We start from the raw sequence: 105,312 nt of genomic DNA on the forward strand, positions 1-105,312 counted from the left end.
TCTTACAGGCAATATCTTTTTTTTTTTTTAACAAAATCCCAAGTGCCTCATGTATGACACAAGAACAGATTCACACTGATGTGCTCGAGCTGGAGTGGACGCGCTTCACAAACCCACCCAGAGGATGGAGTCTAGACCCCTCACCTCGGCATTCAAGGCCCTTCGCTCCCTACCTCTCCACTCCTCCCACCCTTCCAAGCCCAGGTTCGACTTGACCTTGGGAATGCACCTCTCCTCCCCTCCTGATTCAAACCCTCCTCATCCCTAATGTCAGGTCCCTTGTCACCTCCTCGGAAAGGGCTCCCCCAAAGCCCCTGGGGCACTGCCCTGCACTTCAGCCAGCACGCACCTGCTGTGGCTGGGCCCTTCCAACAGGCCAGCAGCACTTCCTCTTGCTCTGAAGGTCTCATGTTCTCTCTACGCTCATGCCCATCTCTCTCCCTGCTCCTGAGCACCTCCGGTGGGGAGCACACTTGATTCCCCCGTAGTAGAATATGTCCAGCCTCACACAGCTGGGAGCTGGCAGACTAGTCTCTGCCCCACCAGACCTCCCCAAGCCACATTAGCAAATAGTTTATCTTTCTTGGGCCTTTGCTTTCCTCCCCCAGGACCCCCATATAATGGGGGCTGCTGTTATCTAACCAGAACTCTGTATAGAATCAGGACTAACTACATCAATTGTGGGGTCCGGTGCAAAATGAAAATGTGCAGCCTCTTTTCAAAGATTACTTAAAATTTAAAGACAGTGATAGTAGACCGATCACACACCCATGGAGCCACTCCTGACATTTATGGGCTACACAAGGGGGTCTGAAACCTGACCAGCCCGCAACCAAATGTGGGGTTTTGTCTGCCAAGAACATAGTCACTTTTTTCTTCATTCAAGCGCACTGTCTTCTGGTCAAGCTGGGTCTGGCAAGGCTGCATCTGCACAAAAGGGAGTGATTTTTCCTTAAGTCACACGAAGTTATGGTCTTGGCCGGTGGCAGCCCTGCCCACATTCGCTGAGATCTCATGATCCTGGTACAAGAGCTACCCTCCTGGACTTTTGGTTGAATGAAGAAAGGGGACCGGAAGTTGGACACGAGACATTGGAGAGGGGGGTTTAGGGCAAGCTGGCACACAACTGTGGCCCATTACTGTTTCATAGACAAGTAAATGAATGACCAAGTGAGCTCTTAAGACTAGACATCTAAGTCAAGTTGTGGAATTACAAAGCTAAGAGAGATTGAGAAATCATCAAGTCTGGGGTTTTTCAAACCATGTTCTCCAAAGCTATAGCAATCTGCAAAGGTTGTTGGAGACATGGAAAGACTAGGCACTCAGGGATCTGGTCCCCTTCCTGCCCTTTGACCTTTTTATCTGTCTCATATCCTGGGCTTCCCATATAAACTTTTTCTTTCTTTCTTTTGCTTTCTTTTTTTATTTTATTATTATTTTTTTATTTTTCATTATGTTTAGTTAGCTAACCTATAGTACATGGTAGGTTTTTGTTGTATAACCTTTTGTTTAAAGAAGTTTGCTGGCTCAGGAAGGACAAGAGACTTGCCCAAAGTTCCAAGGCAGAGCCTGGGGAGAGGATCAAAGAGGCAAGGTCAGAGGTCAGCATGAGCGCCCAGATGAGATCCTGAGGCTATAAAATCCAGAGATGTGGAATCAGTGTGGAGGATCCCAGACAAACCAGAGGGAGGAGATCAGGGATGGTAAATCTCAGCTCTGAGAAGAGAATCAAGGTCAAGTTCCAAGTTCAGAGGCCAAAGGTGGGGGCTCATTCTTGCTTTGTTCATTCAGTCGGTATTTACTGAGCACCTACTATGTGCCAGGCACAGTTCTAGACCCTGGGATACAGCAGTGAACAAGACCACGTCCCTGCCCTCACATGGCTCACATTCTGGGAGGCCAGGGGTCTGTGTGCAGGAAATAAACATTATTACAAGAAAACAAATGAGGCCACCAGCTAGAGATAAGTGGTACAAAGAAAACTGAACAGAGTAGGAGGGAGACACTGCCAGTAGGTGGGCTAGCTCCTACAGAGTGGGTCAGGGAGGGCCTCCCTGAGGAGGTGACATTTGAGCTGTACTCTGAATGAGTTGGGGCTGCCAGTGTCCCAGCTGGGGGTGGGGGGCGGAGCTGCCTGCCCAGAGAGCCTGCAGATCCACACGGTGAAGTTGGGCGGGCTGGGCAGGAGGGCTGGGCAGGAAGTCTGGCCCCCTGTAACCATATCCCCAGGAAGGAGGAAGCCAGGAAGGCGCTTTCAGCAGTTGCATTCATCAGAGCCAGCGGCAGTAACCCCCGGGCAGCACCAGAGGCTCCTCAGGGCCCCTATCCACCTTTAGCCGCCTGGGGAGGAGACAGCCAGGAGGGAGGGCAGCCTAGAGTGGGCCCTGGATTCTCTTCCAGACAATAAATGCTTCCAGGTTCCTGGGGAGCATTCCTTGGGTCACAGCCGCATCTGATGTCAATTACCCTCGGTGTAGGGTTCCAGGGCTGAGCGGGGGCAGGGGTAGAGGGAAGGCCGCTTCTCCGTAATCAGAATCTCCTGGCCCAGCGGTGAAGGCACCCTGGGACAGGTCCCCCCAGATGTAAGGATTCAGGGAGGGGATTCTCCCTGAAAGGAGAGGTTAGGCTGTGGTGGAGAGCCTCTGCTTCATAGCCATTTTGCTGTGTGACCTGGTGCAAGTCACTTAACCTCTCTGGGCTCCCATGGAAATGGTGACAATTCCACCTTTTCCTTCCAAGCGAGGCAAGAGTACCGTCCAAGTCTGGAGGGCAAAGCTCAGTGCTGTGGGCTGGGTTGGGGTGGGCTGGAATGGGGTGGGGTTGCTAAACCCTTACTTTTTCCTGCCTTGATTAGATCTTAACCCTCCAGCAAATACGTCCCCACCCAAGATTATGGTGCCAGAATTGCTGGGATTAACAGATAAAACAGACCAGGGGCAGGCTACCCCCATCTCCAACCTTCCCCAACTTGCTTGGGCAAAGCACTGTACCTCTGGGGCTCGGTTAACTCATGCCCCCCTCCAGAGGGGATGTGAGGGTCAGATGAGTAAGGAGCCTAAAGCCGGTTTGGAAAAGATACATACCAGTCCACGGTGTTCACTGGGTCACATTTGCGATCAATAACCACCACAAAAATGGCCGTACTTCTACGCACCCGGAGAAAGACTCTGGATTTGTAACATCTACGTGGTGCGGGGTTTTGTGATTGATGACCTTGAGCAAGTCGTGCCCTTCCAGCCCTCAGTTTCCCCACCCACACTGGCGCCTGCGAAGCTCCACCCTCAAGAAGGTCTCCTTCGGGCTCCCGTCCCAAGCAGCGCCATTTGCACGAGGGGGTGTCACCCAAGCTAAACGGGTGAGTTTTCCCCTATTGGGTAAAGCATTCCCCCTGCAGTCTGAGTTCCACTAAGGTACCTTTTCTTCTCCGGGGACTGCAGCGCAATGTTGGGTTTTTCGCGTGACAAGCGAGCGGGAGGGGGCGGGGCCGGAGGTAGGCTTCCAGCGGCGGGTGTTCATTTACCAGGAAGGAAAGCAGGCTCGGGAGGCGGCGAGCCGGGATTCGAACCCGGGCCGGCGGGCCGCAGGGGCGGGGCGCGTTCCTCCTTCCCGGGCTGCGGGCCCGGAGCGGATGCCGGGGTCAGCGGAGCGCGGGGCCGCCGGCCGGCCGGCCGCTCGGCGGGCGCTGCTTTCTCCTTTTATGTCCGTGCGGGGGCCGGGAACTCCCTGCCCGGGGCCGCGGCCCTCGAACAATGAGCCGCTTCCTGCCGCCGGGCCCGGCCGCGGCCCCGCTCCCGCCCCCGCCCTGCGGCCGCCGGGAAATGGGCCGGAGCCCCGGCCGACCGCGCTGGGACACGGGGTCGCGCCCCGAGAGACTTCAGGGCCCGGCGAGGGCCGCGGGCGGGGGCCGAGGGGAGCCGCGCTGGCCCCGGGCCGCAGCCGGGCGCGTCCGTCAACGACACGAGCGCCCAGCGCGCACTCGCCAACGGGGATGGCCGGGCGGTCCCTCGGTCTCGGCCACCCGGCTGTGCTCCGCGCCCAGGTCGCGGCTCCGTCCTGCACACGCCCGGCACCGGGCTGCGCCCCGGGCGCACCGACGTCCCCTTGTCGATTCAACTGAACATCTCCAGCGCGCCCGGCCCTGGGCGAGGCCCTGGGGACTCCGCGGTGGACAAGAGTCAGCAAAGCCCCGGGCCTCGTGAAGCTAACGTCCTAGTGAGGGGGAATACACCCCAAATTCCTGAATCATACAGTATATTTAAAAGTGATCCTTTTTTCGACAAAAATGAAGAAGGAAAATGAGGTCTGTTTTAAATAGGGTGGTAATGGCTATTTTAACTGAGGTGACATTTGAGACCCACAGGACACGAATCCCAAATATATACCTCTCAGAGAGGATATGCAACACCCCCCCAAGCAGATGCACTGCACAAACATATGCACTGTGTATCCGCGTGCCCACACGTACAGGAGCGCCCACCAGTCCACAGGCAGTGCATTGTACACGTACAGTACACATAGCCACTACCCGCCTGTCACCCCCCGTGCACGCCCAGATGTGCACGTTGATGACCACGCCTGAGTCTCCCATACCCATTATCACCCCCATTTCCATATAGTCTTCAAGTACAGAGCCCTGTGTCCGGCTCACAGATGCCATACCTCAAGTATAGGTTTTTCTAATTTCATAAGACACTTGCCCATATGGTAACACCGTAATACATGGATGTTCATGTCTTGTGTCCATTATGTAACGTAAGTCACATATGCATACACCCAAGTACATGTATCAGGAAAATGGGTGCCTACACTCTACCCACACAAGCACACCTACACGTGCTTCTCTTGCCCATACAAACATAATGTACGTACATTTCCCACGTATTCTCTGTACCTATTTTATACATCCCGTTTACATGGGCCACGTGCCAATAACCGTAATAACGTTTACAGAGCACTCACTATGCGCAGCACGGTCATAGGTGCTGAAATTGAAGTATTTCATTCAATCCTTAAGGCAACTCTATGTGACGGGTACTACCTATTGAGCCTAGCCATTCTAAGCTCACAACGGGATCAGGATGCCCTGGGTTTGAGTCCTGGCTACCCCACTATGTCACCTCCGAGAGCCTCGGTTTCCCCGTCTGTAAGGTAGAGGCAACAGTCGTCCTTACTTCAAAGGTTATTGCGAAAAGTCAGTAAGACACTAATGCAGGAGAACCGTATAGCACAAGACCAGGCACACAGCAAGTGTTCCATAAAAGTTACCCGGCACTCTCTGTATCCATTTTGGAGAGGAGAAAAATGAGGCTCAGAGAAGTTAAATGACTTGCCTGAGTTCACACAGTGTGTAAGTGGAGGAGACAAATGTCAAGCACAGGTCTGTGTGACCGCACAGTTCAGGCTCGTGAAGTATTCTCCTGCTGGTGCTTCCATATTACACGGCAGAGACACCACACACACACACACGCACACGCATACACACAGAGCCCATGCCATGCAGACTCCATATGCTTGCATCACATAGCTCCCATGGTATAGATATGAATGCATTCAACATTTATATGATCAGTTTCCATCCACGAAGCCAGGCACCCATCCAGGTATCTCGGTGCTGGGGGCACGAGGCAAGGCAGACTTGATCCCTGCTCTCATGGCCCTTACAGACCGGCACACGTGACTGTAAACACACACTACCTACCATCTGCATCCATACAACATGTCCACAAGCAGATACCCTGCACCCAGAGCCGAAGGTATGACTTACTCGCACACCTAACTGCTAAACCAGCTGCCCATAATCCACGTGGACATAGGTCTTACACCATTTACACATGTTCAGTATATCTATTCCACGTGTACACATAGACCTCCTATGTATGCGTCATTCACACGTGGCCAGGGTATACACTGTAATATCCTCTGTCTACACATTACACATGATCAGCCTGTGTCACTCGTGTACCTGTTTCCCTTTCTGCCCCACGTGGGCAGCTTTGGGAGACCCAGGTCAGCCCCTCTGGGCCAGTCTGGGTGGGGGGCACGGTGGAGGTCAGAAAGACAGGGCCTGGACCCCCATCGCAGGGGAGAGAAGGTGGCCCATGGCTTCATGGCTGGCGGCCAGGAAATCATAGTCGACACCAAACCAAAGCGGCCCCTTGGCGGACCAGGTAATCAGGCCTCTCCCGGATTCAGCCTGACAGCTTAAATGTTCTAATTCCGCTGCCAGGGGCCCAGCTCCCAAACTCCGGCCATGGCCCAAGCCTCGGCCCTCCATCGTAATTGGACCCACGTTTTCATTACTTTGAGATTAGACAGGTCCCCTCCGGCCGGGCCAGCCGCAGCTGCACGGGAACCATCCCCCAGCACGACTGCATTTACCTGATTATGGAGTTTATTTTATAGCAATTGCTCTGGAGTGCTGGAGGCCCCTCTTCGCTCCACCCCCTGCTCCCCAGACCCCAGAGGCCTCTACCAACCCAGGACGAGGAGTTTCTGCCTAATGTCCTGAAGCCACCTCCCCCAGGCCCTGAATCCTGGAAGTACCCTCCTCTGGGCTCCCCTGCAAGGACTAGTTCCCTTTTCCAAAAAATCACTTAAGGAATTTGAAGAGAGAGCGAGAGAAGAGTATTCTAAGACTTTTCTCCCAGGGTGCAAAATGGGAAAGTGATCTTCCTTGTTTCATGTATTCATTCAACAAACATGTATCCAGGGGTGCCTGGGTGGCTCAGCCGTTAAGCGTCTGTCTTCAGCTCAGGTCATGATCCCAGGGTCCTGGGATGAAGCCCAGCATTAGGCTCCCTGTTCAGCCGGGAGCCTGCTTCTCCCTCACCCACTCCCCCTGCTTGTGTTCTCTCTCTGTCAAATTAATTAATTAATTAATTAAATCCTAAAAAAAAAAAAAGGCAAAAAAACAAAACATGTGTCCAGTTCCTGAGCTAGTGGCCAAGGCTAAAGGCCAAGATGAGGACGTTACTTCATTCGTCCCGAAAGGAGTGTGCTCTCGATGTCTGCTTTCCCAGACATCACAGTCTAGCCGGGAAGCCCGGCAGCTTTCCTAGTGCTTGGTTGATGCTCAAGTGAGGCCAGGAGACCTATAGGAGGACACAGAGTTAAGAAACGGGGTTGGGCTAGGGCGCCTGGCATGCCACTCTTGATCTCAGGGTCATGAGTTTGAGCCCCATGCTGGGTGAAGAGATTTACTAAAAAATAAATAAACTTTAAAAGGTGGGAGTTGGGGGGGTTGCGGTGTGCGCCTGGCTGGCTCAGTCAGGAGAGCATGTGACTCTTGATCTCGGGTCGTGAGTTCATGCCGCATGTCGGGTGTAAAGATTACTTAAATAAATAAACTTTAAAAAGGCGAGGTGGAGGTTGGGGATGGAGGCATTTGAAGCAGAAAACACAGTGCAAGTGCAACACTCTGGAGAGAGAGCCTGGTGTGTGCGAGGAACTGGAAAAAGATAAGTTCAAGTTTCGGGTGTGCAGGGCAGAGGAAGGCGGGGGACAGAGGTCGTCAGGGCCCCAATCATAAAGGGCCCTTCTTAAAATTGCTGGCCCTTCTCCCCGAGGCTCCGGGAGCCGTGGGGTGGGGGGACCGCGCTGGAGGGACCCCATGCATAGCACATGGGAATATTTTAAGTAGTTGCACAGTTCTGAATGCCCCGTGCGTAGTAACTCAGCTTATCCACATCAGCCCCACGAGGGAAGCAAACACCCCAGGCCCACGATCCCTTCCTCAAGATGCTGAAATCCCCAAAGCTTCAATGATCAAAAGGTTTAGGTTTTACACGGATTTGGGGCCAAACTGTGTGGTGCCCAAGTAACTTGAACGAAGCAGAAGTTATTTTTGTTCATTTCCCTACCTGGTTTGGGAAATGGGAAATTGGAAAATATTCATGTTTTGTTGGGAAAAAAATATGAATTTGATTATAAGAAATGCCCCAGACCCCACCGGGTGGCGGTACAGTGTATGGGTTATGTTCTCTACTAGACTTTATTCTCGGGGAAGTTCTGAAACCCTTTGACTTCACACCTGAATAAGGGACCCCAGGCTTATACTAGAACCCTCATTTCACAGAGGAGAAAACCATACAGAGTGGAAGTGATTTGCTCGAGATCACACAGCAAGGTGGGGTCAGTCTGATTTCGGTCTGACATCCCATCTTTTGGTTCTTTATGCTCTGAAATGGGGGTCTGAATCTGACCCCAGGGACAAAGGGTCCTGCGCAACAGAGGGAGAGCAGACATTGATGAGAACGTGAACGGGGGGTGGGGGGGCTGCTGGCTCTGCGGCCTCTGACCTCCCGTGGCACCTGTGAGCATTGTTAGTTCCCTTCCACAGGTGGGGGCTGCCAGCATCAGAAAAGGGAGCCATCTTGGCCAAAGTCCTGCAGCAAGAGAGTCACAGAGGAGGGAAGGGGGCTTGGGGCTGCAGTCCCCAGAAACCTGGCCTTCCCATTCTCCCGAGGACAGGCAAGAAGGAAGCTCGAGCTGGGCCTGGTGTGGCCGAGGAATAGGACCCCAGCAAAAGGTAGATCCAGGTCAAGAGGCGTAGCCCCAGGCTGCCTGGCCGTAGAGACCTGGTGCCCTGGTATCACCCTGTCCGACAGCCCCCATCCCACCTCCAACTCCAGCACGACTGCCTCGGCCACACCTCTGCTTTGGCATCTGCACCCAGCCCCCTCCGGGAAGCCTTCCCTGATCGTTCTGAGCCAAGCTGCTAGCTTCGTGGTATTTGAATCCTCTGACCATGCCTTCTTCACTCTCCATCACTAACCAAGTATTTTAAACTATTTGCTCATAGAGCCTCACTTGCCCAGAGATGGTGGGGGTCCTCCCTTTGGAAGAGGACTGACAACCAGCTTTAGAGACAGAACAGACCAGGGTTCAAATCCTGGCTGGATTTGACCTAGGACAATCATTTTACTTCTCCGGACCTCAGTGTTCTCATCTGCAACATGGGAATAGTAATGGCACCTCTCTTACAGGGTCACTGTAAAGGTAAAATGAGATCGTGCTCATAAAGTAGACCGGATGTCTACTTTGTGCCCAGTTCTGTACCAGGTACTTTCACGTAACTTACCTCACTTGGTTCTCACGCCTTGCAAGGGAAAGAGTGTTATCTGCATTTTACAGAGGAGGAACCTGGGCTCAGAGAGGTTATGTCACTTTCCTGGGACGACCCAGCTAGCATGTGGCAAAGACCTGCCAGCCTCTGGAGCCCAGCTCTTTCCTCTCTCCCCTGCATCTGCCAAGGCCCAGGGTTGGAAAGCAGTTCTCTGTGCCCGTGTGAGCGAGGGCTGAGTAGGGAAAGGAGAAGAGGTGGTGAGACAGAGGGGACCAGAGTGACTGGGCTGGGGGAACAGGTGCTACAGGGAAGATGGCCAAATCCCACTTGGGGATTTGGACCCAGCTCCATGACAGGGGGGTTGTTGGGAGGATCCCAGTCTGCTTGAGTCAATGGGAGTCCTCTTCCACCCTGCCGGCTCCCACCTCCCAGGCCTCCCTTTCCCAGGCCAGGGTGAGAATAGGCCTGTGATGGCTGCTTTCCTGCTTTCCTTGGTCAGGACGGGAAAATGGATGGCCCAATGCTGGCCACCACAAAAAGGGTTCAGAAGCCAACCCTGCCCCACCTCCTCCTTCCAGGGCCACAGCTCTAAGGAGGGCAGCCCTGTGGTCTCAGATCTACTGATCCCAGACAGAGGCCAGCTCCAGGAACGCAGGCAGCTGAGAGCAAGCAGCAGCTGTGGCCTGGCAGAGAGAACCAGCAGTCAGTCATGGAGAGATGGGGACAGGGACGGGGGAGAGCTAGGGACAGAGAGAGAGAAAGAAGAGGAAGGGACACAGAGACAGAGAGACAGAGACAGGAACAGAGGGGGGCGGGGGAGAAAAAAGCACAGAGAGATGCAAACAGAAGCAGCAGAAAGCAGAATGGTCCTCAGGCCGCATCACCAGGTTCTGGCATCAAAGCTATGTGGCCCTTAGCCCAGTCTTGCCCTCTCTGGACTCAGGGGTCCCACCAGCAACACGGGAGCAGTACTGTGCAGCCCTGCTTCAGCTCCGATGAGCCCCAGGCTCTCTGTGACCCCAGTCTAGGGAGCTGAGGTCAGTGATCAGCAGGGGCCTGTGCCTGGGGCTGTGGCAGCCCAGATGTGCTGTGGCCAGCCGTGGCTCTGTCCTCATCAGGCTTCCGTGGCATCCACGAGGACGACTGCCGCTTGGGCCACAACCCTGATGGGTTCCTGACTGCTTACGCATCTGGGTGTCTCTCCCTGTTTACGTGGGGAGCTTGAATAAGGAGCCACCTGAAGGAGATGAGGTTTGGGATGCACAGACCCCTGTCCTGGCAGATCCTCAGGTATAATGTCCCTGTCCCGGGCCTCTCCTCCCACCCCCACTGGGAAGTACATAGCCGTCAGCCCTGGCCTCCTGACCACACACAGCTTACTCCCCACATCACCCTCCAGCCTCGTGCCTGGTATTGAGCCCAGGTCTGGACTCTGAACGTCCCCAAGAGCATCTGGAGGACAGACCCAGATGGCAGGCTGGAGGCCACCTCCGGGGAGAAGCTGCAGGAATTGAAAAGACAAGCCGTAGAAAAGGTGACTCGGCAGAGCACAGTCCCCAGTGCCGCCTCAGGGGGTGTCCCAAGGGAGCACAGGGTCAGGGTTGGGAGGGTTCATGTTCATGGACAGCACCTGGTTAGCAGGGAGCCAAGGAAGCTGGAAGAGGCTCGTTACAGGGGCGGGGGGTGAGGAAGTTGCTTCTCATCCCCAGGGGAGAACTAGTGAGAACGGCTATCCCTCTCCTCTCCGCAGGAATGTGGTGGAAAGGATTTCATCACCAGACACATGAGGGATCAGGAGCTTTCCGAGACCCAATTCTCAGAACACCCTGCCTCTCCACCCAAAAAAACAGCGTAAGAAATCAAGAAAGTGGTGAAGGGCCACCTGCTGCCTGGGCTCCAAGCTTTCCCACCTGCCTTGGCTAGCTTTTGAGTTTTGCGGGCTGTAGCTAAGCCCACCATGAGGACTACGAATGCAGGAATAATAAGAACCATTGCATCCGTTGGGGCAGAGCTACCGTTCAGCTGGGATGCTCTGCTGAGGCCCTACGGTCATTACACCCCCTGAACTGTGTCCCCACCAGTTGCTAAAGAGCCTCTCTGTCCCAAGCATCCTGAGCACACCCCTAGGGGCCCACCTTCCTGGGTTATAACCCCACATCCCATTCTCTGCCCGAAGGCCTGCCTGACTCTGAGCATCCCCGCATCTAGTTCACCTGCAGGAACATCATCCTGAAGGGAGATGCCCTGCCCCCCGGGGCGGCACCCCCTCTGCCAGGGCCCCGTTCCCAAAGCCTGAGCAATCAAGGCCCGCTCCCTCCCTGGGCTGGTGCAAGTGCCCGCCTCCTCTGGGCGCCTCTCCTCTCCGGCTGCAAACCCAGCTCATTTGCATGTGGATCGTGCCTGCCACCATGGGTGCTGGGGTCAATTGAAACTCAAGAAAAGAGAAGAAATTTATGCAAAACTGTTGATTGCATTTGTATGTAATGAAATCATCCAATATTCATCTGACTATAGAATCTAATCTGAGAAGAGAACTGAAGGACATGAGTGTCACTGCAAAACCGTAATGAGCCACTGTAGTGATTAAAAAAGCTCTTGAGCCTTCTGAAAATCCAGGCAGAAATAGCGTCTAATCAACTCTGAATATAGGAGGCGAGATTGGGCTGGCGCGCTGCGCACGGCCCGCCGCGGCGCTGGGGGTGCGAGGTAAAGCCTGGCGGCCACGGTCTGTGGGTGCCAATCGCTAGGCCACAATCAGCCGAGTCCTCCGTGCACAAAGCAATCGCTGCCTCTTGCCACACAGAAGGAGCCCAATCACGGCGGTTGTGAAGAGCGACTTCGGGCTTTCGCCCGCCTCTGAAGCCTGGCCAGAGGCCCCGTATGGGTTCCTTGCTCCTGCCCTGGAAGGCAGGGAGGGTTTGGGTCTCTGGGACTGTCACACCTAGACACCCCTAGTGCCCCACCAGCCCGAGTCAGGGAGAGGGTCTTTGTGTCTCAAGAGCCCTGGCTCATTACCGAAACGTCGCCTCCTCCATGCAGCATTCCCTGACTGCTCCCTCGACACTGGCAACTCCCACCAAACACACACACACGATGCTCCACCCCTCACCCCTGCTTTGTTTTCCTTATAGCACTTAGCTCTGCCTGGCATCATTATTCCTCCATCTGTTTAAAACCGTCTGCCTCTTCTAGTGGACTGTGAGCTCCATGAGGGCAAGGACTTTACTGTAGTTTGTTCGCCACTGCGGAATGTGGAGAACTGGGCTTGACACTCTGTAGATGCTCCTGAATGGTGAACGAGTAAGTCAGTTCAGTGGGCGGCCAAATGTGTGTACTCAGTCTCTCCGCAGATACTTGTTGCCTACACAGTGCGTGACGATAAGGCAGTCCCTGCCCCCTGGTGCTCCCAGTCTGGGCAGAAGGCACACACTGAAGACGTTCAGCTATAACCAAATGGGACCCCGTGAGGCTGGTTCAGTCCAGTGGCTGGAGGAACAGCAGATGGAGGGTATGAACCCAAGCCGGAGGAGGGCAGGGAAGGACTCCAGGAAGCAGAGAAACGAGGTAGCGATCTTAAGGATGGACAGGAGCGAGCCAGGCAGGGCTGGGTCTAGAGTGCCCCTTGCAGAGGGAATGGCAAGTGCAATCCCCGGAGTGACTAGCATCTGCGGAGACCCAGAGGAGGTCAGAGCCAGAGCCGGCCGGAGCCAGAGCAAGGGAGAGCCTGGTGGGAGATGGGGCTGGAAAGACGCTCCAAATCACACCTCACAATTAAGAGCCTGCTGGGGTTTTTCCTGGAGATGACCCGGAGCCTGTGGCAGGGAGCAACATGACTTGCATTTTGTCACCATATGGAGAACCGGTCAGAGGGGCAGCTCTGAAGGAACGAGCCTGGGCGAGGGGCTGTTCACATACCCCGGCGGCGATGGCAAGATCCCCGATGGCAAGATCCCCGGGGGCCTCTGAGCAAGGCCAGGTCATGCCAAAAGCTGTTTTAAGAGGATGAATCTGACAGCAAAATATGGAGCAGAGGAGGGGACTTCCCGTGGGAGGCAGCCATCCATTATCATTCATTCATTCATTCATGCAGGCATGCAAGAATGCATTCATTCAGCCTTCAAGCCCTTCCCCTGGGCGTGCTAACCTACAGTTTCCAAACTGCTCTGGGTTTGCCTACCAGGTGATCTATTATTAAAACGGCTCTAAAGCTGGAGTCGGTAGCTTCAGAGAATCGGAGGGATTCTGTGGATCATAAGGCTGCTTTTTTTGCCCTGGACTTCCTGGCATCAAAAAGGCCTTGTGAGTCATTGGCCTTCTTTAGGCCTTAAACTCCTCATCAGTACAAAGAGAGAGGCAAACGAGATGATCTCTTGGTTCCCTTCCTGTTCCCCAAAGTCTGCAGCTCTAGGTCCCCTGAAGGCACTCCAGCAGGACAAAGTCCAGTGGAATGAAAGTCCCCAGGTGAGGTCCGCCCTGCTATATGGGAGCCCAGGGGAGCTCCCGGCCCAGCCCTGCCACTCACTTGTTCTGCTGTGAATGAATGTGCTCGTCCCTCTCTGTGCCTGGGTCTCCGCCCAGCTGCTGCCTCCTTCCTGGGGTGGGAGGGCAGGGTTTAGACTGGCACACAAGCCTCCTTCTGGGCTGCTGCCCACACTAGACCCCCCTGTACAATGGAATTCCAGGAAACTACCCTTCAAAAACAAACAAACGGGGGGAGGGAGGAAGTTGCCTAGAAGTAGGGAGAGCTGTGTGTCCCCACTGCCCACACCAGAGACACACCCCCCACCTCACAGTTCAAGCTGGAGTCCCAGTTCCAACACTTAGGGCCATCCTATGACCCTGAGCAAGTCATTTAGACTCTCTGAGTTCTCATCGGTAACCAGGGGGCCTGAGAATCAAGTTAGACACTGTAGCTCCGGGCAGAGCACGGATTGAATGCTCAGGAGGTGAGGCTGTGGTTAGGGTTGGGCCACACCTGCCTGGATGGCCGGGCAACACTCGTCCAGCTTCCTCCTTTGGCCTCTACTACAAATGGGATTCACTGGGGGGCAGTGGAATTCAGGGATTCTTTTAACAGGTGGATTTGGGTGGGAGGAGCCAAATACCTCTGCCTCACTAGAGAGGGGAGAGATGGGACTCCCCCCCACCCCAGCTTTAGGCTTTGTAGCAATGGTGCCCCAAACACTAGCTAGGATCCCGTGATTTCCAGGTCACAGCAAACAAGACCTCCCAAACATTTTTGAGTAGAAGCTACCACCCCCTACATCCCCATTCTAGAAGGAATGCTTTGACTTTCAGGAACCCACTCCTCTCTCCCCAGAATTGATTATGGGTATTGGATCTAAGAAGTCATCAGAGCCTTGGTGGTTTGCCTCCTACAGGTGGTAGATGGGAGAGCTAAGTCCAGTCTCACAGACATCCCTGGGCACTCTTCTGTGCTGGTACTATACTGGAAGTCCCTGTCCCCCAGGGGCTCCTATCCAATGGGGAAGACAGTCCATGAACGTCACCAAAGGCAACACAAGAGGGTAAGCGCTTTGAGCCCTGAGAGACTGAGACCAGGGAAAAGGGAGACCACCTCTGACTGGTAAGTAGATTCCTGGAAGGCTTCCTGTAGGAAGTGGCATTGAGCTGGGTCTGAAGGATAGCGAAGATGTGTCTCTTTCTTTCCCTGGAGGAAAAAAAAAAAAAAAAAGAAACAAACAAACAAAACGAGAAAACAAAGGAATAACCACTCCTATTTTCACAACCCCAAATTAACACCAAGTTTTCATTTTGATCCACATACATGAAATGACTTTCAGGTAACTTTAAGTTCTTCCCCTTGTCCCCAGTGGCAATTTCCATTACGAATTTGGTAAATATCCCTTCACAACGCTGCCTCTAAAAAAATAAATTTATAGTGCAAAATAGGGTCAGGAATAATTTTTTTTAATTACTTTGTGTCATTCCAGTTTATGTAAGGGGTGTTACACTGTCTCTGCGACTCTGCTTGCTTTTTCCACTGCCCCTTATGTTTCGGGGGCTCTCTGGTTCAAACACATGGCTGGGGCTCACCACGGCATCCCACGGATGCACCGTGCTTATGTACTCCTGGACTGGGTAGGGTTTCCACGGATCGAGGTCATCCAGGGAGGCATTTCAGGTAGAGGAAGCGGCGGCAGCAAAGGCTCGGGGATGGGAAAAGTGGGGGGCGCATCTGGGGGGCTGGCAGGAGTCCAGGGTGGAGGGAGCACCAGACATGTGTGGGGCGGTGCTGAGGGAGGCCTCAAGCCCCAGGCCCGGAATCCACTGCTGGCATGCTGGCCATCTGGGAGTGTGGGGACAGCCCGCCCCTCCCTTAGAACCGCCCTCCACAATAATTCCACTTATCCACCCTCCAAGTCCTCCCCAGGGAGGCCTCTGTTACTCTTTCCATTAATTGTCTCATTAATGACCCACTGAAGTCAAGTACCCATTGTTCTCTGGGCCTGGGGCAGCCTCCCCGGCTTTCTACCCCGGGGGATTTGTAAACGTCTTTCCTTCCCCGCTTTCCTTTGGCAGGCGTCCTTATCTGGTCCCTGCAGCCCTGGCCCAGGCTGCTGCTGCCCCTTCCTCCACCCACACCCTGTCCACGGGGCCCCGCCGATCCTGGGGCCCCCGCGTCCTCCACCAGCTCCTAGCGCGCTCACCCCCCTCGCCTCCCTCTGCCTCACTCCGTCTCCGTTCTATGTACGTCTCTTCCCAGTTTTCTGTTCTCTCTCTCTCTTCTTTCTCTCTTTTCTTCCTTTCTTCTTCTCTCTCCCTTAACTGTGTTTCTCTCCCTGGATTTCTGCTGCTTTCTCTCTTTGCGTGTATCTATCTCCCTCTGTGTCTCTGTCTATCTCAGTGTCTCTCTCTGGGTGTTTTGGAAAATCTCTTCAGGATGATAGTCTTATTCTTAACCCTCTGTTTCTTTCCATCTTTGTCTCCGTCTCTCATCTGTCACTACCTGCTGACTCTGTGTTCCGTGTGTGTCTGTCTCTCTTTGTCTCTCTGATTCTGCCTCTTTCTCCCTCCCTCTGGCCTTTGTGCATCTCTCTGTCTCTCCCTCTCTGTTTGTCTCGTGTCTCTCTCTCTCCTCTCTCTGACTCACCTCTCCCTAGCCCTCCCTCCTCCCGTGTGTCTCTGAACCTTCCTGATTGACTATTGTCCTGTTTCCAACCCCAGTGCCTGCTCACCCACTGGGTCCCTGACACCCACACGGGTTGGACTGTTTCCCTCCGTTGCCTCGTTCCCTGGTTACAGCTCCGGCTTCCCTTGGGTGACGGTGTCAGGACAGCAGTGCTACGAGTAGGCGTGACATCCCGTAGCTAGTAGACTTCGGGATTCATGCATCTGTTAAGTTAAAAACAAAAAAAGGCAAAAAAAAAAACCCAAAAAACAAAAAACCGCACAAAACCCGAGGTGACCTATAGAGGGTGACTGTTTATCTTTCTAAATGGGAATTTTTTTCTAGAATCACCAACTTCTTCTCGTTCTGTAATAGAAAGAACACTTTAACACCAGCGATGACAGTGGCAAGAGCAAGAGCTAACAGTAATAGAATAGTCCTTTAAGTGAAATCAGTTTAATTTTATGAAAACATCTGCAGCATTATGTGTATTTTACTTATTCTGCCCCAAACGGGTGACGATGTTGTCAGAGACCCGTCCAGTCAGAAACCACTGCTCTTGTGTAAGCCCCTCACTGGACCCATGGGGAAAGGCAGTGACTTTTACTTTGGGTAGAAAAGGCAAAGCTGGGACAAGACCCTTAGCTCTTGGCCAGTTGGCCACTCCCTCATCCCACGGGCCCCTCTGGTCTCTTCGCTGACAGAACTTCCGGAGGCTGCCTGGCTGGGGCGGGGTGGGGGGCAGACACCAGACCCACCGCATTTCGTGCCTTCCTCTGGTCCTATGTTGTCTCTGAACAATTTAACCCCTCCCTGTGCTTCACTTTCCTCATTTGTAAAATGAGCAAAAATAGTAACTAGCTTCCTAGTTATTATATAACAACTAGCCTCACGCACAGGAAAGGTCCAGGACCGTTAGCCACGATTAGTATTATTATCACAAAGTGGAGGGGGGGCAATTTGGGCTGAGGCTAGAGCCTGGGAGAGGAGGCACATGTACCCCGCTACCCCAGGGTGGGGGGGGGTGGTCAGGCTGGTGAGCCGAATGTCATGGGGAATACCGGCCTGGGACCCCAGCAAGGCTGCTCTGCGGGGCCAAGGGTGGCATGGCACCCTGCCTCTTCAGGATCCCACCTAGCTTGTCCAGGCACCCCAAGCCCAGGAGCCGGCACTCCAGTCCCGGACAGGGGCACTCCCAGAGGGAGCAAAGGCGAAGCTTCAGGGGGCATTCATGGCTGCAGAGGTGAGCAAGGGGCACCCTGGACAGGAGAGGAGCAGGGTGGATGCCAGTGACCATGGACACCATGGGAGGCAGCCTTTAGATGCCCAGAAATCCTGGAGGCTGACTCAGCAGATGAGGTTGGAGGTCTGAGCAAACAGGTGAGAGTAATTAGGGAAACTTTGGGTTATTGATGTAAATTGACTTCATTTGTATTCAAGGCCAGTCAGGTTCGTTACAATTGGACAAACATTTCCTTAACAGCTGCTCCGAGCCAAGCACTGTGCTAGGCAGGGGATGCAAAGAGGAGAAGAGCAGGGAACGTTCTTTCCAGGGATTCACACGAGGCTGTCTTGTGCTGGTGGTGGTCTGCCTCTGAGGAAGGCCAGACACACAGGCGAGGCCAGCCTCAATCATTTGACGCTTACGTTCCCTGGCGCGTACCACTCCAGCATGTGCCCAGAAAGGAGAGCGCTTTGAAGGTAGAACTGAGACCTAGTGACCTCCTAGATGAGAGTGTGAGGGACAGGGAGGCGCAGGTGGCTCCCAGTGTCTTGGCTTGGCACCAGGGTGGACAGCAAAGGCATTCCCAAGAGGCAGCGCGGGACAGCGAGCGGGCCTGGCGGGGACATGTATTCCGGAGTGGGCTGGCTGAGTTTGGGGTGCTTGAGGCATACGCAGGTCAATGGGCACACACATGTTTAGGGGTCAGGAGAAACATCAAGACAGAGAAATGAATGAGTGTAAGGATTAGGACCAGAAGGAGCTGTGAAGGCTAGAAAAATTTTGCCTCCTGGGCGGGGCAGTGATCTAAGGGAGCGCCTAGCAGGCAAACAGCCCGAGACAAGACAGAGAGGAGGAAGAAAGCGGCACAAACATTCAGAAAAGGTAGTAACAGCTTTGAGCTTAAGCACTAGTTGCCTTAGGGTAGTTATGAGAGACAAACCACAACTGAAGAGCTACGGAGGCTTAGATGGCAGAAGTTACCGCACGCCAGGTGAAGTCTGTACACAATTCAGCCGGCAACTGGGAGCCACTGAGGGGTGTGGAGCAGGAGAGTGGTGTGACGAAGGCTATGTCTGAGCTTGAGCTAACCTGACAGCATGTGACAAATTAAAACAAAGACTAAAACAGAGAAATATGAGAGACAGGGATCGCCGCTTCTTTGTTCCTTCAACAAGCAGTGAGCCTTCTCTGAGCAGAAGCAACCCTTCTCCTCAGCCTAACACCTCTAGCCACTCATCTGCTAAGAGTTCAGACACCCAACCACCTAGCATTAATACTACATGCAAAAAAAAAAAAAAAAAAAAAAAGAAGAAGAAGAAGAAGAGGACCTGTAGGCTTCTTAACATTTCAGGATCTTCAGTACATGTGAATGAGTTTGGTCACCTCCTAAAAGAAACGGCGTTTCATGCATACATGCAATGGAACACTATTCAGCCTCAAAAAGGAAAGACGTTCTGACACCTGCTACGATGTGGATGAACCTGGAGGAAGCTGTGCTGAGTGAAAGAAGCCAGACACAAAAACAGAGAGGGTTCTGGAGGTCTCCTCCTTGCACGATGTGACTGTACGTGCTCCTGCTGAACTGCGTGCTTACAAATGGTTAAGGCGGCAAAGGTTACGGATATTTTGTCACAATTAAAGATAGAGGTCATTTTTTAAAGGAGCTTCCAAATGGATCACAGAACAAAACCCAGCTCCAAAACAGAAACCACACCTAGAACAGTCATTTAGCAACCTACAAATAAAGGAACGGGAAAGCTACACCAAGCAAATGTAAACAAGAAGCAAGTGGGGGCTGGGTACTTGATAGAGAACAAGACAGAACTCAGACTCCAAGCACCGAGTGAGACGAAGACGAGCAGAGTCAGGCTCTCTGGGCACCAGACAACTCGCAGCAAGGCATCCAGCAGAAATTACAGGAAGTGCAAGAAGAAATACGAATGCTAGTAACAGGAGACTGAAACACACCGAAAGGCTGAAAAAGAATACAGAAAACCTAACAGAATCTATAAACTACATTTCCCGTGTACATATCAAAATTTGTACACCCCCCCCAAACAAAGACTATACCCTTAGTGCACATCACGGAAACTGACCACGTATTAGAGCAAAAGAAACTGAAAAGCTTCACTCAATGCTTTCAAGGGGATAGACGATGTAGGAGCACTCTGAAAACTGAAAGGGACCAAGCCAGGATTAGTTAATCGTGCCATCGACGCGATTCCTGTCGTTATTGTCATTATCCGTTCGTTCTCTTTCAAGTTCTAGTGGAGTCTGCTCAACAGGTGGGAGGTGGAAATATGCAAATATAAACCTGCGCCGTCATCCCTTCTGTGTTTACGGTGTGCCACCTCCCACGCAGCGTTCCACACACACCTTTATTAGAAATAGCTCCTGGTTTTATGAGGGGGGCTTTCTGCTTCTATCACCTTCGGCGCCTGGAGCAGTGCATTTTGAGTAAGCTTTCTTGAAGACTTACCAACTGAAGTGCACCGATTAAGGACCGACTTTAAAGTCAGATCTGAGTTTCAAACTGCACTCTGGCACTGAACAGCTGTGTGACCTTGGACAAGCTGAATGCCCATTCCGAACCTCGGTTTTCTCGTATGTAAGCAGGTAGGAGCAGTAGTGACACCAGCTGACACTGTTCAGAAGTTTAACTGTAGTAACTCATGTGAAGCGTCAGGCATGGGACCTGCTCTACGGTAGGCATGCAGTAAAGGTTAGTCTGAGGTTGAGGAAAAGTAGGTAAAATTCATCAAAACAGATAAACTTAGAATAGAGGTTCTTTTTTCTCAAAAAGCAAGAAAGTCGTCTTTAAATGAAAACATCCTCCAATGCACATAAAATGATTTTTTCAAGATTCACTTATGTATTTGAGGGGGGTGGGTCAGGAGGCAAAGGGAGAGGGAGAAAGAGGCCCAAGCAGATTCATGCCTGGAGCCCCACATAGGGCTCAATCCCATGACTCCGAGATCAAGACCTAAGCCGAAACCAAGAGTCAGACACCCAAACTGACTGCACCACCCAGGCACCCCTATAAAATGATTTTTTAAAATATCACGGGGGCGGCACACCTGGGTGGCTTAGTCATTAAGTGTCTGCCTTTGGCTCAGGTCATGAGCCGGCTGGGGGTCCTGGGATCGAGCCCCACATTGGGGTCCCTGCTTCGGTGGAACCCTGCTTCTCCCTCTGCCACTCCCCCTGTTTGTGTTCCCTCTCTCACTATGTCTCTCGCTGTCAAATAAATAAATAAAATCTTTAAAAAATATATCATAGGGATAGCAGTGAAGTAAGTTAAGGTACATCCATAATATGGAATAGCACACTGCCCTGAAAAAGGGGGTGAGTTGTATCTCCGGGTTCACATATGAGTAGATGGCCATCATGTGTTGTTGGGTTAAAAAAAAAAAAAAAAAAAGCAAGCTTCACAATATGAGCAGAATTGTTTCGTCCTCTGCATTTTAAAAATTATGTACATATACAGGTCTGGAGGGATACACATCTAATCATTAAAGGGGAGTAAGGTTGGGAAGTTGGTCTAACTTTTTATATTTCAGTTTCTTTTGTAACTTCTAAAACACACACACACACGAGCATGTAAAAAAGTAAAAACAAACAGGCAAAAGTTTTTGAAGTCTCTTTGGCCTGTATGTTTCATGGGACTTGGAAAGCTGGTGAGCTGAATGAAGGAGGAGGTTAATCCTTCTGGCGAGGGTAGGAATTTCCATCCGCAGCTTTTCCTTTTGAAAGAAAGAGGTTCAAGGAAGGAGAAAGGGAGAAGGCATTGCTCCAGCATTGCTCATTACTCAGCAGACCCGAACAGGTAGTCCCATCCTGGTCCCTGCCACCACCGCGGCCCGACACAGAAGAACAGAGAAACTCTTTGATAAATGTCAACTGAAATACAGCAATCAGCTGAAAGCCATTTGCTGAGCTGTCTGACTGCCCTGGGCTCGAGGTTTTCCTTTATTCATTTATCATGATATACAGCTTTGGCCAACATACACACAGGAGAGAAATTGTTGACATGTGGGACCCAAGTACAGAAAATCTTTCATTTTCCAACCCCTCCCCAACCCCGTCTGTTCACCAAATAAGTTTTTGTTTATTTAAAGACTACAGAGGATTTGGCTGTTAAGAACCAAATTCCTTTGGAGTGGAGTTACAACATAATTTATCATTTCCTCTGTTTATTAAAAAATCCTGCATCTTTGAGAAGCACATTTGCTGTGAGTGGGGGATTTCGGCCATGCCCCCGCCATGTGGCTTACCCCAAAAACGGCCCCTTGATTGCTGCGTCTATCCCTGTTCTTCCCCCACCTGACTTCTGATCGTGCGATGGCTACTCAGGGCTGGTGAGTGGGGCTGGACTGAGGACAGGTAAGCGGGGCAGGAGATTAGGTTAGCTTCTTTCATTTTTGACCTGATTCTGACCTTGAACCCCAACCGGCTTGTGTACACTGTGCTCTACCAGGACAAGCAGAGGGTGAAGAGCAGACTTCCCGCGAGGGACGGGATCTGAGAGGAGTCAGACAGCAAAGAAAAGTCGGGTGCTGCTTCGAAGGAGTGCAGCCAGGCCCCGAGCTGCCCAAGTCATTCCACTCTAAAGGCAGACATCTGGCAAGACGGGAATGAACTTCCTATCTTCCACCCGAGACACTGTGGTTAACGACTTAGTCCAGCATGCCATGTATCCCTCCAAGACAGAGGTCATGTCTTATGCAGTTTTGCATGCCCATCATGGAGCACGGTACCTGACACACAGTCGGTGCTCACTGAACGTTCACGAAGGCTGCAGGATGCCGTGGGAAGAACACAAGCTTCAGATCAGGCGTCAGTCTGAATCCCAGCTCAGCCACTTGCTAGCTATGTAACCCTGGGCAAGAAATTTAACCTCTCTTGAGCTCCCCTGTCTCTGCAAAATGAGTCTGACAATGAATAATGAAACCCTCTATCACTTACTAGGCTTGTTACTTTGGGGTTTATCTAATATTGTCAAGTCTCAGTTTTCCTATTTATAAAATGAAGATAATACATTATCTTGCAGGTTTACCAAGATTAAAGATGATGCCTAGAACTGTCTCCAGCTGTATGTTATGAATGAGAGAATGAAAAGAGAAGAAAAGAGCAGAGAAGAGAAAAAAGAAAAGAATATTACCAGAAAGAAAAAAACCCTTACCCAGTACCCAAAGATAAGCCACAACAAAGCACTCGTCTGTCAACAACAGGCAGGCCTTGCAGGAAACCTATCTCATTACCAAGTAAATGTCGAGGACAAAGGCAAGAGTGGAAAATGACAGAGTGATGGTGTTATGACGGGAACGAAAGGAAAAGCAGGCAGTATTTGCTGAGCAGCTACTTTGTACAATTCATTTACAACACATTTGAAGGCCTACTATGGTCTAGGCATTATGCCAGGTTCTGAGGAAAACAAAGATGTTCAGACTAATTATCACAAAGACTAGTGAACGTGCAGTTAAAAGCAGTGGGCAGTGCTGACAGTCAATAACGCGAGTCCCGGGCTGGGGGGAAGGGAAGACTCCAGAGGAGGTGATACCCAAGCTGGTCCTTGACCAGGACCGGCCAGGTAGGCCAGCAGAGGCACGACGGTCCAGGCAGAGAAAAGAGCACGTGTGACTCAGAGGCAAAAGTATTGTTCCGGTGGCTTTACATACGGGTCCTCAGAGAACAGGAATCCGGACTATCCTGTCCTTTGTGGTGATTATTCTTTCCAGTTGATTTTGATTTTATTGTTCGGTTAAAAACAGGCCTCTAGCAAAGGGATCCAGTCGCAGGCGAAGGCCCACATCAGCCCAGGGTTCAAAGCCGGGAATGGGGCCCAACCAACTGAAAAGGAGGCTCCCGAGATGAGAAATAGATGTGCTGAGCCCGCTGATGAGCCTGTTGATAGTCCCAGTCGCTTGGCAATGTCACCATCAGGGCAAATGCCCTAAGTAGAGGCCACCTGTCACAGCTGGTACTCTCTGAGGGCCTCCCAAGGCAGAGGGCCAGAGCAGAATGGGGTGGACAGGGAACAGGAGGAAGAGAGTGCCCAAGTCGGGATGTCCCACTAGAAGCCTGAGCCTCACAAAGACTGATAACCACATGGTAACAGCCTTCTGTGTGGACAGAGAAGAAAGGGGCCAATCTGCCACCCATGGGATCCACCAGAAACTGGCTCTGGAGTACTGCTGCCCCGGTGGGGGACTCTCATCCAAGGAGTTCTTTGGTCTTCACTGCCAGATGCCTGTCCAGCTCTGCAACGGTGTCATCGGCCATTTGGCTGATCTGCAGGAACACAGAATGAGACGGCCCGGTAACTGGGGCTGGCGAAGGGGAGGGGGACAAACTATTCCAAAACTATGTAAAAGTTATCTGGGAAATACTGATGGTGACAAAATCTCACATTATTTCGTCCCAGCCAGGCACTGTGCTAAGAACTTTATATACACACTCTTACTGATTCCCAACAGCAGCCCCATGAGATAGATACTATCATTATCCCCATTTCACAGATGAGGAAACTGAGGCAGTTAGAGCCACTTGTCAGGATACACAGCTGAAAGTAGCAATGATGAAATTTAATCCCCAGTAGTCTGATTCCACAGTCCCAAATTCTTAACTATCATTACAGAATACAGAGAAGTCAGCCTTGCCGGTCACCTAATGACCCTCTATAATTTCCTACATCTCAGACACTCTGCTGTGTAAAGCCCTCATACTAACTGGTAAGACTATCAAGATCCTAGTAGTTAAGTGGGGGAAAAAAAAAGAAGTCTTGAAAAAACAAGAAATACATCTGGTTAACAAACATGGAAAATTCAACAGACAATGAAGAAACACCAATTAAAACAAGATATAATTGAGTTACTGTAGTTAACGAAGTTTGATGTTGTAGTTTTTAATGACAACATTCCATGCCAGAAAGTCATGGTCAAATGAATAAGCTCGTATAGCAATGATAGGAATTCAAATTGATGCAAATGTCCATATCATTTATTAACCCCCCAAATCTCTCAACTGGGAAATTACCACATGAATGAATCTGAAAAAAAATTCTAAAGTTCCATATGCAAAGATATTTATCTAGGCTTTTTTTTTTTTTTTTTAAGATTTATTTATTTTAGAGAGCAAGTGGGGAAGGTTCAGAGGGAGAGAGTCTCAGGCAGACTCCACATTGACCATGGAGCCTGATCTCACGACTGAGATCACGCCCCAAGCCAAAACCAATCACAAATAGGGCTAAAACCAAGAGTCAATGCTTAACTGACTGTGCCATCCAGGTGCCCCTATCTAGGCTTTATTTTTAATAATGAAAAATCAGAAAATCTAAAGTGACAGAACAGGGAAGTAGTAGAATACATATACCCAAAAGGGTATAAATATGAGTAACATTCCAGTACATATTTCTGAAATGTGTGAATGCTTACAGCAAGTATGGATTGCTTTTGTAATCAGAAAAAAAGAAATAATATTTCAAGATATTCTTTATAATATCATGGGAAAATGCTCATGTTATATATATATTTTTTAAAGATTTTATTTATTTGACAGACAGAGATCACAAGTAGGCAGAGAGGCGGTCAGAGAGAAAGGGGGAAGCAGGGTCCCCGCTGAGCAGAGCCTGATGCGGGGCTTGATCCCAGAACCCCAGGATCATGACCTGAGTGGAAGGCAGAGGCTTTAACCCACTGAGCCACACAGGCGCCCCTCATGTTACCTTTAAAGAAAAAGCAGGATACAAAATTGTGCATATACGTAGTAGAAATGATATCAGACATGTAAAAAAAAAAAGCATATCTCTTAAAAATGGAAGGAAATGTGAAATATTAATAGTGTTTATCTTTTAGGGATGGGAAGATAGGTAATATATTATTCATGTCCCTGTCTGTCATATCTTGCAAAAGACCTAGTGTATAGCAAATGCTCAAGAAATATTTACTAAATAAATAATTATTGAAGTTCTCTGTGCTCTTCTGTATTTTCCAAATTTTCAAAAATAAACATGCACTAAAAGTGAGCAACAAAATACAATACAATTTAATGTGTTGCAGCTTCCCTCCTATGTCTAAAAGGACCAAAGACAGGAAGCCTTTAAGTATGGTGCCCAGGATCTGTGTGCTCAGTGGCACAGGGGCTGCCTGACATCTTGATTTGCAGACCACAGGCCTTGGCCAAGAACTAGGAACTAAATGCACTGGAAAGGGTAAACAAAAAAGGACTTGGAGCAATTGGTCCCAGGCAGGGAGACAACCAGGCTCTCGCCATAGCAACAGCTGCACATTTTGCAGCGGGTGGAAGGCACGGCTTTGGCGGCTGCTGGGCGTGCTGGAAGAGCGGCTGGGCTCCGAATGGCTGCTTGGTCCCTCCTCACTGGGCCAGAGACCCTGAAGATGCTGCCATCCCCATGCAGAGCAGCTGCCTTGCACGGCAGGTGCATGACGCCCAGCAGCACTCACTCCAGCAAGCCTACTCCGGAACAATGGCACGAGGGCTGTGTGGAGACAGGAATGGGGACTGGGGAGAGGAAGAGTATCTAGGCTAACAGCGTGATAATGTGGGTGCTGGGTTACACTCTCGGCGGAGTAAGTGTGTAAGCTCCTGAATCTCAGTTTCCTCATCTATCAGGTGGGGATGCCGGTCCCTTCCTCAGAGAGTAGTTGTGAGGACTGAATGTGTTCGTGACTATGCAAGCACAGTTTAAACTGGTTATTTGCTATGCAAATGCTGCTTGTCCTACTCTGATTTTTATTATCACTTCTTGACTTCTTTTCAAATTAATCAATTAATGAAAATATTTACTAACTTTCTACCAAATTATAGGCACAGACTGCCCTTGGGGACAGTCTGCTAGCAAGTTCATCTTTTCCATCTTTATCGGACTTCTTAAATAATGATGATGAACATGGGGTGCCAGGGCGGCTCAGTCGGTTGAGCATCCGACTCTTGATTTTGGCTCAGGTCATGACCTCAGGGTCATGAGATCAAGTCTTGACTCAGGCTCTGCACTCAGCGGGGGGTCTGCTGGAGGTTCTCTCTCTCCCTCTGCCCCTCCCCCTGTTCTTACATGCACCCTCTCCCTCTAAAATAAATAAAAAATCTTAAAAAAAAATAAAATGATGACTAACAACGAGAACAGCACCAACAATATCTCCCTCTTACCGAGTATTACTATGTGCCGGGCACTAGGCTAAAAACTTTATACACCTTATTGCACATAACCCTCAAAACCTATGAAATGCTGTGACTATGTCCCTTTAAAAAACTGTGACTATTTGACTATTTCACCTGACAGCCGCACAGTCATACATGGCATATGCAAAGGGTTTTGTCCAAATCCAACAACCACACATAACCTGCCTTAGCAGGTGGGACGGGCATTATCCCATTTTACAGAGGAATAAACCAAGGTGTAAATGTTAACTAATCTGCCCAAGGTCACGTTAGAAAGTCAGTGGCGTGACTGAGCCAGGAACTCACACACCTCGAAGGCCAGTTTGGTGCTGCTGCTCCCTGTGAAGCGTCCCCAGCAGCTGGCCTAGTCCTTCCTCACCCCAGGCAAGCTGTGTGAGGGTCATTCCAACGGTCAATCCCAGCCCCATATTCAAAGTCAAAGGGAGGGGAAAGGAATGGGACAAGCAGGGTGGACAATTACCGAGGACCGGCAACCACACCAGCCACTTGAAAGTATGTGTGTCATCTGGTCCTCGCACCAAACCTGGGAGATGCACACCCCTCCTCCCACCTTACAGATGAGGAGACAGAAGCTCAAAAGGTGAAGCCATTTACTCACCTTCGTAGCCGAGAAGTCAAAGACCTGAGATTTGAACCAGTCAGGCCTGCCTGACTCCACAGCAAGGGCCCTTTCCATTTTCATCTGCCTCTTATCATCACCATCTTCATCGTCATCATCATCATCACATTCACTCTTTTCTCGCTCAGGGACGTAAAAGGTGGAGACAGGAAAGGGGGAGGCACAGTGCACGGAGGGGGCAGGCGGGCAGCAAGTCTGCCTCCCTGAGGCCTGGCTCAGAACACCCACTGCCTGACCCAGCCCAGCCTCCCTGCCTGCTTGCCTGACCGCCAGGAGCCCTTCCCTCCATCAAGCCCACTAGCACCCAGCTCCACTGCAGAGCAGCAGGTTTCTCAGAAAAAGGCGGCAGTGAAAGGATCTTGGCCAGATCTACTGGTGTTTCTGCCAAGCGCTTTAATGCTCAGCAGGCCCATTTATAGTAAACTGAAGCAAAGGTGAAACAGCAGGCCGGCAGATGTCAGAGTCCCGAGTGGGAGGCCGTGGTGCTTCCTCAGCAGAGCTGGTCTGGGCTGCAGGATGGGAAGTTGGGTGTGTGTGTGGGGGGGTGTCAGACGTGACTCTAGGGATAGAATCTATAACTCAATGCCTTCGTTTTTATACACCAAAGAAAAAACATTTTAGAATATAGTTTTTTAAAAATCTGACCTCAAAAGAATTTGGGAACATTAAAAAAAATCCTACGAAGAGTAATATTGGAATTGTTCATAATCCCATTGCCTCAAATGACCACCATTGACGTTCTCAAGTAGAGAAGCTGTCAATCTTTTTTTTTTTTTTTTTAAGGTTTTATTTTTAAGTAATCTCTACAATCAACATGGGGCTTGAACTCACAACCCCAAGATCAAGAGCAATGTGCTCTACTGACTGAGCCAGCCAGGCACTCCCAAGCTGCCAATCCTTTTATGATGAAAATTTTCATCACAAAAATGGAGTCATATTATAATATTGTTATGTGACCTACGTTAAAAAAATTAATTCCAAAAGAAATTTACCATGTTTGCAAAATACTTTTTAAAGATTTTATTTATTTGAGAGAGAGAGAACAAGTGAGCATGAGTGGGGAGCAGAGGGAGAGGGAGAAGCAGACTCCCTGCTGAGCAGGGAGTCAGACATGGGGATCGATCCCAGGACCCCCAGATCATGACCTGAGCCAAAGGCAGATGCTTAACCAACTGAGTCACCCAGGTGCCCCTGCAAAAAATTTTTTTAAAGATTTGAGAGAGAGAGAGAGAGCATGGAGGGGAAGTACAGAGGGAGAGGGAGAGAGTCTCAAGCAGACTCCACATTTAGTGCAGAGCCCAACATGGGGCTTGATCTCATAACGCTCAGATCACAACCTGAGCCAAAACCAAGAATCGGACGCTTAACTGTGCGACCCAGGCACCCCAGCAAAATATTTTTAAAACCGCCTCTATATGGATATAAAACAATTTATTTTCCCACTGTCAGAAATTTAGAGAGTTTTTAATTTTCTGCTATTCTATATAATACATCAACAAACGCCTCTGTAGGTAAGATTTCTTGACAATTTACTTTGGATAAATTCTTAAGCCTCTGAGTCAGAAATACATGGATTTTGGTATATACTGCTATATTATCCTTTAGAAAGGCTATATAGATTTACATAAAAACTAACTTAATCTTTCTGTGGTGTATAGAAGTAAAAGCAATACTTCTAAGGTCAGCAGCACTTCAAGCTCACATTAAAAATTCTGGGTTCAAATGTTACAGATTAGAAAAGATAGAAATTTTAAAAAATACACATATTCTAAAAACCCTTGTAAGTGATGTAGGCGGTACATACCAGGAATCTTAAGAATATGCACTCCCCTTGTGCAATAATTCCACAGTTGGGACTCTATCCTAGGGAAATGATCTCAACAAAGATTTATGTATAAAAATATTCATTGCAACCTTATTTATAACAAAAAAGTTTAAACAAACTAGATGTCCAACAAGAGGCTTATGAAAGTGAATTATGGCATAACCACAAGACGGACTATTTTGCAACCATCAGAAATGACTGTTTACAGACAGTTTTTTAAGACACGAGAAAATGCTAATGGTTTTAATGCTAAACAGAAAATAAAAAGCCAAGTACAAAACCATATGCACACTACATACTCAGCCATGTTAAATACTATGTAGTTAAAAAAAAGAAGGAGGAAAGCAGAAATACTGCAAAATGTTAAAAATACTGCAAAATGCAGTTGCTTCTGCAATGTGGGTTTATGGTGTGAATTTTCCCCCATGTTTTTAAAACAGTCTTCTGAACTCTCTACATTTTCTACAGTAAGCATACATTACTCGGATAATCAGGAACAAAGTAAACAAATAAATTTTTAAAATTTTGATAAAACAACAATCAGCCCCCTGCTTTGCTTATTTAAAAAACAAAAACAAAAACCACATACTCAAAACTCCAGCTTGGTGTCTCCTGTCAGGGAAAAAGAACAAAATAAAGTGTGCACAAGCCTGTCTTCTGAAGATTTTCTCACTCCACTTTTAATAAATGACAGTAAAGGCAGTTATTAACAGTGATGGTAAGAACTCATCTTTAAATAATAATGTCTTGGATAATAAAGATTACTGCCCTGGGTACGTTATGTGCATACACTGTGATCTCTTGTAATAGTACACGTCCTCACAGAGATGGCATGTAGCTCTGCGCTACAATATTAACAGTGGTCATCTCTGGGTGATGAAGTTGCAATTACTCTCTCTGAATCAAAACAAATTTACACTAATATGTACGGCTTAGTATCAGAAAAAACTAATAAAGTTATTTTCCCTTTGAAAAATAACAACAATCAACAGAAATAAGCACTGAGGAAACAAATCTAATCCGAGGAGGAAGGTGAAACGCGAGGTGCTCATGTGAAAGATTCTGGCCGTGTCTTGGTCACATGGGTCTGACCAAGAGTACTGTTCATCTGATCATTCTTCCCTTTCCAGGGAACGTGGGCTCTGGCCCCTGAGGCAGAGGCACAGTCTTGCTGAGTGAGGAGTGCCTGGCACTTTCGCAAGGTCCACGGCTTACCGCAAAGAAGCACGGGAAATGTCAAGTGTTGACAGCAGAGATGGGGTCCCCAGGGACGGACCATGAGCTGGCCCAGCTGGGGCCAAGGACAGACTGCTACACGGCCTGACTGGTGCTCAGAGAAGACCAGCCTAATCCAGGAACCTCTTCGAGCTGGTGCAGGGCCAGAGGAGGGCACAAGGAAGGTAAGAAGGGAGCTCCGAGGGTCCAGCTGCCAGACACTCCAATGGTGCTTCTAGCATGTCCAGGGCAACCCTTTGCAGTAGGAATTACAAATCCCTTTCTACAGAACAGACTCCAAGGAGTCAAGTAATGTCCCCAAGGTCACAGGATATCAAGTGCAGAACTACCCTGATCTAACTCTGGTATCACAGGGATACACCATAAGGCTTCTAGATCCTTAATTACCATCTGTGTCTGCTTTTGCAGATTTATCTGGGGAGCTTTTAGAAAGTGTACACTCCTGGGGAGACCTACTAAAAATCAGCAGAGGCAGGAGCAGAGCCCAGGCATCCATCTAAAATTTTTTCCTAGGTGATTGTTAGGGCTGGTCTACAACTGGCATTCTAACTGCTGGTCCAGGAGAAGGGGAGCAGTTAGTCAATTTACGGCCTCCTCCAGATGTCCCTCTAACAGCGCTCATGCTCCCTGCCTCCTTACTCCCCAGCCTGCCCACACTCACACTCAATCTTCTGAAATAATGCTTTTGTGGTGAATGTAGAGGCTTTGGGCAAAGCCCTTCATGTTATGCTAAACATGATTCTATCTCCTAAATACTGGTAAATCCATCTTCCTATCTTAATTCCACCAGTACCACTCAGGTTCAGGCTGCCATTTCCTGGATGGATTTCTACAACAGCCTCCCTGGCCTCCTTGCTTCCCCTCTTGATCCTTACAATCTGTCTTCTACCCAGCCACCATAGTCAGCTTTCATAAACACAGATGTGAACTCCCCACTGTCTGGAAAAAAAAAAAAAATCTTTCCAGGACTTACCGAATCAGAATCACCTGGGGAGCATTTAAAAATGCAAATCTGCAGGGCCCCAATCTGGGCGTGGGGTCCCAGAAACCTGTATTTTTATAAACTCCTTAAGTTATCGTAATGCTGTGGTGGATTCGATCATTGTTCAACAAATCTTCATACCCTCCCCTAGACCTCCACAGACTTAGATATTTCTCTGTCCTGGTGCTACTAGGCTTGGCCCATGTGATGTACCAAGAGGTACTTCAAATGTACTTGAATGGTTGGGCTTATGTTCTTGGCATCTGCTGTTGAAAAGATGTCCTGCGGGGGATGCCTGGGTAGCTCAGTCAGTTAAGCCATCTGACTTCGGCTTGGGTCATGATCCCAGAGTCCTGGGATTGAGTCCCGCATTGGGTTCTTTGTTCAGTTTCTCCCTCTGCCTGCCGCTACCCCAGCTTGTGCTCCCCATCTCTCTCTCTCTGACAAATAAATAACCCCACCCCCAAAAAAATAAGAAGAGAAAAAGAGAAAAGGTAAAACAAGATACAATAAGACGTCCTGGGAAGCTTACTGACTCCAGAAGATTGAGAGAAAGATAAAGCAGACTTGAACCCAATCCAACATCTGGAGCCGGGAGCCAAGCCCACTGAGCCCAGCCTAGGACAGCAACTCCCCAGCTGACCCACAGAAAGGAGACCAAGAAATAAAGGCTGGTACTGTAAATCACTGAGCTATGAGGTGGTCCGTCATGCAGCGTTGGCGTGCTCAGAGACAACTGGCAGAGCTGCACAGCCAGTGTGGGAGAGTCTGGACAGGCTGGAGGTCCAGCTGCTCAGCCAGGTCTCCAAGCCCCGCTCTCACCAACCCCAGCTGGCTGCTGTGTCTGTCCACTCCCGAGCCTCAGCCATCTTCACGCAGCAACCACCCACTCGCGTGACATTCTTTTACACAGCACACCTCTGCACGTGTTATCTAACCTGTCCCCAATCTCTACTTCACTGCAGGCTGTTCGAGTGCTACCTCTCAGCACAGTAGGAACTCTGCTAAGTCCTCATTTGCCCGCACCCAGACAAGCCACCACACCTGCACACGAGAGCATCGGCGTCCAGCTCTGAAGTTAGTCTGCCTGCTCTGGGATCCATTTCTTCTGGACCCGCATGTGACCTGGAGCAAATTATTTAGCTGCTCCGAACCTCAGTTTCCTCAGGACCTCCTTCACAACTGCGTAGCAACAAGGAAAATGAAAGGATAGAAAGTGTTCAGCACGGAGCCTGGAACCCAGGGAAGAGCCAACAGCGTCTTCTCTTCCTCCACATTCCCAGGGCTGAGCCCAGAACAGAGACTCGGCCAACCCTCATCATGTCAAGGAACGAATCAGGGGTATTCTGTTTTAGTCTTCCTCTCTTCACACATGACCAGGTGGTTCCCTGGGTCAGACGCACAAGTACCACGTCTGCTGGCAACAGTACCTGTTTCTCTATGAGCCTAATGGTGTCCTCCGAGACCTTGTCCTTTGATTTCTTCAGCTTATTCATTGCATTGGTACGAACTTTCCGTAAGGAATCCTTGGCCTTGTTGGTGTTCTGCTTGGCCAGTTTCACCAGCATTTCCCTGTGCTCTCTGGTTACTCTGATTAAAAAACAAAACACAAAAACATTCAACAAAATCATCCCACACGTTAGCTGCTAGCTGAGAATTTAGTATCACTCTGTCTGCTAGTTCTGCTCTCCATCGTGATGATCTTTACGTTCCTGAAGCATGCCCGGGGTGTGCTCGGGGTCCAGTGATGTTCCTGGAGAGTCAGGTGAGGACAGCCAGTAAGAGGACTGCTGAAAACTTGAGCCAGCGCACCCTGGCCACTTACCACATGCGTGACTGACTTGTCCCCTCAGAGTACGATGGAGATGGTGTGAAGGTGTTAAGACAGGGTGCATGTATAAACTGTTTAGCGCTGACCCTGGCCCATGTGAACGGCTCAACAAAAGGAAGCAATTCTACCCCCTCCTCTCTCACTAGAGATGCAGCGCAAATGAGCACCACAGAAATTGCACCATACAATCTCTAAATCACCTGAAACAAGTCAAGTTGCAATCTTCAGAATCCTACTAATGATTATAGCAAATTACTGATGAATCACTTGAAAACTGACCAAGACACAACATGAGTCCCAACATGTGAGAACCGCCGCACCAGTTAACTTCCGCCAAGAAGCCGTAAGAGGGTCTGGCACGTGTGAGTGCTTACTGGATGTCAGCTCCTTCCACTGTTCCCTTCCTCTTCCTCTCACCACCATGAGCACGAGCATGAGCACAAGGAGGGCCTCCTACAAGCCCCTGCCACAAGCACTTCCTAAGCTGGCCCTTATGACTACCGGACGCACTTTTTATTATTCTTATTTTACCTTCACTCATCACAACAACCCAGCAAAGTGACCCGTGAGTTTGCTCTGCCTTTGTTTCTTCGTCCTCTACACAGTGAGGACGACTCACTAACCACAGCCGGGGCGGACACGAGGGTACTGCGGTGAATACTGACCGAGGGAGCTCAGCCAAGGGGAGAGGCAAGCCAAGAGGCACTTACAATGGGCGTGTGGGACGTGGCGTGGGGAGGGAAGCCACAGGAACACTAAGGCAGCTCCACTGATGCGCCAGCAACCGTCCGAGCTCGGGCAGGCGGCACAGTGAGGGAAGAGGCTCCTGGAGAAATAATCCCAAAATGCGGGACTCTTTGGGTCTGGTCACTAGTGTTCTGGTTCTTAGCTTCCCCAGTAGGAAGGCATTTTTCCCCTCCCCTCTCAAGTTTGGTGGGGCGCCATGACTTGCACTGGTCAATGAAATGTGAGTAGAAATGAAGGGGGTCACCTCGGGGCAGGAGCGTTAGAAGCCAGTGTGGCCTCCAGCACATTTGTTCCTGTTCGCCGCAGTACAAGTGGAGATGGAGCTCCCATCGGCGTGGGTCCCAGAGCGACCACGATCAACAGCGTCCATCACGCAGCCGGGGCCAGAAGCAGACGGCTGTGCCAAGCCATGGAGACTTGGGGGTTGCCTGTTACTGTAGCATAACCCACCCCGTCCTGACTAACACACACACTAGGAAGGAGGGCAGGCTGGCTCTGCTGGCACACCAAGGGGTCTTCCAGGAGGAAGAAAGGGCACGTACAAAGGCTCGAAGCTGCAAAGAGACCATGCTTCATCTGAGGAATTATTAGAGCACAGATAATAAGAGTGACAGGAAAAGAGGCTGGAAAGCCATACCATGGAGGGTCTTGCAAGGTCTTGAGCTGCATTTCACAGATGAAGAAAACGAAGCCCAAGAAATTTGGGCCAAACCCAGGCCGACCTGTCTCAAGCACCAACAGTCTTAGAAAAATTCCTCTGCCCCCCAGGTCCTGAATGGACCTCACAGGCATACGGTTCCTGACCCTCAAATCAGTGTGCTTCTTGCTTGGTAAGGACGAACCCACGTTCTGGGTATATGTTCCAAGTGAAGCAGTGACAAGCAGGTGTTAAAAGATTTAGTGGCATCTACCTGTTATTTTCCCCCTGACAGGATGAGAAAAAAAAAAATTAAAGAATTTTGAGAAAAGATGAGCTCTGAAGACAAAGCGGCCGGCTGCATTATGAATCAATCCTTCTGGATTCAGCTATTTGAAGGTATTCTCGAAATAGAAATGATCCTGATTACTGCCATTATTAAGCCCGTCTCTGCCAGGTGAGTACTGTAAGTATCGCACCTCGCAGCCCCTCGCAACAACCCTTCCAGCTAGACTCCCATCCCCCCATCTGCCAAGGCGGAAACCGAGGCGCACAGATGTTGAGCAACTTGCATAAGGGCCTGAGTGACAGGACCGGGATTCAAATCCAGATCTCTGGCCTGGGTGCTTTCGCCTCCTCTCCACCCCTTGTAATCTATATCAAATAAATTACGCCCTGCTGCCATCACTTCTGCTTCCAGGCAGAAAGCTTTTCAAAGTCAGTAATATGAATCTTGGGACTGGAAAGGGCAAAACCACCATGTCAGGAGTTTAGGGATTTGGATCAGATCTTGTTACTTTTATGGTTTTTAATTCATTGAACAAAAAATCATGCTGACATGTTTAGGTCTCTTTTTAGTTCTGCCAAAGCATATGTCAGTATAAGGAAGGAACAGGAAAATTAAAACTTGATCCACCGATTCAAAAAACTTAATCCCGCTGAAATACTAGGAGGAGCAGAAAATAAATGAATCTAAGTCTGTAAGAAACCTCTTAAACTTCTCTAAAGAAAGCGATTTCAATCTTATATTTCATATATAATTTGAAATAGGTATCCCACTGTTTCGACAACCTTTAGTAAAATAAAAAATTTTATCTAAGGAACTTCCTTTTCACTACATTGTTACATTTACATTTTACATGAAAAAGAAACGTATCTTTTAAAAAATATATACACTAGGACTCAAAGCCATCTTAGGAGTAAGAGGCTATATAAAGAGAAAACAAAATCATAAAAATTACATAATATATGTAAAATTACATAATATATGTAATTTTTATGATTTTAATGATTATAAAAATTACATAATATATGTAATTTGACTTTAACACAATGTATTACTTTGTATTTATTAATATTAATGTGACATTAGTGTATTATTAACACCAGCTTCCACACATCATAGCATCCAATTATTGTCACTGACAAAAGCATTTCGGCTTCAGGATGCAAGTACAGGGCGATAATCTAAGGAAATGGAGAGCTGAATGCAGGGGCGGGGGCGGGCACAGGGAGAGCTGAGGGGAAGGGAATATGTGTGCTGGTTCGGGAAGCTGGGCTGGAAGGTACCTCAAAAACAAGTTCAGAAGCAGCTGGGCTGATGGGAAGGCACTGGTTTGAAGCCAGCCAGACCTGCTGCATTCCCATGTCTATCACCCAGAAGCTGAGTGTCCTCGGGCAAATTCCTTAATCTCTCTGAGCCTCAGATGCCTCTTCTCTAAAATGAAGACAATAAAAACACTTTGCAGGGTGACGGGGAGAAGCAGACACAACACATATATAAAGCACCCATAAAGACAGCAGCACAGAGTAGCCCTGAATAAATGATAACGATTATGAATGTTTAATCAAATACACCTAATTACTTCCTCATGAAACAATGAGGGCACATCTGTTTTAGAAAAGAAACATACTACATTATGGAAATATCTTAATTCCTTTCCAAACCCGTGATTAATACATCTGATCATCTCCATCTCACATGCATGGGGTTCTCTGAGTACACGCTAGTTTGTTCTCGGGCTTCTGCTCTCGGCCTGCTGGTTCTGAGCACTCACTCTGCACTTGGCGTGCATTCATTCATCAAGCACAGGCTGAGGCCCGAGGTCCGTGCCAGATCCCGGGCCAGGCAGAGGAGCTTGGAGAGAAGGCGGGCCTGGTCCGACTTCCCTGGAGGCTCAGCCCAGTGGTGGAGACAAACCCGTCGGCCACTACTGAGAAAGAGCGTTGGTGCTGCTAGGGCAGAGGGATGGGCCTTCTGCAGGAGGAGCAAGCAGAAAAGTACAACTCATGGGGCGCCTGGGTGGCTCAGTGGGTTAAGCCGCTGCCTTCCGCTCAAGTCATGATCTCGGGGTCCTGGGATCGAGTCCTGCGTCGGGCTCTCTGCTCAGCAGGGAGCCTGCTTCCCTCTCTCTCTCTCTGCCTGCCTCTCTATCTACTTGTGATCTCTCTCTGTCAAATAAATAAATAAAATCTTTAAAAAAAAAAAAGTACAACTCATTCTGTCTCTAGATTTGAAAAATGCCTTAGAAGCATTTTGGTCTGCTGCAGAAGAGAGGACAGGGCCTTCCAGGCAGAAGCACGGTGGGAGATCTAATGGCAAGAGGGCAGGAGGCTGCGAAGGTCAAATTTGTTCTGCAGGCCTGGAGTTTTCAAATTCTTCTTTCACCACAAATCTCTGGCTTTAAAGAAAACCAAGGCAGAGGCTCCATTTATAAATGTATTAAAACAAACGGAAAGAGAGCTCTTCCAGTTAATGAGGGGAAGGGCCCTCGGGGAGGGGTGATGCTCTATCCGAGGCTTACAAATCTTAGTCCCCCTGACTCCCCTCTACTTCTGGGCCTACCACTAGGGGCTGAGGGACCTCAAGCAAGTTATTTAAACTCTCTGGACTTTGGTCTACTCATCTGGAAATAGAAATTAAAATAAAACAAACAAACAAGAAAAACCCTAGCATCTACCTTTCAGAGTTCTTGTGAGGATTCTGTGAGAGAACACATAGAACATCCACACTACAAAAGCCTGGTAGAAAAACAAAAAAAAGCGTGGTAGAGAACAGACACTCAGAGGACATCCCTGCCTTTGCTGCTGCTGTTGACACGTCGGCGCTCACTGAGGCATCTTCAAATAACGAAGAGTTTATGCTTGGAGGTTTTTATCAATAGAGAAATGACTGCGCAAACAATCGATGCTTCAGCAAGATGACTTTTTGAGATCCTATTAGTAATTGAACAACCCGTGTACATTTTATAATCCAAATGCTCCCAGCATGTAGCCCTGAAATTTTCTTTTTGGTACTAATTCATTCATTTAGTTTACAGTTTCACTCAACAGCTGTTTACTGGGCATATACTGTGTGCCAGCCCCGATGCCAGACATGAGGGATGTAGCAGTAAACACATGAGTTTACTGTCTGGCAAGGAAGGCAGGCATTAAACACATGCACAACTGATCAATAAGTTACAGTTCTAAAAAGCACATAAATACATACAGAGTTCTCTGAAAATAACTAGCAGGGGAGGGGAGTCTGATCGAGGTCCCCTGTGGGGATCCAGGAACAAAATGGGGGACATTTAAACTAAGTGATATTTAAATTAAGATGTGTAAGAGTGGCAGGACTCCTGGGTGGCTCAACTGGTTAAGCGACTGCTTTTGGCTCAGGTCACAAGCCCAGAGTCCTGGGATCGAGCCCCGCATCAGGCTCCTTGCTCAGTGAGGAGCCTGCTTCTGCCCCTCCTTCTGCCGCTCCCTCTGCTTGTGCTCTCTCACTCTCTATCTCTCTGTGCAAATAAATAAATAAATAAATAAATAAATAAATAAATAGATAAATCTTAAAAAAGAAGAAGGCATACATTTAAAAAAAAAAAAAAAAGGCCGTGTAAGAGAGGAGGGGCTGGGGGATATCATTTCCACCGGTGGGAATGGTCTGTATAAAGTAAAGGCATCCTTCCAGGTCAGAAGATGGGTACTGCTTTCTGAGGGACTGAAAAAGGCAGTGGGGATGAGGACAGAAAGAGGAGAAAGACTGTCTCAAATGAGGAGGCTGGCGAGCCTGGCATGCACAAGAGTATGCACACAAGCCCTTGGACGACACACCGAGTCTTCGTCGGTCCACCGACGAGTGAAGAGACCCACGGGTGGTATACACACACAGGGCAGCTGCATTCAGCCTGGAAAGGGAAGGAAATCTGACACATGCGATAGCGGCAATGAATCCTGAAAACATTATGCTAAGTGAGATAACCCAGACTCAAAAGGACAAATACGGCACGATTCTACTTTCTGCGAGGCAACTACAATAGTCAGAGTCACAGAGATGGAAAGCAGAGTAACAATTTCCAGGGGCTCACTGGGAGGTTAAGGGAATGGGGAGTTACTGTTCAATGGGTACAGACTTTTAGTTTTGCAAAATGAAAACGGGTTCTGGAGATGGTTGTGCAACAATGCAAATGTACCTAATACCACAAACTATACATTTTTAAGTAATGGTAAATTTTTTATGTGTATCTTACCATGATAAAAAAGTTGAAAAGAGTCCTAGCAGATTGTTCCTAAGAGTAATACACGGTCCCCTGAGCCTGGGGGAGGCCCGGGCAACATGACCAGATATGTATTTTGTGCAGACGGCCATGTACAAGTGAGATCTAAGCTCCCGGCAAAAGTCTACCCAAGAGCCCCTCAGCAGGCAGATGGGAAGCTGCGGAGCCGCCCTGTAACAGCTTCTTGGCTGGATGATGAAGACAGCAGCCTTTTCCGCTAGGGTCAGAGAGCCTCCCAGCATAAGGCAGGGGTTTTGGCTGAGCTGGCAGGGTCACACTTTGTTTGTACATATCCACCAGGCAGGTCTTCCAGTAACATCCTGGATGGGGGCCTTCCTGCAAAATTCCTTGAGCATGTTCTCATGAACAATAAGCAGAGGACATGGCCTGATGGTAACTCACACAGCAGAGAATCCCCTGGACTGAACTGATACTTCCTATTGTTTCACTGAGAAGGGGACACATGTACAAAGCTAATCACCAGGTGTATATCAGAGGAAGCCCTGCTCAGCATGGGCAGTTACAGTAAAATCCAGTTACGATATGTCAGACACTCGACTTCAAAAGGATCGCTGGTTACTTAGAGGGGACTTTAAAAGGTGGAAAAAACACGCTTCAAAGCCAAGAAGACTTAAGTTGGGATCCTCCCTTTGCTCCTTCCTAGCTTCAGAACCGTAAGCATGCTGTTCAACTTCTCTAAACTGATTCTTCATGTAGAAAGTGGCAGGATGAAAGACCCTAAGAGGGCAGAAGCCAGTGTTAAGCAAAACAGTGGTAGGAGGGCCTTGGCACACCACCTCGTGTGTGCTATAGAAGCTCACTACCATCAGGCTGCGTTCTTACTCTTAACACACTCTCTGGGGCTTGCGGATACTAACAGGAAGTGAACGGCACGGGAGAAAACCGTCAAAAAGATTTAGTGCCTTGAGCTTGGGCTGCTGAGTGGATGGTGAGCAGAGAGGGAAAGGGGAACAGAGGCGAGAGCGCACTGGGGGCAGTGGGAGGCACGCATTCTCCTCCAGCAGCTGAGGGGGGATAAGCTGGGGGAGAAGAAAGCTGCACTTCCAGGGAATGTCCCATCAAAATACATCTCTGACAGCTCCATGAAGACAGACCTCGCCACCTCCACACCAGCTTCTGGGAGACCTCCCCCCCGCAGGAGCATCAGCCTGCAATCAGCAGCCGACACATGCCCGACTTCATTGTTCGCTGGTGGGCGCTGCCCACTGCCCGGGGGGCCCCTGGCCCCGAAGGAAATGTTTTTGTTTGTGTAGCTCAGCCAGACTTCCTATGCTTCTAGGTATACGATTTCCCCCTCCCCTCTTTCCTCACCCCCACCCCCCAGCTCCCCAGCCCGCTGTCTACACACTAATGTCTCATAAAGACCTCAGGTGTCCTTTTTGCCCAAAGGAAATCATATCTGCGCTTCGGAGGGACGTCTACCACCGGCAGTCACTTTAATTCTCTCTGGGGACACAACTGGCCACCCGCTTGCAGATGATGGTTCTGTGACTCCTAAAGGCCTGGCTAAGCCAGACAGACCGTGCTGAACCACAGCCCAGCAGAGATAAGGAAGGCTGAGGTCAGGGCTCACATCTCCACATTCTTAGCTGAGTGACCTTGATTAACTCAGCTGATTCTTCCCCATCACTTGCGTGGGACAGAAACCCAAGTCCAAAGATGAGTGCAGGTAAATCTTCCTTCAGCTCTCCCATACAGGAGAAAGAACATAAGTTTGGTGGTGAAGGCAGACTTGGTTTCCAATCCTGGCTCTGCCCCCTACCAGCTGGGTGATGGGCAGAAGTAACTTGTCCTCTCTGAATTGAGAAGACATCTGGTGAAGCATTTAGAAGAGTCCCTGAAGCCAGACCACTGGGGTTTGAGGCTCAGATCGCTCATGTCTTAGCGGTGTGGCCCTGGACAGGTAATTTTACCTCTTTGCCTCAGTTTTTCCAACTGTCAAATGTGTATAATACCATTAATTTAATGGGACTGTTGTGAGGATTCAACATTAATACGTATGTGGCACACAGTAATGCCCTCAATAAACATTATCTGTTATTATTTCCTCAACTGTCAAATGGAGGGGGAGTAATAAAAATGTTCCATTTCTTCCACAGTGAGTGTTGGGAGCAAATGAGCAGACGGATAAAAAACTCGGCCTAGGGGCTCCTGGGTGGCTCAGTGGGTTAAGCCTCTGCCTTCGGCTCAGGTCATGATCTCGGGGTCCTGGGATCGAGCCCCACATCGGGCTCTGTGCTCAGCAGGAAGCCTGCTTCCCCCCTCTCTCTCTGCTTGCCTCTCTATCTACTTGTGATCTCTCTCTATATATCAAATAAATAAAATCTTTAAAAAAAAAAAAACTCGGCCTATGTACATATTAACTATGTAAAAGCTGTCAATGCTATCAGTAATAAAAATACTGACGATGTCTCCTACGGACCAAGAGCACAGCAGAGGGGGATCCAAGCCCTGGCTCTGAGAAAGACTGCTTGCTTTTCCACTTACTAATGTGTGACACGGGGCACAAAGAATCCCATTCCCCTAGGACTCCACTTCTTCAGCTGTAAAAGAGGGCTGTTAGGAATATATGGGTGAGCACCAACAGCATGTGGAATAGCAGTGAGCACAGGAAGTGCTTGTCTTCATTCATTCCATAAACACTGATGGCATTTTGGCATTCTCACTACATGCAAGACCGTGTTCCAGGCCCAGGAACACAACCATGAATGAAACTGACCAAGCAACTCCTATACATGTTCTAGGGAGAGAGGGAAACAAGTAAATAAAACTGTGAGTGACGTAAAGAAAATAAAACACCACCGTGAGATATGGAAGAATCTTCTTATTGTCGCTTAACTAAGGGCCCATTTGCTTTTGCCTGGACATCTGACTCGGATGGCAGGGCCTCCCCTTCAGTAATAATGATACCTAATTTTTGCAGAGCTCTTTCCCTTTGCCAGCCCTGAGCTGACACCCTCTCTGGGCATTAACTCGGTGAATCCTCACAATGAATCCTCACAACACTCTGGACATAGTGACACTATTACCTGGCTTTCGCAGATAAGAACAGGGACGCTCAGACAGATCAAGTAATCTGCTCAAGGCCACACGACAAATTCCTGGGAGGCCTGGGATCTGAGCCCCCTGCAGCCAACTCTTGCATTCCAGACCTCCCTTGTTGGTGCTGACAAACGGAAGCAGCTTTTCTTACTAGTGGAGGTGATAAGAACAGCACCGCTCTTCCATTAAGGCCTGCTTAGATATATAGTTCATTACTACTCCTCCAGCTCCCCTACAAGTCCAAGTGTAATGGGGAGAAAGGAGAAAGGGAATCTAGAGAGGACTGCCACGGAAAAGTGATCTGACCTGTAGCCGTCAGCTGCCACATTCTGTAGACAGGCGCAGGACACAAAGTGGAGGGGCAGCGGTGGGGCAGGGAGGACGGAGGAGGGGTGGGGAGGAGAGGAGCCTGTCCTCTGGGGTGCAGCTTTTGCACAGGTGTCGGTGGCACTTTCTCCTCTGTCCATTTTCCACTCGATTCCTGATCGCACTTTCTTACTTGTTTCAACCAGAACCTATGTGCTGGGAGGGAGGCCCCATTTCACACACAAGGATCCTGAAGTAGTAGGAGGCACGCCTGAAAAGCTGCAGGCTGGGTGGGAAGCCACACCGCAGAGGAGGAGGCAGGTGCCCTAACAGTGCACGGAGGCCCTGGAGGGCCTGGAAGGCAGGAAGAAACAAGGGACTGGAACCCAGCCAGCAGAATGAGCCGCCCCGAGCAAGCACGGGTGGCAAGCAGGCGGTGAGAGGGAAAGGCCTGGAAAAGTCGCTGCAGCGGCTCAAATGCAGTATGCGACTGCCGCAGCTCAAATGAGGTCCTTCGGCCTTCTTCTCTGACTTTTTTCCCCTTTCAGGTCTGCTGAGGGTCTGCTCGTGTGTAGGCTGTATAAGAAAAGGGTGTTTCCTGAAATGCACATGTCAGACACATTACTCGGGTACAAGGTCCACAAGGCCCCACAGCAGCTAGTTGAGGAGGCCACAGAGCTGGAAGACGGGCTCCAGGTGGGCAGCCCCATGAACAATGTGAGAGTGTGACAAGAACCTGGGTTCTAGAAGCAGACAGATTTGATCTAAATAATGACTCCTCTGGTTACTAATCTGTGACCTTGAACAAATTAAACTTTCTGATGCCCCAGTTTCCTTATCTGTATTACACCCATCTCAAAACGGTATTCTCTGGCAAAAACAATGAGATCACCATGAAGAGATGTACACAAGGCATGGAAAAAAAAGAAAAAAGGCAGCTATTCAATCCCATTTATGTAAACTTAAAATATACATACATATACATATATATATATATACAGACACATATATATATACTTACAGGTTTGTATATGCATCTTTTACAATTTGGAAGGATATACACCAAATTTATCAAATTACTTCATGGAAAAATATTTCGGGAACAGTAAAAACTTTTTATTTTTCTGTAGGATTTGAGTTTTTGCAATAAATGTGTACCATTTTTACAATTAAGAGGTGAAGAATTATGTATCTAGAAGTTTAGTTCCAGCATATATAAAGACCTCTTGCAATTCAACTAAAGGACAAACAAACTCAATTAAAAAATGGGTAGGGGCACCTGGGTGGCTCAGTGGGTTAAAGCTTCTGCCTTCGGCTCAGGTCATGATCCCAGGGTCCTGGAATCGAGCCCCGCATCGGGATCTCTGCTCAGCAGGGAGCCTGCTTCCCTTCCTCTCTCTCTGCCTGCCTCTCTGCCTACTTGTGATCTCTGTCAAATGAATAAATAAAATCTTTTTAAAAAATGGATAAAGAACTTCAATAGCCATTGTTCTGAAGATATCTTGCCAAACAAGCCCATGAAAATGGGCTTACAAATGCCAAACAAGCCCATGAAAAAAAAAGATGCTTAGCATCAGAGGTCTTGAGGGAAATACAAAGCAAAACCATGACGAGATACCACGTCACACTCACTGGGGTGATGGCAGCAACAATGACCTAGAATGACAAGTGTCGGCAAGGGGAGGCAGAAATTAGAGCCCAGAAGGCACAGAAGATATGTAGCCTCCATGGAAAAGCTTGGCAGATCCTCAAAAAGTTAAAAAAAAGAGCTGTCATATGACCCAGCAACTCCATTCTTATGGATATACCCAAGAGAATGGAAAGTATGTTTACACAAAAGTGTGTGCAATGACCTTCACAGTGGCAGGATGATTCCTAACAGCCGAAAAGCAGAAACAACTCAAATGTTCATCAACTTACGAATGGATAAATAAAATGTGGTCTATGCCCCTACAATGGAATATTAGTTGGCAATAAAAAGAACAAAAGCGCTTACAGATGCCAGAACATGGATGAATGTGAAAGCATTATGCTAAGGGAAAAAAGCCATCACCAAAGACTGAGTAATGTGTGATTCCATCTCTATGAAACGCTCTGATCAGGGAAACCCACAGAGGCAGAAAGCAGATTAGTGGTTGCCTGCAGCAATCCCAAGTGGGGCGGGGTGTTTAGAGGATAAAGCTGTGAGCGACTGCTGGCGGGTACAGAGTTTCTTTTTGGGGTGATGAAAAATGTCCTAAAATTGATTGTGGTGATGGTGGCACAACTCTGAATTACCAAAAACCACTGAATTGGACAGTTGAAGTGGGTGAATTATATCTCAATAAAGCTGTTTAAGAAGGTCCTATGGCTCTCTGGTTCTTGTCACTGAACAGTGCTCATCTCCTGGGCAGAAAGCATTAAGGACAGGAGGCATGCCTGTTTCCACACCTGGGGACCCAGAGTGCTGATACTGCTTCCTGCAACAGTTCACCATCTCCACACAGGGAAGGTCACAGGAATGCTCTGCGACAACAGCTGCTTTGACAGCAACCACTTAAAACCTACCATTCACTCTCATTGACTGCCTTTCTTTCCTCTCTTCACAGGTGTCAGGCCTGTGTCACCGTCCAAAGGCTCTCCCTCCACTCCTGCTCAGCCTCCCCTTTACCCGTCTCAGGAGTTTCTCCCAATTAATCTGCCCCAAAGCAAATGTGGTTATTATCCCATTCTACAGATGAGGACACTGAGACTCAAAGAACTGAAATAACTAGTGTAAGGTCACATAACTCTCTTTATTGGTTTCCCCATCACGGTTTTTCTGACGGTAACCTTGGCTCCCCCCAACTTTCCGTGCTGCTTCTCCCTAGCTGCACTGTAGCTCCCCGCCCCTGGTTAACTCAACCTGGGGACCATTCTACTCACCTTACCCAGCTTGCTCTCCCCTGGAAAAACCTGGTCATTATTCATGAGAAACCATTTGTCAGGATATGGTGTGGCAAAAGCACTTGGGAAAGGGAATTCGGGCTAGGCGAACTGTAACACAGGGCTTTTTACTGAAATCTGGTGAAACACCCGGGTCTGAGCCCAAGTAAAATTCTCCCCCATGCTGTCACGTTAGAACAAAGTCTGGGGGAAGGAGCCTCGCCTGGGCACAAGGTCTATCATCCTGGACCGGAGGAAAAGTGGGAACTGATGAGGGCAACTATCTGACTACTGGGAGCCAAGCAGCTCAGTGGGCTGAGGGTGTTGAGAAGAGCCGAGGTCCCTCTGCTCACCAGAAACACAAAGCAAATCTCACACCACAGCCAGGGGTGGTCCTTAGATTTTCTTATTTGGGATATACCTTTTAGGAGGTCTTCTTCACCATAATTCATTCAAAGAAACTAATGAATCCTCATTAACAATCAAACTATAATACTCCTGAGCAACTGAAATTCCAAGATAATTATAACATCAAGACTCAACTCCTCCCACCCCTAAAATGGGGGAGAAGATAGACAAAAAATGAACATGAGGTTGGGGGAGGGAGTTAGGAAGAGAGAGAGAGTTAAGTACTAAAAGAGCAATCACTAAACAGAAGTAACATATCATTGGTTTTACCTCCAAATAATCAGAAAAAGAATGTTTTCAAGAACTCTTTTAGCAGGAGAATTGGATAATGTCAAATAGTATCAGATAAAGGAATTAAAATCTATTAGGTACCTATGACATGCCAAGCCCCACACTAAGAGCACCATGTTATGATATCCCATTCTCACAACCATAGAAATGATTCCCATTTTACAGATAAGGAAGCTGAAGCTTCTAATAATTAAGCAGTGGGCACATTCCCCAGACTGCTAGGCATTGGCCGTACATGACAGAGGGGCTCCAACGCCCCTTCGGCCAGGATGACTTTCTCAGGGGTGCACTGCAGGGGGGTCTCCTCCCACCCAATCCCCCTCTTCCTTTCTTCACTGGTGGCAGGCCTGCACTCTGTCCCTTTCATGGGCGTTTCCTCCCATAAACCTCTTACACATTTGATTCTGTCCTGGCATCTGATTCTCACAGGACCCAAGCTGACATACCCAGAGTGACAGAACGGGGATTTGAATCCCAAAGCCCCTGTGCTTTCCTTTATACCTAGAGATTAAGTGGTGGATAAATCAGATCGCTAAAAACAGTGATCATTCTCAGACCTTCTCTCCCTGGACTCATGAGCCATGTTGAGCATAGCCAATGATTTTCTCCACTTTAAAATGCTTTGCTCAGTTTCCCGGACCCATGCCCTCCTAGTTCTCTGGCCACTTAGTCTCAGTCTCCTTTGCTGGCTCTTCCTCACTTCCCTGACCCAAAAACCTTGAAGTGGAGCATCAGGGCCACAGCCACCAAACCCCTTCTCTTCATGATCTACATTACTCTATAAAATAATCTCACCTAATTTCACAGCCTCCCCTATAGGTTCACCTCTCCCAGATTTCTCTGGCCCATGCCTGTCCTCTGAATTCTAAACTCATAGATCAAACAGCCCACTTGACCTTGCCACATAGGTATCTTACAGTATCTCAAAATAAACATGTACAAAACCTGTTCTTCACTTACACCCAACTTGCCCTTCCACAATCTGCCCTGTCAGTGAGTAGCACTTCCAACTTCCAGGTGCTCAGACCAAAAACCTTGGCAGCATCTTTGAGTCCTCTTTCTAAATTCACAACCAACCCGCCAGCAAATCCTGGCAGCTTTTTCTGTAAAACACATCCAGAATTCAACCAGTTCTTACCAGCTCCACCATGACTAAGCTATCCAGGCCATCATCATGCTGGGTGAAGCTCCTCACTGGACCCTGTTTTCACCCTTTCCGTCCTACAGGAGAATTCTCAAAATAGCAGACGGTATGAGCCTTTCAAAACCTAACTCACATCACGTCACCCCCTAGCTCAAAACCCTCCAGTGACTTCCCATTTCGTTCCAAGCAAAAACTAAAATCCTTATAATGATCTATAAAACTATGGTGGTGAATTTTATGTGTCAATTTAATTAGGCCACAGGATGCCCAGATATTTGGTCAAACATTATTCCAGAAGTTTCTATAAGGGTGTTTTGGGATGAATTTAACATTTAAATCAATATACTGAGTACAGCAGTTGGGATCTGAGCCCCAAGGGGTCACCTGGGTGCACTGCAGATGGCTGTCTGGCCCTGAAATGTCTACTTCGCTAAGAAATGCTAAGACTCCCCCTGTTCCCTTGTTTCCCAATTACAGTCCCCCTAGGCCTACGGCTTTCTACTCCCAGCAGAACCAGAAGCAAACCTTAAAGAGCCTTATGACACTGTTAGTAAAAGAGAAAACTGTCAACAACCAACACATTCAACTGTGAACTAGTTAATGCTGTATGTAAAATGCACCCGCTATGCATCCTTTAAAAAGAGTGTGGAGGAATTCTCATCAGAGAGTAATGACACATTGTTAAGTTAAAAAACAAATGCAGAACAGTATATGTAATTTAATCCCTTATCATTACAAGAAAAATGGAGGAGATAGAGACACGTGTTTGAATCTGCATAGAAAAAAGTCTAGAAAATCAAGGTGGTGAGAGTGGTTCCCCATGGAGAGCAGGGTGGAGGTATTTTAATTTTTTCTTTAATTCTACTTAAAATAAAATCAGTGCGGACATTGATGAAAAATAACGACAGAGGGGGACAATCAAGGAGGAATGCAACCTCAGCAGGGAGTGAGTCAATCACATGTACTTTTATTTCTTCAGTGAATTCATGATTCCTTACAGATTTCTTGAAAGGCAGACATGAGGTCAGCACTCTCCAACAAGCAGCCTCATTCTACTCTATGTGGTTTTCTCACGAAAGTTGGTAAAATGATGAGCCATGGAGTGTGTGTGTGTGTGTGTATGTGTGTGTGTGTGTGTGTGCGCGCGCTTGTGTGGGCTCATAATAAAGATGTGAATGAGGTCGGGGAGTAAATCTGGCCTGATGGAAAGGATCTCCTGTTCAGAATTTTTCAGGGTCCCCACTCACTTCACTCAGTGAAGGCAAAGAGTAATAATATTCCAGAGACCTGCCATCAGGAGACCAGAATGGGGAAAAAGGCAATAAAAAAAGACCTGAGTTCTAAACCTACTTCTGCAACTTAGTAGTTTTATGACAACAGGTGTTTCACTTCTGTGAATGGGCACAAGTCAAACGGGCATAAGAACAGTCTCCTGACCTCATGGAAGTGTTGTGAGAATTCGGGGAGAAACTATAAGGCATTCAGCACAGCGCCCTCAGGCACTACCCCTGCAGAGCAGGTGGTCAATAAACAGTACCCCAAATGTGACTACATAAATAGCAAAGAAAAAGTAGAAGGAACGATTTCACTGAATCTGAAACATTAACAGGCATGATCAAAGAATCCATCCAGCAGGCTGACTTCTCTAAATGAAAGAACACTGGTCAGAGGAGAAAACAAATCTGTACACACTGCCCGTGGGTACAGACAGAAGCCAGTCTCTGGCTCAGTGGTACTGTACCAAGGACAGCCACGAGGAGAACCTACACACAGACACATGGGGCTGGATTCCCAGAGGCTGTGAAAGAGGGCTCCAAGTCTGACCTGTTGTCAATTTAGGATTTCCCAAAAGGACCAGGGGCAGATTCTAGTAAAAGTCACATTCTCAACAGATTCATTTAAATAAGAACGTAAGAATCAGAGGAGTATAATGAGGACGAGGTCCTAGCCATCATCTGCTGCAACTGCAAATAAAACTTAGCTCTGGGCAGCTAGAGTGAAGCCAGAGAACTTGCAGACTGATCATTAGGCAAAGGAAGAATCAAGATCAATCAGGAAAGGCAAATTCTCCTAGAACTAAACTTGACATTTTATAATCAGAATCCGATCCTAAGAGCAACGCTTCTGCTTCCTTCACACCTCCCAACCTCCTAACAGAAGCTTCAGCATGTTATTTCCCTTCTCACAGCGTTGTCAATTACCAGCTCTCTGACCTGAAACCAATGCCCCGCTTCTCTGGATCTCAGCTTCCTCATCCTTACAATGAACAGTGCTCTTCCCTGTTTATTAAAGAGAATGGACGAACCTTTGCTAGCATTCACTGGGTGCCGGCTAAGCATCAAAATCTTTATGTACACTCTCACTGAAATCTCCCAATAACCACAGAAGGCAAATTCTGTAAATATTCTACCGATGACCTCCCTGAGACTCGGAGAGGTGGAGACAGCTGCCATTGGCATGCAACTGAAAAGTATGACAGGATGAACCCAACTGCATGCTTCTGTGGTACCAAGGCCGAAATTTAACCACGATACTTTCCCACTTTCCCCGTCTATGTCAAACACCCACCAGGTCCTGGGATGTAGTTGGTACTCAACATATTAGTTCCCTTCCTCACATCCTCATCCTCCTTTCTCCTAAACTACAATTACGTATATCTAGAAAATTAAGTTTACTAAAATGATATCGGTATCTTATATTTACATAGTTTCTTTCCTCTAAGGAGATTATACGACTTAATCTATTTTCTCTACTAATCCCACCAAATCTCTACCTATCATTACGCATTATTTCACTTATTTTGCAAGTAAGAAACTAGAAGGCAGCAGGCTGCTAGGGTGACGTGCCCACAGTCATATGGAAGTCACTGCCAAAACCAAATAAAAACCTTGGTCCTCTTTATGTCTAAATCAACCTTTATCCTCTCATATGACACAGCCTCCATAATGAAGAACAGATCATTCATTTTTTATCTGGAAAACGACCAAACGTATAATTCAGTAAGGGGCCTCATGACCTTACCACCTTGTCAAAGGGAAGTAAGTATATAAAAAATGAGGTTTGCGGGAGCAGACGGTTTCAGTCCGTCAACTTTCTCTTAGATTACTCCCGTTAACCAACATAAAATAATGTAAAATACAATGTAACAGATCACCAAGTCTTTGGAAATTTAAGTAAAACTCACTGATCCTTCAAGCTTGCATACAATGCACAAAGGCAATCGTTAGGTCCTGCAGTTGCAGAGGTGCACTTTATGTCAACTGGATCCCTGAAGGGAGAATACGATACACAACCAGGCCACTCGCAGAAGAATCCAAGTCAGCAATGAGCATTTAGCAGCATAAATTCATAGCATCCACAGAATTTTAAAGTTCCAGAGGGACGAGGCAGGCCATTGAGAGCAATCTCTTCATCTGGTATATAAGGAAACTGAGGCTCAAGGAGGTTAAGTGGTTTTCCCGCAATTTCACAGACAAAAAAACAAGAACTAAAAAAACAAATCTGCTGACTATTACCCATTCCACTTGCAAGTCTTACATCTGATGTCCATGAACACACTTAGCGCTTTCCAGAATGACCCATCTAGAAAGACACTGCAGGATCAAGAGCATGTACTCAAGCAACAGAAAGACTAAGGATTCAAATCATGACTGCCACTTAGAGGCCACGTGATCTCGGGCAGGTCCCTGAATTTCTCTGAATGTCAATGTTTTCACCTGCAAATGGTGGGTAATAGTAAATGCCACAGACAAGACAGAGACGATATAAAGAAGGCCACAGCCTGTGAGCTCCATGAAGACAAACATCAGGTTCATATATCCCCAGCCCCTGGCACAGAGCCTGACACATGATGCATTTGTAAAAATTTACTGAGCAAATTAATGAACTAATCAAGCCAACAGGTACTGGACTCGAACCCACGGTCTACTTGGTTCTTGAACACTAGGTTCCATTGAGTGATTTCAAAGTATAGTGTTAAATCTGACTTACAGAATACTCAAAACACAATGGAATAAGAGCCATTTTCCGGCCATATAGCAGAAAAAGTTCATTGGATTTTCAGTGTTGGGACTGATTATTGTTGCAATCATGAGGTTTTAGAATCAACCAAACCTGGGCTTAGGTCTCAGCTTTAGCATAAGCTGAGTGACTTCAGAGGATGCTACTTTACCTCTCCAAGCCTAAATTTCCATAGCTGCAATAAATGGGGATTGTGTGAGAAGTAAGGTAATATATGTAAAGAAATACAGAATCATGTACAGCATAAAAAAACTCTTTTACTCTATTTCTCTTCTAGTTAGTTAGAGGTTTCATTCATTCATTTCACTTAGGTCTCAGCTCAAATATCACTTCCTTTCAGGGCACCTGGGTGGCTCAGTCAGCTAAGCGTCCAACTCTTGATCTCAGCTCAGGTCAAGAGATCAAGCTCCATTTCAAGCTTCGAGCTCCACACTCGGCATGGAGCCTGCCTGAGATTCTGTCTGTCTCCTCCTCCCTTCCCCCCCGCGCTCCCCCTCCCCCACTCACGGAAGCTCTCTCTCTCTCACTCCCTAAAATAAATAAGCCTTTTTAAAAAAAAAAGTCACTTCCTTTCTGAACTTTCCTATCTACAATAACCCCCCCCATTCCCTATCCCCTTACCCCTCTTATTCTTTTTCATAGTCCTTATCATCACAGGACATTACATCATGTATTTATTTATCTTTCTGTTTACTGTGCCTATTCAACCAGAAGGTAAGCCCAGGAGGACAGCAGCTTTTTGTTTATTTTGTTTACTGCTATATCTCAGCCACCAGGGAAGTGCTGGCATTTAGTTAGTGCTTAATAAATATGCGCTGAATGGCGAAATGAATTAATTCAATGCTGATGTGGGATCTGCTGTCTGGGAGGCACTGTGCAGGAAGACGGACTTAAAGATAATTGGCGATGAGACGCGGGAGGAGAAACTACTTCGCCGGGAGGAGAAACTACTTCGGTCAGCTGTGGAATCTTCCCAGGTTTGGAATCTGTGGAGATCCCTACCTCACCTGGGCCATCTCTGTTGACTCCTGACTATTCTTGTGTCTACTCTGACCCCCCACATTCCACTTACTGTCTACAGCCAGGGAGACCTCCAAAAAGTCAACATCGGATCGGATCAGATCGCTCTGCTTACACTCCCCAGTGGCTTCCTATTTCAATTAGAGTAAAGCCCACACTCCTTACCACGGCCTGAAAAGCCTTTCCTACCACTCTCTCTCCCCACCCTCCCTGAGTTTCAGACACACTGGCTTTCTCATTCTCAAACATGCCAAGGTCTTGTTACTTCTTTTCTTTTTTAATTTAAAAATAAACGTACATTTTTATTCACTCAAAACTCTAAGTTCTATTTATATAGTTAACAATATTCTGGTCTAATGCTTATATTTTTCAGCAAGCAAGAACTAATGTAAAAAATAACTCTGCAAGGAGCATGAGTTGGAGATCACAAGTGTTGAGATCTATTCTGATTTGGGGCCTTTGTGCTGGCCATTCACTCTGCCTGAAAAGCTCTTCCCCTAGGCTGGCTCTTGCTCACCATTCCGTTCAGCAAAAATCTTACCTCTGAGGAGAGTCCTCCCAGGCCAAAGTTGTCCTTCCACCGTCACCCTCATCAAGTTGCTCTATTGGGTCCCAGTGCCTTTTCTTTCCTCATAGCATTTCATTATCTGGGATGACTCGGCTATTTATGTGTTCTACCTTCGCAACCAGAACGCACGCTCCGTACAAACAAGGATTTTGCAGGTTTACTGCTGCATTTCCAGCCCCTAGCATAGTACGCACTCAATCAATATTTCTCAATCTGTAAACTGGATCTCAAAAGACATTGGAGTCTGCCAGAATGAGAGTACAGGTAAGGCACACTACTGGCCTACCAGTATCTTGACATGTTGGTTTCCTTCCAAGGACAACTGCCCGATTCCATCAAAATAAGTGAATTTTAACCAAACTTACTTGGGAATGGGTACCCGAATTAGCGTCCCTTCCACTTCTGGGTTCAGATTCATTCCACTTTCTCTTATAGCCTTGATAGCTGCAGCTGTACACTGAAAACCAGATCAAAAGGTAAACAGAATTAGTAAATAATTATTACCAGATGCAAGCCCTCTGTCGATAACTGGCAACCCATCTTGGCAGAACATGGAAACATTTAGTTCTGTTACCAGTAAGATCAGGAAGTTACATTGGTGTAGAGTGCTTTGATCAAGCTGAATAGCAAACTATGTCCACTCCTGGTACCAGTGTACTGCGGGAGGGAAGAAAAGCAAAGAGAAGGAAAAAATAAAAAGAAAACAGCTCTGCTTCTTTGAAAAGATTTCAATGGTTTGAGGCAACACAGATCAAAACCACAATAAATCCTCAAGGGAGGGGGGCTGGTCTGTGCAAAGATTGGTGTAAAGACAGATGAAAGATTTTATACATTAAAAATTCCAGTTGACATTTTACACTCAAAATATACCAGTGCCGATTTGGAATGAGTAAATAAATTTAACTCATTCGCATCTACACTCACACCAACCTCACTCGTGTCTTGGAATGAGCAATGAGTCTCTGCTGGTATGTGCTCTAGGAAAGGCAGTATGGGGTTCGGAGTCAGAAAGATCTCAGTTCAGATCCTAGCTCTGGTAACCATGTGACCTGGGCCAACAATTCTGACCTCTCTGAGCCTCCATGTTGTAATCTGAGACCACAAGGTACCTAGATCTCCCAGAGCATTAAATGAGATAACATTAACAAAACAACTTGCTCTGTGCCTAGCACACAGTGACACCCAGGCAAGGAAACTTATCATATAAATTTATTATATAAAAGTAAGAATGCACAAATCCTACAAACAAGGATGAGTTGTTGTTATCACTCAACTGATGCACTGTTGTCCTGCCTGACATCCTTCAGGGTCTTCTCTGACACAGTCTTGCTCTCTACTGGGCTAGGGGGCACAATGGTACACTGATTTTCCAAAGTGTGGGTCACCTCACCTCAAGCAACAATATAACCACACCTGCTATGAAATCCTAAAGGATAAAATAAAGTGTGGAAGAAAGTTACCTTCATTGGCATGACAACATGGAATTCATGAAAAAAAGGCCTCTGACATTTTCAAAGAATTTCAGGTTTGACAAAGCCAATCCACTTCACTTGGATTCACTGGGCCAATTCTTGGCCTTGAGCTCCTCCCCAGATTTTGTGGTCTAATGAATGGGGTTTACTGCACAACTATTCTACTTTTCTAGGTTTTGTTTTGATTCTTGATCGAGCGCCTATAAAGCTCATCCCTTTCATCTTAACATGACCTCAATTCTACAAGGACATAAAGTGCTACCCGAAGGTCAAAAAGACAAACTGGAAGTCCACATGCAGATGAATCATTCCTCTGGGAGGCTGTACACAGAATGTGACAGTGTGACTCCTGCTGAAAATAGTCAATTCTTAAAATGGTACCTCTAACCACAGACTACTGGAGCTTGAAGGGATCTCTGACATAATCAAGTACAGTCCCTTCCGTATGTATCCAGGGACCCTTCACACATATGCCGTCTTCCCTGAGAGCCAAGAGCAAGGGCACGAGGACTTTGCCCCCATACTTCCCTTATTGGCAGAGGTTAGGAGGAGATCTGGGCACCTCAACTCTCCATCCAATGACATTATTTTGAATTTTCTCCCAGATCTATCAGCACACTGTATTCAATAATTGAGGCATAGGGAACTGGATTTTTTAAAAAATAGCCAAAAATGGGGGTGACCGGCTGGCTCAGTCAGTGGAGCATGCGACTCTCATCTCAGGGTTATGAATTCAAGCCCCATACTGGGTACAGGGATTATGTGAAAATAAAATCTAATTAATTAATTAAGTAAGTAAGTAGTCAAAAATTTGGAATCGGTCTTGTGTATAAAGAGAATGGTCAAGGTAAATAAAAGAGCTGGATAAAGAAATGAAATTTTCCTCCATTTCTAAAATTAGCAGTAAAGGGAGAATCTCTACTTTGAAGTGTCCTGGTCTCAAGTCTCCAAATCCCCCTCTTCTGAAGCTTCTCAATGAATGACCGAGAACTCAGCTGTCACACCCCATTGCCACCAACTGCCTTTGGCAATCTGGTCCCCAGTCCTTCCATACAACCTTCCCCCACAGGCTTAGGAATACCCACTGCTGCTTCCAAGCTGGGCAGGAGCTATGCCTCAATATGTACACCTTCCCAGTATCATTACAGAGCCAGATACGTGGTAGGTCCTCAGTAAAATCATGCTGAATAAGGAGATTAATGAACTGGCTTAGATCTGTTAGAAAAACCAACTCCTTACTTTTACTTCATGTATATAATCCCTTCCAAAACTTTATATTATACTACTTGTTCTGTCCTTTCATATATAGAAAAATTGTGAATCAAGAGAGGTTTCATTTGCAAAAAAAAGAAAAAAGCTATTAAAAGAGGTAGTTCTTCTTAAATATTCTAAGTATGTAAATCTTCATTTGACATGGTAAACTCAGGGAATCACAGTTATTTTTCCAACATGACTTCTTAACTACTCACAATTCAGACAAAAAGGCACATATTTCTATTGCACTTCCATCTCAGCCTGTACCGAAGGGATGCTGACCGTACCCCAGGGCAAATGGGCTTTTCTCAAACAGCAACACTGACTGACTGGTTGTAGCTGCTTAGAGTACCGTGTGGAGAAAGCTCATTGATCCCATCTAGGGTCAGGCAAGAAAGAGTGCCGTGATCAATTAGCAATGTCTGCTATTGCTATTCTTAAGCTAATCTAGGTTAAAGGATGAAAGATGATAAAACTTTCCTAGACAGGTGAACAAGAACTTTGACAATGTGGGTTCAAGTCAACTTTGCTAGGGCCATTTTCATTACCAGCCTTCCATTCTCTTTGTATCCCACTGAGTCCCTCCCACGTAAGGTCTATGAAGGCAGGGACCCTGGCTGTCATAATCATTGAATTCCCAACACTTCAAACAGAACCTAGGAACTCACAGAAACTCAGTAATTATTTGCTGAATGACTATAGGAATGGTGACAGGAACACAGGCTTTAGTGTCAAACAGACCCATTTCTAAATCCTGACTCCATCCTAACAGTGTGAACCTGGGGAAGATATTTAACTGCTCTGGGCCTCATCTATAAGATGGAATAAATAACGCCTCATCTTAGCGAGGACTGATGTCGATCACTGAACAAAACACGAGAAAGTAATGCCTGGCAACATAGTAGACACTCAGTACACATTAGCTTTCTTCCTTTTACAAGAGCAAGAGTGGAGCCTGTGGAATTTTTTCTTTTTTTTCATTTGCCTTGTTCAAATCAAGCTGTGGTTTTGACTCCCTTCTTTCCTTTCCCATCATTAACTCTAGCTGCAGGCAAGTTTATGGAAGGCAGCAACTGTGTGTATCATTTATCAAGCAGGACACATGTTAAACAAATGCAACACAGTTTTCTGTCCTCAACGCATCTGAAAAGATTATGCATGTAAATCTGCACCGTGTCACTACGGCAGGACACAGAATGCTCAGGTCTGGAAAGAAAGCCAACTGCATGTGAAACAGAGAGAAATTACATAAACACAAAGGGGATTAGCTCAGCATTTTGAAGCTATGAACCTGAGTACTCTATGGACAGTTTCTAAACTGGAGGAAGGAAATGTTTAGTTAGAGCTATTTGTTTAATATATACACCAGATGAGATAAAGGAATTCAAAAGACAATGTAACTCACACTTCCTCACTCTGTCCTTGTAAAGAACTTCTCTACTGAGATGATTATGAAGGTTTTTTTTTTTTTTTCCAAACTCACAGAATTTCAACTTAGAGAAATGGCAAAGATGCTTTGGTTGAAAAATGAAGATATACTCCAACTTCCTAAGAAAAAATTAAGCCGTTAATACCCCTCCTGCCTCATAAGATGCTCTGGTGGCCAATCAGGTGCTTCTTCTGTGAATGCCATTTGCTATTTAATAACAGAAGTGGCTGGCTCTGAAAAGCAATCTGCCTGATGAGGTCTTCAAGCTGTGTAATTAGGAGGCTATTCCCTAAATTGGCCCGCAGTGCCTATGGGATCAGATGAACAAGGCAGAAGGCCTCAGCCATTCAGAGGGAGCCAGAAAGGGAAAGAGTTGACAATTCTCTTTTCGTCCACTTCTCTGCTTCTCTGTAACACTAAGAAAGAATGGCCTTCCTTCAATCTAATGACAAGTATTCATGCACTTGAAGAGAAGTGACTGAGTGCTTCCATGTGCCAGGCACTGTGATAGGTGCCGGACACAACGAACAAGTTAGATATGATTCCTACATTCCAAGCTTACAATCTAGTGGAAGTGAGATAGAAAATGAAGACGTAAATAAATGCCTAACTGTTAATGATGAGTGCAATGAAAAAAAGAACTCGGCCATGTAAGAGAGGTCAGTGTGGACAAACAGGTTAGATTGAGCACATTAGGGAAGGTCTCCCTGAGAAAGTGCCATTTAAGGTGTGATCCACGATGAGTAGCAATTAGCCACACAAGAGTGTTCCAAGCAAAGGGAACAGCATATGCAAAGGCCCTGAGCATGCAAAGAGTGTGGTGTGTTTGAGGAACTGAAAGGCCGATGTGCCTAAAGCAGTGTACAGGGATGACAGTGGCATGAGACTACAGAGATTAGAGACAGGCAGGGACCCCATCATAATGCAAAGCCTTCTAGGGCACAGTTAATTTTTTTCTTAAAGATTACATGAAGCCCCTGATAAATTTAAGCACGGGAATGACATAATCTAATATATACTTTTGAAAGCTCACTCTGGTTGCAGTATGGAAAACAGAATGGGGGAGTGCTAACAGCCCCCACCCAAGTGTGCCTGGAACATAAGCTACAGTAGCCCTCTGATTTGAAACAGTTTGTTCATAGCAAGGGCTTTCCCTTACTCATACCTTTGACCCAGTTTGTCAAATTCAACAGCTTCCACTTTGGTCTCTCGAACTGAACTACTGAAAGAGACCATGGGAAGAGGAGGTTACCTCAGATTCCTTTACCTCTTATTAACAGATTAGAAAATGGAGGTCAGTTGGAGGGAGAGGTGGGATTGGGTTCCAGGTTCTTCAGAACTCCCAGTCCAGGTCAATTCCTACTGGACCAATAAGGACAAGCCCATTCATCTTCCTCAACTAGACTTCAAATCATAGCCTCAATGTTGCAATGATCTACTGCAACCCATCTTCAACCTTGGAAGCTCTGCAATTCTACAATGACCAGTCCAGTTTGAAAGGAATATGAATTCCAGAAGGTCTGCTCCAAATGGTAATGTGAAGGTCACGAACTGGGGGGCCCATAAGCCAAATCTGGCCCATGAATATGTTCTGTCTTATAGTCTTTAAAAAAAAAAAAAAGTGAATCTGTTATCAATATTTAACAAAGATCTTATGTAAAATTGAGTTATTGGCTTCTTCTAGAAATAAAAACCTTAATATCTGGTAACACTGATGGCCAGGTCTACATTTCTGCCTGGTCACAATCAGCATGAGGTGGGCAGAGGCTGCTCCCTTCACACAGGGCACAGGCATTCTCGTTTACCCCAGCCCCTTCCATTTGGCTAAGTGCCAATCACTGTATCGCCACTACTGTCTTTCTTAGATAGAGCCTGTTTCAGTATTCAGATTACTTGCCTCGCCTTTTAGTGTTTGAATTGAACAGAAAAGGAATTTAGAAACAGGAAGAGAGCTTTTCCTTAAATCCTTAAGATCCCTTTTTTATGCTTTCTCTCTTGTTTCATCCCAAGCTGGAGGGAATACTTCCTCCTGACTTGACCCACCTTCCTCCACTCCAAAAGAGACCATGAAGAAGAACCCTTTTTGGCGAAACCACCTCACCTCTGGGAAGCTGGCCATATTCACCAAAATCAGTTGTGGAGACTTCATGGAGATCTGGCCAATCTGGTTTAAAGCAAGCTTCCCATCCGCAGTTACCACAGTGATATGATCAAGGGATCCTAGAAGAAAAGTCACAGGGTTTGAGAATTCAGAAGGACTTTAATTAAAAGCCCCATATCTAAGTCCCCACCTAACTCGGATTCAACCAATATTCCGGGGCCCCGTATCGCAGTGGCAAGACCGTTCAAGCGGCTTCTGTAGGAGCAGTAATGCCACATCGTGGAAAGACCTCGGAAATGCTGACAGAACGAGGACTTCCTTACCATCCACCAGGGTGGCCAACCATAAATGGTTTATTCCAAGACACAAAGACAAAGGTGGGGAGGGGTCCTTTCTGACAAATTGGGTTGTCCCAGCAAGCTGTTGTTACAATAATGCACTAGTTTACTCTGGCCCAAAGATCCGATTTGAAGTATTCAACCAGATTCAATGTCATTGCAAGAGAGGAGGTTGTTGATACCACTGGCTTCAATCTGGAAGAGTCCACTATGTATGATGGTAAAAGTCTCCATGATTCTGAAGACCAGTGATCTGGGTTCAAATACCAACTCTGCCATCTCCTGATTATCTGACACTGGGCAGATCCCCTCAACCTTTCGGCACCTGTTTCCTGAACTCTGAATGGGGCATAAGAATTGTACTTCTCTCATAGTGTTTTTAATGAGGATTCAGTGAAGAGTTTCTGGGAAGCACTTGTAATTGTGTCCTGGCATATACAAACACCCAATAAATGTTAAATTATTTCTTGACTTTCTCATTAAGTATTAACCAAACCAACCTACTTTCAATTTCTCTAATACAGTCTGCTCTTTCTTGCCTCAGGACTCTGAGAATACATTTTTCTTTCTATTGAGAATGTCCTTCTCTGTTCAGATAACTCGGGCTCCTTCTTTAACACTCAGCTGTAACAGCATCCAATCTCAGAAATCTTAACTGACCGATTACAAACCCCCTTATTAGCTCCCAAGGACCCTATGCACTCTTCTATAATAATCAGTATTGGCTGAACACTTCCTATGAGCAAGACATTGTGCTGAATGCTTTCTATAATTTCTTTGCTTTGGTTATCACAGTAACACTAAGAATCGTACCACTATTTTTTGGGATGAGAAAACTGAGGAAAAAACAGTAACTTACACAAGGTCACAACAGCTCTTAATAACGGAGCCCCATCTAGCTAACTCTCCATGGTCTTCACCACGCTGCTTTGCCATATGGTTTTGTCCATATAGGTTTACTTGTCTCTCCCTTCACGTTAGGCTCTAGGCTCTTGGAAAGTGGGAACAATGTCTTTTCTTTCTCGATCTACAGCACCGATTAATCAGCACAGCGTAAGTGCTCAATAATGCTCTGGTGAGTACGAGAGTGTGTAAATGGACAAATGAATGGAAAAGTGTGAGAACAAACACGTGGGTAAATCTGTATCTAGACAACTGTTAAAAGCAATCAACTGCCTTGGAGATAGAAATCGCTGGTAGACGGATGGAGGTGTGAAGGGAAAAGTGCCTGCTGGCTCAGATAGTAATGAAAGAGGATATGGAAGAATCTGGCACAGAAAAGACTGGCTAAGTTCAGCTTCACCCAGTCTCTTTACAGTCCCAAGTTCTACAGCGAACATTACACAAACATAACCCTGAAGAGAAGGAGGCAAAGAGGAAATACCAACAGGAGGCCTTTTGAAAATGGATCTCAACTCAGCCTTCCTGATTTGCCATAAGATCCTTTGCCACAGAACTTGCAACATGGGCTTTTCGGTATGCAGTTGCGGTGGTTCCCGTTCCCTAAATCCATATCGACATAATGCATCAAATCCCCTTCCCTCAATCTGTCCCCAGCGAGAATCTCCCTCAGCCTCATTCCTGCCACTCATTTTCTCAGAGGTTAACATTTAACAAATTACACTCCCAACCTCTTTCCAGGCCCATCATCTTTTTAAGTTCAACAAGAGTGAGCTTGCTGGCTAATTTTAAGTATCACATTTCTCCCTGAGCTCCTCTCAAACTGCTCTCTGGTTTCGGCTGCAGAATGTTAACAGGCCAGAAAGCACAGGGGAGACAAAGCACTTTATCAGTTTCATACCTAAAATAATAAGCAAGTTTAAAATAAACAATTGGGAGAGACTGAATGGCACGCTCTACTGTCAGCAAAGGCAGAAATGCCCCAGTCCAAAGGTTGACAAATAACGGAATGGTCTTCTGATTTCACGTAGGATCTCGTCTCCCTGAACTCCGTGTGTTTTTGCTGGTGTTTACAAATGAAGCTATATATTTTTCACTTGGTTTTCTTAAGAACAAGTTGACGAAATATTTTCTAGTTTCCTTAAGAACAATCCCAACCAAGGTGTGAGTAGCAGCAGCCCAAGCTCCCAGAGATACCTTCAGAGGGGGTCCCAGGCTTGACTCTAGGATGATGACAATTTCCAAAAGGCCAATTTAACAGCAATTGGATTTTTCCTGCCTGCCTGCACCATTAGCTGACAACTCACTTCTTCCATCACATCTGCAAACAGTTCTCCTAGACAGTTCTGACATTTCCCACTTAGAAAAGCCACTTTCAGGAAGTTATTAACCCGAACGGAATCTTCCTGGTCAAGCTCAGGGGTACAGAAATGCCTCAGATGGATAGGTTTGCAACCACTTGGTTCCCAGTAAGGGATAAGAAGGGCCAAATAGGACACATTACAAAAATCGACCAAAGATGTCAGTTACTTTGAGAGTATATACCTAGAAGTGCTTAGATGGTATAATCCTAATAAAACCCCCATTTTTTGAGTGCAATTCCGTGACAGCGAAGACAATGCCTATTTTTTGTTCACCACTGTGTACCAGCACAATACTTAGTTCACAGCAGACAAATATTTGCTGAATGGATAAATAAAGTAGTGTTAACTATGAGCCAGGCACCGTGTTCCAACCATTCCGTATGTTACCCCATTTATTGTAATACCCACCCCAAAGCTATAAAATGGGAATTAGATGAGAAAACTCAGGACCAGAAAAGTAAAGTAACTGCCCATGGTTACCAGTAAGAAACAAAATAGAACGGAAACCCAGCTCTGCCAAAGCCATGATCTTTACACTATGTCCCTCTGCAAAACACTGGTTCAGCCACTGACCTGGTGAGGTCCTTATATTGACAGTCTTATTGAAATTGTCTTTGAGTGCTTCCATCACGGACTTCATTTCTTCATCCACCTCTTCCAAGCTGATTATATCTTCAACCAAGGCAGCGTTAAGATTCACTCTGGTTTGGAATTGTCCTTTCCCTTTGGCTAGGAAGTCAACAATTAGTGAATAAAAGAACAGCAGCATAAACAGAGACAATAAACAATTAGTGAAGAAGTGTCACTAAGTGCAGAGAAAAATGCCAAGTGTTAAAAAATTGTACATTATCAATGCCCTAAAAAAAAAGAGCCTACACTGATTGCTCACTATATACCCAGCACTGTGCTAATCACTTTCTGAGATACTGGTGAAGGTACAAGCTTTATAATGAAACACCTCAGGTGAAAATCCTGGCTGTGATGCATACCAGTTTTATGACTTTGGGCAAGTTACTCTACTTTCCTGAGTATCAGGTTCCTTGCCTGTAAAATAGGGATAATACCTATTTTGCCAGGTTGCTATGATACAAGTTCAGTAATTCAAATACCTAAAAGAGCACTATCCATATAGAAGGCACTCCATAAACGAATTCCTTATTTTTCAGAAAAATAAACAGAAGATGAGGAAGGTAAAGTGACTTGCCTAATGCCACAAGGTCATGAAATAGTAAAGCCAAGATTTGGTCCCGGATCTGCCTAATTTTAAACCCATGAACTTCCCATTAGATTGACTCTGAAAAATCTAATTGGAAACACAGAAAATACATTAATTCATTTTAAAATGAATACTAAGACAGGATATGCCAAGTATCTGACAGCTGGGACAGATAAAACGAACAAGAGTAGTTAACAAATATTAAACACCACCAGTGGTAATAATAATGGCTTAGAGTTCAGAAAATCAACAGCAGTGGGGGCTGAATAAAATTCAATTTTATGCCTAAGCCACCATGGTGATTTTTCATACACGTTCTATACATATAGATCACTTCCATGAGTAGAACAAATATTCCTGTCTTTCTTCATGGAAGGTGAGTGAAGGGAAAAAAGAATAAAAATATTAAGTAATACAAGCCTATACTTGTTAACTACTCAACAAATATTTATTGAGATTCATTCATAACAAATTTTATTGAACATCTACAGTGAGCTAAATCCTGTGATATTTGTACAGCACATTATAATCTGCAATGCAATTTAAAGTACATTCTTCTATTAAAGAGTCAGAGCAGCTCCCGGAGGTAGGAAGAACAGAGATTATTATTGTCCCCCTTGTACAGGGAGATGAGATGAGAAATCTACAGCACAAATCATTTAAATGTTTCCCCCAAGTACCAACCAGCAAGCAGCAGCAGAGTGATTTTTTAAAAACATGTTACTTGCTTGTGTTACCACCATGCTTGAAGCCTTATTGCTCTTAACAGAATAATGGCTTAGAATTTTCAGAACTGATGAAAGATGAGAATCTTCAGAGTCAGAAATACAGGTTCCAAAGAGGATAATAAAATTCATACCTAGACATTCTGTGAGTGCAGAAAACCAAGGACAAAGAGATCCTGAAAACAGCCAAGATAAAAGACAAGTGATCCATAAAGGATCAAAATTCAGAATAACAGCATACTTTTAAAGAACAACAATAGGAGCTAGAAACAATGGAAACGGTATCTGCAACTTCAGATTTTTTTAAAACTAAGAATGCACGTTAAAAATTTTAAGTTAAGGGGTGCCTGGGTGGTTCAGTGGGTCAAAGCCTCTGCCTTTGGCTCAGGTCATGATCTCAGGGTCCTGGGATTGAACCCCACATTGGGCTCTCTGCTCAGCGGGGAGCCTGCTTCCTCCTCTCTCTCTGCCTGCCTCTCTAATTGTGATCTCTCTCTCTCTCTGTCAAATAAATAAATAAAATCTTAAAAAAAAGGTTTTTTAAGTTAAAAATTTTAAGTTATGCCTATCAATATTAGGAATGAATATGAATGAAACAGTATACAGCCATGAGAAAGATCTACAACTACACAGAAGAAAATGATTCTCACAAACATAATGTTGAGCAAAGACGCCAGAATACAGTGTGCAGTACAAAAGCCAGATACAAGAATATACGGTACAAGAGACAAAACTAATCCGTGCCATTAGAAGTCAGAATGATAGTTACCCGCCAGAAGTAGAAGGCAGGAATTTACAAAGGGAGCATAAAGGGGACTTTTGACATGCTAGAAATGTTCTGGTTCTTGATCTGGGTGCTGATTACACACAGGTGTTTTCAGTTTGTGAAAATTATCAAGCTGTTTCCTATGACAGCTACACTTTTCTATGGGTGCTTTTTAATTTCTATAAAAACTTAAAAGCAGAAATTAAGGGTAACTTTTAAAACAATAAGAAATAAGATGCACAACTTCTAACTCAGCAGAAATGAAAAAAGAGAAATAAAGAAATTTGATTAATTCGATAGAAAACAGGAAAAAAAAGAAATGAAGAAAACTATGATAAAGTACAAAATAAAATGAAAGATACACAAATACTCAGTAATCACAATAAATATAAACAAACCAAGAAGATCACTTAAAAGTTAGAGATTCTCAATAAGAACTCTTTTTTAAGTCTAGTCACATACAATACTTAAGCGGTTTTACAAAAACATGAGATTACAGAAAGTTTAATATTTAGGAATGGAAAAACTATAACCCTGTAAAATATTAAACCAAAGAAGGCTGGTAAATTATATTAACACCTAAAAATAGATTTTAAGACAAAATGCATTATTAGAAAAATGAAGACCATTTCATAATGACAGTAAAAACAATTCACCAGAAAGATACTACAATTCTGAGCTTAAATATACCCCCATAACATAGCCTCAAAATTAACGAATGAAAAGGAGAAACTGATGAATCTACAAGCATACAAGGACATCCAAAATACCTTTCTTCGTAACTGATAAATTGAGCAAATAGAAAAAAATAAATGGAAAATATGATGAACAAAATTAGCCAACTCAATCTAATTTATTATATATACAATCCTGTACCCAGCAATAAAAGAATGCACATTCTTCTTAAGCACACATAAACTCATACAAAAAGACCATGTTCTAGACCACAAAGCAAATCTCAATAAATATCAAAGAATCTCTATCATATAGGACACATTCTCTGATCACAGTGGAATTAAACTAACTCTCCAAAAAGCATATGTTTGAAAAATTTTAAACACTTCCAAATAACTCATGGACTACAGAAACACATAATGAAATTTTAAAATATTTAGAAAAAGACAATAAAAATAATATATACTTAAAACTTCTAGGAAGCACCTGAAGTTGTATTTAGATAGAAGTTTATAGCTGTAGATGCTTATAAGAAAAGAACAAAGGTTGAAAATTACTGGACTGTCCAGTTCAAAGGATAGAAAAAGAAGGACATGGAAGAAAATAAACAATAAAGGACAGAAATCAATAAAACTAAGAAAAGAAAGATCACCAAAATTAAAAGCTCTTCTTTATAAGGCTTATGAAACCAACAAACTTAAAAGGAAAGTAGACAAATCAATATTAAGAAAGAAAAGGAGGAGACAGTTATCAAAACATTAGAGATTTTAAAAATCTTAAGTGACTATTATGGACAACTTTATGCCAACAACTCTGAAAACTTAAAATAATGAAAAATTTCCTAAAAATATAGAATTTACTAAAACTAACTCAAGAAAAAAGAGAAAATCTAAGCAGCATCACAATCATTAAAGAAACTGAATCTTTGATTTAAAGTCTGTCTACAAAAAAATAAATAAATAAAAATAAAGTCTGTCTACAGGGAAGACCAGGTACAGATGATTTCACAGGCACATTCTACCAATCATGTAAAGAACCAATTAATCCTAACCTTATCAGACCATCCACTGAGAGAAACACAGAGACAGAGATGACATACTCCCCAACTCACATTATGAGACTAATATAGTCTTGATACCAAAATCGGACAAGGATAATGCCCATCAATATCAGAGAATTACATTAAGGCTAATTTCAATTAAAAGTATAGACTCAAAAACCCTAAATTAATATTAGCAAACCAAATCCAACTATGTACATATAGATTACGTATCAAGCAATGTACATACAGATTATGTATCAAAAGCAAGCAGACCTCATACCAAAAAAGCAAAAGTGGTTTAACATCAGAAAAAGCTACTGATATTAAGTCACTCCATTAACATATTAAAAAAATAAAAATAAATAGCTGATCAACTCAATAAATGCAGTAAAAGCATTTGATAAAAACTTAATACTCATTCATAAAAGATTCTTAAAAAGACAGGGACAGAAGATATTTGCTTATAAGAGAAACTACTGAAAAAATAAGCAAATGTAATTCTTTTATATATATAGTTTTTTTTATTAACATATAATGTATTATTAGCCCCAGGGGTACAGGTCTGTGAATCGCCAGGTTTACACACTTCACAGCACTCACCATAGCACATACCCTCCCCAATGTCCATAACCCAACCACCCTCTCCCTACCCCTCTCCCCCCGGCAACCCTCAGTTTGTTTTGTGAGATTAAGAGTCTCTTATGGAGCAAACGTAATTCTTGATGTTAACACATGAGAAGTGTTCTTGATAGAGTCAGAAATATAATAAGGATGCCTACCTACTATCATCAGTCATGTTTATTCAAATTATATTCAAGTTCTTAAGTCAATGCAGTTGTGGGGGAGGGAGAAAGGGAAGGAGAGAAAGAAAAGGTGTATGAATTAGAAAGGGAAAAACAAAGTTATCATTATTTACAGATATTATAATTACATAGAAAATCCAAAAGACTATAAAAACAATAGATCTAATAAAATATTTCAAAGGTAGGGAAATTTTTCTAAAACAGAAAAAAAAGGGGTGCCTGGGTGGCTCAGTGGGTTGAAGCCTCTGCCTTCAGCTCAGGTCGTGATCTCAGGATCCTGGGATTGAGCCCCACATTGGGCTCTCTGCTCTGCGGGAAAACTGTTTCTGCCTCTCTCTCTGCCTGCCTCTCTGCCTACTTGTGATCTCTAACTGTCAAATAAATGAATAGAATCAAAAAAAAAAAAAATTGTTAAAAAAACAAAATAGAATAGGAAAAAAAAAGCACTATCCCTAAAGGAAAAAAATGATAAATTGGACATTAAAATTGAAAACTTTTGTTCATTAAAAAACACCATTAAAAGAGTGAAAAGGCAAGCCTACCAGCAATACATATGCATGACAGAAGTCTTACCTTTAGAATATATTAAAACTCCTACAAATCCATTTTTTTAATGGGCAAAAGATGGGAAAGAGGATAAACAAAGAGCCAATAAACATAAAAGTGCTCACATCATTATCCATCAAGAAACTACAAATTAAAACCACAATGAGATATAACTGCACACTCATCAGAACGGCTAGAAATAAAAAGACTGACTATATTCCAAGCGTTCATGAGTATGTGGAGCAAAGAGAAAGCTACAACATTTTTGGTAGGAGTGTACACTGGCGTGACCATTTTGGAGAACTGTATGTATAGAAACAAATATATGCATCCTCGAAGACTCAGACTCCCCCCTCTTGCTATATGTATGCCAACAAAAAGGTATTCATACGGGCACCAAAATCCATGTACAGGCATGTTCACAGTAGCATTTATTTTAGCTGAAAGCTGGAAGCAACCCAAATGCCCATCAACTACAGAAAGCATACATAAGTTGTGATATAAGCATTCACTAGGATACCATAAAGAAAGAAAAATGCACAAACAATTACTACATGCAACAGCAGGGACAAATCTCAGATTGTTACCAAAGGAAGGCAGACACACAAGAAGTCATTCCGAGTTCAAAAAGGGTGAATCTAATCTACAGTGCTAAAGTCAATAAAATGTTACCCTTTTGAAGGGTAACAACCGAAAGGGACATGCAGGAAGCTTCCGGAGTACGAGTGATGTTCTATATCTTGATGTGGGTGATGGTTACAAGGCTGTGTTCACTTGATGAGAATTCTCTGAACTGTAACCACTTGCAAGTTAAGTATGTACTTTCCTGCATATATGTTATAACTTAAAAAATTACTTTAAAAATATACATACATGACCAAAATGATGATACCCCAGAAATACATCTGATAAAAGAAATATGTAAACTCTTTATGGAGAAAAACTCACAATATGATTATAAATTTCATACATAAGGGCAAAAGGCCAGAAAGAAGAAAATGAAAAAGTGTGTGCATATGGTGAAGGGAAAGATTTATACCACCAGATTCAAGATATTATGACAGTGATTCAAGAATTTAGAAAGGAATTTAGCGTAGGGAGAGAGAATTCAACAAAATTAGGCGCTCAGAAATAAAATACATAAAAGAAACCTGACATGCTACACAGGAGGAAAGAAAGGGCTAATCAATACAGATATTGACACAACTTACTACCCATTATAGAAGAGAAACTTAAAACTAGATTCCCAACCTCACAACATATTCAGCAATAAATTCCATATGGATTAAAAGCCCATGAAAAGTAAAAAAATCTTTAAAATATTTAGAACAAAACAGAGAACAGTTTTAGGACCTTGGATAGCTAAAGATTTATTAAATAAGACACAAAAGTACAAGTGATACAGAAAAGCACTAAAAAATACAACCATATAGAAACTTATGCTCAACAAAAGATATCATTAAGTAAAAAACAAAGCAGACAGCTATAACCCATACAATCGACAAAGGACTCTCTTTGCTAACAGAAAGAATCCAGTAAACCTAAAGAAAACGTCAAGCCACTGACTTTTTATTTAAAGAGGCAATCTAAAAAGATAAAAACTGAATATAGCCAATTAAACGTGAAAAGATGATGCTTACATGCTGTCGTTAATGCGTGGGATACTGTGTGCACCAGAAGCCCTCCCCCCCCCGGTTCCTAGTTCTGCCATGAACTACATGTGACCATGGACAAGCATCTTACAAAGGCATCTCGGCTTCCTCATTTGTAAATGGGGAGATCTGTGCTTCACCAGATTAACTACAAAAATTTCTTCACTGGATAATCTTAATTCTTTCACTGGATAAAGATTAACTTATTAAACATGAGAATTAAAAAAAAATTGGTGCAACATATAGATTAAAAGTTGTTGCCATTATCACTGTTAATAGAACGAAAATCTTCTAAGAATTAATGCTCTTTCAGCAACTTGTTCATTTTCCTACTACTAGAAAAGGGAAGGTCCATAAGAAATGATAAAGGAAAGCCAGTGGAAAAAATACTCAGCAGCGTATTTCCAGCCCCATCCTTGGGAACGGACGCCCTGACCCACCACTGCAAAAAGCAGGTGTGCCTGACAATTTTCTGTCACTCCATTCATTTAACATCTTTTGATCCATGCTACGTGTCAGGCCCTGTTAGGTACTAAACAAGATACAGACCCTATCCTCATAAAGTCTGGCACAGAAGACATATAACAAATAATAATTAATCTTACAATTAATTAATTTAAGGGCTGTGCTAAGGCCATCAGAGGTAAAATAACCGTGTGTATGAGTGCACGTAACAAGGGACCTGACCCAGTCTGAGAGGTCAGAGAGGGCTTCCATGAGGAAACGCCATTTAAGCTGAGACCTGCGGTATATCAAAGTCTCATTCTTGGATGACACAAACCATTAAGATCATCCATCTAAATCCACGGTTCTAATACCTCCTCACCCAACAAACTTCTGGTTTTAATTTTACTTCCAACACAGGTCTTGTTGTAAGGAGAAAACACGTTGATCTCTGCCACAAATAGTCCGATTCGCTTGGCACTTACATCTCTAATTCTAAAACTAAAAGAAGGAAATCAGACATTTTCTAAGCAATGGTAACACAGGAGGCGGCATGGTAATGACTGAACAGACCTTCCGTTCTACCACTGTCCCTGTCACTGTGATAATCTTTTAAGCTGATCCACTGAAACGAGACACCATCTCCCCATTCTTCCACAAGGGGAGAAATCCAGTATCTGACATCCTTTCCAGCCATGACAGTTCAAGGGCTAAACGTAAGAAAGCGGTGAGGAGGTCATATATCTCTACCTTTGGCTTTCTTGGTAGCAAAATGACGGACTGGTACAGCCGGGGGGGCCACGGATTGCCCACGGTCATTTTGTCTTCCACTCGCTGTCGTCAGTGTCCCTTCTGAAACAGGTCTGGTCCAGGCTGCAAGGGAGTTACAAAAGACAGGGTGGGCCAAGCGGAAGTACCTTAAACCCAAGGCCATGACTGAAGACGATCCTTGTGAACATTCACTAGAAAGAGTAAGACAAAAAAGAAATCTAAGTAAAACAGACGTGTTACAACTTCAGAAAGTAATCTGTACCAATTATCAAGCAACCCCTGCAAACTGAGCTATGTGCTAGGCAATTTACATATATTATCTCCTCCCAACAGCCATCCCAAGGAAATATGATGAGCCCCATATTACAGGATGAAGAGATTGAGGCTCACAGAGATTTAAGTAACGTGCCCACAGTCTGCAAGACTCCAAATCGCCAGACTCTTTCTACTGTACCAAATGCCTGTTAGAGTACAGAGGAAACAAATGTGCAACAGCCGAAATCTTTAATGATGCTAATTAAACCCTTACAAGAGAAAAGGCAAAAAATCTTGATAAAGTTATACTAAAAGACAGAGGGCAGAGCACTGAAAGAGGACTTTAAATAAAAAGAAATCATTTCAACAGGCATAAAATGACTGGAAAATTCACACAACAGCATTTAATTAAAATTTTCTTTGGTTCCTTATGCACTGATTACCAATTAGAATGCACTTTACTTTAATGTGAGTCTGAAGCACAGTTGAGGTTTGAGGTCTCCCATGTTACAGAATTGGAGCTCTGGAAAATGCCACCCTCCTCTGTGTTAACACAAGCTACACATTATACATCTAAGGTCTGACCATGAAAAGATGCTAGCATCTATCTAATGTACAGCTAGCATCTGCCAGGGACCTGGCTATATCACTCAGTTAAAACCAAGAACAGTTCCCATCAAATACCTGGGAGCTACTATCTTTGAAAATCCATCCTACACCTCATTAAAACACAACAACAACAAAGAAAATCCTATCCTAAATGTTGATGCTGTGGAACTAAATCAGAGCATGTGCTCTGTAGCCAGAAAGACCTGGAATCCAATCCCAGCTCCATCACTGACTAAATGCCCCGACTCTGCACCTCGATTTCCTCAACTGTAAAGTAGGGATAATTATAGTTATTTCTTTTTTTTTTTAAAGACTTTATTTATTTATTTGACAGATAGAGAGAGATCACAAGTAGAGAGGCAGGCAGAGAGAGAGGGGGAAGCAGGCTTCCCTGCTGAGCAGAGAGCCCGATGTAGGGCTCAATCCCAGGACCCTGGGACCATGACCCAAGCTGAAGGCAGAGGCTTTAACCCACTGAGCCACCCAGGTGTCCAATTAAAGTTATTTCTTAGGGTGGAGAAGAATAAATGAGTTTATGCAGGTAAAATAATCGGCACAGTGGGGCGCCTGGATGGCTCAGTCTTTAAGTGGCTGCCTTTGGCTTGGGTCATGGTCCCAGGGTCCTGGCTTCAAGCCCCACACTGGGGACCCTGCTCAGCGGGAAGCCTGCTTCTCCCACTCCCCCTGCTTGTGTGCCCTCTCTTCCTGTGTCCCTCTGTCAAAATAAATAAAATCTTTTAAAAAAATAATTGGCACAGTGCTCAGCAGACAGCAGGAGCCCCAAAAAGGCTATCTGTTGATAACTGTCACCGTTCCTTTCAAAAAGACTTTCACACAAGGGTCAGACACAATAAAGAAATCTTGCATGTCCTTATACAAGATAGTCTAGTCAGTCAGATCTGGATGTACATTTCAACTTTGGGTAGTTCACTCCACCTATTCTGGCCACCACTTTCCTCATCTGCAAAATGAGAAAAATAATCCTGATCTTAGAATGAAATAGTAAGTGTATGGAAAACAGCTAGCACAGTGCCAGGAATACGGTACCTGCTTAATGAATGCTAGCTATCATTATCAGTATTTCTTAAAAGAAAAGCAAATGAGCAGAGCAAAGGCAAATAATTTCTCCTGATGGATTTTTTTTCTCCTGATGGAATTTTTAATAGCAAGGGATGCTAGAGATCAGTGATTAGCATATGAAATTAATAAAAACAAGTCTGGATTAAAAAATAAATAAGTATCTTTTCCTCTCCTTTCATTATTATCAATAGCTGCTATTAACTGAAGTCAGGCCCAGGCTGCTTGCTTTACCTGTACATATTTCACTTAATCCCAATAATGCCACAAAGAAAGTGTAATGATCTCCATTTTATAGATGTAGAAACTGAGGTTCAAAGAGACTGTCCCTGTCCAAGGGCATGGAACTAATAGCTCTGCCCTATTTCGGCAAAACTGTTCACAAAATTTGGCTCTGAGTGAGGTTTCTATATCTAGATTTTTCTAATATAGCCAATGCCTAACCCACACTTATATCCAAATATGGCTGTATAATAATGTGTTTTTTTTTATTTTTTATTTTTTTTAAATCTACAGGGTCTCAATTTGGCTGCTCCATTTAAGACAGGTTTCCTGGTGTTCCTGTTGCAGGTCATAATACCAATCCACAAAGCAACAGGAAATCAAAATGGGTTAGAAATAAACAACCTTTGACAGAAAATGCAGCACCCAAAAGCAGACCCAGTACATGTGAACCGGAAGACAACTCTATAAATAAACCACATTGCTGAAATGTTTTAGGCGTAGATTTTAATTGCACAGAAGTCAGGAAATTTCAAAGTGGAAGTTCAATAAAGGCAGTCCCTTGGGCCCTTTACCTTAAGGACATGCATATTAACAGTTCGGCACAGAAGAATTAAAGTCAAGGAAAGGAACTGTCACAGGAGCCGCATCCAACAAAATTAACCCATACTCAGAAAAAAAATCTGTCAGGAAGTACCTGGGCTTTGGACACAGTGTTGAACTGGAATCCAGCACTTATTAACTCTGTGACTTTGGGTAGATCACTTTGCCTCTCTGAGCTAGTTTGCACCCCACTTTTACCATGCTGATATTAATGAGCCTTTAAAGAGAAAATTATAACAATAATAACAAAACAACTGCCAACACTTACAGACTTAAAGTATGTGCCAGCAACAATCCTAAGTGCTATACTGCATACATTAACTCATTTGAACCTCATGATATCACTATGAAATAAGTACTGTCAGTATATCCATTCTACGGATGAAGAAATAAAGACACAGATAAATAATTTGCCCAGGATTAGATTTCAGGCAATCTAGCTTAAATCTGTGCTCTTAACCACTATACTATACTATTAACGTACATGAAACACTCAGAGCAACTACTAACATTATTATTGAAACTGTTGAAGTAATTTTTAAAACGAGTTGAAGCACATACTGTTTTTCCAAAGTTAGGGTGCTCAAAATGACTTTCTCTGTTTTCCATAGGTATATTTTAATTTTAAAAAGAACTAGATGAGGGATACAAAGCCCACTGTCCATTGTCCCAGCAATCTCTCCAAATTTGGCTGTATATTAGCTTACAATATACACATTTTTAATATTCTCACATTTCTCACATGTATTATCTGATAACTATTTGTGATTACCACCCACATTTTACACATAAGCACACTGATTTTTCATTTCCTGGAATGTTCCTTCTGCTTCAAGGTCTTCAAACATACTGCTAAAGTCGAATCTGCTTGGAATGATCTTCCCCCACCTCTTTAATGGACTACTCCCACTTTTCTTTCAGATTTCAGCTTAAGCATCGCTTTCTCAGAGGATGTCTTCTCTGGCCATCTCCTCCAACCCAACTAGATCAAATGTCCTGAAGCCCATTTTTGTTAACACCCTACACTTCTTCATAGCACTTAAACAAAATTAGCTAATATTTGCGTAGTTGTCTGATCATTGCCTAATTCCCTCCACAAGACTATAACCATCACAAGGACTGATCTATGGTTGTCTTGTTCACTGCCATACCTCCAGGATCTAGCACAGTCCCTAAACAAAGAAGAAACTGAATACGAGTGATGAATACATGAATGAAAATCTAGAAAGAGTAAGTCCTTGCCCAAGGTCACAATTATGGTTCAAGATTTGGAATCTAAGCCTCGGACTGAAGGCCCTGGGATCTGCTTCCCCATGGTGCTTCGATGATCTCTTGGTTTGCCAAATTTTCCACATATAGAAGGGTATGTTCTCCAAATTCAGGGCCATGTAAAGGTGTTTATAGCAACTGACTATATAGTATCTGGCTATTCATAGTATCACAACTGTAGTATAGAATCATGTCCCTAACATAGCCAAAAGAGGATAAGACACTTTAACAGGTAGAGAAAGAGCTTTTGCCTAAGAGCTAGAAGGTATGGATCCCAATATTTCTATTTCCTCTCTCCTGCCAACCATCTTCTATAGATTCATAACCACCTGTACTCAAAGAGCATTTGTGCCAGCTCTACGACCAACATATGACTTCTGTCAAATCATTTCTCAGACCTAGGCTGTGTTTCCCCTACTGTAAAAAGAAAGGTCAGACCAGATTCTGAGTGCAATGGAGTGTAGTGAATGGAAAGCGGCACCAAAGTTAGAGAAGACCTGGAAAAGAGTCTTGGTTCTAGCACTTCCTCGATATGTAACCTGCATTAGGTCGAACTCTCTGGACCTCAAATTCATCTGTAAAAATGTCGATGACAATACTATTGGTCAGGGTTACCAGGACGATAGAATGAGATAAGGACTGCAGAAACATGTTGTAACTAGAGAACGGATAGTGAAATGACAACTGCTCGCCGAGGGAAGGCACAGAGTATTGGTTAAAAGTTGAGGCTTTGTAATTTAAGCTCCGTCACTTACTAGCCTCATGTCCTTGGTAGTTATTTCCCTGAGCTTCCATTTCTTCATCATGGGGCGGGGGAGGGGGTGGAATAATACCTACTCCCCTGGGAAGATTAAATGTTCCTGCCAAATAGTGGGCTAGTACGTAGTGGCTACTATTGAGTGAGCTCCCTCCCCCTCCGCCATCCTCGAAGTCCCTAGCTGATGGGCCAAGCCCCGCCCCCACCCCATGAACCTCTCTGGGAAGCGACAGGTCCCGCCCCCAACCTTAAAGGTCAAGCCGGACTCGAATGCAACCGATCGGGGGACAGCGATCAGACTCCCTAAGGTCCCCAGAAATCTTTTGAGTATAAGTCTCTGGCACCCGGACCCAGCGCGCGCCTCGAGGCTGTGCAGATGCCACTCACCAGCTATCGCCCAGGTTACTAGGAAAAGACCTACGCGACCCCGGTGACGGCAGCTGCGCGGGCGCCATGACGTCACGGGGCGTTGCGGCGGCGCAGGCGTAGCGCGTCACCGACGGCCTGGCAGCGGGCGGCTGCGAGGCGGACGCGTTTGGAGGGCGGTCGGGCTGTGGAGTCGGGATCTGCTTCTGGGGCATGAGCCGAGGGGACCACGCCGAGGCCACGAGGTGAGTCTGGCCGCGATGCGCCCCTGCACCCCAGCGCCGGCCCCGCGAGGGGCTCGCAGAGGAGGCTGCCCTAGCAAGACGGCTTCTCAGGCCCCGCCCCGGATTGTCCCGCCGCTAGCCCGGAAATAACAATCGGAGAAATGACCCATCGTATCTGGGAATTCGCGGCCAGGAATCGGGAAGCCGGGATTCCAGACTTGACCCTGCCGTTACTGTTAGCTTTAGGAACGAGTGGCTTTGGTTCTCTGGACTTTAGTTTCCCCGTATGATTTTTCCTGCCTTCCAGGTTGTTGCAGGTCAGCTGCGAAAATAGATAACAGCGTTCTGTGAACCCCCTGTTAATAAAGGGGGTTGTCGCCATTGCAAACCCAAAAGATTTTGATAGTCGCATGCCATCTTGATCTCATTACACTGTACCGTTCCTCAGAAGGCCCTGTGCTGCGCTGTCACAGATACTGTCTCATTTAAGCTTCTTTTTTTTTTTAATATTTTATTTATTTGACAGAGAGAAATCACAACTAGGCAGAGAGGCAGGCAGAGAGAGAGGAGGAAGCAGGCTCCCCGCGAAGCAGAGAGCCCGATGCGGGGCTCGATCCCAGAACCCTGGGATCATGACCTGAGCTGAAGGCAGAGGCTTTAACCCACTGAGCCATCCAGGTGCCCCTCATTTAAGCTTCTTAACGACCCGCGAGTTAGAGATAATCGTACTCATTCTAGAAAGGAAGAAGAAACAGAGGCTCCACGTGGAGCCTCATTCATTCATTCAGTAAATATTGAGCACCAGCCACGAGCCAGGCAGTATACTAAGTGTTGGGGATAGAACTATGGTCAGGATAGGCAGGGCCCTGCCCTGTAGAAGCTTACATTCTAGTGAGGGAAATAGAAAATGGAATAGGAAATAATATTGAATTGGCATTACATGTAAAGGAAAGGTGCCTTTGATAGAAACTAACAAGGAGCTCAACCCTTAGGGAAAGCTTTTCTGAGAAGACGTTTATTAAGCCATGCAATAACTGGGTACATAAACCAGAATTTGAATATAGATCTTTTGGCCCCATATCCTGTACTCTTGCCACTAAAACGTGGTACCTTCTGGTGCTATTAGGTAGTTGTTGGTATTGCTGTTTTCAGACGTGAGAAAATCAGAAGGTTCTATCATTGAAGCCTCATCTCAAATGTCACGTCCTGTAGAGAGGCCTTCCCTCTCCACTAATCCTGAAGTAGTCCAACCCCTATCTCACTGTCAGATTACCTTGCTTAATTGTGTTTGCAGCTGTCAGTAATTACATCTTGCTGATTTATTTTCATTTTCTTTTGTCCCACCCCTCTTCGAAATACAAGCATCCCTAGTGGGGACCTTGTTTGTTCACTGCTTTGTCCCCAGTGTCCAGACAGTGCCTAGAAATAGGAGCTCATTTTTTTTTGTTTGTTTATTAAATGAATGAGTGATCTGTAGGAAAATTGGAGGAAAAGGAAAGCAGGGAGAAGACAAAGTGTTTCTCCTCCTCTGTTTCCACTCCTGAGATTCTGTTTCTGTGTGTTTCACCTTTCTCTCAGGAGGAAAGAGCAATATCTATAGTTTATTCGTTTCTCTATTCAGCACATAGCCCTGGGCTTAGAAATTAGCAGTTGCTTATCAATGCATTGCTGAACAGATTGAGCATGGGAGTGAGAGAGAAAGAAGAAAACCCTCACACGTGGGGCTAGAGAACTTGTTCAACGAACAGTTACTTAGGGTCCACTGTGTGCCAGACTTCATAGGCTCTGCTGAGGTGAATAAGAGATAATGACATGTTCGGTATATGTCACCTGTTGTTTTTCAGACACAGTTCCTGCAGCACTGACCTCTGAGGCACATCTGCTTACATGACACATGGTTCCTGTGTGTATTTTAGTTCTGAAGTCTGGCTCAACCTGCCATCTTCCCAGCTCTTTTTTCTTTCTCTACCGCATTATACGTTTGTCAAAGCTTTATTTTACATCTGTCATCTCAGTTTTAGCCCTCTCAGCAACCTTAAGTTACAAGCAGGGCAAGGTTTAGTATGTAGAGATGAAGAAACAAACTTAAGAGAGAAGTGACTTCCAGTGGAAATGCCAAAATTTGAAACCAGGTCTTCTTAACACCCAGGTTTTTTCCCTTGCCTCTACTATCATAACCCTCATCCTCCTTTTTTGGCTGTGAGATGAGTCATTTCAGGATGAAAGACTAGGAATAATTTAACTAACTTTAATTGAAAGCTTCTTAACGCTTTGGGTGTGTTAACTCAGTAAATCCACACAACTTTTATTAGGTGTTGTTCCATTTCAGAGAGGTGGAAACAGGTAGAGACTGGCAGAGTAACTTGAGCAAGGTTACACAGCTAGTAAATGGGGCAACTGGAGTGACGAAGGAGGAGTTAGTTTCTTCTTCCGAGTCTCTCCCGTAATATTAAACGTGATAGTGAACATTTATTGATTGCTTGCTGCTGTTAGATGCAGTGTTTAATGATTTTTCATGCACTGTCTCTCATCTTCACAACAGCCCTGTAAGATAAGAACTGGCCTCGCCATTCCTAGTATGTATGAGGAAATGGAGGCCTAGAATGTTCAGGTTATTCACCAAGTCACACAACCCGCTTTCAAACCAAGTTCTGACTCCAATATGTACAGCTTTAAATTTCCTAGATGGCCTCTTCCATGAGCAAGACATGTATGCTGCTCTTTCCCCCCCATCTCCTCCTGTGCCATTAACACTCTTCTTTCTGGTGATTTCCAATACTTATTTTGGGGTGACGGTTTTTAAAGTGGAGTATCATGTGGTAATAGAAATAGAGCCTTTGGCCTCCTGCCCGGTCTGCCTCTGGCTTCAGAAGAGGAAAACTAGTTTCTGCACACAGAACCCCTCCCCTTTCACCTTAAATGGAAGCTTTTGCACTCTGGCTGCCAGAGGAGCTGTCCCAAGGGATCTGGTGCTGGGGCCCTGGTTGTGGAATGACTGGGGCCTTTGAAGAACTGGCCAGAGCTTGCCCTCCTTGAATAAATGTTTGTTGAATTGAATTTGAAGCCTCATGTTCACACAGTGTTGCTCCTCTCCTGCCTGAATGTTCCCATTTCCTTTAGTTTTTCATAGAGATTGATGGAAGCAGAAACTAAAACTCTTCCCCTGGAGAACGCATCCATCCTTTCAGAGGGTTCCCTGCAGGAAGGGCACCGGTTATGGATTGGCAACCTGGACCCCAAGATCACAGAGTGAGTCTGAGTCATCTTAAATCATTTCCTACCACACTGGGATGTTTGCACTGGTAATGTTCAGACGGCCCTTTTGTTTGTGTTTTAATTATCTTTGAAGGGTATGTGCTTTTGTTATTAACCTGTTATGCTCACATTTTTCTCACATTTGAACTCTTCTGCAAGAACATGGGCTTGGGTATGGTTTAAAACATATACCTCTTTTTTTTCTGTTGGCCAAAGATGTTCTCCCGTTTTCACCAATTTGAATTCTTGTACCCGGTGACTATAGCACATTATGTTCTAGAATGAGCCCACGGCATACTCTTATTCCTCAAAATGAAGGAACAAGCGGGAGAAGTCTCTGTACCTTCACAAACAGGTAATTCATATGAATTACAGGATTGTAATTCATATGAATTACAGGATTGTAATTCATATGAAGAAGCCATGGAACCATAGAAGGTCAGAGCTGGAAGGCATCTTAAAGATCACATCAGTCCCTTCAGTTTCCATTCAGTCATTAAATGATACGAATACTTGTTGTGTGCCAAGTGCCCATCTGTGCCAAGTGCCATGCTAGGCAGTGCTCAGATGTTTTAAATCTAAGGAACCTTGTCTTAAAGTAATCAGAACCTGTTTTTAAAATAAAAACTCAGAGCTGCTCTGATTAAAGGCTGGGGAGAGGTCCACCCAAAGCCTTTTGGCAACTGCTACCCTTTCTTCGGTGCTAAGTTAGTTATAGGAGTCCATGGAGCACACTTGAAAACCTCTGATATGATCCAGCTCTCTTACCCTACAATAAAGGAAACTGGGTCCTAAGACATGGAAGTACCTTACCCAGGATAACAAAAGCAGTTAAGTTGTCCTGACTCCCCGCTCTTTGTACTCTGGCCATTATAATGGAAAGCAGTTCCTTAGCAGAGTGAATTAAGGGGTTTTGTTCTTCTCCCTATTGCTCAGTAGATACAGGGCTCTGGTTGGTGGCAGGATCATTAAGGAGTGAATAGATCGGACTCTGAGGGATCAGTGCTTAAAGCAAACCTGGAGTATGCCATCAGTCCCAGAAGTCACTCCCTTTGGAATAGTGTTAAAGGTAGAATGAGAGGAGACAAGAGAATCCGCTTACTTGACTCAAGGATGAGAAGAGGTATATAGCGGGCTGGTATTGGGAGAAGGAAGGGGATGTGGACTAATGGGTCAGATCATAACAAAGTTTAGTTCTTTAATTCTGCTCAAGTTCAGATCAGCTAAATATAGATAACTTGGGGTCCCTCTTGGGAATTATGATGCCATTTAAGATATGTTGTCCCCATGTTATGTTACCTTGGTCACTGGGGCTCTGGAATATGAACTGTGCATTTATTTTGGTTCTCTTTGTGGTTCATGGCTTTGAGGATGAATGTGTGAATCAGCCAAGCCTCTCAATCATGTCTGTTGATCAGAGAAGCTGTTTCCATCACCTAAAACCTAAGCTGTGAAAGGATGCTCCCGAGGTGTTTTCCATTCCCACCTCTGCTCGTCTGAATGGAAATCTGGATGTGGAAACACCATTCATTGTTTCGGCTGCAGTTCACCATAATGAGGCTTGTTCTAATTGTGTCCTGCTGCTTGATAGGAAGGTTCAAATGGGCATCTGCCACCTCAGTTTATGTCATAAGTTGGAGTATATGAATGTTTTCTTCAGTTAGAGCATTATCAGGAACATTGAAACAACTTTCCTACTGGTATCTCTGCTCTTTTTATGTCAAGACAGAGGTGGTCATAACGTGCCGAACTGCAGATCAGGGCTTCGCAGGGTCTACCTGTGGCTTCCCCACCTCTGTGTCATCTGCAGTTTTGTTCACTGTTTTTTTTCTCTGGATTCCTTATGTTAAAACATTTTCTCTGCCAAATAAACTGATTTGTTAAATAGTAATAAATTTCTTTTTAAAGACACAGCTACCAGTCATAGCTATGGTTAGCATGAAATACTTACTCATGTTGATTTGTGTTCGTTATTTTGTGGTTGCAGTATTCACCATCTCATGGCTGTGCTAGCTGCCAAGAATACCTGTACGACCAAACAGGTCTCAGAGATTTAGCTTTAAGGGAGTAGTGATGTATTATTATTCGTGGAGGTAGCAGATCCCACACCCCTGTTCTTTTTATCCTATTCTGATTCCTCCCAATTATAGTACACTTCATATTTCTAACCAATAAGGTGAGAATGTTTAACTAATGATCTGCACATTTCTTCTAGCTCTGGTATTGTATTAGTTCCTCTTATTTAAACTCATAACATTCTTGTGAGTCAAGTAGAAGAGATAATATTTTCCTTGGATTTATTTTTAAGTAGGCTCCATACCCATCATGGAGCTCAATGCAAGACTTGAACTCACGACCCCGAGATCAAGACTTGAGATTAAGAGTCAGACACACTTGAGCAACTGAGCCACCCAGCTGCCCCTTTCCCTGTTCTATGGGACAGGAAGAGTTAAGTAGGTTGACTTAGTATACTGAAAAGTAGTTAATGATGGGACTAACTCCTGTCACCTAATTTAGTGCCCTTTGCACAGATATCTAATAGTCCACATAACAGAAAAATCATAACCTAAAGTATCCTATTTGAAATTTTAAAATGTAAGGACTTCTTTTAAGTTGTTGTGGGACTCAGTCTAACCATAGGATAAAAACAGTACCTCCATATACCATTGCTAGTGCCTGCAACAGAGAAGCCAAAAAAGTTAATGTCCTTAGACCTTGTCTGTTTTCCACACTGTGGTTTCCTCTGAAAGGATTAATGCTGGCTCTCTTTTTCAAACATTAAATGTGCTGCATAGAAAGCCAAATTGGTAGCCACTGCACAGCTCATAAGGAGAAATGAAGAGCAAGGGGTGCCTGGGTGGCTCTGGGTTAAAACCTCTGCCTTTGGCTCAGGTCATGATCTCAAGGTCCTGGGATCAAACCCTGCATCGGGCTCTCTGCTCAGCGGGGAGCCTGCTTCCTCCTCTCTCTTTGCCTGCCTCTCTGCCTATTAGTGATCTCTCTCTCTCTCTCTGTGTTAAATAAATAAAAATCTTAAAAAAAAAAAAATGGAAGAGCAAAGCCAGCAGAAATTCTAAAAGAAGGGGCATTCTAAGTAGAGGGTATAAGTAGAAGTAAGAAGGAGTGGGTGAGCAGAATATCAGGAGGACCTTTTTGACTAAAGGAGAGGTTGAATACTAAGTGATAGTGAAAACAGCAATTGGGTAGGTAGAATACTATCAGATTAAGACAGGGTCTTTAAAATTTACTCAGACAAGAAATTTGAATTTCTTGTGGAAGAGACTTGCTGAGGGTGTTTAACAGGGTACTGACAACACGAAAGTGCTGTTTTAGTGGGGAAATGAGACATCAGTATGTAGAGTGGGTTGGAGGAGCAAAGACTAACAACGAACGTTAGCTAGAAGAGACTGCCAGAAACTCGGCCTGTCTATCATCTAGGTAGAGACAGTGAACGTGGAAGTCGGTCTAAGAGATGGTATAAGAAATGAAGAACGTGATTGAAGAGCAGAGAATTGAGGATGACCCTGATGTTTCTTGCCTGAGAAATGAAGAATCGTGTCAACACTGACCGGTGGAATAGCTGGAAAGGGCATCTGTTTGTGGAGGGAGGTGGTTAGTGTGGGTTATACTAAGTAAACTTAAAGGCAGTGGAGAGCCATCCAGGGGGAAATGTCCTTCTGAAGTCAAGTTTCAGGGATGAACTAGAGCATGTGCGTGGATGTGTGAGAACAGTGTGTTTACCCCTAAAGAAACCCTGGTTTTCTCAACCTTTTCCTTCTTTTTCTATTATGATTCATGCTTCTTTTAATGCGTTGGTTTGCATAGATCAGCCTTTACTGTTTGCTACTTAAATTTGAAACCCAGTAACACTATTTAATAACATACAGAACAGAGAACATAAAGACCTAGCAAATAATAATTTCTGTAAGTTTATAAAAAAATTTTTCGCTAAAATTATGCATTTAAAACAGTCCTGTCATTTCCTTGACTTTCCATTGCCTGCCATCAAACTGAAATTCCCTAAGGACACCAGTGTCCTTCACAACCTGTCCCCTGCCTGCCTTTCAGCCTCATTGCTGAACTGCCCTACCCGCACTCTTTTTTCCAATGGAGCAGACTCTTTTTCACCTTTATGTCTTTGTACCTGATATTCACTAATAACCATGCCCCCTGCACAGTTGGGTCTCTTCATCTGTGTGCTCATGTACATATCTCTGTGTGCAAATACAGTGTTTTGCAATTTTTTTATTGCATGCATCGCTCCTCTAACCAGAATATGAGGTCCTTGAAGGCAGCAATGTAGTTGTTCAAGTACCTAAAACAGGTTTTGACAAGTAGTAGGTGTCTATTTTAACATCTGTGTGAATTAATTACTTCTGTGCCATTAGGCAGGAAGGCCATTTTCAAGACCCAATACGGAAAGCACTAAGTTGCAGAAATATGTTGGGACTGGTGTACTAGCTCCTGAAGCCGCAGGGCCCACGTTTTATTAAGCGAAGCAAGGCTCTGATGAGTAGTGAGCCCTCCCATACTTCAGCAACAGATGAAAGTGCTTGCAGATGTGAAAGCAAGATTCTTCAGGCTTTTTTCACTATCAGAGCTCACAGTCCTCATCTCCAGGAAGCAAAATAGTAAACATTTCATTCCTTTTGTTTCGGTGTTCCGATAATTTCAAGAAATTATCAAACAAGGAAAGAAATCCTGGAGAAGTTGAAAGACAGACCTAAGCAGATGTTCCTGGAATCTTAAGGTCGCACTCTTCGGGCAGAATGTATTTGTTAGCTTTTCAAAGAATAATCTGTCGGCATTTTTTTTTCTGAGTAAATTAAAATTCATTTACTAGGAAATGCCGATCGCCTTACCTTCCTGCTATTAAGCAGAATGGAGCTGATGAAAAGATGACCAGCCCACAGTAGCCCTTAGATTGTTTTTTAGAAAAATGGGTTTGACCCACCATTCATGGCAACTAGCACATGGGCATAGTAAGTGGCAGATGTAGCTGTGAGTTAAAGACCCAGGGGAGGGGCACCTGGCCAGCTTAGTCAGTGGAGCGTGCAACTCTTGATGGCAGGGTCATGAGTTCGAGCCCTAAATTGGACGTAGCGATTACTTTAATTAATTAATTAATTAGGGCACAGAGATTAATTAATTAGACATCCAGGGGAGACTCTTCCAGCCCATCTGTCTGTGCCTTTGAGAGGTTCACCCTTACTGTATGCCTAATCAAAAATCAAGTAAAACCAGAAATTTGCACTTGAGGTATCTCTCTTTCCCCTGAAGAATCACCTCCTACAGCCTCACTAGCAGCTGAAGTCTCCTGATGGGAGTTGAGAATTTAAAATATAGGGGGTTATGGTGGTTTTCCCTTTCAAAACCGGTCTAAAGACCAGATTAACGTCCACAGTATGCCTTGGGGTCCTTGTATCCTGCCCCAGTGCAAGACCTGTACTATGTCTCCCTTGCTCCACTGTCAGGCACCTGATCCAGGACAGTGCGCTTGCTTGTTGAAGTGCATTTGTGTGAGATTCGATGTATATTGCTTATGATCCACTTCATATCTTTCTGCCTCCCAGAGGAGATTCTTACTCAAGAATAAAATCTTGATGAGTTTCTCCTAGAAAACAATGTGAATATAAATGTGGCTGTAACGACAGCTTTACTGACTCCCTGTGGGGTAGAATTCCCAGTAATAACAGATTTAGCATGTGGGCTGATACCTTTTTAGTATCACAGGGACAGCATTGTTTAGAGAAAGCCTTGACTCCATTTGAATAGTGTGGAGGATGCCAGGAGGAAGGCCAAAGGAAAAGGAAACGGGAGAGCTGTTGGTTTGTCTCACCCTTACATCAGATGACAGGAAGTCGGAATTGAGATTGGCCACAGCAACCTGTTAAGGCCACATCTGTTTGAATAACTTAAAAGCTCTATAGAAACCAAATAAGTTTTAGAGAAAGGAATCCAAGAGAGGACGAGGGGTGGAATGGCAAATAAGAGCTAGAGGTAAACCTCCTGCCTGGAAAAAAATTCTTCTTGGGCCATCCCGATTCTTTAATCGATTGTGCTCCGAAGTGTAAGCTGCGTTGAAGCAACTGAGGTGGCTTAGTTACCCACAACTGGGTGATTTATAGGACTGGCCAGGTTCCCCTGCCCTCCGGGAGACCAGCCTCCAGCACATTGTGGTTCCGCATTGTCCCTAACGTTCAGTCACATCAGGGATCGAAACTCACAGGCACTTATGGAAACGCCACTAGCTGTGGTTTGGTTTTTGGCAGAGCTTCTCACAAGTGCAATTTGGAGCTAATGATTAATTATGGAATGTATTACAGAAGTCTTCCAGAGTTGTTTTTCTGTTTGTGTGAGTGTGTATGTGTTTACTACTTTATGTATTTTTGAGATAGGGTATGTTTTGGCATTTGGAGTATGGGTATATGTTCCTGATGGAGTTGTAGTTATTCACAAGTACTAGTTCATTGCCAAGAAATTAAAAATAAATAAATCAACACTGTTTTTGAGCTTTTCTCCAAAAGAAAAGCAAATGGTGCTTGTGGGCCAGACAGCTGTTTGTTAGGTGTGGCTTTTGTTTGGTATTTTTGTGCTGGACAGACGCATAGCCATAACAGTTCGAGTTCCCATTCCAAAGAGAGGCAAACACGTCTTTTTGCCAAATAAACTAACGCAGCAGTTTGGAAAAAGGCAGGGGGCAGGGGTGTGAGTTTTCCCCCCACCCAGGGTAAATTATCTCCTGCTTTTATCTCACGCTTGAGCCCGAGTGGCTGTCCCAGTGCCCAGAGTGTGCTCACGGGCTGTGCTTTCTCTACAGATACCACCTCCTCAAGCTCCTCCAGAAGTTCGGCACGGTCAAGCAGTTCGACTTCCTCTTCCACAAGTCAGGTGCATTGGAGGGGCAGCCTCGCGGGTACTGTTTCGTGAACTTTGAAACGAAGCAGGTAATGAAACCTCTCCCCTTTCATGGTGTTTCTTATACTCCCCCGCTTCGTGCTGCATCTCTCTCGACTGCTCAGAATAGCAGTGCCTTGCGGGCAGGAGCCGGGTCACATTCCTCTCTGTGTGCCTTGCCATGCATCCTGGAGGAGACCCTCGGTATACGAAGAAGTGAACAGCTTTCAAGATCTCCCCTGCCCAGGCTCCCGGTCTCAGGCGGCTGACCTACTTTTCTGACCAGATGCTTTGGGGTGCCCACATTAAGCTCATGGACATCCTCCTCCCTGTTCTAGTTTGTTTGTTCCTTTCGTGGCAGGCCAACAAAGCCTCCTTTTCTTTCAATAGTTTTGCCCCGTGGTGCAGAAACCCTCCCTGTGTGTGGTGAGCCACCCACAAACTCTTTTATTTTGATTTCTTAAAAATGTACCCTTCTTCTCAGTGTCTCAGAACAACTGCATACGGATTGGAATATATAGGAAGGAGGAGAGCTTTCAGCTTCAACCATGCTATGTATGTGTATCTTCTTGCAGTAAAATTAAATCTATCTGCTGGGTGGACACGCCTTGATAAAGAAATTGAATTTGAATGTTATTAAGTACAGACATACTGTTTAATATCCTCTATAACTTTATTAGTCACGTGGAAAGACTTTGCCTAGTTATTGTTGCATTAATAATCTATTTGGATGTTTTTCTTGTTATAAAAGTAATATAAGTTGTGGATGAAAATACAGATCAGTGACTTCCCTTAATCAGCCCAATACCCAAAAATAATCACTGTTAATATTTAGTTCTAGATCTTTCTTTATATTCACACGTGCACACACACGTACGGCTTAGAGCACAGAAAGATTACACCATCCTGTTTACCACTCAAAGTATATTAAAAATTTTCTGTCCTCTAGTACACATCCAGATAACTTTCTATATCGTGATACTGTATATCCAGATACTGTATATCCAGATAACTTTGTGTATCGTGATACTGTGGTTTCACCAGTGTGACTACATATTTGTAAAACTTCACTGATAGAACTTTAGTATACACATTTTGTTATATATAACTTAGACCTCAATTTAAAAATGAATCAACATCGGACACCTAGGTGGCTCAGTTGGTTAAGCGACTGCCTTCGGCTCAGGTCATGATTCTGGAGTCCCAGGATCGAGTCCCACATCAGGCTCCTTGCTTGGCAGGCAGTCTGCTTCTTCCGCTGACCCTCCCCCTTCTCATGCTCTCTTTCTCTCTCTCTCTCCTTCTCTTCCTCTCAAATAAATAAGTAAAATCTTTTTAAAAAATTTTTTAAAATGAGCCAACATCATTTTTGATGACCGTGCAATATTTCATCATAGGACTATATAATAAGTTATTTGACTAGTCCCTGATTGTTAGCTATTTAGGTGGTCCCCCATGGCTCACAAGTGTAAACTGTGTTAGTGAATATCTGCATCCCTCTGATTATGTTCACACATACGTATATCCATGGAAATGGAGAGGCATCAACAAAGGCCTTGCATACTTCTGGATACGGCTGCCAGTTGCCTTCAAGCGATGATGTGTCACGATGTTCTGAGACTGTATGAGAGTGTCATTTGTCTTTATCTGTGCTGGGGATTCTTTCAGTTTCCTCTAACTTTTGCAAATGAGATTGGCACTGACGGATACATTGCTGTTCTAAATGGGGGAACTGGAAGGATGCTGTGTGTGCTTAGCACTTTTGAATAATTTGTTCTTCACTAATGATAGAGTGTGATTTAGCAGATAGCTAAAGTCAGTGGTCATGCTGGGCTAGATGTGGGTTTTAAAACACTGGATTATAAGTCACAAAGCCTAGCTTCTGCTGCTGGCTCTTTGATTCATCAACTTGGGGCACATCTCTTAACCTCTTTTGGCCTCAGTTTTCATTTAAAAATCGGGATTTAAAATACCTTCCTTACCTTCCAGGACGTTGAGAGAACAGATAAGGGAATATAGGAAAGTACCATTGGCCTTTAATCATGCTGTTACACACATGAACTCTGAAGTGACAGATAGAGATTGGAAATTGTTTTGGGAAACATTTATCCCCTTGCTGGCATCTTACGACTGCTAATGCTATAGAATCAGTAGAGAGTACCACGTAAATTCTAATCAACTAGATGAAACTTAAAAGAAGGGTAAAACATCTCTTATCTGTCTCTGTGACTGCTAAGCAAGGATGTCAGTGACTATCCAGTGGCTGACACCTAATGAGTACTCAGGTACTTGTTGAATGTCATGCTGGCCAGCTCCGGAGGGATGAGAGGATCACCGGTAACACCAGACTGGGAAATCTGCCGCTGTCACACTGCAGTCTCAGATAGGTTCATCTTATTCCTCTTCCTGTTCCTTCGGGGCTTCTTCACCTGCTGATAAACGTGGGTTATGCTTGGCCGAATGCCTCTTAGATACAAATGGAGCCGAGAAGGTTTGGCAGGATGGAAAAGTACGACCAGGCTTCCTGGGAATGTCCTAGAGTGACTCTTACCCAGCTTCAGGAATTCCTTTTAACCTTGTTGCTCCTCTATGTGATAGGGAAAGGGTCAGGGAACTTTTGGCTCCAAAAGCCAGGTGCGTAGATTGGCTCACACAAATACCTTGCTCACAGGCTCTTTGACTCACTCCTGCTTTTTCCGGCCTGGTTTCCTTCACTCCCATATCGTTTGAAGCCGTTACTGTTTCTCGCTTTGGATCCAGAGTATAAGCCCTAGTCTCGGGTATAGTTCCAAGGTCTCTGAAGGGAAGTAAATTTGTTAGCATGGTAGGTCCTGACAGAAGTGTATAGAAAGGTATCACCTAGTGAGAACAATCTGGTAACATTGCTTGATTGAGCGCTAGTCGTATTACCCATATTTTATAGGTGAAGAAGCTAATACTCACAGAGATTAAGGGACCATTACACTGGCAGTAAGCAACAGCCACCGTTTTTGTTTGACTGACTTTACAAAACTCATGCCCTTTCTGTTATTCTGCCTTTTTTCTTTATTGTACACCCTCTGCGAGCTGTTTATCAAAGGCAGTCTGGTTAAGATTGCAGCCATCAAAGCTGGTGCGGCCCTGTGAGATACATACAGCTAATTAGGCATTTGAATTTTTGGCTAACATCCATCCCTTTCCCGGACAGGAGGCAGAACAAGCCATCCAGTGTCTCAATGGCAAGCTGGCTCTGTCCAAGAAGCTGGTGGTGCGGTGGGCTCACGCGCAAGTGAAGGTAAGTCTGCTGGGCTGGAAAGATAGCACCAAGCTCACCCGAACTGAGTTTTCCAGAAGATAGCTGTCCACTTTACCAATTTGCATCCCAGCCTCTTCACATCTGGAGCAGGCATACGTTGGTCTCCTACTTGTATTTACCATGTGTGTTGCCAGATTTTTCTTTTGAGAAACATCTCAGGAGGGATTAAGTTCCTGCATTGTTTCTCTCCACATACCCACAGATTCTGTTTTTGATTGATTTTTCCATGTGGCTGATGTGTATACTCAGACCTCTATCATGTTTTTGGTGGGGGATGTTCTTTGGAGGAAAGAAATGTATTTATTTTTAAAATTAGTTGCCTTCGGCATTATTAGACTCTCCCCAGCCTCTCAGTTCTGTGGAGAGTTTGAATATGTTTATCGTAAATGCTTGAGAAATGGGGAGTTTGTAGGAGTGCTTAAAGCACCGGCATCTCATGACTCCAGGGAGTTTGAGTGTTACTTGTGGGACTTTGCGGTCTGAATTGTCTCCAGAGCCCAAGAAGTGGCCAGTCACCTTGTTCATCTTACAGCTGGTCTCTTGGGAGACTGCACCGGAAAAGATAGGACCATTTAAAAAAAAAAAAAGAATGGCATCTGTTTCACCTGGGCCAAAGGTGCACAAGTCTGGGGACTGGAATGATCCCAAGAATTGATTCTCTTCCTTTACGGTAGGGTCTTGACTGACCTGCTATAAAGAGATTTGGGGCAATGGAGACTGGAGCTTCAGTCTTTAGCTACAGGAGCATGAAGCACTCGTGCTCAGGGTCCAGCGTGAAAAACAGCTGACAGGTTGGGTCCTTAGGAGGGTCTCAGGTCATCACGGAGCCTTCTCAATTTCTAGGACATGCTGCCTTCAAAATAGAAACAACAGAGAATTGCCAAATGCTTTTTTACTCAAAAGAAAATCAAGTCTCATTTGCCAGACTGGCTTTCGTTTTCTCATTCTGTGTCTCATTGAAGAGACACGTAACAGAAATCATCCTTGTTTCTGTCTTTCGTTTGAGATCTTGATACCTTGTGGTTCTCTTCTCCTACAAGTCTTTTTGACCGCAGGCTCCTGATTACTCTTTAGTATTTAATTGACTTTTTATAAGAGGTGTATAATTATCTGACATCAAATTAAATTGCCCTTTTTTTGTAGGATGTTTTCTCTATCAGTGGCTGAAAGCTGTTACTACTTTGCTTCTCTAGTCAGGCCTGTTGAGAGTTGAATGTTATGCTTGGTACTTTGCAAAAGTCTAGCCAAATTTTTAAGTGTTTTGAATAAAACAAAGTAAGTACTGTAAGAGGTGATATGTGACAGTTAAAACAAGGGTGTAGGAGGGCAATCGTATTGTGTATTTATACCATCTGTGAATTTGAAAGACGAAGTTCTTTCCCTACCAAATAAGGAAGACTAGTGGCTAGAAGGGAAGCTTCTTCTAAACTTCTTTTTCTAAATTTATAGCTTTTAGGCCAAAACCGTGTGAAGTTTTGCATTAACTCTAAATGTAAAGCAGTTCTCAGATGGTCTAGAAATACGCCCGTGATACACTGGTGGGGTTAGAGTTTCTGAACTTAGGCACTACAGTAAAGGACTGATTTTGCTCACCCAAGTGGTTTCCCTTTTTCTTTCAGAGATATGACCATAACAAGAATGATAAGATCCTTCCTATCAGTCTTGAGCCATCCTCAAGCACTGAGCCCACTCAGTCTAACCTAAGGTAAGACGATGTGCTACAGAAAGACACAAGTATTCAAGAGCATGAGCCCCTTCTTCACTCGAAGCCTTTTTTCATACTTCAGTGACTCTTTAGACTCTGAATTCAGGATAGAATGTACTGACTTTTGACGTGTTGAGAGATGTGTTCAGTTAATCTCCAGAATGCGTACATATCCTCCCTTGTATACCCCTAAGATCCCGTACTTGCAGAGTTCATGCACTCAGAAAAGGCTGGATGGACCTGCCACATAGCCAGTGCGCTAGGCGCTGGAAACAAAGGTATGTCAGACAGCCCTTACCCTGAAAGAAGCCTTTTCATGAGGCCTGAAGTCTCATTGGCGTTTGTCATTGTCCACTACTTCCTCTCCGGCTGTGAGTTCCTTTACCCGGAGTGCCTTCAGTCTCTGTGCTGGCTTCGGTGACAGCAGCAGTGTTGCTTCCAGTGTGCACACGTTGTCAGTTACTTCTTCGGAGTTAATTCAGAACAGAAGGAACAAAGGCCTGGGTGGAGAAAGGGGAAGTTAAGTGGATGGTTGAGCAGAAGTAGAGGGTTTTGGGGTTTTGTGGGTTTTTTTCCCCCTGCGTTGTAGCCTAGGGAGAAATTTTAACAATAGCAACATCCAGGATTTATTGAAGTTACTCTAAAGCAGGCTCTGGGCTGAACACGTCACATGCCATATGTCATTTAACTATAAAAATTCTGGTAAAAGTACTGTAATAGTCATCTTTTACCTCTAAGGAAGCTGACGCTTAGCAAGAAACTATCTTGGCCAAGACCACACAGGTAGCAAATAGTAGATTCCAGATTCAAAGCCAGGCCTCCTAGACTACAAAAGTCAGTCTTTGACTTACTACTTCAAAGAAACTTCATGCGGCAAACGCAGGGATACAGTCCTGAAGCCTATTCCAAAGGAGGGAAAGCAGATACGTGAAGGAGCATCCGTGTCCTGAAAGGGTTAGAAATCAGCACACAGTCACAAAGTCAGGAAAACGATGCCTATTTGGATGGAGAACCAGACAGCAAACAACCTTTCTTGTGTATTTTCTGCACCAAATGAAACAGATTTTTGAGCATCTCATTAAGCTGCAGGGAAGGGTGACCCTGAAATGTTTTCAGCAGTGACAAAGTTAATAAAGTAAAATTAATTTTATAGTTGGTAGTTTAATATCATTGATTAATTTTTATAATACTTACTAAAATATTGGACTTAATATTTGATAAAGTATTATATATCATATATTATAAACTTACTAAATTTAGTGTTTATAGTAAATATTAAATGTAATAGTTAATATCATTGATTTCTTAATTTTGTTCTCTTTTACTATTTTCTACTCCCAGAAATTAAAAAAAAAAAAATGACTTTTGTAGATTCACTGGGAACCATATCACCTCTGTGATCACAGATTTTAGAAATCTGACTCCTGCTGGGAAGAGACCATTGCATTTATGCTTGGAGCTCTACACATTACAATGATGTGTCTTTAGTTTTCTTTTCAGTGTTTGCACTTATATTAGGCAGTCTAGTGTTTTACATTTATTTTGTAATCCAGAGAACCTCAGCTTACGTCTTTGTATTAGCATCTATACCTAATTAGAGAAAGCTGTTTTTCATGACTCCTACAGAATAGCAGCTGGCAGTCCCGCTGATGGAGGAGGTGCTGGAATGCATCTTGGTAATACCTCGGTGTTCCTTCTAATTGTAATGTAGGTGGTTGACTCTGCACTGGCCGTGTAAAGTTAGGAGTGTGTGCAGCAGGTGCACACTTTCTGAGGATCTCTAAAAGGCCATTGTAACGTTCCCTTCCAAGTTTCTCTCCCTGTCTGTAGACCACTGACAGCATCGAGAATGGAAGGTCACAGAATACTCACTGCCTGAGGGCTTTGCATTCTGGTCCCGGGATGGAGGGAATTCCTCCCAACTGTGCAGTGTCTCATCACCCCTTCTCTCTAATTCAGGTGCTCAGCTCCCAGCCTGATGGAGAGGAAAGAGCAAGGGATTTGGTGATAATATACCAGGCTTGAATCCTGGCTGTGCCTTGCTGTTATCTGTGTGAACCCAGGGCAGATGACTCCCTCTCTGCATGTGTTTCTTTATCTGTAAAGTGTGGATCTTGTCACAAGGACTAGAAACAATATAGGTGAAATTCTGGGCCCAGTGCCTGGTTCTTTGTATGCACTCCATAAATGATTGTATCTAGAAACACCTATTTGTTAGTAAAAAAAGATTTTGTAGGACTTCCGGGGTGTGTTTTCCATCATTATTCAGTGATTCAAAAAGTGGGGCAGTGTAGTAGTTCATAGCCTTGAGTCTCAGCTCTCCCACTTACTGGCTGCGTAATACTGGGCAGGCTGACCTTCCTGTGCCTCGGTCTTTCATCTGCAAAATGAGGAGCGTGACCTACGTTATAGTGTTGTTTTCAGTCCTATACGAATGATTTGTTTTTTTAATTGTGGCAAAAGACACATAAAATAGCATTTACCATCTTAATCCATTTTGGGTGTACAGTTCAGTGGTACCGAATATATCCGTAGTGTTGTACAACTGTTACCACCATCCTTCTCCATCATTCTTTTCATCTTGCAGAACTGCCACTCTATGCCCATTAAATAACTTCCCCTTCTCGCCTCTTCCAAGCCCCTGGAACCCCCGCTCCACTTCGTGTCTATGATTTTGACTAGTCTAAGTACCTTAGACAAGTAGAATCATCCAGTATTTGGTCTTTTTGTGACTGGCTTGTTTCCCTTAGCATAACGCCCTCAAGGTTCATCCAATGTTGTAGCATATGTCAGAATTCCCTTCCTCTGTAAAAGCCCAATAATTTTCCAGGATATGATACGATACCACATTTTGCTTACCCATTCATACATTAGTGAACACTTGGGTTGCTTCTACATTTTAACCATTGTGGCTAATGCTGCTGTGAACACACGAGTGTACAACATCTCTTCCAGACCCCACTTTCAGTCTCTACATGAATTATTTGAGTGCCCACTATCTGCCTAGTACTAAGATGTCAGACAGTCTTTGTGTCTGAGGATTAAATGTAGCCACATGTGAAGTTCCTAACGGTGTCTGAGTCTTTAGTAAAAATTTAATAGATGGTATAGGTTTGATCTCTTTCTTAAAATGTTACTTGGGTGTGTGTTTTACGTGACATATTTGCATATTCATATTTGAGTTACCGTGTTGCTTCTGTGATATGCATAAAAGGCACAAGGAAGATGAGATGCACACGTATTCCTGAGTGCACCCAGGCCCACTCTGATCCTCTGCTGTCCTTTTTCCAGTGTCACTGCAAAGATAAAAGCCATTGAAGCAAAGCTGAAAATGATGGCAGAAAATCCTGATGCAGAGTATCCAGCAGCACCTGTTTATTCCTACTTTAAGCCTCCGGATAAAAAAAGGACTACTCCTTATTCTAGAACAGCTTGGAAATCTCGAAGATGATGGTTATGAATTATTGCGGCAGCAAAAGCAAATTGGTCTCCACACCTGAAATCCTCTGCCTTTGTACTTTGTCGATGTGAATGGTACTACCCAACAGAGCACAATCACATGTTAACGTTTGGTAACGTAACATTTTTGGATGTTCTCATAGATGTTTCTTCCCTGAAGTATGTGTGGAATTGAGCATCATCCAGAATAAATAGGATTGTATCCAAAATTGTGATTTGAACACTGGGATGCTCTGGTTGGCTGTTTTGTTTGGATTTGTAACTCCAGAAACATATAGTATGCCAGAGAAAAAGGCAAACATAAGAAATGTTTATTATTTAAATAAGGAAACTGAAGTTATTAACGTCCATCTTTCAAAAAAAAAAAAGCGTTTGTCTATGCTCAAATGTCTTTGCAACATAAAGAAAAAGTAAGAGGGAGGGAAATAAGAGATTTTGAATCATGTCGAGAACTATTGTTCCGGGATTTATTATGGAAATCCCTTCAACTGGACTAAAAAAGAAAAAGTTCTTGGCAAAAGGGAGCTGATTCTTTGAGCATATATTGTAGTAATCTGTTTAAGAATTATGGTTACTGTTTCAAAATCCCAGTTAGGAAAACATGGTGTATATCTTAACATTGTCTGCATCAACAAAACTGTAGATTCAGATTTAGCATTTTATACCACAACAGAAGTTCTCTTTGGAAATCCAGTCTTTATTCTATAGTGATCATTTTTTTAAAAATCAATAATCCTGCCTTCTATAATACCAAATGTTGTTATTAACGTGGGATTTTTAAAATTGCACTTACTGCATGAGATTGTTTTTTACAGCATGAGAATGTTCTATTTGGAATTGTATCATGGTCAATCTAAATAGAAAAAGCAAAATTTCTTGGAAAATTTAATCGTTGCTATATTGATCTCTGTCAAGCATACTATTTATTAATGATTATGTAAGGGGGTGTGTCGAAGAAATTGAACTGTCTTGTGCAGCTTGAGGGGGGGACACGCGGTGGACACAGAAAGTCAGTGGAGCAGGCCCTGGTCTGGTGCCACCATTGTAAAATGACCGACCTCCTGTTTTCTGTAGTTCTTAAAGGCTTGAAAGACTGCATGACTTTCAAATGACTCGTCCTTCATAGAACATACTTCTGCCCAGATACGTTTTGCCAGTTGGAATATCTTAACTATAAGAACAGAGGAAGAACAATAAATCGGCAGATGGGGGAGCACATTTCTGTCAGCAATTTGGGTGATTTTGGTGCCTGGTTGACAGGCTGTTTCACGGGGCAGTGCCCTTGCTTCTTGACCAGGTAAATCATTCTGAGAACGAGGCGCCATTCTTAGTGATTACAGACACCTTACCATGATCGCTGCTCGCAAGAGGAAGCTTTCATGTTAGGAATTCAAGTTTTCCTCTGAGCATAAGTGAGTTGACGACATTTGAACCAAATCTTGAGCATAGTGAGGATTCAGAGTTCACAGAACCGGTTCAGAGAAGTTTTCATCCCCTTTCCCAAGGTAAATCTTTTTAGATATCTTTAGCTATTAAATACTTTCTGCATTTATTAGCTCTGTTTATGATGCAAGTAACTCTCCTTCCATTTGAGGGATAGTTCAGGGAGATGGGAGCAATAATCTCCCATTTTTCTGGTGACTTCTTAAGAGTACAGAATTCACCATTTTATCCTTACTTCCTCAAAGGGTATGGTGGAATAGGACTTACTTAATGCAAAATAGTCTCTATTTTTAATAGGAACCTAGAAAATACTTAACTTTGAATTATCTAGAATTGTTTCCTTTAGAAACCAGAGCTATTTATTTGTATTTAAAGCAATGTTTATTATTTGTACGGATTCTTAATTCCTCTGTGTGAATAAATGCAAGACAGTGTCTGTGCGGTTGTGTCTTCTCTCGTTTATTTTCTGGACTAAAGACTACAGTTCTCTGGCAGGCTCATTTCCCCTCAGGACTTGAGCTGGCATGTCCAGGCGGGGTGCTTTTTCTAAGTGCCTTCTCTGTAGAAGGCTCTGGCTAGAGGCGACCTCAGACCCCTCTCTCCGCACACTATGCCTGCCTACTTCTGTTGTCAGAGACGAGAAAGAGACTAGTCGTTCCCACAGCAAACCCAACCATTTGAAAAGAAGCCGTAAGTGGAAGTTCGTGAAAGTATCACACTATGTTTGGTCCTTCTTCTAGAGTAGAGGTTTCAAAGAATAAATGTGTGTGTCATAAGTATGCTGAAAGCAGCCTGGTGAAAGGTTTGTAAAATACCAGTGTTGGGGCACCTGAGTGGCTCAGTGGCTTAAGCCTCTGCCTTCAGCTCAGGTCATGATCTCAGGGTCCTGGGATCGAGCCCCACATTGGGCTCTCTGCTCAGTAGGGAGCCTGCTTCCTGCCCCCCCTCCCCGCTCCCACCTGTCTCTGCCTACCTGTGATCTCTCTCTCTCTCTCTCTGTCGCTCACTCTCTCTGTCAAATAAATAAAAATAAAAATAAAAAAAATACCAGTGTTAACTTGGTTGATTGACTCACTGTTTGAAATTACGGGAGGGGGAGCGCCTGGGTGGCTCAGGTGGTTAGGCATCTGGCTTCGGCTGGTCATGATCTCAAGGTCCTGGGATGGAAGTCTGCGTCGGGCTCCCTGCTCAGTGGGGAGTCTGCTTCTCCCTCTCCCTTTGTCCCTCTCCCTGGCTCATGCTCTCTCTCTCTCTCTCTCTCTCTCTCTCTTTCCCTCTGCATTCTCTTAATAAATAAAATCTTGAAATTACAAGAGTGAAGAATTGAGGGAAATATTCAGGAAGGAGGTATAAGCTGTATCTGTAATCTCAGCTGTTTTGTCAGATGCAAAATGTAACCCTACCCAGTGGACATTCCATAACTGGCATCTTCCTGTTGGGTAAAAGGATCACATGAGGAAAGGTTTTTCAAAGCATGTTGAGAATAAGAGTTGTAAACCAAATATTCCAGAGCTCCATCCCCTGTTTATTAAGTTACATACATTTGTTTTCTGAATCAGCAAATTTTTTTTTTAATACTTGTATAAAAGGAACAAGATTAAGTCTTGCCTTATAAATTGAATGTTCAGTATTTCCTATGTGTAATCATTATGTTCCTAAAATACAGTTTGATGCCGGAGTGCCTGGCTGGCCCTGTCAGTTCAGCCTCCAACTCTTGGTTTTGGCTCGGGTCATGATCTCGGGCTTATGACCCCTCAGGGGGCAGTCTGCTTGATATTCTCTCTCTCTCTCCCTCTGTCCTCCCCCTGCTCTCTCTCTCTCTCTCTCAAATAAATCCTAAAATAGTATTTGATACCATCATATTTATCCTTGATGTCTTTCTCCCCTGCTCCTGTCCTATCAACTATACCTTCAAAATCCATCTTGAATCCAACCACTTAGCACGCCCAACACCACTGTTTTTTTGCTCAAGCCATTGTCATCTCTTGCATGGAGTCCTGCAGTGCCTTCCGGATGATCTCCCTGCCTCCCCTAGGGCCCCGTTAGGGTCCGTTTTCCACGCAGTCGGCCAAAACGACCCATTTAAAAATCTGAGCATGTCATGCCTGTCTGAGTGGCTTTGCATCACACCTAGAATAAAATGCAGAGACCTGCCAAGGCCTGAATGGCCTGACCCTGACCACCTGTCTGTCCTTAGGGCCTACTGTTACCGCCTTTGTTCACTGCTCCAGCCACACTGGCCTTGGTGTTTCTTGAATACAAGGGAGCCCCAACCCCAAGGCCTTTGCATCAGCTGTCCCTTAGAGTTCACCGCCTCATCTGTTCGTGTCTCCTTTCAAACATCAATGATCAAGAGGCCACCTGACCTCCCTTTCTAAAGTCACAGCTCTGTCACTTCCCAATCCTCCCCCTTCCTCATTTTTTTAACAGCATTTATTGCTACCCAATTTTAGATACCAATTTATTTCATCTTTTTTTTCTCATTAGAATGTAAGTTCCATGTGAGCAGGAACTTTCACTCACTGCTCTATGCCCAACATTTAAAACAATGTGTGGTATATGTAAGCGATGCTCAGTAAATAGTTGGTGATGAAAAATCAAAGTGTGGTACTTGGGAGATGAAGGGCCTTGAGAGGCTGACCCACATGTTCTCCCATGGGCCCAGATGGGGAAAAAAAATAAATAAATAACCCCAGAGAGAAAAAGGGCCTTGGCTAGGATCACACAGTTAATGGGAGAGCACCAGGTAGAACCCAGTCCTGCAAACACTAAAGTTTGGTATTTGTTACACAGGCAAGCTGGCATGTCCCTTCACTCTATGTGGCCCTCAAAGCTAAGAATGACTTGTGCACTTTTAAACATGGAGGAAAGAGAAGAACACCATTTTGTGCCCCATGAGAAATACATGAATTTTGAATTTCAGTGTCTGTAACAAATGTTTCTTGGAACATAGCGACATGCACTCAGGTCTGGCTGTTTTCCCATGACAGCGGTAGAAGGAGGTGTGGTGAGCACTTTCAGTTCCTCATCACATCTTTTGGGATAGAGACCTGGCTGTCCATGCCTAGTACCATCCCTGCACTGAAGAAAAATGGCATGGGTACAGACGAGATGCCCTCCTTGTACACATGAGGAAACTAAGACCCAGAGAACTTTGGCATCAGGTATGCCCTGAGCCAGACTCGTAGCCCAGGTGAACAGGCTTGTCAGGATCCAGTTCAAGCAACAAACACTACTCCAACTGCCTTATGGTAGAAATTTATTTGGCTCACGCAACCCAAAAGTCCAGGTGTTCAGACGACAGGGTCAAGAATCGATCTCTTGATTGTGTTTTCATCTGAGTTGGTTCATTCTCAGGAAGCCTCTCCCTAGTCGTCTCTGGAGAGAGACTTGGATCCCAGGTATAAAAAACAGATCTGTCAGAATTGATCCCAGGACGTGGGACTGTGTATACCTTTGGCATTTGGTCCCACTCGGCTGGGATTACTGATTATACAGAATGGCATTTCATTTTTAGTATGTCCTGCGACCTTCGTAAGCCAGAAGTAGAATTTTAAAATTTAGCCTTAAAAAAAACAACTTAAGTTCTCCTCTTCTGAAAACAGGTCTCTCCCCATTGAGAAGCTTTCTGGTGGGTGATCTCATCCAAAGGAAATTTGCTCATTCTTCAGACATGTGCTGAGCATCTTCGGTGTGCCAGGCGTGGCAAGTAAGGCACACGCCCTGCACACTATCACGTGCCATGATAAAGGCAAGATCTGGGAGCTGGTAGAGGATGGAAGATGGGCACCTGACCAAGCAGGAAACACAGGAGAGGGCAGAGACCATTTCCCAGAGGAAGCAATGCCTGAGATGAGTGCAACAGGATGTTTAAACACCAGTCAGGCAAAAGGTTGAAGAAAAACGTTGGAGGAAGAAGAACAAAGCCCATTCAAGGGAGAGCTCATCGAAAGCGGAGTTAAGACACTTCAGAACACTAGACCCATAGGCTAAGCCAGGTATATGAGGCCTTCCACAATCTGCCCCAAGCACATTCTCCCCCTAACCAGACCCAACTGCTTGAACACCCCAATTGCAGTGCAATCTGCCAGACCTCCCGTGCCCTTGTTCAAGATGTCCCTTCCACCTGAGAAGTCCCTTCCGCACACCCACCCCATTTGTCAAACACACATCTTCCTACTCATCCTCACCAGCCCCGAGGCACGCACTTGTCTTTCCGTTTCTCTGACTCTGTTTTAGCTTACATCACCATACATTTTGTAGGAATGTAAATAATAAAAGGTACCTGTATTTTTTGGTCATTTTAAAAATTATTTAAAATTTTTTTCTAAGTCAAAAATCATTCTCATTGAAAATAAGAGCCTCAGGAACAACTTGCTTTCCCCCGAAAACAGAGCAAACGGATCAACGCTCTTTTGTATGGGGAGTTTACCCTCGATGCTGTAAAAATCTCAACTTCAGTGGCTTCAGCTGCCATCCCTCTACTGATGTCTCCAGCGCTCCACTCTGGAGCTCCCGCCTGTCTTCTGAACCACAGACCTAATATCCAGTTCATTCCTGGGTGCCTCCGCCTGCACACTCCCCCGGAACATTGAACCCAAACTGAATTCCTTATTCCCCCTTGCCCTCCTCTATCACTCCTGTGTTCTATGCCTTGGGGAACAATGGCGTAAGTGAAAAATCAGAAAACTATGAGTTCTCTTTAACATTTTCCACTCCCTTGCCCCTCACATCCTGTCTCCTAAATACCCAACTTTACATATTAGTTATATGTGATATTATATGGACTCCTATAATACATATAATAAATGTATCCTATATATGAGTATTATATGTACTATGGTTCTACATTACATACAGCTTCAATGTATAAATATTATTTAGGGGACTGGTTGTGTTTTATATATATAGTTATATATAATAGATGATCATATATAACATAATGAAATGACATGACAATTATGTCTTCATCATATTCCTTCTTTCCATCCTTCCTGTCCCTGCAAGCGCCTCCTCACGTCTCGCTTAGATCACTACAATATCGTCAGGGCTCAGTGAGGGACTCAACCCCTTCAAATCCATCTTCAAACCACTCCTTCAGTCATCTTTCCAAACCCCCACTTTGACCATGTCATCTTCATGCATAAAAGCCTTTGACCGCCCCTCTCAGCTTATATGTTAAAGCTGAGGTTCTTTAGCTGGTCGTACAAGGCTTAGCGTAACTTGTTCTTTAGCCTTATCTACCCTCTGCTGGAAAAAAAGGTTAATAGGAGAGATTTACTTCAAAGAGTGTGGCCAAGGGCAGAGTTCTGCAAGGAGGGGACATGGAGCCCTGTGAGGACTCACCACTTAATAAGCCCTTTCTGTGCCTTTGTGACCCCCACTGGGTGACCACCCGCTTGCTGGATGCCAGACCGGGTCCAAGCTTTCAACTTGGAGATGTATCTTGGGCTTCCGTGCTCAAAGCAGCTCCTGCGGGTCCTCTGTTCATGCCTAGTTTATGGTTGAGGAAACTGAGGCTCATAGAGTTTGCCACTTGCCTTAGTTCCCACAGCCAGTGTGTAACAAAGTCAAGTAGAGCTCAGGCTACCCGACTCCAGACCCAGCATCCCCAGGCTCCACGTCACACCGCACCTGAAGGGACAGGATGCTTCTTTCTGGACAGTTAGGCTGGAAGAGGCACAGCTTTCCAGATGAACCCAAACTCCCCACCCAGCACTCAGCCCTCTGCGGTCTGGCTCCTTGAACCTGCCCAGCCTCACCCAGCAAACGGTTCACTGGGCACCCACTCTCCATCGTGACACAGCTTCCCTCAAGCCCGGCCTGAGTCACAGTCCCTCATTCTCTAGGACTTCACTCAAAGGTCAACTCCTCCAGGACGCCTTTCCCGACGTGCCTACCCTATAAGCCAGGTGAAATACCCCTCCTTCTGTGCACCCCACAGTGAAACCCTTGTCATGTGGAGACTGCAAATGCTGGCTGTCTTCTCTCCCCGTAGACTGGGCTTCTCACGGGCAGGGACCAGGACAGTTCACTCTGTGTTTCCAGTGCCTAGCCCAGCAAGGAGCAAGTGCTTTATTATCACCCACTGACCTGAACTCACACAGTGAACGTCAGAAGTGAAAGGGGACGCCGGGTGACTACGGCTGCCCATATTCGCAGTATACGTGCCATCTAAAATGCCCTTTCACACTAATTATCTCATTTACTCCTCTGAGACTGATGCCATCTCTATAGGTGAGAAAACTGAGGTCCAGTTAAGCAACTTTTCTAAGTTCGCCCAGCCAGAAAGTGGCTGGGCTGAGAATGAGCTAGGGTCTGACTCCAAGGCTAGTGCTCTTTTCATTACTTCCCCAGTAATCGGATCTAAATAACACACACAGTTAACTGATGAGGACACCAAGGCCAGGGGCGCAAATTGCTTGCTCAGGTCATACAGTCCGTACCCCATTCTGTGGTCTTTCTTCTACTCAAACGGGAAATGCCCAGGAGGGTCATGGGGTGAGGACTGGGTCCTGAGCTGGGAAAGGGTGTACTGCCTGTGTCCCTTCCCCTTGCTCATTTCCCATTTGTCAAACCTGAATGTTTAAATCTTCTATTTAGTATTTACTCTGAAATGGCTTTCATCTAACTTCCCCGCCTTGCTCACCAATTTAGCTGTCAGAGTAAATAAATGTGAAGCCGGGTCTCTAGCCTCCCCTGGGCTCACATTACCCTCCTAGAATTACACCCCAGTTGGCCAAAACTGTTGCTGGGGGTGAAGGAGGGGAGCTCTCATGATTCATCCGGTTACTATTGAAGCCTCCTTTTAAACCCAAAACCTTGGACCTAGACTCAGGTGGAGAAGGATGGCAAAACTCCCCTTGGAGGATGAGATGACCACATCCTGTTTAGTGACCAGGAGAAAGAATGAGGTAAGGACTAGATCACATCATACCTTCAGGATGCTTATGACGTCACATAGGCACGATGCTGACGACATTGTATATACAGGCTCTGTATGACATTCTACATCTAGGGTGTTTATACTATGCCAGAAACTGAGGCAACACTTCAAAAATATTAGTTTTTAATATGTGGTTCACTATCACTATGCTCCTGAGAGATAAGTGTCATCCTTCCATTTGCAGGTAGGGAAACTAAGGCCTAGAGAGCCTAAGGACTTGCCCACAGTCTCTTGGAGGAAGAAAACACGTATGGCAATGGAATGCACTGAGTTTGCTGATCCTGATTTTGCCAAGGTCACTCATATATGGACTCTCTTTTCTGCTAGAGTCAGGAGTTGTTAGAAAAGAGATTTCTTTTCCAAAGTAAGTTTCCTCCTGTACCTTTTGAGGTCAGGCAAGTCTTGGGTTGGAATAAGGGCTCTGCAGCTCCCTTAGGTAAGTTATTCAGAAGAATATTACATTGTTTGCTTGATCGATGCCCTGCCATCCCCCGTTAAAAACAACAACAACAACAAAAACACCCTGAAAACTATGGGGCATTTGGGTGGCTCAGTGGGTTAAGCCTCTGCCTTCAACTCAGGTCATGATCTCAGGGTCCTGGGATTGAGCCCCACATCCGGCTCTCTGCTCAGCAGGGAGCCTGGTTCCCCCTCTTTCTCTGCCTACCTCTCTGCCTACTTGTGATCTCTCTCTCTCTGTCAAATTAAAAAATAAAATCTTAAAAAAGCCTATCATCTAGTAGAATAACACCTGGAAAATGTAGCCAGTCCATCCTGTAATGATGGGAACCCTTTGACACGGATCATTTGCTCTATTTTCCTAAGGATAAGAAGTGGACTCTGTTGGCACCCCCACTTCACAGATAAGGAAGCTGAGGCTGAGGCTGAGCCAGGGACTGAATACCTTGTCCCCGGGCTACCAGATCATAAGGGGCAATGCTAAGACTCGCATCACATAGTCTGACCCCAGAGTCCCTCTCACTATTGAGATTAACACCTCTTGTTCCAATTTTGATTTCCTGAGCACCTAATCCAAATTCAGGAGCGGACCCACATAGTAGGTAAGAGTTTGGGTTTTAGAGTCTGAGTGCTACAGCCTGAGAGGAGGCTCCTGTAAGCTTGTTTTCTCAACTATAAAATAAATATAAAAACAGGGGCACCTGGCTGGCTCAGTCAGAAGAGCATGCAACCCTTGATCTCTTGGTATTGAGTTCGAGTCCACGCTGAGCATGGAAACTACTTTTTAAAAATAAGTAAAATAACATAACCTCCTTGTAGGGCTGCTGCAAGGGTTGGGAGTATAATACAGTAGCTGAGTTTATTTGGTGCCAAGAGATAATTGAGGGGGAGGAGGTGGGTCACCTCTGGTTATGTGGATGTTTAAGGGGGCACGTGTTTATGTGTGTGCACACACGTGTGTGTATGCACACATCTCACTAGCTTTCTCATTGCAATCATGCTCTTTGTATAAAAGATTGGGATTCAGGGGCGCCTGGGTGGCTCAGTGGGTTGAAGCCTCTGCCTTCGGCTCAGGTCATGATCCCAGGGTCCTGGGATCGGGCCCCACATCGGGCTCTCTGCTCCATGGGGAGCCTGCTTCCTCCTCTCTCTCTCTCTGCCTCTCTGCCTACTTGTGATCTCTGTCTGTCAAATAAATAAATAAAATCTTAAAAAAAAAAGAGTAGGATTCAGACAGAAACTTTTCACTCTGAATTTCTGTGTCTGAGAGCAGTCAATGACTAGGAGGATGTGGGAGATAGTGCTTGCTGGGGTTGGGGCTGATTCTGTGTATCTGGGGGCCTGTGAAGGAACAATACTTGTGTCTTTCAGGGATATACGTGTGGGTCTTTGGTTTGACACTGGTGTGCAGATACCCTTGTCTGCCCTCGGTGCCCATGTGTGTGCGTGATTGGGGCTGTGACTATTGGGAATCCTGTGTCTGCAGACACATGTACGCTGTTTTCGCCTACAAACTGCCATCTGTAGGGATGTGTGTGCGTATCTGGGGGCGTCTGAGTACAGGACATGAGGTTTTATGTGGGTCTGGAGCTCTGTAGGTGTCAGCGCTCTCTGGAGTATGGATGTGTGTACAGGTGTAAAAACAGTTATGTGGGGTGCCCATCTGTAAATGAGGGCAATTAGGGATTGTGATGGTAGGCACGATGGTGGCGGTAGGGGTGTCGTGATGTCGAGAAGATTGGACCTAAATCTGAGTGTGCATATTTGGTTTTCAAAGGCGATGTGTATTTACACGTGTCTGTCTAGGTTCAGTCTGTGTGAGCAGAAGGGGGCTGGAAGCTGTGAGTGTCCACTTGTGTGAGTATACTGTGGAGTGTTTGAGTCTGAGGGGTGTGTGTGTGTGTGTGTGTTTAGAGGCTGTGTCTCCTAGCCACATGCCTGGGCTCCCCAGTCTTCCCTACGTCTCTATCAGTAGAACCCTACAGAAGGTGAGGTGTACATTAGACCAGATGGCTCAGCACATCCCAGAGGGAATGGGGATATCCTAGGCAATTCCTCCCAGGAGAACTGAGGGAAACAACTACCCCCCCCAACTCTACACACACACTAAGTAACTCCCCATCCCCCACCCAACCCAATTCCATTCGGTGCCAGTCCACTTTCTGATGGTTGTGGAGCAGAGACGTTTGTGCAGGTGTGTATGTACGTATGTGTA

General features: G+C 45.1%; 2 protein-coding genes and 1 long non-coding RNA gene across 7 annotated transcripts; 1 reads left to right on the forward strand and 2 right to left on the reverse strand.

The window, feature by feature from the left end:
- Positions 1 to 20,711: 20,711 nt before the first annotated feature.
- On the reverse strand, positions 20,712 to 75,629 carry MRRF (mitochondrial ribosome recycling factor). 5 transcript variants are annotated; one of them, XM_046022667.1, is made up of 7 exons: positions 75,436 to 75,501; positions 70,236 to 70,358; positions 62,190 to 62,345; positions 59,015 to 59,133; positions 53,124 to 53,215; positions 32,712 to 32,871; positions 20,712 to 23,712 (listed from the first exon to the last, which is right to left on the reverse strand). In XM_046022667.1, the coding sequence occupies exons 3-7, from the start codon at positions 62,254 to 62,256 to the stop codon at positions 23,635 to 23,637; spliced, it is 516 nt and encodes a 171-aa protein (XP_045878623.1). In that variant the 5' UTR covers positions 62,257 to 62,345; positions 70,236 to 70,358; positions 75,436 to 75,501; the 3' UTR covers positions 20,712 to 23,634. The 5 variants fall into 5 exon arrangements, with proteins under 5 accessions (XP_045878623.1, XP_045878622.1, XP_045878620.1 ...); XM_046022666.1 differs by lacking the exon at positions 75,436 to 75,501 and adding an exon at positions 75,047 to 75,190; XM_046022663.1 differs by having other exon boundaries at positions 20,715 to 23,712; positions 70,236 to 70,447; positions 75,436 to 75,629.
- On the reverse strand, positions 44,753 to 52,984 carry LOC123952941. The gene is made up of 3 exons (XR_006820779.1): positions 52,732 to 52,984; positions 49,506 to 49,508; positions 44,753 to 44,763 (listed from the first exon to the last, which is right to left on the reverse strand). It is a non-coding gene; the product is annotated as an uncharacterized LOC123952941 (long non-coding RNA).
- RBM18 (RNA binding motif protein 18) lies at positions 75,531 to 96,128 on the forward strand. Its single transcript, XM_046022668.1, has 6 exons — positions 75,531 to 75,659; positions 78,759 to 78,887; positions 85,714 to 85,840; positions 88,978 to 89,064; positions 90,705 to 90,790; positions 94,082 to 96,128. The coding sequence occupies exons 2-6, from the start codon at positions 78,775 to 78,777 to the stop codon at positions 94,239 to 94,241; spliced, it is 573 nt and encodes a 190-aa protein (XP_045878624.1). The 5' UTR covers positions 75,531 to 75,659; positions 78,759 to 78,774; the 3' UTR covers positions 94,242 to 96,128.
- Positions 96,129 to 105,312: the final 9,184 nt, after the last annotated feature.

The sequence above is a fragment of the Meles meles genome, chromosome 11, assembly GCF_922984935.1.
Source record: "Meles meles chromosome 11, mMelMel3.1 paternal haplotype, whole genome shotgun sequence".
Lineage (NCBI taxonomy): Eukaryota > Metazoa > Chordata > Mammalia > Carnivora > Mustelidae > Meles > Meles meles.

Coding starts and splice junctions, on each gene's coding strand:
- MRRF (XM_046022663.1), bottom strand. CDS start 75,629: ATGCCCCAGAAGCAGATCCCGACTCCACAGCCCGACCGCCCTCCAAAC. Junction 59,134..62,189: donor CAATATAAGGACCTCACCAG/GTCAGTGGCTGA, acceptor CTTTTCTTCTAG/GATCCCTTGATCATATCACT. Junction 23,713..32,711: donor TTAGGCTCATAGAGAAACAG/GTACTGTTGCCA, acceptor GTGTTCCTGCAG/ATCAGCCAAATGGCCGATGA.
- RBM18 (XM_046022668.1), top strand. CDS start 78,775: ATGGAAGCAGAAACTAAAACTCTTCCCCTGGAGAACGCATCCATCCTT. Junction 78,888..85,713: donor CTGGACCCCAAGATCACAGA/GTGAGTCTGAGT, acceptor CTTTCTCTACAG/ATACCACCTCCTCAAGCTCC. Junction 85,841..88,977: donor TGAACTTTGAAACGAAGCAG/GTAATGAAACCT, acceptor TTTCCCGGACAG/GAGGCAGAACAAGCCATCCA.